We start from the raw sequence: 144,179 nt of genomic DNA on the forward strand, positions 1-144,179 counted from the left end.
TAACATCTCTCCATACTGAGAGAGCACTTCTAGGTGATTTGATAAACTGGTTGTACATTTAGGAGGGCCAAACGTCCAAAAAACAAAAAACGTCTGCTTTTTCTTCATCCAACTTTTGACATCTTTCAGACACTCAATGAGAACCTTGCACTCAATAGCTGAAAAACAATCACCGAAATTAACTGAAAAGGTCCACTGACATTAAATTAAAGTGTTTTAAAACAGGTTACTTACATCCATATTGGTGACCTCTATAGCTGCTCTGGAAGCTGGCGAAATACTAAAGTGCTCCTGTGCCATCTTCTTCACCTGGCTGTGGAGCTGCTCAAATTCACGATATACACTGGGGAACTGCTGCTTGGACAAATGGCCATTTTCTACCTTCAAGTAAAGAAAATGTGAAATGAAACATCCAACACGATCCTCACAGTTTACTATTCCGCTTTAAAATGAATCCCAATGCATTTTTTTTAACCTGTACAAAATGCAGAAACTGAGCAACAGGTTTTAAATCTTATGAATAAAAGCTGTTGTCTATCGTAGCTAATCAGTCCCTTCAGGATTTTGCAATCACAGCAATGAACATAAATTTGTAATAATTATAGCAAATTTTTCCGCAACTTTAAGCCAAGACACGTGGTGTGACGTCATCCCAACACACATTCAACCAAAGCCTTTTTTCAGCTACAACAATCCCAAAAATATGAAAATAGGAAACACCAAATGATTGAATGTTTACATTTATTATGCTATTATTGCTAGATTAACCACAGCAGGTTGAATGCTAGAGTTTTTGCACAAAACAAATTTATGAACTACCCATATTCAAAAAGAATGAGTGTATCTCTCGTGTTAATCTAAATATCTAAGTTTAAGTATTCAATACCTTCATTAGCACAAATTTCCATACGGTCATGACCTTAGCCAGGCGAGGAAGAACAATCTCCATCAGGTCTTCATCATCATACTGCTGTATAAACTGGAGGGAGAGATTGTAAATAATCAGAGCTTGATATTTCTATCCTCAGGAGTTTGGGACCTTGCCCATTCATTCTAAGCAACTGTGATCATAGAACATTCATCAACATCTATATAGTTATTGTATAAGTCTTAAAAATGGCTGTGAAACAATTATCCACTTAAGTACATTTACAACCGTCAAGGTCCTGGTGTTGTGGTTGTATTATAAGAACATTGTAATAACTTAGGATGTTGTGTAAGGTTCCAGTTTAGTGAGCTCTACCTCTGTGAGTCGACTTCTCCGTCTCTGTGCCTGCTGCTCCATAGTAAGCGCTGTTTGGTGTTTAGGTGGCCGACCCGGTCTCCCTCTTTTTGGTTTCCGTCCAAGCCTTTTGGGAAGACTGGACTTCCCTGACCCCTTAGGTCTCCCAGGCCGCCGTGGAACGATCTGTCTTGTAGAATCTGCTTGTACCTGTTTACATTTTAACAGAAACAGGTCATGAATTTACCATGTCTATTGCAATGCTGAGACTTTTTCAAATCTAAAGGAAAGAAAAGTTTTAATTTTCCTATCTATATGCACACGTAAAGAAGAGACATCTTAACTTTTTGAGTCGTGGCTTCCTTCACAGGACTTGTCTTAGCTGCTTCAATCTGTGTGTGTTGCTCTTCTGTGGGTTTGGAGTCTTCTTCCACAACTGGAGTTGATGTCTGATTTTTGTCATGAGCGGGTTTAAGTTTATAGTGTCTGTTCAAACCCGCAATGCCTATGTAGGACTTTTCACAAGTTTCACATTTAAAAGCTCTGCTGCGGAGAGACAAACCATCAACATCTGTCTTCTTCCTGCCCTCACTGCCCTCTTCGTCTTCCACACTGATCTCAGAGTAGTCATCAGAATCTGACTGATGGCTCTCTGCCAAGTCCTCGGTTTTGATGAACTTGTAGTCCTTTACCTTATACTTTGGTGGCCGAGACACTCGACCAGAGCGTGTCTGGATTTTCAAAGGCTTTTTCTGGCGATTCTTCACTTTGGGTTTCTCTTTTTCAACGGCCGGAGCCTTTACCTTGGTTACAATTGCTGTGGGCTTAGAGGGCGGAGTTAATGTCTTGGTGGTTGTCGATGAAACACTAGTGGAAGGGGTTAAAATCAAGGTGGGATGGATGGAGACCGCAGCTGGCTTGGCTGCAGGACTCTTTCCAGCAGTGACGGAGTTAGAAGAGGCAGGAGCTTGGACTTTATGCACAATCGGAACTGAAATGCTGCTAACCACAGGTGCCGGTTTCTGAAGGAGAAGTTGAATGGGAGGTTCTCCGGGATTCTGTAGAAAATATTGCTGCTGGCCAGGCACAGGTGTGATGTGGATGATCTGAGGAGTACTGACTGTGCCTACAGTGGAGACTTTCACCACAGACTGGCTTACTGGCAAGCTTTGTGGCTGAAGGATGGTGATGGGTGTAGCCTGGCGTTTAATTTCCTGTTTCGGTGGAGCCTGCACTTGAATGTGGATGGGCTCAGCTAGCTGAAGATTCAAAGACAAAAATATTTTAGAATTATTGTAATTATACAGTTAGTTTATGTTGATGCATAATTATCCCAAATTATACAGAATTAAAGCTACAGTGTGTAGGATATTTTGGTTAAAAACTGATCTAACCAGATGTCATATTTTAGCTTGCTAGCTAAACTGGTAATTACTTTTAATACACAGCATGCATTATGATAATATTTGAATTTATGCAATCGCAGTCATGATGCTCTGAACAGTTGAGGAAAATGTGGCACAATTCACATTATGAAAGGTTCGATCACACATAGCTCACTAACAGTGAGGGTTACTTTCAAAACCTTACATGCACAAGGATTCGGAGTAGGTGTAAATAACTTGACCAGTTTTGACAAAAGAATCAAACCAACTGTTTATACAGAACTAAAGAACACTTAGCCAACATGCCTGGGTTATAACAGTATACCATAAACTAGGTGTCTGGTTTTGTTGATGAATTTGGAAGGTGTTTTACCCTGCAGCCAAGGAGCTTCCTCCTTTACTAGACTCTTTCTACTACAGTATCGATATATCTGCACTTTAATCTGGAAGACGTGTTATAACTGACTGTGAAGATGTGATATAATACTACGTAATAAGACTAGTTCAACAGTGAAGGCTCAGAACTACTGATCTGAAGGGTCACACCTCTTGCACCGCCATGATTATTACTAATTGGCCCTTGAAGAACCCTTAACTGCTGCGACGTCACTCTGAGCTCTGTTTCCTTGCAAGCTAGGTTATGGGAGGGAGAGGATTTTATTGTACTGTTCAGATGTGGGGCAGCATGGTGACTCAGCACATAATGCAGGTCCCAAGTTGGATCCTGAGCTCAAGTCATTGTCTGGGTGGATTCACCGGCTATCTCCCAAAAACATGGTAGTACGTGGATTGGCTAATCTGAAAGTGTGAACGCCTGTGTGTGCATGCATGGTGCCCTGGCATGTCATTCATGGTGTTCCCTAAACTGTATATGTAGAAACATGGTCATCAGTAAGTATTTTGGGGCCCCCTGAGAGATTAATGCATTGTCCACAGGGCAGTTTTCCTCTCCTTACTCAGAGACCTTTGATTACAATAGAAGAGGTCTAGTTCTGCATGCTTTACAGAACCCTTACCTTTTGCTGAATGGGTTGTGCTCCGTTTTGTGACTGATGTAGTGCCACTTGTTTTGCGGCACTCTGCAGTTGCTGTGATGCATTCTGCACGATAGTAAACGGCTGTGGCTGTAATGTAGTCGTCAGTTGTCCTGAAATGACATTTCCCGCCTCTAGAGTTATATAGGAAGGAGTCTGAGCTTGGACGCCCCTCTGCAGGATTTTAGGGGTCGCAGTGTGGGAGCGGTTCTGCTCTGCCTGCGCGCGCACTTGCGACTTGTTAACGTGATCTATAACCTGTTGCACGTCCACACTAGATATTATAGATGGTTTGGAGCTCTGGGCAGGTTTGGGTGCTGGTGCGGGTGCCGGTGCCTGACTCTGCTCGATCAGCCGAGTCGCTTCGTTTCCGGTGACCTGCACGAGTTGCTGCTTGGAAAGCTGCTCCAGTAACTGCTGCTGCTCCTCGACAGAGAGCCCAGAGCTCTCCACGAAACTCCCGTCAGGCTGCACGTAAATGATGGTGGTCGCGGGCCCGAGAGCATTCAGAAAATCGCTGCTGATTGTCGTGCACTCTGTTGTCACGGTGTCCTCCGCGTTATCGGACGCTTGCACGTACGACGTCAGCACTTCGCCGCTCAAAATTTGCCCGATCACTTCGGAAGATCCGTCGGCAGCTTTGGCATCCGCACTCGACTCGCTGTGTATGGTTACCAACTGTGACAGGCCTTGTTGACCGCCCCCTTCACTACTGACCACTACTTTAACGCTGCCATCTCCGTGTTCACCCTCAATTTGAGAGCTAGTGGTGGCCGATACGCTCGTCTGAGTTCCGCTCACACTTACAGGGCTGACCTCTGCCAAAGCGGTACCGTTCGTGTTACTGCTCTCCTCTTCGTTGTCCGCCATTTTGATTATGGAAGCAGCCTAGACAGTCCCTCTCAAAACGTTCACGTAAAAGCTCTCGAATGGAGAACACTAAGCCGCAGTCTGGTATAATTTAATCTTGAAGGTGTGCACAAATCTGAGATTTGACCAAAATGTACTGGCCAGCAAATGAAATAATTCTATATAGCTTTGTAACGGTAGCTAGGCGATAGACACTCGCATCCATGCTACAATGGCGAGGGGGTGGGCGGTGGATAACAACAAATGGCGTCATTTCCGTTTCCGGAATCTTTAACGTGGCATTATTTGCCCCCTGCCACCTGTGTTTTCACATTCTCGTTATATTAAACTTATAGGACACAGCTGGGCATAATTACATAATGCCCATGTGATAGGTCAGTAAATTCTATCTATCTATCTATCTATCTATCTATCTATCTATCTATCTATCTATCTATCTATCTATCTATCTATCTATAAACAAAAAATAAGACACCACTGCAAAATCAGTTTCTTATGTTTTTTTCTTCCAGGTGCATGTATTGGTGAGATGAACAGTTCTGTTTCTTTTTTGTGAACTGCTGACAATATTTCTCCGAAATTCAAAATATAACTATTATTTTTAATTATTTAGAGTGTATATTTAAAGGAACCATCCATCTTCCAGAGGTTTTCCAGAGGTTTTCAATAGGGTTAAAATCTGGGCAGTGGTCTCTTTTTTTCCAGAGCCATATATATATATATATATATATATATATATATATATATATATATATATATATATATATATATATATATATATTATGTGTGTGTGTGTATGTATGTATGTATGTATATGTATGTGTATGTATGTATGTATGTATATGTATATATTATAATATACCTGTTTAGTAGTTCAGCTAATATAGAGATACACTGTTATACCAAGTTGTGTTCAGCAGATGGCAGCATGCTGATAGGAATCATTCGGTCTGGGTTTTCTCTTTCGAACCATTTATGCTTATTTATGAGATACTCTGTTTTGAAGCAGATGGTTAGTTGATTTTCAGGGCGAGTCAGTATATTCATGGGAATTAAAAAATAATCAGGGATAACGAATTAAAATATTGATGAAGAAACATGATACCTTTACTTGTTGCTGGGTTGGTTCCCACAACGTTGCATGTTTTGTAAATTTTTTTATATGTATCATTTACTACACTATATGCACCTTGTTGGTAAACAACACATTGTGTCATCAAAAGGATGTGGACACCAGACCATCAAACCCATATGTGGTTCTTCCCTAAACTGATGCCACAAAGTTGCACACAATCAAGCACACATTTGTCTTAAATAACTGGTGTGCTGTAGCATTACAATTTTCCCTCACCGAATTAGCTCAAAACCTGTTCAAGCATGTTGTGCACAAAGCAATGTCAATAAAGACATTTTTTGCCAAGGCTGGTGTGGTATATCATAAAATATTTGTGTCACATGATTGTCATCAATTCAGACCACTCAATTAATCCTATACCAAAAAATAGGTCAAGAATGAATGTGGCTTGCTTTAAAAAAAAAAAAATCTTATTTTTAATAGTTTGCTTTAAAAAAAAAAATAGATTGAGTTTACAGCAGGTAGGGGCAATGGTCAGAATTAGGTACTTTAAAGGTTATTCATAAAGTTGCATTTCTCTTCAACCAACTGATGAGTGTGGATACCATTCACTTTAGTCAATTTGCTAAAGGCTCTAATGTTATTGAGTGTTTTTGAGAATGCTAAACTGTACGCATTAGATTCAGCCCCACTGACATGGGCAAGCTTGCTGAGGGTGCCAGATCTCACAGTCCATTTAAGACAACAAATCTGTTCAGGGACAAAGCCACCAGGGTGTTTGGACAACTATTCAAAGCAGTACTGGGAACCAGGCACTTGCCAGCTGTCTCAGCACTGGCAAAATAATCCATCTGCACTTCACCAAATGCTCTTCAGAAATGGGTCAGATGCAACTCCCCTGGATGTACATTTGGTCAACAATAGTGTGTCTACTGCAGATGAGCACATGAGTTGTTGGTTAACACCATGCTGATTATCTCTCTCCAATTGGGCACTAACATCAACCAGAATGAGACTGCCCATTGCTTCAGCAAGCCTAGGGTAAATGCCACTGTTGTTGTCATCAGTCCATCATCCTAAACAGAGATAATACAGCATGTGGCAGCTTAGCTGAATATGACAGGGAAGCATAATAATATCCACATGGGGTGATGGGTGGTTAGCATTCTTAGTAAACCTTGTGAATCTAGCCTCATGCCAGCGAACTACATGTCCTCCTTTAGATTTAGGAAGCTTACTATGTGAACAAGCATCATAATGTGGACAAGGAGGATGCATGTGTCCTGGATGACCTTACTCTTTAATGGCTCCAGAGGATGTTATCTGGAAAGTCAGAAGTGTGGCTGCCATCCTAGTAGCTCAATTGCAGGAACTGCAGTTTTTATTTCAGTGAAAGAACACAGTGATGTACTTGCCATTCAGTGAGTGGTTCATGGAATTTTATATGGGAATTATTTTCCTGGCTAAAGATATAGGGCCACCATCCTATGTGGTTAGCACAATCCTCTGTGTGATGAGTGAAATTTGACACTGAAGGTCTTGCAGAGGGCCACTCTTTGGGCCAACCTCAAAAGGATAGAAGAGCACAGGTTTCAGAAATAATGAAGCCAATTTGTTCAAGTGGTCCATTCAGGTGCCACCTTTAGGTCACCAAATTTAATTCATTTTCCAATGCCCAAAAGAGACCAATCTGCCATGCACTAACCTGGCCCAGGTGTCCAGAGCTCTTGCTCACAGAGGAGTACACTTGTAATATTTTCTCATTAGGAGTTATTCGTGTGTCTGCACTTAGTATTTGGGTTATGCATATCTGATATTCAGCCTTACTTGCCCTGCATGCGATTCACCATATTAGCCAAAACACCTCCCACACAGTTCATCTGCAAGCGAGCTGAGGACAGCCCAGATCTCCTGTAAGCGCTGCCAGTCAAAGCCTTGCACTGTGACATAACAAACTGTCTTGCATCCTCTGAAAGTGTGCAACAAAGGGGTTGCACTTCAACATCCAATTTTACTCAGGGCAAAACCAGACCGTTCCATAGACGTTGCTGAAAATGGCCTTTAAAATGGTGGCCCATGTATTAGGTCACAATCAACCTGGGAGAATTTTCTACTTTCATCTTTAGACATTTGATCCTCATGCTCCTCTGATAAAGGGGTTAAAAGGAGGGCTGACCATTGGACTGTAAGGAGCACTCTGTTGTGAAGTGTGAGCCTCCATACTGAATGATGTTTGATTTCAACTAAGTCATGTCTGCCTACAAGTTGTTTATTGGGGTCTAGAGCTTAAAGCAGGAGTCCCACTTACTTACTGTGCGATAAATGTAGACAACATAGAAAACAGCAGCGCATGATAAGCGAATACAGGCTAGTAATGCTAACAAAAGAAACATAAACAATTCTACAAAGCTATAAAATCTGGTAGAAGAAAGCACACTCACTGTGGTAGATGAGAATAAGAGGAAGACAGTATTAATTGCAAATAGCTATATCACCACATGGCTTGGAAGCGTTCAACACAATGAGGTATCCAGATGACAGTTAAGAAAAGAAAAATAATGCTAATTGTGAAGATTGAAGGTTGGAGGTGCAACACTACAAATCTAGAAAAAATTACAAGATACACTGTCGAATGCTGGGCCAAGGAAATTCAACCAATTGAGCCAAAACACAAGGTGTTTGAGGTTCATTAAAAGAACAGTGACAGAAAGGTGATCAGTTAGCAGCATTTTCTTCAAGCAGAAACTGAAAATTATACAATTCTGATGACAAATCCCCATTTATTAAGTCTAATTGTGGAGCTTTGGGACATTTTCTTTTTAAATAATGTAAAGCAGGCTAATTCCTACTTCTACAGTATGGCAGGATGACATCAGGATGATCTCTGCAAGACAGCCAGCAGAAAATTATGATGTTGTGCCACATAGCTGCTGGTGTCAGTTAGTGCTGATTGCATTAGCATTACTTTACAATAGCTAACACAAAAGAAATATTTTAACAAAATAGTGGGGTTTTTCTGTCCAAAACAGTAACTGATGGAGTCATTTTCAAACCTGTATCGTCATACGTCATAAATAGTAACAGCCGAAACATGGGATTGAGATATTTTGTTACTTTATAAGCCCGGCTTAATCAACGCAGATGGCAACTAATTAATTACATGGACACTAAGTAAATTAAATGAAATGAGGACTGAATTAACAGTGTGTATCAATAATCTGTTGACAGCCTTCAATAATAAGGGCAGGATAGGATCAGCTGCCCAGGTGTGTGTGTGTGTGTGTGTGTGTGTGTGAGAGAGAGAGACAGAGAGAGGGGGAGAGAGAGAGAGAGTTAATAGAAAACTCAATTTAACAGACAATTCCATTTCAACTAATACAAGAATTTTACTGAGGAATAAACAATAATTACATATTTACAAGGTTAAAACACATAAAGTATGATATAAATAATGATCATAAGATTTAGCATGAGCATGAGCACTGATGGTTGTGATTTTGACCGAGAGCACCATATCCAGAGCTGTGTTCATGCTCCTCGCCCATATTTTCCTGCTTTTTAATCTAGCTAGATTGAGACCTTGGGAATGTTTCAGATTGTAGTCACTGACACACACAGCTACTCAGCCAATATATAGAGGAAAAGGGCACATCAGGCTTAATAGGATGTGGCAGTGAAAATGCCAAGTAGAACATAACTCCTATAAAGCAGTGTTATATTACCTTTGTTTTGTTATTTATCATTACAGCTGCATTAAAATTAAAATCCAAGAACATAAATATTGAAAATGCTGCTCAGGGTTAAAGAGTTATTAGTGTTTTTTTTTTTGTTTTTTTTTGCATGCTATGTTTGTCATGATCAGCATACTGTTCATATATTTAATAGATGATAACCTACGTGAAGCTCAGGTGGAAGCAGTCCCATCTTTGATTTGAAATGGAAATTTTAGATCATGTTTTAGGGTTTCAAAAAATACATCTCGATCTTTAAAAACTTTTTTTAAGAGACTTTTTTCTTTTATCATTGTTCCCATACAAAAGGCATGTCATTATTTCAGATGTTTTTTTTTGTTTTTTTTTTAAATAATCTGATCAACATTTTACTCAGAACATAACCCCACATAATATAAGACTACAGTACATTAAAGTGTACTTCAAACAATACTGTAGCAAGCTATCTTTATTTACAATATGTACAACGTTACATTCTAATACAACTTATGAACCAACCACTAAGTGCTTTTATAAACGAGGAATGGTGTGCAGAGAAATGTTTAAAATGGTTCTTTTCAACGTAGAAATAAAAAATAACATTATTCATTAGTTTTGAAGAACTTGGGAAGCTAACATTAATATCACCAAACATGACCAGATTGCAGCTACAGTTGTTTCTTGTACTAGCATACACTGTATATAGAACCAAATGACACTTAGTGGTAAGTATGTATTATAAAATCAAAAATAAACATTAGCACATCATGCTTTCTGTATTTTCCGACCAAAGTATGAACTTATCAGCTGAAGCGCTAAGTAAGAATAGGAAAATAGCACTAGCTAGGCAAGAGGAGATCCACTCTTTGTCTGTGGTTTCTGAGGAAGAGATAATCAGGATTTGTTTAAAGGAAAGCTACAGAAAGACACAATGCTGTTTGACCAACGGTTGTAAGTGCATATCTACGAGCTCTCTTTCTCTTCTTGGGAGTCTGAGTGTTCCACACTGGACTTCTCATCCATTTCTCCCTGTGTTTTATGCTCGAGTCTTTTGCTAGACACTGTCCCCAGCACTTTGGCACTGTGCTCCTGTGCTTTGGCCCTGAGAGCAGCAATGCTGTTCTCCCTCAGTTCCTCTTTAGACATGGGTGAGTCGCTCCTCATCTCCTCAGCATCAGTATCATCAACGATGGCATTGTTTGGATGCTGAGGTATGTCTGGCTTCCGGGTTGGTGTGCCTGATGCTGCCTCCAGTGATTTTTTGTGCATCCCTGCAAAGAACGATGAGGGATTCGGATTTAGAGAAGTGCCTGGGGATTGGAAAGACATTTGAACTGGTAAACGACAAGAGACGAGCGATTAGAATTGGCAAACTATTAGTGTAGTAGTGACTGAGTGACTAGCATAGGAGCACTGAGTACTAGACTCAAACTCCCATGTTTAGTTGTGTGTCTTTCTTTTTCTTAGTTTTGATCACTCAGAGGAACTTCTTGGCTCTTGGTGATTGTATATATGCTTGGATCCTGTTCTAACTATTGACAAGCACCTGCCAAATAAATATATGTAACTATTATCTGTTTGTATGAATATTTTGTCTTGAAATAATGTTATTACCATCTAATAGGATTAATGTGTATATCTGGATGCAAGATTCAACAGAGTAGGAGTATGGGAATATATAACTAATAACTATAGATATAACATGGTTAAGATAGCATGTGTGTGTCTCTTGATCCACATGACTTTATGTTCCCTTTTAGTTGAAAAATACTGTTGGTCATCAAATATTGTGACTTCCTGAACTGTTAAGCATACAATCAACTTAAATTACAGTATATACTGTAATGTTAGAGGCTCTGTATATATAATTTTCTGTATAACAAAGTTGTCTAAAAATCAGAGAATCAGCTCAGTGGTGCAGTGTACATGTGTTGAAGCAGGACTTACTCCAAATTGATTAAATAATACTTAAAAGCTATAGCAATTTAGCAAAGTTAATAAATAAATAGATAGATAGATAGATAGATAGATAGATAGATAGATAGATAGATAGATAGATAGATAGATAGATAGATAGATAGATAGATAGATAGATAGATAGATAGATAGATAGATAGATAGATAGATAGACAGATCCACACATACAGGTAACTTTCTTTTTCTCTGTATATACCGGTGAAGGAATGTGAAAGATGCGTTTTATGAAGTGAATAATTAGGAGTGTGGACCTAGAATTCTGAAGTAACAGGTTGTACATTTATCAAAATGGAGACATGAAAAAACCTTAAGGCAAAAGTTTAAACAATTAATGAATACATTTTGTAACTATTAACCTAAGCATGAATAAGGCTTAAATGAATGAATAAGGCAAACGACAACAAAATAACAAACCCTGTGGCATATTTTACATAATTATATTTACAAAATTACAGTCTTCAAAACCACTTAAAGAATCAAGCCTATTACTAAACATAGAAATGCTTCTTGTCAGAATACCTTACTATATGAAAAGAGCAAAAAAAACTAAGAGCTTTCAGAAGCAATCATGTTCTTAAAATACATTTTCAGTCTTTCGTAATTTGTGGGTTGAGAAGAATGTCATCTTTCCCACCCAGAGGGCAGAGCCATGGCTATGGCATCACCAGGATTCAGACTCTTACACTTCATGTGATAGCTCTATTTTATTTAAATTCTTTTTTAAACATAGATTATACACATACCTAGTAGCCAGGGGGCACAGGAATCCATAATCCCGTCCTTTGCAGACTTCAGTATAGACTCTGGAAGAGGAATGGAGTGACGCACCATGGCCCCATACAGCCCATATTCAGCCATCACACTGCTGCGGCCCCAACACTTCTCCCTCTTTCTCCATTTGGCTCGACGATTCTGGAACCAGACCTGTGGATGGGTTAGATCTGAATGTTAAACCACACTACAAACCAATGTATGATGGATGGATGGATGGATGGATGGATGTGTAGATGTAGGGATGGATGGCCATCAGGCTCCTCAACACCCAGGACTGAATTGCACAAAAAACTCTCTCTCCCTCACACACACACACATACACCCAGAACTGTACAAAACTCTCTGTCTCTGTCTCTCTCTCTCTCTCTCTCTCTCTCTCTCTCACACACACACTCTCTCTCTCTCTCTTTCACCTGTGTGGACACACACACATAACTTATATTTTTCACTATTTATTGCATTGCACTATTTATTTCATTACGCTGCTGTTTATATTTATATTTATGTTTATGCCTATTTCTGTTTGCACTACCTCAACTGCTGCTACTCTGTACATCATTTCATTTTATTCCATTTCATTTTTTATATTTCACTACACGTTCTTTTTCTTTCAGCGCTAAGTGTCTTGTTCTTGTGTTGTCTTTTTCTTTTGAACCTACTGTTTTTGCACTGTATTGTCTTTGCACTGTATGTAGCTAGGACATAAACCTTGGTCCTAGCTCTGTGTTGTTTTTTTTCGTATTTGATCTTTATGTTTATGTAGCACCAGGTCCTGGAGAAACGTTGTTTCATTTCACTATGTACTGCATCAGCTATATGTGGTTGAAATGGCAATAAAGCTTCTTGAATCTTGAATGGATGGATGGATGGATGGAGAGATGGAGGGATGGATGGTGGATGTGTGGATGGATGGATGGGTGGATGCATGGATGGATGGAAAGATGGAAAGATGGATGGATGGATGGATGATGAGTTTTAATCTAAAAGAACTATTCATTCAGTTTCTCATGATCAAAATGTAAAAAGAAGTTATTGCTGAAGGTGAAATATTATTTATGATGAAATAGAGATTTTTCTTCAGTACAGCCATACTGGGAAGGCCAAGCGCCAAACACTTACACGTGTTCAGATTTCTGGAAATTACAAGTAGGCCAAAGCTCCCTAAAATAATGCTAATGCAGATGTTCCTTCCTGATGAAGTAATCTCACTCCACTTTGGCGGCGTTTAGTTAGTTCTCCACCTCGCTCCCACTTAACTAACAAGATGTGGCCCCGCCCTCGGACATGGAGGGGCGGGGCACATTTTACGAGCCCACCTAGGCCCATTGGATAAGAAATTATCCAACCATTTTCAAATTTTTTACGTGCTCCTGATGATGGCTCTCATTTCATGCAAGTGAAATTGGTTATCGGTCGCGGCAAAGAAAAGCGGGCGGAGACAGCGAGGAGAAGCGACCCCTAGGGCACGCCGAGGCTGATTGAAAAATAAGTTAATTTCAGGCCCAATCGATGGTGGACAGGCGGGCAAATATCACGGGAAATTAAACGAGCAGCGCCCAGGGGAGCAGCGCCATTGACCCGCGCTAATAAATTCAATGGAGTTATTTCATCTGAACCTGCGGCGTCCCGTGCCGCGCCTCCGCTCCCCTCACAACTTAGCGGGCTCGTCTGATTTAACTAATTACACTAGATGAGAAAATTAGATGTTAATCTTACTTAGGACTGCAAGCAGCTCTTATTTATTTATTTCCGTATTATTTATTCATCGAGAGGAGCCATAATGAGGGCGAGATTAAAAAGGCGCGTCGGCAGATGGATGGCTCGGGTCACCCCGCAATCTCCTTCCGCCTTGATTGCTTGATTAGGTCGTTAGCGCTCTCGCTCCGAGAGCAAAATTGTTTCACGTTCATCATGAGACCGATGAGAAATGATGTGTCCAAATAGCATGGCGAAACGGCAAGCTTTGCTTTAAAGGGTCGTTAGGTGTTGATTGATACATCTCCACCTGATGGACCTAAAGCTGAGCCAAAAAGAGAGGCTCTTGATGGCGGACAGCGTGTACTGCTCACTCTCCACTGCATAGGCTCACATGCACTGTATGACACGTTGTTCTGGAGGTATCAAATAAATAAATAAATAAACAAACAAACAAACAAACAAACAACCTTGTCAAAGCAGACCAGCCCAGTATAAAAAAAAAGATGCCTTTATCTCTGCTGGTCATAATTCAATAATCCCTTGCTGTAATATAGCTTTCAATGTTTAATCACCCTTTATGACTGCAACTGCAACATCTGCAACAGCGGGGTTTAAAACAGTTGTGTTACCCTTATTATAAACGCATCAGGGCAGAATACAGGTATGTCATTAGCTTTTCTGTATGTAGAAGTGAAAAAAAAAATTCTGCGACTATCCACGACAAATATCATTTTATTTATGTAGTTTGTATTTGCATTCATTAACAGATTTTGATTTATTTCTTCGTGTTCTTAAATGTGATTTTTATTTCTATGATGAAAAGACAAAAGCGTCCAATAAACACCACTGCTGAATTGCTGGCTAGGAATGATCAAAATGTAAAAAAAGAGAGAAGCCTTTAACTATGATTAGACTTTTTACAATGCAGCACCACTTAATATGTTTTTAATTTACACATCTCATTGTTCTTTATACAACACTGATGATGTTATTGAAAACATTCAGTTAGAGTCAGAATAATGAACCATAAGCATGCCACTCATGCAAAAGATCAAATATCTTAACCAAGGCAAAGCACTGGCTTACAAGATCAAACCAAATAAGATCATCGAAATAATTATTTTACTCCCTTTTTCAACAAACACATTTAATGAAAACGAATAATAATTTTAGACTTGGTCAAATAAAAAGAGAATAATCCGTGAAACATTATATCAACACGGACTGGCAACAGATTTTAAAACTGAACATATTTTTAAAATGTACGACATACTGATATACACAGAATTAAAAATAAATCCAGCGAATATAATCGACACGCTGATAAAAGGTTTACATCTTAAATTTTTTTTCGGGAATCTAAATAATGGTTGATGGCCATAAAAATAGGCATACAGAATTATCGGTATTGTCTGTTTGCATGATTATTATTATTATTATTATTATTATTATTATTATTATTATTTAATAATTACTAATTAATCATTAATAAGTAATAATAATTTAATAATGATATGCATTTTTTAATATTACTTTCATGTATCTGATAGGAAACTACAATTTCCTGTATTATCTTAAAAAATTACATTACAGAATTACATCAACTCCATTTGACAGAAAATTACATAAGGGTCTATAATCATGCATTATTATATAGGCTGAATTACCTGTATTCTGTCCTCTGGTAGTTCAGTCTTCATAGCCAGCATCTCTCTTGCGTACACATCGGGATAGTGAGCTTCATTAAAAGCTTTCTCCAATTCCTCCAGTTGATAAGATGTGAATATTGTCCTATATAGAAAAGAAGAAATATCCTATACTCAACTGAAAAGACAAATATTCCAAAAACACATCCTACATAATATTCTACCCTAAATAATTATTCTCCATTAGGACTATACAAAATAACAACGCGTAGGCCTACAGGCTAAATGTTAGAATATAGATAACCTTTTCCTCGGTAGTTTTTCGGGATGAGGCGAGAATTATTACAAAACTGTTATAGTTATAAATATAATGTAACATGTTTGATTTGAAGGCTGTGGCCTAGTGCAGTGTTAAGGTCTGAAATTGCCTTTGGTATACGAGGTGAGTATGCTTTACTCGACCTTTATAATAGTAAATTATAATAATAACATCGGGTTCAATTTTTCTTTTACCGCAGTAAATACCAACCCTTCATTATTATTTTTATAAACCATCGATGAAAGCTAAGCATTTTAGCATAAGCCTTATAACCCTATATAAATGAACATTTAAATGCTATAATTATTTTTTAGCTAACAAGTTCCCTCGACCACTTTATTATTTAGCTCCAATTTAAATTTACATTTTAGAACATAATAGAAATAGAATAAATTTTCTATTATTCCGTTTTTTGTTACTAAATTAAATTATATATATATATATATATATATATATATATATATATATATATATATATATATATAAAATAAAGATCAATAATAGTAGTATTATAATTATCACTATTATCATTATTGTAGTATCTATCTATCTATCTATCTATCTATCTATCTATCTATCTATCTCCAAATTCTAATCAGCGTCAGTGAATATAATACTCTTTAAATAATTAAAATTGTTTTATATAAACTGTAATTGATATAAATTGTTTTTATATAATAAAATATTAAACATTATTAAATTCGTATTCAATGTTTACATAGTGTCAGCTAGTCACCCGAGCTCGTGAAGGTGAATTTATAAACTTTACATCTGGCCATAGCGATACGTTTAAATTTCATTAAAATACATCTCATTTCTATACACGATTCTGTACTATAAAAATATCTGAATAATTACCTATGTCGTCTCTTCTTTCGCTTCTTGCTCTGGCCCAGGGAAGACTTGGATGTTTTTCGTTCACTCGAAGAAACATCCTCTGAGTCTATAAAATTCAAAAACATATTGTTTGCGGTCCAAGCAGCAACTTGAAGTTTCACAATAAGCGCCTCTGAGGAGCAGAGAGTTTTTCTGGCCTGTTGAACTTATCAACATCAATTACCTCAAAATAAATCCATGACTCCATCTTCTCGACTTGCTGATGTCAAAGAACGGCATTCATTTAAATATTAAATGATATTGATTCTCCTCTTATTAGCCTCAAAATTTGTAATAATAATATTAATACTAATACTATTATTAATATTAATAATAATAAAGAGGGCAAAAGAAGAAGAAGGAAATGGAGGAGAAGATAAACAAAAAAAAGGTCAAGTTTGTTACTGATTCTCTTGCACCTTGTATAAAGATGCTAAAAACGCAAAAAAAGAAAAAAATCCACAAATCTGTAGCACCAGGTTATAGCATGTACCCCGCGAGGCCCGTGATGTGTGTGTGAGTGTGGGTGTGATAAGACTCGTACCTGAGCTGGCAGAATGTCCGGCCTCCTGAGGTGCTGTCTTGTTGAGAGGTTGGAGATGGACGTTCTGTGCGTCTGACAGGACCTCCAGAAACGAAGGCTGCCTGTAGAAGGACGGAATACCCCCAGGGCCGATGAATCCCATACCAACCCCGACGGCGGCGGGGCCGAGCACGGAGCGCGCGGCCAGCAAGTGCGCACCCCCGGGAATGGAGTCCAGCGCGCTCCGAGGCGCCGACGATGCCTCCTTATTCAACCCCAAAATTTCCTGGATGCCGAAGCCCGTGCACCTGGGTGCGTGTGATGTAATGCTCTTGTGCGGGTTGCTATTCCCTCCGTTTTCAACTAATTTCGGTTTATTCAAACTCTCCGATAACACAGCCCCTTCCTTCCCCGTCATGGTGCCTTTGAGGATAGTCCCCCACTTCCCTTGTGCACAGGAATCCACCAGTGCAAATACACTCGATCCCCCCCAGAAATTCGCCTTTTATCCAAAAGGTCCATCCCTACAAGGGCCCGAAGTCGGCAGCCAATCACCTGCGAGCAAGATGCTCACAATTTCACCAAGTCTCCCGCTCTCACTATGCGTTTTATCTGTTTGTCGAAATGTATTTTGGTTTAAGTAGTTTATATTCTTAACGAAATACTCGGTGATGATCAATCGTGCCAAACTGCATTATTTTATTCTAAAGACTTTCAATACCACAAAACAACAACAACAACAACAACAATAATAATAATATGTCATATTTGGGAAACCAAATTCATTTATTAACTATATTATTATTAAGCCGAATATTTTTTAAATTATTCTGATCCAATATACCAGGACAAAGACCAGGCAACAAGACAACTACCTCAGCCTGATATCAATTTAAAAAGATTATACTGGGTCATCCGTAAGTGTACAAAAGTCCTATGTATGTATACATGTACGATTAAATAAATAAATACATTAAAAAAAATTAGAAATATGAAGATCAAGATACAAGAGTCAGAAAGCAAGTGTGTATGGTTATTTGAGAATCGAATAAAGAACACTCAGGGTCTGAAAGTCACATTGTCTGAATAAAACACAGGGAGAAAGACACAATATCCAGTACACAATGAAATACTGTGGATATTCTGTTCAACAACACGGGAACACAACATCCCTGGGACGTTATGTCATGAAGCTTATACAAGTGTGTTGCTTTATTTGAGGTCGATGATACAAATAAACCTTGTTTGGGGGTATTAAAGCTGTTCAAGAGTCGTTTTCAAAATGTCACGAGTCCTGTTTGATTAAAAGCAGTTCTAGGGGCTCAGATTAGCCTATAGTGGATTAATTTTGCGAAAACGAAACCAGGTTGAACCTGGTTGAAGTTCTGCTTTACTTACGATTGTTAAAGCTGTTAGAGCCGATTAAAAGCTTTAAAACGTTTGGGGTTTAAGGACACCCTACTTAAAATGAGAAAATACTACTAATAATAATCTACTGAAAAACCTAATCTCATTTCAGTGCTTGGCTCATCTGTCTGTAACCCTGCTTTGATACAGCTGTAATCACATCAATTGGCCGGAATTTTTCCATACTATAAATACATTATCTTAATTTGCTGCAGTTTGTAATTTGCAGACCTGCTGCATTTGACCATCAGACTGACGCTGAATTAATTATGATCGTATAAAGCACAGAGGTGGGGTTTTCGCCTATACACCTAGCCTTATTTATATGTAACTTTATTAAAAAAAATTTTTTAGTAAAGATACTAACGAGTTGTCTTATTCCACTGTATAGTGGGATCAGATACGGTAATATTAGTTAACTAAATGTCAACAGTTTATAATAATTTCTAAGATTAAATCAGAGGTCGGCGGAGGCAACCCAGACTGCAAATTATCAATTTGTTTGAAACAAATTGTTATAGAATTTTATCAGATTTAATGATAGAATACAATTAAAAATTTAAGTCAATAATTAATTGTCTAATAATAATAATAATAATAATAATAATAATAATAATAATAATAAGCTTAAATAGGAAAACAGTATGTTGGCTTTTTCAAGCCAACATAATAATAATGACATAATATTAAAAGGGGGTGAAACAGGTAAACCCAACCCCATGGCGGTCAAACCTACAGATGGCGGTACAAAGTCACAGACCTTGACACACACACACACACGTTTCAGCTAAGGCTACAAAATATGTCTTTTTTTTTTTTTTTTTAATTAAATAGTACTCACTGTCTAATCAGCTATTATCAAATTTACAGTTAGATTTGTTTCGTTTGGAGATCATTTGTGCCACAATTTGGACATCTGGCCAGATAATTACTAGAAGATAATTTATGGAAATGAGCAGCGAGACGTTGATGGAGACCGAGATAGCATGAATCTTATCAAAGTGCCATGTGCTGATGCATAAATAAATGTCACGGTGCGTGTGTGACGGCGGAGAAGCAAAGCGCGAGGCGCGTGGCTGAGCGTGTTCAAGCGTTCAAGTCGCGTAAAATCCCGCGAGAGTTGCACCCAAGTCGCCTTCCCGCCTGATAATAATAAGAGCGGCGTGTGCAGGTGAACAACCAAAGCAGAGACATTTTGTGTACGTTTGGTGTTTATTAGTGTGTAGGGCGACCTGTTTATTAGTTAGAAATAAAGATAATGTATAAACGTCTGGAGCTAATCAGCTTAAAAAGGGAAAACACCACAGAAAAGCTGTGATTTCTGACCATATGGAACATTAGCAGGCCAATGCTAAATCTTTACTGGCACGTGGCCAGGATCATTAGTAAAGGTAGCCATTTAATTCTACAGTAATTAAAAAGTAGGTGTAAACATATGAATTGATGCAGTTGTTTATAAGATATGACGCACAGTGGCATATTTATGTTTGTAAGCTAAAGACAATTGTTAATAAAGGTAAACCAGGTAAAAGGTAAAAGTTAACCATGGGGTTACAAAAAAGGATTATGTATATGAGCCCACCTGCCATATCTAAATGAAAAAAAAACTTCCACTACACGACTACAAACATTCACACAGATAAATTTCATGTGTCCGGATCATGTAACAGGCTTTAAAAAAAAGGGACAATCAAGATGTCATGTCTATAATTACGTGGGGACCAGTTGAAACTAATTAGAAGCTATTAAATAGAAATTTTATTGCAGTTAATGAAGAAATCAAATGTTCTGCTGATATGCTAATGACACGCCATCTAGTCGAGTTAAAGCCATATATTCATTCAGGCTGCTGTCAATTACAGACACACTTCTGCCCTAATCTGGGCTGGGCTTTACCGCTTATTGTAAATGGGTGAAAAAGCCTCAGAGCTTTTGATAAACCATCCACACTGGGAAATGGGCACTTCCTGATTTGCATGCATAAGAGGACAGACTGATAAAACTGCAGATTATGGAAAGATTTAATTCAGTCATTCGTGAAGATAGGGTAGCCTATCAAAGGCTGCAAGATCTGATGGCTTGCAGATTAAAAGGCAAACAGCTGTTGCGTAATTTGTTAGTTTTGTTCTCAGTGTTTTGCCTGTTCATAAAGCACTGCAGCATGAAGTTTATTTTTGCGCTGCACATGCAAAGGAGTTTTTTTTAAATGTTGAGACAATAATTAAAATTTATTCTGCATTGCACAAGTGCACAAGCCTCTGCTGGGAATATGGATAAAATATGAAGACAAGCAAAATGGAGCCTTGTCCATAGCACATGAATGCAGACTTTGACTGTTGGAATAATCCTCAGCAGTGGCACACAACGCAGCGCATACCAATCATGTTTACGAGCATATTTTGAAACAGTTGACAGCTATTTTTCTTTCTGAGTAGGGGAAGAATGTTCACTCATGGGGAAGGTCACTAGAAGGTAACAAGCTTGATGTGGGCTGTGGTTAGGGACAGAGCGCTGCATTAGCCCAACCCCTATACACAGATTGCTAGAGCCTGATATGCTCATGTCAGGCAATCTAAATGAGAGATTGGGGCTCTAAGCCATTTGTCTACATTTGGCCCACAGGCCTATTAGAAGTGATGAATTGTTTTAAAGGATGTATTTTGTATTTTCATACTCTGTTCCCTGACAAAAGACATAGCGCACTGTGTAGAATAAGCTTGTGGAAAAGATTTCACTTTGAGCACATCTCTATCTCTAGTTGAGATTCTGAAAATTGTTCGAAAATGGACAATTGATTAAACAGGCTCACAGGGGAATCCTCATGGTAAAGTGCTTATAGGTGTCCTAGAGGTCCTTACAACCAATAACATCTAAAAGTTAACACCTTTAGTGCCTTATACAGTCTCATCTGAAAATAGAAAGAGCAGCAGACACCTTGTGCTGAGTCGGTAGGAAAAAAAAATCCAAATACTCAGCGAAGAGCACCCCTCCCCCCTGTGTGCTATCAAGGGTGTGATGACCCCAAAAAGCAGAGAGAGTTTGCTAGCTCCAGTTTTCTCATGGTGCTTCCACAATGGCGTTTTTGGAAGCTGCCTGTCGTCATTGCTTAATTAGGCAAGGAGTTGATTAATTTGCACTAATTGACAGCTAATTAAAGGCCTGAGGGCACATTGGATTGACGTTTGTCAGGGCACTGGGGCTCAGTGAGGTCAGGGCAGCGGATTTGTCGCTCTGCTGGGATTTCTGGGTTTCCCCCCCCTCCAGGAGACAACCACTCTGTGGGGAACGAGTCCCGTTTTAAGGCGGCTGTCTGAACAACACCCTGTTGATAGCCGGCTACTAGTGCCGGAGGCCATTATGTGAACCACAGCAGACTTGGCGTGGTGTCTCAGTGCTTTACTCACATGGCTCATTGCATCTGCTGGTGTGACAGTGAAATTAAAATCAACAAGTGCAACCAACAGTTTCAACAAGTGCAAATCTCTCACACAGATGCTTGCTATAGAAATAGTTTAGAATTAATTTATCAGAATTTATCATTAATAAGTATGGCATGACAATACGAGTAGAAAAGATACACTATATTGCCAAAAGTATTCGCTCACCTGCCTTGACTCGCATATGAACTTAAGTGACATCCCATTCCTAATCCATAGGGTTCAATATGACGTCGGTCCACCCTTTGCAGCTATAACAGCTTCAACTCTTCTGGGAAGGCTGTCCACAAGGTTTAGGAGTGTGTTTATGGGAATTTTTGACCATTCTTCCAGAAGCGCATTTGTGAGGTCACACACTGATGTTGGACGAGAAGGCCTGGCTCTCAGTCTCCGCTCTAATTCATCCCAAAGGTGTTCTATCGGGTTGAGGTCAGGACTCTGTGCAGGCCAGTCAAGTTCCTCCACACCAGACTCTGTCATCCATGTCTTTATGGACCTTGCTTTGTGCACTGGTGCACAGTCATGTTGGAAGAGGAAGGGGCCAGCTCCAAACTGTTCCCACAAAGTTGGGAGCATGGAATTGTCCAAAATGTCTTGGTATGCTGAAGCATTCAGAGTTCCTTTCACTGGAACTAAGGGGCCAAGCCCAGCTCCTGAAAAACAACCCCACACCATAATCCCCCCTCCACCAAACTTTACACTTGGCACAATGCAGTCAGACAAGTACTGTTCTCCTGGCAACCGCCAAACCCAGACTCGTCCATCAGATTGCCAGATGGAGAAGCGCGATTCGTCACTCCAGAGAACGCGTCTCCACTGCTCTAGAGTCCAGTGGCGGCGTGCTTTACACCACTGCATCCGGCGCTTTGCATTGCACTTGGTGATGTATGGCTTGGATGCAGCTGCTCGGCCATGGAAACCCATTCCATGAAGCTCTCTGCGCACTGTTCTTGAGCTAATCTGAAGGCCACATGAAGTTTGGAGGTCTGTAGCGATTGACTCTGCAGAAAGTTGGCGACCTCTTCGCACTATGCGCCTCAGCATCCGCTGACCCCGCTCCGTCAGTTTACGTGGCCTACCACTTCGTGGCTGAGTTGCTGTCGTTCCCAAACACTTCCACATTCTTATAATACAGCTGACAGTTGACTGTGGAATATTTAGGAGCGAGGAAATTTCACGGCTGGATTTGTTGCACAGGTGGCATCCTATCACAGTTCCACGCTGGAATTCACTGAGCTCCTGAGAGCGACCCATTCTTTCACAAATGTTTGTAAAAACAGTCTGCATGCCTAGGTGCTTGATTTTATACACCTGTGGCCATGGAAGTGATTGGAACACCTGATTCTGATTATTTGGATGGGTGAGCGAATACTTTTGGCAATATAGTGTAACTAACTGTAAAAATACACTCACCAACCACTAACGCTATGTACATTCCTGCTGTTATCACAGTGCATAAAATCATACAGGTACAAGTCAAGAGCCGTCACAATTGGGAAAGAAAATCGCAGTGACTTCATGGCATGTTTGTTGGTTTGAGAATTTCAGAACCTGTTAATTTCCAGTAATTCTCACAGATAACAGTTTACACAAAAACAGAAAACATCTAATAACTCAAATAACCTTTTTTAATAACATGGTTGTAATCTTTACAACCATGGTGAGCAGAAAATGTCAAACCTTGAAGCAGTGCTATTTTTCATATCATACTTTGTAAAGTCTAGATACTAAGCAGTTTCTGAAATACATCTAACACAAACAACAATGACATGGGCAAAACCACAGACCTCATGTTTCCCTTTTGAAGTTCTTGACCTGTATCTGCAGGATTTTTGCATTATGTCATGATTGGCTGTCTGGATATCTGCATGAATAATCAAGAGTTCCTAATAAAGTGTCATTTCAAGTACCTAAAATGTCAGGAAAAAATAAAGATAATTAAAGAAAAAAAGTGAGGTCATGTAAAGTAAAAGAAAAAAAGTAAAAGTTTGCATAAAAAGCACTAGTAGGACACCAGAGATGGTGGTGTTTCAGCAGCAACAACACTGGTGTATTAGGGAGGGGAAGAGGCTCAGTCACTCAAGTTGGAAAGAGCAGGAGGACCCCAACCATAGCTGAAGCCTCTTCGACATCTACAGCCAATAACAGCCCTGCCCATTGTCTCACCTAATTACACTGGCCGGAGCGTTCTTTGTTTTGCATTCAGCATGCCTGTCCGATTTCCTTTTCCGTGAGACCACTCGCTCCACTGTCCCTGGAAGTGTGCTAATTAGAGAAGAAATGGCCCTAGTAATTATGTCAAATCTCATTAACATGGACGACAATGAGCAATATTATTTTTACTCAGTGTTTTGTGTCAGGGGGCCTCAAAACTTCCAATTCACATTAAACAGGGGAAATTGCCTCACACTAGTGTGGATCCTAATGGGACAACTCTATGAAGTGGCACAGGCATGAAGTTATTGCCCCAATTAAAAATGTTTTGACGGTGCTGCTTAAACTGCCCTAGTTTTAAGAAAAGTTACTCTAGGAGGGTCAGTAGGTATTTTAATACATCTTGCGATTAGAACGTTTCGAAAGTAACAGAATCAGTGAAACAAACAAGATATAGCATTAGCTTTTAAAAGTTTAGACAGTTTTGAACTTATTAATGATTAAAGACTTTTTTTTTAACAAATAGTAACTAGAAATAAGGCAAAAGACATTTAGTCAGTAAATAAACGTAGAGCAGAAAAACAAAAAAAGGTATTTAATTACAGAAAAAAAGAAAACACAATCAAAAAATATTTTACACATTTACAGGAACTTGCATTAGTTCACCATGCCTGTAACTCGGCCATTCTATTAGGTACACCTACCATATAAGGTCACTATGTAGGTATATGACTGTATCTTATCTGTTGCTAAACCTCATACACCAATAGTAAAGAACCATCGTTAGACCACTGCTGAGCTGATATAACATGGGCAGTGGACTTCTGTCATGGCAACGACACTGACATAACAGCATTGTGCTAGGCAGTTCCAGCACTGATTGTGTATTTAAACCACTTTATTAGACATACTAGCTGGCTGTAGGTGTGCAGTCACGTTTGTTGTGTTTTTTTTTAACAGCAGCTTTTTATCTATTTCTGACCACAGGATGCTTTTGGCTGGATATTTTAGTCTGGTAATAGGTTTCTCATCCCAGCAGTGACATGAAGATGTTTAAAACCTCAGTATTACTGCTGTACCTTTTGTGACACAGACCAGAAACACACACACTACACTGCTACTAGCTCAGTGTCACTGCGATGCTGAAAGTGCTTCTCCAGTTGAATGAAACCTGGCCAGTGGTGGTCATTTCCCAGTCGAATGGGCAGATGGCAGCTGGCAAACTGTATATATCAACAGATCAGCAACAGTCATTAATAATCTGTCCATCTAGACAATGCACTTAAATGGAAGGTTTGATAAAATGGTCGATACTGGCATAATTACCTAATAAACTGGTAACACTGTGTATATAAATAAATTTATCCAGCTAAGCTTTTGCATGTTACAGAACATGGCACTGTTATTTTGCTACAAAGTCTCTTGATATAGGTCCAAACACAATCAGTCAGTCCCTCCCCTCTGTCTTCATTTTTTTGGCCTCTCCAAGATGTTAAGGAATTTCCCTCTCGTCATTTCTCTGGCTGGACAGAAAAGGAAGAGAGAGATAAAATTGATTTATTAGACTTTTTCAAAAGTAAAAGTCAGTCAGTGCACCACAGTGCTAGTTAGAGCTGAAAACTGAAGAATATATGCAAGTGCAGAAATATGGTATAATTGTCCTCCTTGAACAGCTTGATTACAAGGGGTTCCTTATTACAGCAGTTAAATCCAACTGCTTTGTTTTATGTAATAATCATTGTGAGGCTCAACTCCTTGGGCGGATCCACTGCAACGTAGTAGTCTAAAGCACTATTTAGACAGGATAAATTTTCTGGGCATATGCCATATGACCAAACTTTTGTGGACACTGCACAAGGTCTGTTAATGTAGATGTCTGTAGCAGTTATGATTTGTACTGCATAAACCATCTCTGTATAAAGTACAGAGCTGAGGGTGTCTTTATGACAAACACACATTTTTAGCATTACAGTGTCAGTAAATACTTCTTGTACAGTTTGTGGTTGATTGTTAATAGGCCCAGAGACCAAAACATGTAAAAAGGCTAGTAGACTAGTCGTGAGCTTGGATCTGGATAACTTACCGATCAAAGGCACCACCAGCAGCTTTAGTTAGCAATGGTACACAATGCAACACAGATGGAGAAATTTATAAACTAAAACCTCATAAAACAGGCCAAAGACTGCAGCCATTTAATTGAGCCATAAGCATGAAAAGGCAGCTATGTTCTGTCCTATTTGCACAAACTATTCGGCCCAGTTAGTTCAGTTAAAAATAGGGAATAAATTAAATTGTTTATGAAGCAGATTATTATAATCATAAAACATTAAGATGAGCAAGAGAGGAAATATTAAGGAGTCAAAGGGGTTGGCTTTTTCCTAAACCTGTGCATTCAGATCTGAGAAACAGTCGTGCAGTGTGTTACTGAAACACACCTACATGCAACCTACATGGACTCGTAAGTCCTTTGCATGAGTTCAACAAAAAATATTTCACCCATTACCTTCAGATGTGGTATAGATGAAGGAACCTCTTTATACTTCACCTGTTTCAGCCCCTATGGTTTATGTGTTATGGCAAAATGTATGCTGGATTATATGGATCTGATATACATAGAATCACTTTCCCAGTGGATCCTAATATCTGTTTATTGGGTAACTTCACCAATTCCAACCTCAGTCAGAGCCATGTAGAAAAACCTCTGATACTGATTGCCAAGAAGCAGAAATCTGACACTGCCATCCCAATACGTTTGTGGCCATTAGAAGTCAGTAACTGTGTACCTTTAGGAAAGCTATCATACTGGTGAAGAAACAAAAGCCATAGATTTTTTCAGAACTTGGCTACCCTTTATATGGAAAATGCACCAAAAGACCAGATGGACTTTTTGCTCTTGACTATGTCTTCACATTATATTAGTCCTGTTTTGCATCATACCGTTTTGCTGTCACCCTGTATCTTAAAGACCCACCTATAAAAAAACTAAAGACTATGAACACTTAACTAATCTTTAACTTGTTAAAGAAACCCTGAAATTACTCTGGCTTTTACAACTCTGCTATGTGCACTATAAAAATCTTGTATGGTAACACTACTTATATTGTCCTCTGCTTGAAATATCGCCTATAAGCATCTGCTAGATGAAGACATGTAAATGTATCACTCCTATACCGTATCACTGTGTACTAAAAGAGGCTTTGCATTTGCTCAAACATATGACGGATAGTCAGTATATAATCCAAAGACGGCCCAAAGTACATACGGGTAGACAACTTATATTTGCCACTACTCAAAGGTGAAGGTGATTTAACAGCTCTGTAGTGACAGAAGGACTGATGCACAGTAACACAGCATTGAGCGAAAACGCGATGCGTCAGATGTTGGCTAATAGAATAGTGCGGCAAATTGTCATTTAGATGAACCGGCCCACGTGGAATAATAATGCCGGGAGTTTGTGTCAGTTGCTACACCCTGAATTGTCAGTCATTGGGTTAAACATGATGGTAATTGGATGCAGACTGATTAACTTTGCTTGGTACTGTCTCTTCAAATAACACAAAACAAAGTAATCAGAAGCAAGGCTGGTCAGGCAGGGTTGCAGCCATGAATGAAACCATCAAAATGAGAAGGATTAAAAGGATGTAATTTGACCTGCAATTACTGCTAAAGAGGAAAAGGCTGTGTTTATAAAAGTGAAATGTGGCCAGTAAAAGTGAGGCAACACTGTAGGATCTGAAATAGCAGATGACCTGGGAGGGAGTTAATGTACATTTGCAGACAAGAATCGTGGTTGCATTACTCAATACATACTAAATAATCCTTTTAATCCTTTTTTTTTTTTTTAACTTTTAACTCTACGATCTTTCATATCAACATACATTCTCAAAAGACATTCTAATAATCAAGAAGATGCTTAATTCTCTGAAATAATGAAGTGAAGCGTCATCCATCCCTCCTGATAATACGAACACAGCTTTCCTGTCGATGGTGCATAGGACAGCATGTATTCATGAGATTGGTGCTCTTACAACACCAAACTTAATCATCATCAAAACAAACGAATTTGAACCGATTTTTTCTAAGGTTAGTTGAAGTTTGATGTAAGAGCTTTAGCATAATCCTAAAATTTACACTTTCGTTAACCAATCAGTTAGGCTTACACACACACAATTTTAGAATATTAAGAAAACTCATCAGTGTTATAAAAGAGCAAACAGTAATAAATCCATTTATAGACAAATTCATAATCAGCAGAGATTAGTAATGTCAGCATTTTCCACAAATCGCCATGTATCTTAATCCCCATTAACGTGTCCATGATAGTCCCGCTAACAGCTCGTTAAATGGGCCAGTGGTTTGTGACGAAGTCTGCAAATAGGGGAAGGCCCTCATCATCGCTAAACTAACAATTTCATCCCTAGCTCTTTCGGACTCTTACAATCTCTCACTCATTTTCTGTCCAAAACAATACAGGAGCCTATCTGGCTCAGCTCTCTCCCTGGAGACCTTGCCACTAGAGAGCAACCCTCTGATCCACTCATTAATTAGATTTCCATTTATCCTCTGGTCCCGTCAGAGCAGAAGGGAAATGATTTGCATTGAGTGGGTTAGATTAAAAGAGGGTCCAGCAAGCTAGCCACCTTCTTCCTTTGGCACGTGCCCATACGCAAGTGCAGCACGCATGAGAGTGCGCACACACACACACACACACACACACACACAATCAATACTGATTAGCAGGAGTTAGAGATTTGTTTAGTTGATTAGAAAGGTCAATTACTAATTCTGTACTTAGTTAATCAGCAACTTCTCTGACTCGACATCCATTGGAAATTACATACTGTGGACTTCAGCGGTTCTATTAAACAGTAATCAGGACCAAGACCGATTTCTGAGGCCATTTATGAACACCAAATATATATATCACACACACATTAGTTTGAATTATGGAATTATCAAAGTGTCTGTTCAATCATGGAGTTCTAATGTGGACAACAATGAAAACTGCACTGCAACATTAGCTTCCTTTTCATTATCAACCGAGCACTGTTCATTTTACACAGTGAGTTTTTTGTCTATATCTTGTAAGTTCAGAAGGGAAAATAAACTAACAAATGCGACATAAGCAGAATCGAGATCGGCACCGTTCCAATCCTTTTGGGGATGCCTGCGTAAACAGTGGGGTGTGACATGGATACTCCTTTCTTCCATCTTAAGAGCTGTGGCTGATTAATGCGAGGATTGCAATAGCAACAAGATGGATCCCTTTAAACCCAGAAGAGAAAATGAGTCCCTGGACTGAGCTGAAAACCCTGTTTAGATCCGACTGCCCCAAATCACTTTCATTAAGAGTCAAACACACCAATTGCACCCCTGTTGCACATCTCAAACTGCCACTGGGCTATTACGGGGCGTAATCTTTATTTAATAGATTTAACATCCATATTCACTGCCTGATTCCCAAGAGAGCAAGGCGGAACGCAGAGGACACACACACACGGACACACTTTCACACACACGCACACATGCATACACATTAACCCACGCCCACATGTCCCCCGCTTCGAAATACATACACCTGACGCTCATGTTTGGGCTCAAAATTCAATTACCCACTTATTGATACTTCACAGGGATATTTAAGATGCAGACATGGAGAGTGATTTCCCAGGGGACCCACCGCTTCCTCTTAATGTCCCAGCCGAGAGCTCCTCACCCCTCCCGCCTGTTCTCTACACCACGAATCATTACACACAGGCAGGCACGTGTACACACACACACACACACTCTCTCACACACCTTCTGTCTCTTTTCCTCTCTCTCAGACACCGTGTGTGTGTGTGTGTCTCTCTCTCTCTCTCACTCACTCACACACACCAGAGCCTATCCCTGTCCATGAGGTCTCCTTATTAATAGGCAATCAGTCAAAATTCATTCATTAAAAACCTTAAAAGGTTTTTGCACAGACACTATGATTAGCTGGGAAAGAAAATCCAATGAATTCCTAATGCACCTATGGAAATGAGGTGTCATTTCCGATCTGTTGATGGAGGCAGTGGGGAGGACGGAGGAGGGAGGGAGAGGGAGCTGCTTGCGTTTCCTCTTCCTCTCTCATGAGCCAGTTTAGCTGTAGCCTAAATCAGCTGTACAGTATGCACGTACATGTAACAAGGCACTAGAAAATAATTATTGGACTACATGAAGTTGGGCCATGCTCCTGTCATATGTGCATCACTAGATTAATCAGAAATGAGCTACATTCAAAGCTAAACGCACTGCCTTTTTCATATTATGCCTAGATCAGGTTTGATACACTCAGGAGAGGCTGTGAAGTCAGACCTAGCACAGACATTTCAGCTGTTTGCTATCTGCACAATACAACACAGTGGCAGTAAAAGGCCAGAGAGTGCAGAGGAGGAAGGGTGAGGGAGTGGATAGATAGAGGAGAGCTTTCACCCAGCACAGCCTGTCATTCTGACAACACTTCATAACTGCTGGCCCTGCGGTCAGGTGTCTCTGATGGATTGATGGAAGCCCATTACTACGATGCCGTAGCGTCCGTCCAATCATTACAGTGCTACGGTGCACTTAATAGAGCTGAGATTGATCTGAGGGAGGGGGCATTGAATGCTGGGGCTATTAGTGTTGGACAGGTGTGACCCTTCAGCCTCACTCCTGATAGCAGAGAAGCTACAAGACACTGGTTTTAGTGTCGGGCATCTTTCTTTTTGTGGATTTAGCAGATTTCTTCTGTGAACTAATACTGTTTATATGACTTGCTTCAAAGACTTTATTTGCCCTCAGCCTTTGCTTGCTTCGGATCTAATGCAGTTTCATCACATTGCATCAGAATCGATGTTTTACTCATGGAAAGAAGACCTACTGATCTGGGAAAAGAAGAAACATACTAATTATATGTATGCCTTAAATCTTAATGAAACTGAGTAGAAAACACTAAGAAAACAATATTACACTGTCCAAAATTCCCTAACACAATTAATTTTCCTAAATTAAGATCCTGCCTCCTGAACATTTGTCAAGAGGAAACAAATGTGTTACATCACGCCACCATTTTGCAACAGCAGGCATTAGTAGTATCATCAGCGTTGCCTGAGACCTACCTGTCCCAGAGGGCCACTCTCTATTCAATTACCTTCAATAACAGCACTTATCAGTGTAGTGAGTGGCCCTGTGGGACTGGAGGGTCCTGATGAGCACGCTCAGACAGCAGTATTTATCATGGCCTGGAGCAGATGGGGACTGGAAGGGGGAAGGAAGGCTGGGCACGCGTCAGCTCCTCAGAGAGCACTGCTACTCGGCGTCACTCGGCTAAAGGAGGAGGGGTGTGGGTCCCCAAGGAGGTGGATCTGGCACACGCCTCATTCTCATGCTTACAAAAATATGGCCACATGTTTGCATGTGTAGTGAGATCAGGCACCGTGATGCTTGCTCATGCTGTACTGTCCTTGTTATATCCAAGAAAAGAAAATGTGGCATGAATTTACTAAAAATACAAAACTCCCCAAATTACTCACCTAAATAGCAATTATTGAATCCTTCTTAGACACATGTAAACCAGTACAAGTAAGACGTCTAAAATGCAAAATCAGCACTTATGAAACATTTCACTTTAAAGAACTGCAGCTCCATTAAGTCTAAGCCACTTGTGTGTCCTCCAGCTAGAGCCTTCAAGGGTGAGTTTTCACTGCCTGATTACGCATCCCCATTAACCAGCTCAGGACTTTAATGGCCAGTGTGGCACAGTAAATCGTCCTGGCACAAGCCCCCCGCCCCACATGTCCTACTCCGCCCTTCCCCGGCTCAATTTAAAGACGCTGCAGAGCGAAAGAAACATGAAGAAAAAGTAACTGAGATTTACAAGGCTTTCCCGACAGCTGCGAAAATGAAGAAAATTAAACCGCACCACGTTAAAGGTCATAGCTGGTTGAAGTCGCTGGAAACAAATAATAATCACCATTTTGTACTTGCTGAAGGTGGACAATCAAGTGGACTTCATGTACATTATTAGAGATATGCAAATTACAATTAATACAAAGGGGTTGACAGATATACAAGAAATAAAAAAAAAAAGTATCCAAAAATATCCAGTAAATAATTACTGCTCATTCACAATAAAATATCCTGATCTTGACAAAGTAATTTTATTTTAGAGCAATGGATTGCATTCAGCATGTGCTTTTTGCTTCTTATTTATATAGAATTAGGACCTGGTAGTTCCAATAAAAGCTTAATAATGTTTAAATAATATCTTTATGACATTTTGAAACAAGCTTATAGCTGTACAAATGTAATTTACTTATAGAGAAGCAGCCCACAAGTGCTCTGTCTAATGTATACCGGAATTTTAAGAAAAGCCTGAAACTGTTTGGGAAAATGAGAAAAAGATTGCGCAAAGCTTCAACAGTACTTTCACAGGGTTATTGCCATCTTTATTATTTTAAGATGAGCAGGTGTCAGACAGTGTACACGTGACCACTTCCACTATATATATTTTTTAACATTTCTGCATTTACATAGTAGTGTTGCAAAACTTTCACTAAGATATAAATACAGCACACAATCCCTGCATCGTCCCTAAATGCACAAATAATTCAAGCAAACAACTGTACCGCTGATGCGCTTTTGAGCAGGAAATTGCTTTGTGCTATTTGCTGGGATAAGGGAGAGCATTTTAAGAGGCACAAAGTATGTCTGTAAGCAGCATTTCAAAGAGCCTGACTACTCAAAAACTACTAGTGGTGAACTTCAAAAACATGGGGTTATACCCTCTCGATCTGAATGGACAAATCAAACATCTTGTGACATCTGGTGAAAAGCCAACAGTGTGTGTAGAAGCTGGTCCTGCTGCACATACTAGTTTACTGATCATGTGTTTGCAACTATGCCAGGCAATAATCTCAAACAACTAGCTCTCTCAATGCATCTGGCTATTTACCGTAACATCTGGAATAGAATGTTAAGAGACTGTTCAGATTCACTGTCACTCAGGCATTTTGGTCCCTGCTTAGTGAACGTGAAGGGTTTACATGTGATTTAGTATACCAGCAAGACAGTGTGCCATAGAGCTCAGGCCAGGTAGTGGAGTGGTTTATGAAGAAAGGATGTGAGGTGTTGATATGGTCAGCTTTAAATCTCACCAGACTAAGACCCATGTGGGAGTATGTTTACGTGCAGAGAAGCAAAATGTAAGACTGAGTAACACTTAATTGCACTTTCTATGTTTACATTCATTTTTTGTATATTTCAATAATTATGAGATACACATTACAGCCATTTTTATGAGTTTTGCATACTTATTGTATTAAAAAAAATAAAAAATTTAACTGTACGGCTATCAGCCCATTAGGATTATAGGTTCCTTGTCAGTTAACACGCAGAACTGCTGATGAGCATATAAGGTCTACTATCTAGCTGCCAATAGTTTGTTAAACCTAAACAATTACAATTGTAAAACTAAAATTGCAGCATTTTCTTAACACCATGCACCCAAAATGACAGAAAAACATAATAAATTAGGTTAGGCATAATCCCAAAATGAATGGGCATACTCTAATCATAGCCATCAGATGGAATTTTACAAAATAGCTCACTTGGAGGTCTACCTCTTTATACTCTCAGATCATCAGTGAGCTTTCAACGCTGTGTGTTTGGCTGAGGCCCACATGCACACAGTGAAGGAAGTGCAACATAAATTTAAACAAACCATCCTCACTCAAATCCTTCAGGAGTATCACTTATATCAAATGAATATGAATCTCCCACCAAATGTTGCATTTGGAAAATCTTAAGCTACACATGAACGATGAGGTCTAATGCAACTGAATGGGAAATCGTCCACAAATAAACTCATTCTGGGATACAGATACTGTCACACGTTATCTACTCCCCGAATGCAGCCGAATTCTGACTGTTCTATAGACATGGCCATGGTTCAGGCATGTATCTATGCTGATTCCGTCTATAATGGTGGGAAAAACCAGTCACCTGTCACTGACCATGTCTGACCACCTCAAGCATCCACACACCTGCCTGTGACATCTCCAAGAATTCTGATAGACAACTGAAAATAATACCGAACTGAACAACTAACATCTAATTTGTCTATACAAAACAAAACCATACGTAAGAAACTACCTACCTGTGTCAACTGATTTTATCTCCAACTATTTTAATAAAAAAGCCCAGGAGGTCTGAAATGTTCTTTTTTTCTCCCCACATGTCAGGTTTTTTGTAAGCTTAGATGTAGCTAATGCAGGTCATTACATTTACTTATGTAGATTTACTCCACATTTCCCTGGGATCATCAGATTCTTTGATGTATTTTTCATTACTTGAAATAGTGGAAAGTGAGTCAAGAGACAGAGCATAGCTATTGATCTATAACCATTTTCCCTTACCATTCGACTGATCGATAAACATCGTACTGCAGCAGCTGTCCATCATAAATGATAAGTGATGTCAATCAAGAACAATGCTATAATGAACATATACTGTCTACACTGTATAGAAGTCTGTAAGCTTGGACAGCTCACATACTGAGCAACAGTGAAGCAATTTTCTTTTTTATTTTTTTTTTTATTTTAGTTTAACAGCACCACCTAGAGGACAAAAGACCCACTAGCTGAATACACCTGCGTTCAGTCCACATCATATACTGTGCTTCACTTTTAATCAATAAACTATTGCCCAAAATACACAACCATGTCAATGAAACATGAAGACATGGACAGCAGATGTTGCTCCAGCTGCAATCACCACATTGTTAAATAAAAATGCGGTATGAGATAAAGTACGACATAAACATATGATGAAATAGACTCTTCCTTTTTTTTTTCTGGTGATCCTTGAGTATATTTACTTTACAAGCATTCTGCTATGTGGCTACAGGTTTCACAATCATTACAGCTCTGATGTTAGGACATTTAAAATAATGTACCAAACAGAATGGGTAATTATCTGATTTCTGTGGATTTCTATGAAGCTAAGGCTTTACTTTACAGACATGACTAATGTGAATGAGATTTAAAGTGTCACCAGTTCTTGCGGCAAACAGTGGCTTAGTTTTCATCGTATTTTTCTGTTTGTAATATATTTATACTTACACTCTTCCAAGCCCAGCTGATACGCCAAATTCTGCAGCCCTTTAACTTTTTCCATCAGGTTCGCTGTGGTCAGACTTCCCAGCTCTGTGACAGTAACAAAAGAGCAGCTTAGTTAAAAGGAAAAAAACTGCTTTAAACAAGCAAGTGATGATAAAATAATATTACAAGATCAGATCCATAGTTTTAAAATGTATTTGAGTTTGCACATGCACGAGACCTTTCAACATTTCAATGTCTTCTGACTCCAACTCTGCCATCCACTTAGGTGGAGAATTCGTTATTGGCTGGGGAAACAAAACAGATAAAATGATTCTTATTCTTTGTCACATCATATGAGATCAAGATAATGAATAGAAGATGTATACAATACTTACATTTTTAAACGAGGCAGCAAATTCTGAAACCCCTGGCACTGTTCCCAAAAAACCAAGCCAAATTAAATAAGAGAAAACAATCAGTGTAACTTTACACTCTCACAGACTTCTGAAAGTAGAATAAATATTCTCAAAAATTATTCTTACAAATTATAAGATAACTTACATTGCTCTGGCCAGAGGTCAGGTGAAGCTCGATCAAGCTTTTCATAACTCAGCAATGATGATTCAAAGTCCTCAGCTATGACAAATGACAGAAACTATTCATCAGTTCGTCAGTGCCAATATGATCGAAGCTGTTGTGTTTTTACTGGTTGGTTTACCTTTCAGAATAGTTAGAATTAATTACCTAAATAACTTGACTTTATTGTCCTTAAAGGGCAATTGTGTATGTCGAAAGCTGCATACATACACATACAGCAGCAACACTACACACATAAAAACACATTTATAATAAGTCATTTAACTAACTGGGAATCTACTGGCCTGTGTTCATGTGTTCACCTATTTTACTTTTCCTCATTATAGTATGGATAGTGTATAACCAATCGTGCACAGCAAATACTAGGATAATAAGCATGGATTTAGACTATAGTTTTGTTTGTACAGCCTCTCTCTCACACACACATTTTATTAATGGTTAATCAAAACTGGTGAACCTAGCAGTTCAGTGCTCATTTTAACAAAGACAGCATAATCGTTCTCCCCTTTTAATTTAGATGCATAAATATCGAGCCGCGGTCCAGGTCTCCATGAGGTTTAGGATAAAAAGAAACATCCAGGGATTTTTTTTAAACAGATGTTATCAACTAGACATTATATGAATTAAAAGAGCAAGTTTTATTAAAGCAGTTGTGTAAACCCCTGACTGAGCTGAGCAAGCTCATGTACTCAACAACCAATCACTAACGACCGTTGTTCCCCAGCAACCAATCACTGACCACTTCACTGTTTGTTCCACCCACAGTCTTCTTAGTTCTTTAGTATAAACTCCCTTCTTGGTCATATTCAAGCAATAAGTCATTCAATTTGTTTCCTTTCTTTATTTCTCAACTACTCACTACTACTACTTTTTAAGCTTACAGAATTTTTAAAAATCACATAAATGGTTTAAAAAAAACCTACATAAATGGATTGTTTGAATGGTTTGACTATTTTGGTTTGTACTGCTGTGACAAAATTTTGTATATAACAAATAAATTATGATATAATAATAAGCTATATTTTTTATACTATATTCAGAAAGTCTTACTTCCTATAGAAACATATTTTGATATTCAAATGATTCAGACACTTAAAGTAATATGCAAATTAGCCAGTGACGTCATCTGGCGATTTTTAAGCCTGAATAAGCTACTTTCCCCTTGGCACCACACACTGATGTACATGTTATTCTGACTGTCCGTTCTGATCATTCCTGATCTAAAAGTAATGAGGACTGGGCTAAAGAAAATACCAGCCCTTATATCTTTGATAGCTAGCCATGTCGACTACCATAATACTGCTTGAACAGCTAGTACATTCTCGATATCTGGTTAGTTATCGATGTTAAAACGGCACCGAACCGAACCGAGTCTGATGTTAGCTATGTATCAGGCGGATATCTTGCTCATTAGAGATTCATGCCAGGTAGATATTCGTATTACCAAGCTGACTAGCCTGCTAAACTAGCTAGCATAAAGACATGGGTTATCGTCTAGTTGGCTAGCGGGAGGCTACTAGAGACCGATAAACAGGCGCTAGCTGGCGATTCGAAAAGTAAAGGTAGCGTTAGTGTGAAGCTGTTAACCTCACTATTCAACAAGAGAGAAGGAGTGTGAGTTCACACACACACCCCACTACACGCAGTGAACCCTGCACAATACATTTAAACATCGACAGCAGAAAAATTAGTTGGTTGAGAAGAATTAAATTTTACCTCCATTCGGAGACGCCATTTTGACATCAAATCACGTGATGTCGTGCAGCCAATCATCGGCGAGATGTTCAAGCGGTAACTGAAAAAGCTCCGCCTAATTGGAGGACTGATGGGTAATGGAGTTTACAGTGCATAAGGGAAGAACTACACTCGGGACTGAGGAACATTTCTGACACCTGGAGCTCAGAGAAAACAGCAGACATTATCAGTCTCCTGAAGTTTCATATTGTTCGTAAATTCAGCAATCAGAGACCCATTTTTTGTGGTATTTATTTTTGTGGTTTTTAAGGAGAATACAAAAAAGCTGTAAAAACTGTATTTAGCAAGGCCTTTTATTATATTTTTATTTCTTTGTTAGTTTTATATATATATATATATATATATATATATATATATATATATATATATATATATATATATATATATTTATTTTATAGGTGTATACCCCTGGCACTTTTGTTATGTATTTGTTGTGCAAGCATTAATGAAACAAAAAAAATTGAAGAAAGAAAAAGAAAACTGCTTGAAGTGGAATAAGGTAACTTAAAGAGACATGTTTATTACACCAAAGCACTGTTTTATTCTTGAATCTGATTGGTCAGGAGGTGTTGATTATTTTTCTATAACAGCAAGTCTCTAATTGTAGTGCTGGATGTTGTTCAGATCATTTGGATGTTTTTTTGGGTTTTTATAGTGAAGACTTGTATAGTGGATAATCTATATAATTTAAATGTAATAAACAGATTATGTGCTGTTATTTGGAAAAGAAGTGTGGATATGGTGATGTTCATGAAAAGAGTCTCGGCTGTTGGTGCTTTAACAACCAGTAAGTTTTCCATCATGGAAAAGAATCCTCAGGATATTATAATTTGTGCATCCGATCCTCACATTTTTTTAAAAACACAGAATGCCCGGGTTTGGGATTGGCAGTGAGAGATGGCTGGGTTAGTACGTTTCTTGTATTTTGTGAGGAAACAAGTGGTTCTTGCTGCTATAATGTAAATAATAACAGGAACTAACTCCACAACAATAGCTGTAAATATAAACAGTTTAAAAAAGCACATCATGTTCATTAATAAATTACAAACCTGTAATCATTGGCTAATTGCTGTATTTTCCTGGCTTGAGCCGGCACCGAGAGTTAACTTGCCCAGCAATTGAAGCCAGACCACACAATGTTCATGAACAAAGCAAGGAAACAACCTTCACAGAAAACTCTTGTAAAAAAATATTTAATAATTTACATTTAAATTATCTGTTGGACAATCCAATCTGGACAATTCCCAGGACTGGATATTGATGGCTCTCTAGATACTACAAACAAATACTTGAAAAACCCAGACCTTTTAATCACAATTTAGAAATCCCCCAAAACAAGCTTGTGAGATTTCCAGAACTCGAAGAAACCACTTTTCAGCACTAATCCACTATATTAGTGAATGTTCACTACTTCTAATATACAGTATTTATGACCTAAAAGGCACTTTGTGTGATTGTTTATTTCATACAAACCTGGAGTTGTTATAACGTATATCCAACAATCCTACAATCATGTACAATTAAATAATTAATGCTTTGCAATACTGAGGACATTCTAATCTCATTTATAAGTTAGCAAATCTAGTATATTTAATAAGAATCTTGTAAAATGAAATGTCACTACTTTAGCAGCTTTCTAGTCACTAGACCAGTTCATAGTTCACGCATTATGTCAAAACATTTTAAAATTCCCAGGAGTCCAACCATCTGAGTCCCGCCATGGAGGACACAGGATCGTGAGCAAGCGGCCCCTTCATGCCATAGGACAGAGGGTGGAAGAGGTAAAAGCTGCAGAGAAGAGGAAGAAATGATCACAAAAACAATACCACAGCACAACTTCAGCAGTCTTGTGCAGTCCATGACTCTACAGGTCAGAGCTGGTTTGGTGGCACGAGGTTGAGCTACACAGCATCAGGCAGGTGGTTTTAATGTTATGGCTGATTGGTGTAGCTCAACAATTATTGTTATAGTGTGGTTATGGGGAAAGTGGTAGCTTAGTGGTTAAAGTGTTGGACTAGTGATTGGAAGGTTGTGAGTTTGAATCCCAGGTCCACCGAGCTGCCGCTGCTGGACCCCTGAGCAAGGCCCTTAATGCTCAATTGCTCAACTGTGGATAAGGGCAAATGCCAGAAATGTAAATGTTATAGATATATGCTTTATTGCTATAGCATAGTTTAGTTTTTCTCTCGTTAATGATGGATCAGTGCTGCATTGTGTTAAAATGTTTTCTACAGTCCTCAATCCATTTGTCAGACCTGTATCTGTTTTTCTTAACCTGAACACTAAATTAATGCTAATTCCCATTATCAGATATGTTTAGTGTTATGGCTATGGTTAACAGTAAAAAAAAAAAAACACTTTCCCATAAACTACAGTGCTGGAGCAGCACACCTACAATGGAAAACACTACTGAAAGAGTAAAAAAAAGAATAGAAAAATTGTGAAGGCAAAACAATCTGTAGAATGATGGTAATTATGTATTGTACTGTTTGTACAAACTGCTCACACTACAGACTAAGCTTTTTTTTTAGTGTCTTCTCAGAACAATGTCTCTAAACAGATACAGACAATACAGTAATTTACACTCAATATATTGACTGATATTGTTAGGGTTATTGGGGTTTGGAACGTTGCATTCAATCAGTAAACTGTTCAATGTAATATTGGTACGTTTTCTAATTCTTAATAATCTCAATTATTTATTTATTTTTTCAGTCATACTTTTGACTGGTAATAAACCTTATTAAGTTTAATAATTGATCAGAAATTGAATCATCAATAAAGAGAGACAAAGCATGTATGACATAAATGATGCCACGGTTATTTAGAGCCCTTTTTCTGACTTGACATATGATTACTTCCATAGACGTACATAAGGTAGGCAAAAATAATACGTGGGATGTTAAACGTTCAGATTATTTCAAAGCCCTGCATATAAGAATTACGGAAACTGATTATAAAAGCCGTGATGGTAGCGTTTTGATCTTTATACCGGGGCTGAAAAAAAAAATTACAGCTTTCTACTGGCTTAAAAAAGGTGAGTCTAAAAAAATAATTGATAATGATCATTAAAATATAAACACAGTCGATTTGTGATGTTTGTGCATGAAATGCTCTCACCTGTAGAGGAGTGTGAACAGTATCACCATGTGACCTGCTCTTAAAATGCACTTTGACACAGCTGGACTAAACAGGAAGTCAGCATTCTGCAGGAATGTGTCCAGTGTTATTCCTTCAAACAAAAGAAAAACGGTTAATCCAACAAGACGTCTGAATGGCAGTTGTGCTTCACACTGTGCTTGTTAAAAGAATTCTGTTGTGACCTTAGAACACAAGCTGATGGCTGATGTAGTGCCACCCAGACCAAAGACAGCCAACAGCAATGTCTGATCAAAATGTGATCAAGTCCGAGTGGTATAAAACAAAAGCACCTGGAGATAATGAGTTTAAATCTCAAATGATGCCACAGCTGTCCATGGCTGCAAGAGAAAACTGACCATCAGGGAGGGTAGCAAACTCTCTCACACTCTCTCCCTATCAATCACAGTGACAGTAGTCAATCACTGGTGTCTGTGAGCTAATGCATGTAGAAGGGGACCAGTAACGCTTTGTTACTTTCTCACCGCGCCCCCTGATGGTGCAGGAGCAGCAGCTTAAAAAGATTCAGTTCTCTTGCCTCACAGGAAGCATGCGGTAGCCTTCACTCTCTGTGGTTGGTAACTGATCAGTGTCTGAACTCACTAATTCTCTTGTGGCTGAATGGGCAAATCCCCAAAGCCAGGCTTCAACATCTAGTGGAAAACCTTCTTAGAAGGGTGAAAGATATTAAAAACAGCAAAAGGAGCTAAATCTGGAATTCAGACTCTGGAGTAAACTCTGGTCTGTCTGGTCAAGTAAGTAAGTAGGGTCAGTGAGTCTGTCTGTCTGTCTGTCTGTCATTTTGTGTTGAGTGAAGTTGCATCTTCTTATAATAAAAGTAAATATTTTTCCCCCTCACCACAACACCAACCATCACATTACAGTGTTCACCAGAAGAAGATGGTTCCAGTTTACTATTATTATCCTTTTTCTTTATACCTGTAAGCATACTGCTGAAGAGCATGGCGGGGAAGTAGTGGTGGTAGTAGAGAATTCGGCCCATGATGTAGAAGGGCATGTAGTGGAGCAGCCAGCCCAAGAACAGCATTCCACCACCTTCTAGTAGAACCTGGCAGCGTGCTGCACAAACAGAACAGCCATTACCCATGATAAAATCTGTCCATGTAGCACCACAAAGCATGAATTAATAGCAGGAAAGCATCAGATAATATACACTATATGGGCAAATGTTTTGGGACACCCCTCCAAATCATTGAAATCAGGTGTTGTTTTTCAGGGGTTAGGCACGGCCCCTTAGTTCAAGTGAAAGGAACTCTTATGCTTCAGCATACCAAGACATTTTGGACAATTTCATGCTCCCAACTTTGTGGGATGACCCCTTCCTGTTCCAGCATGACTGCGCACCAGTGCACAAAGCAAGGTCCATAAAGACATGGATGAGCGAGTTTGGTGTGGAGAAAATTGACTGGCCTGCACAGAGTTCTGACCTCAAGCCGATAGAACACCTTTGGGATGAAAACTTTTGTCCCAAAACTTTTGACAATAGTGTATTTCACATTACTAGGTTCATAGGAGTTTCATAATCAGGTCATTCAGGAACTCACGATAAGCATTTAAATTTTAAATTCACTTTGGCTTTAGAATAGAAAATTCTGAAATGCTTTCAGCATTCTGAATGTAAATTTTTATTATTTATCAATTTGTGTAAGAATTTGAAATTGAATTGTTTGAAAAAGAAAAAAATCCATAGAAGATCTGAAACTAAATTTCATGCTTAAGGGTCTTCTAGCAGTAAGGGAACATCATGTATCCTAAATGAATATGAATATAATCAAAATTTGTTTAAAAAGCATTTGCTCTGTCATAATTCATAATAAAATTTGCTTTTAATATAACACCCTGTAGTCAAACTCGGATCCCTCTCCCTTTCCCCTGACGCACACTGCAGCATGTTGCAGCGCAGTAGGAAGCAGCAAGACTGAGCGTGAGTGAGTCGATGAGTCTGTCTGTCTTGCTCTTGCACTCTCTCCCTCTCTCTCTTTCTAGCTTTCTTAGAACTGCTTGAAGATACCTAAGGTTAAAGATACAGTCATGCCTCGTTAGACCCAAGGCCAAGATGACATGGTGTGTGTACCTACAACCTTTACAGCTCAGCATTTTTAGATTTTCATCACATACACTGACCAGGCATAACATTATGACCACCTGCCTAATATTGTGTTGGTCCCCCTTTTGCTGCCAAAACAATCCTGACCCGTCATGCACTGTGTATTTGGACACCAGCATTCAGAACCATCAGAACCAGCATTAACTTCTTCAGCAATTTGAGCAACAGTTTGCCCATTTTTCTTTGAGGACAAAATGTTCACTTGCTGCCTAATATATCCCAACCACTAACAGGTACCATGATGAGGAGATAATCAGTATTGTTCACGTCACCTGTCAGTGGTCATAATGTTATGCCTGATCGTATGTATGCATCTCCTGTAATCACATACGATCGATCATGTTCGTTTACTCTTGTTTAATCCATAAGCAGGACGTTCTCTATTTACCTTTAACCAATCATGAAACAGTAGCCCTGTGCTTTGAAATATATAATAATGTAACCATTTAGTCATGGGAGTTTTTCTGTGACGAAAATAAACTTATTACTATGGAGTGAGCTGTTTCGTAACTTTAATTCATCTTCAGACGGTTGTATTGTCCACAACACCTAAACAGAAAGGATTCTTGCTCACCTTTCCTCCCTCCCTCGAGTTTAGCTCCTCTCTGTAAGGCCAGAGAAAACAGACACACCATGACAAGAAACAGAGCCAGTGCGAACAGATTCAGCCACCAGATCACCTGAGAAACAGACAGAAATGTACAGATTGACTCATAACCTTTCCTGAAGCTTTTGGAATAAAATTACTTACTTATATAATATCTTTCAGTTACCGTTCTCCAAAAACTGTCATGTGTGTATGCTGAGAAATGTGTATAGTGCCTCTCTAGCTCAGTTTCACAAAAACTGCCTATTAATTATGATTTTAACTGTCAAATAAATGACATGTGTGCAACGTCATCAGCTCCATAGTTCACTAATGAGGCTACTGATCATGAAGTCTACCGTTTTACCATGGAGTCAGCCAGTTTAGGCTGTCTCAATCGTAAATTCATTTTAGTGCGCTGGAAAGTTTGCTCCTAAAAAAACATACAATGAGCATTGATGCTCACTATGTTCCCTTACTAGATATGAAGTCATTTTCTCGGAAGCCTCTCAGCTGGAATATAAATATGGCAGATGAACTCTCAGTCAACTTCATCTATAAACGTTAAGTAGCTTGTTATTGTTATTCCATCATGATTGCTTACATTAGTGATTTTTAACTTTATTTGACGTTTTAGATACGTTTAACAACTTAGGAGTGATGAATGATTAAAAGAAATAGACTAACTAGTCTACGATCCTGCTTGAATACAAATCGTGTACATAATATCGTGCTTCATAACCTAGGGAACTAGGAAGCTGTTTGAGACACACCCATGGACCACTTCTGCACAAATGTATTTTCCAAACACAATCCATACATAACTATTTTATTATTGCTGTGATTATTTAAATGCATGCTGTAACATTCTGACTCTTTACTGTATCCAGAGCGTTTTTTTTTTCTCCTGAACCTTCCACCACCAGAACACGTTAGGTTTTTAAGGTTGACGTTATTTATTATCTATAGGCTTTATTTTCATTATTTATAGGCTTTGTGAATTACTGAGGTTTAGATTAAACCTATTCAATTCCATTGATTAGTCAAACAGACTAATAGATTTGATAATGGTGATAATTAACAGGAACTAATAACATAAGGATGAAAAAGAGAGAGATGGGGAAAGAGGATACTCACAGGATTCCCTAAAAGATACACACGGTATTCTGTTTCATTCACTCCAGAAAATCTCAAGCCCTACAGATAAATGTGACAAAAAATATTTCTTAGTCGATGAATTCAAATGACTAGTTTTATATTGCTTTGTTGTAATTTTAGTGTAATGTAAGAAAGTTACCTGATAGTTGATGGGCCAGTGCCAGGGTTTGGAGTTAACCTCATTGTCTTTAGGTTTCAGGCCACTGTTTCCCTGTTCAAGAGCAAGAAATGTAAAAACAAATGCATCGGGATGCTTCTTAGTATCAATAGGTATGTTTACATGTTCCCATTCATCTGTCTAATTAATTTAATCTGATTTATATGTACCATAAACAGTGCAATCCAATTGTGCATTATATATCTATGTTTTTGAATCTGATTGAGTAAATATTCTGACTCAGTTGTTTGCATGGCAACTTTTTCCCTATTCACTAGATTTTTTCAGCTCTACCACACTTTTAATTCTATTACAATTTCATTCAAATCAAGCTGAATGAAGTCTTTTCTGTCCAATTTTTCTTGTATTTTAGAGTTTAGCTTACCCTTATCATCACAATATGAGATTCAAGTAAGATCTCCAGGAAGGAAGGCTTCAGCACACATAAACTAATGTTGGGCACTACAGAGACACAAATCCATACTTTATAATGCAAGTCTAAAAAACATCAGTCATCATGTTGATAGGATTGAGATGCTGTGCCTTACATTTGGGGTTGATGTGATCTTCAATGTTCCACTGGGAGTTTGGAGTTTCCTTTAAGTATGGACTACATGTCACCTCTACCTGCTCCCAACCCCTTTAAAATGTGAGAGATTTGTTAAAAAAAAAAAGAAAGAAAAAAGGAAAGCAGCTTAAATTTCTGCACTGCATTTATTGCATACACAATTCCTCCAATTACACTTTAAAATTTAGAGTGATTTATCTTCATTTTATTCAGATTATATAATCATATTACCCAGCTTTGCATGGCATTTACATGAAATTAATCACTACTAGAAGTGAACTGCTTTTTCGCAGATGCTATCGGTTGCACTGATTTGATCCACCAGCTTAAAGTACAGCAATACAGATTCACATCACAGTTGAGGAGTACGGACAATTTACACCCAGAAGTGTAAATGGACCTTTATATCACAGTAGTCTGAAAGGTTCTTACCACTTCGGGAGCATCTTGCCTGAGGAATAGAGTACGCAGCCGGTTGATCGATGCAGGAAGCGCACTTTACTACGCAACACCTTCACTGGGTCGCCTTTCTTTCCTCCACACACCTCCACCTGCCAGAGATCATTGGGATCGCCTGTACCATTCTATACAAAAAGAGAGCAGGTTATGTTTAGGATCTCTAAGTAATAGTCCTCCTGCACATACATCTAATCAAGCAAATGATGGTAAGGCGGTCAGAAGAAAATGGAATCTAATCTGATATTTGCATTTTGCTAAATGGTGGCATGGTTATTAATATAATACTTTTTGATGAACTTTATTAGACACAGAAACAGAGCATGATACTCACAATGCCATAGCCTGTGACTTGAAGGTGCTTCTTAGTCAGTGGTGCTTCATGAAGGTGACTGTGCAGGTTGCGTGTGGTCCTGAAAGAAAAGAAAAAGGTTTATAAACTTTGTTAATGTCTGGATGTAGTACTTGAGGGTTTTTTTTTGGACATCCATTAGGAAAAATATGCCATATGCTGCTCTTCTAGGCAACAATAACTCAACCACACAGTCAGGGTAGAATGTTATGAGGGCTAAAACCTCGCTCTCTCTGGAGGAAAAAAATTCAAATAAGTCTCAGGTTTCTGGACTCCATTAAGCTTGATTAATGTTGATACATGGTTTAAAATGGATAAGATTTGAGAGAACTAAGAACAGCAGCAGGACAGACCGTCATCAGGAAAAATACCCAGAATGGGGTGAAGTGGAGGCTGTGGCTTATTTCTTTCTAGCCCACTCTGTTTAATTGCACAGCCTATCTTCAACAAGCAAGGACATCATTTCCAGTGGAGATTGGGGAGAATGATGGTGCTGATGGTGACCCCCAATAATCAGAACTAGCAATTACACCTCCTCTAATATTATATATATATATATATATATATATATATATATATATATATATATATATATATATATATATATTATATATATATATATATATATATATATATATATATATATATATATATATATATATATACACCATGATCAACTGAAGCATATGTAGATGGCATTATTTTCATGACATTCCTGATGTTCTGAATTAATTGTGAGTTTATTATTAATTAGATAAAAATACTAAAAGCCCCCTTTTGTTGTCTGTTTCATGACATGTAAAAGCCATAAAAAAAATCTTATTACTGGTATTACTGAGTTATTTTATATCATAGAACAAAGCATGATATCTTGAGCTTATCATAATTGCAGACCATATTTCAGCCATTTAATACAAAAAAAACCCTTTGGGACAAGGGAAGTGCTAAAATACTCAAAAAAACTCATTTCTAGGCTTTAGCACTCTAAAACCCACAATTATAATGGTGACATAATAGTAACAACGAGTTCCTGATATGTAGTAGAATTTTTTAGCTCTCCTATTCAACATCACACGACTCAATAAAGCAAGTATTCAAACCCAATCATGAACACACTCACTCTTTGTGCTCCAGCCGAATGATGTCGCCGTGTCGGACGAGCTCAGGAGTCCCTGAGGGATCTAAAGTAAAAAAACAAAAACAAAAACCTCTTACAGTCTCCACTACCACATGCAACTAGCTTCAGAAATAAGAGCGTAGGTACATGCAAAGAGCATCCAGATTTCCCCTCACCATCATCATCAGGTCTTTTGACGAGCCACAGATTATTAAAGTCTTTGTGCAGATAAGCAGTGACCTATTAAAGTAGAAAAATGAAAAAGTTATCAAACAATTGCCTAAAAATTTGAATGCTTGGCTTTCCTGGACACAAATACTGCAGTATCTGTAACACTACAGTGTCTTACTGTAAGGGAGACAAGTTGGAGAATTAAAAATTAGCAAGTTCAGTGAAATAAATAAATGAATAAATAAATAAATAACTATAAAATTAATTAAAGAATGAATTTATCTTATTTGTTAGATAAGGATAAGATAAAGGTAACTTATAATTATCCATTAACAAAAACAAAATTTAGGATTTAATATCGCAATGTAAGAAAAAAATGTTGAATGAATTCTCTCTCTCTCTTTTTTTTTTGTTTAAATAATTGAGTAGTCAGTTATATTTGAGTATTTGAGCCCCACATTACACAAACAGATATACTTCAAATATGTGTATGGAACAGAAAAGTACCGTAATGAATATTAATAATATCTATGAGTAATTAAAATGCATGTAAGGCAGTAACGACCTGTTGCTGTTGGGCTCCGACTCCCTCTGGATAAAGGTGCCAGTGGGAATGAAGATATCCTCCAGCTATTCGCAGGTTCTTCACTGTTATTACTGAGCCATATGCCAAGTCTGTTTGTAGGAAAATGATCTTTAAAAACAAAATTGATGTCATTTCATTCGCTCTTATCTTGAAAGATTTTACAAACTATTTTTGAATCCATTTAAACCACTTCTCCAGAGTGACGTACAGAACTGCTTTCTAGTCTCTGTTAATGAATACATCCATACTGGTTCACTGGGTCATGGACCAAGAACACCCTCAGTCTAAAACTCATGAGAGTTGAGATGAAATACAGCAAGAAGAGCAAACAGACAAACAAAATTTTTTTTAAGTGCTAGTTTAAGTGTTTCAGGAAGAGGTTAGTCTTCAACCGTTTGTTTGAAGACAGCCAGTGACTAAGCTATTCCGACATTTAGGGGATGTTCTATATTTGGGATAGGATGATATTAGGATGGGGATATGAAATATTTGGGTTATGATGGTATTGGGTTGTGAGAGTATTGGGACATGATGATACTGGGATGTAATATATTTGGGTTATGATGGAATTGGGATGGGTATATGATATATTTGGGATATAACAATAGTAGGATATTATATATGCTATAATATGAAGTTTTTCTCCAATGGTCCAAACATAGTTCAGGCTTTTGAGCATTTTCAGAAGGGTTAAAAGTATTTTGATTGAAGGCAAACAATTGCCTTTAGTGGTCCTAAACCTTATTGATTACTTTTCTTCACAATTTTGAAAATCACCTCGATCACAATTTTGAAAATCACCTCGATTTAAGAGATGAGAATCAGTGTGAGAGACATGGCTGATTAAAGCTCATGGACAAAAAGCTGACAGATACACTCACATTCTGGCATGGTGGCGTTATGCAGGTTGTTTCCAATCAGACGAGACTGAAAAGCCGAGCTGAAGAAACCGTCTCCTGGACCACTGAGTAAGATGGAAGAAACAAAGGCTTTGTTTTAGTTTTTGCATTTGAAATTCTCTGCCAGTGTTATAAAAACTTATAATTACAGCGAAACACAGATGTTTGCATACCTTCTATTTAAGGTGACAAAATGAACAGCAAATATTGTAGTGTACAGGAACAAGGGGATTATTATCAACCCAAACACTCTAGCAGCCAGGTGCTTGGCAAAATCCACCTGAGAAATGAGAAGTGGATGTAAACCCCAAAGCAGCTGATCCATTTATATCTAATCATCTACATTGTCTCTGTCCATACCAGAGAGAGACAAATATCTCCCAGCAGTTTCCAGAGGTCCCAAGCAGTACTGATGCCCACTAACAAGATGACAAACAGCCCTACAAACTTCACCCCCAGAGAGCCAGCGAGGTTCACTCCTGTCAGAAGCAGCCACAGCCACCAGGACCAGCTGAAGGGTCTAGAGCACGATACAAAATATGACAAAATTTCAGAATGACTAAATTGTATTATGATCAAAGTGAGGCATAAATGGACTGTATATTAACTGGGAATGAAGCATAGCTTTTTTTTTTTTTAAGTCACTCTTCATAATAAAAGTATATTGTGCATTCTTAATTGCTCATGCCTAAGAGGAAGAGGCTTGCTGTCTCTGTGTACTGTCTTGAGTGCACTATGATGCTTCATGTACAATAGCTGAGCTGGAGTATGATGCATGTGTACAAATTCTGCAACTATTTTGACGTGCAGAAAGTGAGTCACTGTTAAAGGACAGCCAGGGCGACTAACATCAGCTAAAGAACACCATATTTGGCGTATTTTTGTCCCCCTTACTCAATAATCATGGTCTTCTTCTGTTCTAAACAATACACTCTTACATACCGTAGCTTTAAACAAAAGTTTTAAGGAATAAAGATTAACACAAATTAGTATATTAGTTTACATTCTAACCAAGAAACCTGTCAGTGTGCACAGTTAAGTCACAGATTATTGTGTTTGTTGGCGTACCTGAGTCTTTCCTGTTTGAATTTGACCATGCTCAAAACAGCTCCCATAATAAAGAACATGAGGATGGGATCAAGCAGGATGTACTGTGAGAGGGTGATGCACCCAGTGTCTAAAGGGAAGCAGTCACAAAGTGGTAATGTTACGTAGCATTTTTGATATGTGTTTGTTTCACTTAAGTTTGCATTGCATCCATTAATTCATTGTGCGTACCGAAAATGAGCAGGGAAGCTGCAATGAGAGCAGCTGTAGTAGAACGAGACAGCTCCCAGACCACCAAGAAAGCGAAAAGAGGCAGACAGGAGCCGAGAGCTGCGCAGAACTGAATGGACAAAGGAGTCGAACAGTGACTGAACACCACAAACGATCACATCATACAACCTAACCAAAGTCTTTACATGTACAGACTCACTTATTATTCTCAATTTAATCAATTCACTTCAGGTCTCAACATTAAACCATCAGACACAGAGGTGATAAGAGAATATTTACCCCTCTCATCCCCAAGTAGTTGTGATGCTCGTATTTGTCCCCTGGTTTGATGAACGGAAAGGTGCCATCGTAGCCTGTCAGGTATCCTGCTAGGCCAATCAGCATCTGAGCTCAGAAAACAAAAAATAGTTTTTAACCCTAACTGTCCTGTTCTTGAACTAGCCCACTGTACATGGTCATGTTTATACTCATAGGACTGTTAAATATAAAAATATTTGAACAGTGAAGGCAGGTTAGTTCATTCACCTGAGAGAGAGAGAGAGAGAGAGAGAGAGAGAGAGAGAGAGAGAGAGAGGTGCTGTTTGGGTTTTTTAAGCACTTTGTACTGAATCCTATATTAGACACATCTGCTTCATACTTCCTCTAGTCTTTCATCAGCATCAGTTCCTCACTACAGAAAAATACAGTAATAATGCTTGGATGTGGACCGTTCTTAACATGCTAGAAATCCAATGTAATATCAGCTCACTGGGCAACACTTGTAAAAATCTACCTTTGTGGTTTAACTCTGTGGAATGTGCATATATTGGTGCTTCAAACACTTTGACTGGTGCTTCTGAATTTTTAGCTGTTTCCAGCCTTCTTAAAAAGGATTGTATGTGACCAAATCTGATAATGAACACAAAGCATAGAGTCTGGGAGCTTTAAGCAGTTTTAGGCATACCCGTGTTCAAGGTAATAACATTAAGCCAGGGTTGCCAGGTTTCCAGCGCAACTGCATCGCTATTAATGTTTTTGTACAGATACAATCCCCCTGCCTAATATACTTCCATTAGATTTTTTTAAAATAAATACTGTGCTGTTTTACTGTATTCATGATTGTATCTATGTTTTTTTATTTTTTTTTTTACCTATAATGCTACAATGTCCATGCATCATTCCATTTTCTGTACCATTTATCTTACACAGGGTCACAGGGAGACTGTGTATCTAGGGTACATCTTGGGTGCCTTTAGTGTCAAAATGCATCACAGTAATGAAACCAAAGTGTAATTTTGCTTGGCTCTTTTCGGTCAAGGTTACATGGTTTCTTTCACCATGAAGAACACACCTACTGTCCACTTTATTAGGAACACCTGTACATTCATGCAGTTAATTTAATCGGTCAGTCGTACATTTGTACCTAATAAAGTGGACAGTGGATGTGTCCTAAGGGTAAAGAAACATTCTAACCTTGACCAAGCAAAATTACACGCTGGTTTCTTTATTGCGATGCACTTCTATTGTGCATATTATTTTGGACATACGGGTGAGGTGGACTTCCATTTAAAAGACAAATTCCTGGGTTTTGTCCCCAGTCTACCTCTAGGTGCAGTCAGAGCAAAGTGACCTGCAAAGTGACCTTGTGTAGTAGTAGATATGCCTGATGAAATGGTCAGTTAGTGTGCATGAAGGCAGGTGATCTTCAGTGTCAGGTAAGATCAGGACACTGGAGTACAGTACCTTGCCGAGTGGAGGATGAACGTCAAAGAAAAAGGTGCGGTTAATATAATAGCTGCCCATCTTCCCAAAGTGGGTCTCATCCCAGCTGCAAAGAAACCACAGATTATTTCAGACCACTAATAAAAATGTTTGCATGATTTAAAATAGTTATTATTTCCTCACCACACGTGCGGCGGCTCGGTGAGCTTGTAGAAGCGGGTGCACGCGGACAGGAGCAGCACTGTGAGGAGAGGACACACTGACCAGGCATCACTGCGACCATCACGGCGTTTGGAGAGATTTAGGGACGATCCGTTTAAGAAGGACTGGCTGTGGGAGTCGTGAACGTGTCCAGGTTCGGGTGTCACAGGTCTGCACTGTGCGCGCGCCTTCTCCGTGCGCGTGCATGATCTCCGGTTCCGTACAACGCTCGAGCTTTGGCTTCGGACGCCATGATCTTCCCTGAAACTTTCTTCCATTAGATGGAAAGAGGGAAAATGATGGAGAGAGGTATTACAAAATAAGGGCGGTCGGTTAGCCCAGTCAGCCTTGCAGTGCTGGAGCTGCCATTAGCTAGAAGCGCAGGAATGAAGTGTTTACTCTCATTTCATCTCAGTTAAACCTTCAGTACATGATCGAATAAAAAATATGAAAACTAAACATGGCAGAAATGCGTATGCACAGCTTAAACCTGCTGTGAATTACTTCCCGTCTATGTTTACTTTCCAGGAGGATTCGCGTTTAACTTCTACTACAAGATCTTCTTCTGCGAGTGATACAGCTGTGTAACCTGCACATGGATATCGCCATCTGGTGGCCAACTGTGGAATAGCGAAAAAGTCGTCGTCAATCCCTCCAGAGTTTTTTTTTTTTTTTTTTTGACTTTCTTGAATTGGAGAAATGGCAAGGACAGGATTCTTCTTTTTAAACTCTTACCAGTGAAGACACATATGAAATTACTTTCTATGATAGCTATACTCATTATAATGGTCTGTGTGTATGGGTCATACCATAAATATGTGAACATGGAGTTGAAATTAAATAATGAATATGAGCTTAAAGATGATTTGAATTCAAGACAAAGGGCTTGGATTTCAGGGTATGTTGTGGTGAGCAAGCTATCATCCATCGATCCATTGTCTATACCCGCTTTATTGCTAATTAGGGTCACGGGGATCTGCTGGAGCCTATCCCAGCACACATAGCGAAAGGAAGGGGTACAACCTGGACAGGTCACCAGTCCATCACAGGGCCACAAATATAGACGGACAACCACACACACTTACAATCATTCCTATGGGCAATTTAGAATTACCAATCAACCTAATGTACATGTTTTTGGACTGTGGGAGGAAACCGGAGTAAACCCACGCAGGCACGGGGAGAACATGTAAACCCCACACAAAAAGGCCCCTGCCTGTTCGAACCCGGGATTCGAACCCAGTGTTAACCATTAAGCCACTGTGCTGCCCGCAAGCTATCATAAGGCTGAAAAATCACCAAACCCATCAGAGATCTAGAGATCAACATCTTATTGACTGAGGAGACAAAGATCAACTTGTACCAGAGAAAAGGATGGAGACAGGAAGGAACTGCTCATGATACTAAGCATGCCACCTCAAAATATTAGGTGTGCATAGCTGTGTGGTTTCAGAGTATTAAAATGTAATTTATTTTAGTTTGCTCATTTACTTTTGGTCAAACTAAAATAAAGGGTGGTGGTGATGGTATGATGGATGTAAAAGTGCCATATTTATGATATCCTTTTACCTGATTTGGACGTAAATACCCCTAAATTAAAGGTTAAAAAATTAAAGGTTATAAAGCTTAATGTCACTGCTACAGCAAAATGGTCAAAAGTTGGGAAATTAACATATGCCAGAAAAATAATTTATTTATTAATTACTGACTCCCATTTTATGTTTTTCAGATCATTTAATAAATAAATCTACCACAGAAACAGAAACCAATGTTAAATAAACAATTTATTTTTCAAGTTAAGTAAACATCTCAAAATATACTGTACCTCTGAAATCCTGTACAAAAGATTCTGAAATGTGAACCCTCGATTAAAACTCGAGTATGTGAGTGAGGGGTGCACTGCTGTTAAGGTATAAAGTTTGCATGTTTCCGTAGACTCCGTGCCTGACGACCACTCCAGCCTCGGTGCACTTCGCTGATGCAGCAACCTTACTCTCGCACTGAGTGACGAATTGTTCATAGAAGTAAAGGCCTTTCCAGCTTTCAATGGCATCGTGGTGCTGCACAGTGTTGCCTTTAACTACACCAGTCATGGTGTCCTGGGGAATGATCATCACACTTCCCGGAAGCTCCATGATGGATATGTGCCTGCCCGTGCTCACGGGAATGAACTCTGCATTGAGCAGGGTGTTTACTGTGAAGGACACATAACAGAAAACATTCGGGATGTCAGCTGAAGCCCCCTAAATACTGTACAACTCCAAGTGGCAAGATTCAGTATGAACCATCAAAACCATACTCTAATATGCGGATATACAATAACCTTACACTCAGTAAAATACACTGATTTTAAAACCTTGTCATAAAATAAATGAACTGTCCCAGTGGTTCCTTACACTAGAGTAGTGCTTATTCATCACAAGGTCATGCCAAGCCTGGAGTCTATTCCAGGGGACACAGGGCATAAGGTATAGGACATCATGGACAGGGTGCCAAGAGCACACACACCTATTCGTAAACTACAGACAATTCAGAGATACCAGTCAGCCTACAATACAAGTCTTTAGACTGAGCGAGGAAACCCTTAAATCACAGGGAGAACTTGTGAACTGCACACATGTCAGGGAGGCAGGAATCAAACCCCAAAACCCCAGAGAATCAACCACTAAGCCTCCATGCTCCCTGAAAAAAATGAGCGTTTCTGAACCTTCTGGATTGATAAATGAGGGACAATGCTTGTGCACAAAAAAGGCAAAAGTTTAAAATACAGCCATTTTTAATTTGGTATATTATTAAGTGATACTGTCATTAATGTCATTATACTTACCCATTTTATGAACGATTTTCTCAGTAGCACCTTTATAAAAGCACACATAGATCACAATTCCATCACGAATCTGTAACAACGAGATCAGCAACATCATCAAGTGACTTAAAATGTTGAAGTGTACGTAGAAACTTAGTGTGAAAAGTTGTCAAAGCAGATAATAAAATACCTCGACCCATTCAGAGTCTGTGTCAGTTGTCTGAGGATTGACCTGCAGTAAGGCATGTGTGCACTGCTGAACCACAGTCCTGGCACTCAAGCTGCTGTTTCTCTGCTCGCGTGCTGAACTCTCTAGTAGCTGATAAGAACCAATGGCACTGCTGAGAATTCCACTGAAGGCAAGAGAGTAACGCAGATCAGTGTCAGGCTCTTTCAGCCAGAATACACAGCCAATCAGAAGACAACTTGATGTTCTGTTACATCCTTATATTACTGAATGCATTTCAGATTTAGTTGTTGTGCAACGACCCAAACATTCTACATGTCACTCTGTATGTAACCTTGTTATGATGTTAGTGTCTGAATGTTACAGTGTCTAATGTTACAATCTTTGAAAGCTAGTGTCAGAATGTTATAGTGTAAGAATGTTAGTGTCTGAATGTTACAGTCTTTGAAAGCTAGTGTCTGAATGTTACATTGCCTGAATGTTACAGTGTCTAATGTAACAGTGTCTGAATGTTACAGTGTCTGAATGTTACAGTGTCTAATGTAACAGTGTCAGAATGTTACAGTGTCTGAATGTTACAGTGTCTGAATGTTACAGTGTCTGAATGTTACCATGCCAGAACGTTAGTGTTTGAATGTTAGTGTGTGAATGTTACATTGCCTGAATGTTAGTGTCTAATGTTACAGTGTGTGAATGTTACAGTGTCTGAATGTTAGTGTAAGAATGTTACAGTGTCTGAATGTTACAGTCTTTGAAAGCTAGTGTCTGAATGTTACATTGCCTGAATGTTACAGTGTCTAATGTAACAGTGTCTGAATGTTACACTGTTTGAATGTTATAGTGTCTAATGTAACAGTGTCAGAATGTTACAGTGTCAGAATGTTACAGTGTCAGAATGTTACAGTGTCTGAATGTTACAGTGTCTGAATGTTACCATGCCAGAACGTTAGTGTTTGAATGTTAGTGTGTGAATGTTACATTGCCTGAATGTTACAGTGTCTAATGTTACAGTGTGTGAATGTTAGTGTCTGAATGTTATAGTGTAAGAATGTTAGTGTCTAAATGTTATAGTCTTTGAAAGCTAGTGTCTGAATGTTACATTGCCTGAATGTTACAGTGTCTAATGTAACAGTGTCTGAATGTTACAGTGTCAGAATGTTAGTGTCAGAATGTTACAGTGTAAGAATGTTACAGTGTGTGAATGTTAGTGTCTGAATGTTACAATGTCTAATGTTACATTGCCTGAATGTTACAGTGTCTAATGTAACAGTGTCTGAATGTTACAGTGTCCAATGTAACAGTGTCTGAATGTTAGTGTGTGAATGTTACAGTGTGTGAATGTTACAGTATCTGAATGTTACAGTGTCTGAATGTTACCATGCCAGAATGTTACCATGCCAGAACGTTAGTGTTTGAATGTTAGGGTGTGAATGTTAAATTGCCTGAATGTTACAGTGTCTAATGTAACAGTGTCTGAATGTTAGTGTCAGAATGTTACAGTGTAAGAATGTTACAGTGTGTGAATGTTAGAATGTCTAATGTTACATTGCCTGAATGTTACAGTGTCTAATGTAACAGTGTCTGAATGTTACAGTGTCCAATGTAACAGTGTCTGAATGTTAGTGTGTGAATGTTACAGTGTGTGAATGTTACAGTGTCAGAATGTTAGTGTGTGAATGTTACAGTGTCTGAATTTTATAGTGTAAGAATGTTACAGTGTCTGAATGTTATAGTCTTTGAAAGCTAGTGTCTGAATGTTACATTGCCTGAATGTTAAAGTGTCTAATGTTACATTGCCTGAATGTTATTATTAAAGTGTATAATGTTATATTGCCTGAATGTTATTATTAAAGTGTATAATGTTATATTGCCTGAATGTTATTATTAAAGTGTATAATGTTACATTGCCTGAATGTTATTATTAAAGTGTATAATGTTACATTGCCTGAATGTTATTATTAAAGTGTATAATGTTATATTGCCTGAATGTTATTATTAAAGTGTCTAATGTTAAAGTGTCTAATGTTACAGTGTCTGAATGTTAAAGTGTCTAATGTTACATTGCCTGAATGTTATTATTAAAGTGTCTAATGTTACATTGCCTGAATGTTACAGTGTCTAATGTTACAGTGTCTGAATGTTATAGTGTCTGAATGTTACAGTGTCTGAATGTTACAGTGTCTGAATGTTACAGTGTCTGAATATTACGGTGTCAGAATGTTATGGTCTTAGAATGTGACGGTGTTAGAATGTTACAGTGTCAGAGTGTTATGGTTTTAGAATGTTAGTGTCAGACTTTTACTGTCTTAGAATGTGGGGATGTGGTAGCTTAGTGGTTAAGTCATTTGGACTACTGATCAGAAGGTTGTGAATTTGAATCCCAGGTCCACCATGCTGCCACTGCTGGGCCCCTGAGCAAGACCCTTAACCCTCACTTGCTCAGTTGTATAAAATGAGATTAATGTTACTCGCTCTGGATAAGAAATGTAGAATGTAACGGTGTCAAAATTTTATGTTCTTAGAATGTTATGGTTTTAAAATATTACAATGTCAGAATGTTACAGTCTTAGAGTGTTACAGAATGTTACTTAGAATGTTTACCTTGCAACAGAGTTGGTTAGCCCAAGGATTCTTCCTTCGGCAGCAGTGTTGTTGTAAGGTTGAGTTGGAGTGAGGATCTCAGGCGTGGTGATGATTAGACATTGTGGGATAGCTAACTCTGTGATTGACAGCTGTAGGTCTTTTTCAGTTGTCAGAACACCATTTATCTGTGCTGGACTGATTCAAAGAAAAGAAATGCAACACAGCAATATGTCAGACAGAATTTTCATGCATGCAACAAAACATAAGAATACTACTACTAGTACTACAATAATAACAGTAATAATAATAACAGTGTTTTTTTTTGTGATTTTTGCTGCAAAAATATTTAATTATCCTGCAGCTTTTTTAGAATTTGTGAAATTTGTGTTAGTGCTGAAAATTGTGAAAAAAATTGGGTTTTTTGTGTGCATTCATTTCTGTGATCACAAAATCTCAAAATCCTGAAGGTACTGATAAAGAGAAACAACATATTTTCACTTTCTAAATTTTAGTATAAAACATTTTGCTGTATCACAAATTTGCTGGTATTGAAGTCTGATTTTTGGTTGATGAATTCTAAAACACATTATTTAAGCTACCTGTTTTTATCCAACATATTCTCTAAATGCTCAGGGGGTGCTGGAGAGAAACCAGACTCTATGCCATGAGCTTTGTCAGAGCTGGAACACTGGAGGCAGCGCTGAATCCACAGAGCAACATCTGCCCTCATGGAGCCCCAGAAGAAGTGCTGAGAGATGAGCTTCAAACACTTCTCCAGCTCCAGGTGGTTCATGTCGTTGTGGTAGATGGTGAGAGTTGAGTGCACCTCCTCTCTGCTCCTGACCACCCTGCGCCTCCCGTGTTTCTGGGTGCCTCTGCCCGACAAATAGAAAAGGAAGCCGTCTGAAACGGATGGAAGTGATCTATTAGCACTTCAGAAAATGTCCAGAACCAGAAAAGAACAGGGTTCTGTAAGGTCTAATGCCTACATTTTAAAAGACACTACAATTTTATGCTTGGTATTACAGATCAACATTATAAATATATCACTTTCCATTCTGTAATGTTTGCCCATTCTGAACCGTCACTACTTGTAACAGAATTACACTTCATGCTACTACATGTAACATACACTGATCAGGCATAACATTATGACCACCTGCCTAATATTGTGTTGGTCCCCCTTTCGCTGCCAAAGCAGCTCTGACCCGTCAAGGCATGGACTCCACTAGATCCCTGAAGGTGTGCTGTGGTATCTGGCACCAAGATGTTAGCAGCAGATCCATTAGGTCCTGTAAGTTGCAATGTGGGGCCTCCAAGGGCCACACCTTACAACTTACAGGACTTAAAAGACTTACAGGACTTGACTTAATGAATACTTTTGATAGACGCTGACCACTGCAGACCCTTGTCAAACTCGCTCAAATCCTTACACTTGCCCATTTTTCTATTTCTAACACATCAACTTTGAGGACAAAATGTTCACTTGCTGCCTAATATGTCCCACCCACTAACAGGTGCCATGATGAGGAGCTAATCAGAGTTATTCACTTCACCTGTCAGTGTTCATAATGTTATGCCTGATCGGTGTATTAAGATATTGTTCATTACATTCTATTGTCTCTTTTCTTTCTTATTATTATAATTATTTTTAACATAGGTTCTTAAATTAGTATATTTACATGCACAGTCTAGGAGGAGTGACAAGGTTTTCATTTCACTGCAAGTTGAATAATGTATATCTCTATAACTGTGCACAAAATAAAAATCCTGAAATCTTGAATGCGTGAGGCCAATCCTCACTGTTGGATACGTACATGGATAATCACCTGTCTAGTGGTTATAGCATGTGAAATAAGTTAAGAAATTTAAGTGGGGAGGATTTATTTATTTTTGTGTTTTTTCCCATGATGTGGCGATCTTCTTCTTCTTCTTTCGGCTTTTCCCTTCAGGGGTCGCCACAGCGAATCATCTCTCTCCACCTATCCCTATCTTCTGCATCCTCAACACTTACACCCACTAGCTTCATTTATTACATCCATATACCTCCTCTTTGGCCTTCCTCTTTTCCTCCTGCCTGGCAGCTCCATGTCCAACATTCTCCTACCAATATAGTCACTCTCCCTCCTCTGGACATGTCCAAAACATCTTAACCTGGCCTCTCTAACTTTGTCCCCCAAACGTCCAACATGAGCCGTCCCTCTGATGTACTCGTTCCTAATCCTGTCCAACCTTGTCACTCCCAAAGAGAACCTCAATCTTCAGCTCTGCTACCTCCAGCTCTGACTCCTGTCTCTGTCTCTAAACCATACAGCATGGCCAGTCTCACCACTGTCCTGTACACCTTCCCCTTGATTCTTGCTGATATTTTTCTATCACACAGAACTCCCGACACCTTTCTCCACCCATTCCAACCTGCCTGCACTTGCTTCTTTACCTCTTTCCCACACTCTCCATTACTCTGGACTGTTGACCCCAAGTACTTAAACTCCTGTACCTTCTTCATCTTACTGTTCCACTTCCCTCCCTTTCAGTCACATCCCCTGATATGGCGATACATGATAAAATCATTTAAGATCACGTTTTTGCCATTGTTTATGTTTTTCTCTAAGCATGATCTAAATGGACTTGATAGTATCCTTTGTATGTATATAGAGAGACTCAGTATAAAACTGTTTTCAATGTATATTTAGACTATGGAGTGCCCAGGCTGTCTATTTTTGATTATAACCTCCTGATTTTGCTTTTGCAGAAACTGCAGTGTTTTGATCATCCAGAAAGATTTACAACAAAGGCAGAGTAATAAAATATTAATTTCTATTCAGTTGTATTAGACACTCATTTTAATCAAAATGGCTTTTACGTTATCCAGAAAACATTATCCACTTCTAGCAAATAATATGAAAGAAGTAATAACAATTATCTATCATGTATTTAACATGTTTTGGAAATGGAGGATTAATATAATATTCCTCTTCCTAGCTCTTACTTAAACAACTTATATTACATACAGTATATGAATTCTTCGGTATTTATCAAGAAATGCTAGGTAATCATAAATTTTAGATTTTTGTTAGTATTTGCCATTTGAATAAGAAATAACCTAGAGCTCAGTCTCACGTTTTTTTCCCTCCAAATATCAGTTAGCTGACTAAACATCTTATTTTAACAATCAGAGTCGTCACCATGGATGGAGAATCTTGAGCAGAGTCTCCTGAAGGTGTTTTTCTCCACAGAGGTGAGTCCGGGTGGATAGCCTTTCCCTTTCAAATATTTCTCAACTGCATCATATTTGGAGAAAAAAGCATGCTGGGTACTCGAGCCATCCGTCGCCTCTGAAGAACCACTCTTTTCAGGCATACCTTGAGAAGCATATTCCTTTTCCTGTAAAGAAACACCTGTGTACTCAATTAACTCACAAATGATGGAGAGTAAAGCTATGTTCACACATACAGTGACTGTATTGATGCAAGTTTCTAGTCGCTGTACTATGAAGTCGGTCTAACTACCGGTTGCTGTAGTAATAATGTTTGTCAGTGGGTGGAGCAACTAGCATTCCAAATCAATTTTCTTGCCGCTAAAACACTGAAACTTTCTGGAGAGAGATTTAGTATTTATGTAGAAAATTCAGCATATAGACATGCATCATATCATATGAGATGAAGGAGAAGCAATGTGTGTTCTTTGTCACGAATCACTCCCTTTGGTTGTTGCTGCACCACGTAGCTCCATAATTACATAGAGTTCACTTTGTCTCGCCGCTGGACACGCCCACAATCTAGTCACCAACGGTCACTGTTGCTCATATCACTGGTCAGCAATTGTCGCCTGCTCTCAGTGACGATTTCTGGTCTCTTTGTCTCTGTGAGCCACTGCATGTATGAACGCTGCATAAGGCGGCTGAACATAACATTTTACATGGTTTTGGAGGACATTTTTGGAATAGTGTCTAATTCACGTATGGCCAATAAAAGCATTTCGACAATCTCTGCTGGCATTCTTTCCAGAATTGTAAAAAAGTAATTGGAATTCTCTGCTGGTTATTTCTTAAAATCTAACCGGACATCACACAGTGTGAGCATTGTCGTGATCTGATATATATATCAGGCCCTAGCAAAAATGCATTTAGCTGTATTTAAAAAATACTTTGTGTAGTTAGATTTCTCTCATCGTCCAATTTACTTTGTCCAGTTAGAGGTATAACATGCGAAACAGACCGAGTAGCGTAAACTACCTGTGAGGTGCAGAGGAGCAGGGTGGGGACTGCGTGAGGTTTGAGACAAACCGAGCCTCCTGAGTGCTCGAAGCAGTCCTCGGTGAAGTGAGTGGAACACACGACAGACCTGGGCCGGGGTCGCCAGTTCATCCTGCGCAGGCTTCTGATCCACTGGTTAAGACGCTCAGGATCATCGAACGGAAATCTGTAGAAATACAGCACAGGATGAAATGTTAAACATTAATAAACAGGATGTAAGGATGTGAGAAGGAAGAACAAGAACAAACAGCTCCTAAAAGTTTCAGCTGAAGACTCCAAGGTGGTGTGCATCTCGCTTTGTTTGTCTGCTAGTAGAGATTTCAGATTACACTGCTAGGTAGAGTGGAGGTCTATGTGTTTACATGCTTCTCTGATTAATAGGCTCTTAACCCAAAATCTCCCTGAGAAGATATGAGGAAGAAAACCTAAGCGGAACTAGAGTCAAATGGGAGACCATCCTCATCTTGGTGACACTGGATAGTGCGAATATACTTATTGCACTTAACAGCACCAAAATAATTGTAAAAAATAATAAATATGTGTGTAACATTGTACTCTCCATGCACATTTGTGATAATGTAAAATAGAATGAAGTGAGTCTGAAACCAGACCAATGCTGTACAACACCACAGCATGTCCAGTATGAAGCAATCTAAATCTATTGAATTTTCCGAGCAGTAATATAACGTCCTCTGTAAAGCCACTGCTGATCCTCACCGGTGAAATGTCAGACCCAGAGTCCTCTCCAAAGGCCCGTTGTAGTTATTGCAGCTGTAAACAGAACACCGGTATTTTTGTGTCGATTCATCCATCTTCATGCAAAACTGGCAGTTTCCAATCCAGTCCTCTATGTCTCTGGTCATAGTGCCCCAGTAATAAAGCTCAGATATGGAGCTCAAACATCTGCTCATCCCAAAGTGTCCTCGTTTGTCATGGTGCTCCTTTAGCAGCTCAACCACCTCCTCTCTGTTTCGCAGAACTTTCCTGCGCTTGGAACCATGCCGATAGTACAGGACTCCATCTTAAAATAAAGTAAAAAATAGAATCAATTATTTTGACTAACAATCCAAGAATCTGACCACTTATAATAAGCCTTACAAACAAAATTTTACTAGTTTTGTGTGTAAATATAAATGTATTTTAAATCAAAGATACTTTTCCACTTTATCAAACCTCTGGAAGCTCATTGTTTAGACGGGGAAAAAAAGACTATTATTTCAAAAATAAACCATCTTCTTCATTTTGCAAATTTACTCCGGATACTCTGCTGTATCCTCAGCTTCTGACAAAAGTTGCACTCGTTTCTTATGTACACATAATACATACATACAGCAAAAGAAGCAAATGAAACCTTCTGCCTTCACTATCAACCTCAGCTCAGGTGAGAAAAAGTATTTGCCCCCTATTTTTCCATATCTGTCAAACTAAATGATTTCGGCTCCTCAAAATGCTTTTTAAAAGCTTCTACAACACCTACTTATATGCAAATGTAATTGCCCCCTAAACTTAATAACCAGTTGTGCTGCAACCCATGCTTCAGATAACCACTCTTTCAAGGGGGCATTTACTTTTTCACACAGTGCCAGTTAGTGTTAACTTATTTCCTCCAATAAATGCAACAAGCACTTGATCTAATGAGCCAAATCATCTTTGAAAGCAGCTCAGCCACTGCAGCATGTTAGGTACCGTATCACTTCCAACTTTTATTACAGTGCTATGCACGCGTATGTGCTTACCTTGAAGAAAAAAGCGTTTAGCACATCTCCTGACCATGTACCTTGTGCAGTAGGGCGTACTGCTGTACACTCCCGTACGTAGGTACTTCTCCAACGCATCATATCTTCTGAAATAAGGCTCAGACTTGGAGCTCAGAAGGCTCACTTTGCTCTTCACATCACTTCCCCTCGTGTTGTTCTGCATGGAGGAATCTCTGAAATAAGGATGCTCCACATGGACCACGTCCTCATCGACAGACTGATCTACAAACTTTGTTTCATCTCCGGATTCCATGGAGAGAGCATCCAAGTATTCACTGCTGTCCTGTTTCAAAAGAAAAACAATATTTGCTGGAATCAACACTACAATACCCATCAGTCCCAGCGCAACACATGTTCACGTTACATGCCCCAATGATCACTTACACTTGTTACCCCTAACAAGCGGCCTTACTTAAATTCTGTTTTATTGTATATTTCATTATTTTTCAATATTTTGTTGTTGCCCTTTATGGAGTTTGTTGCGTGTCCCATAGCCTCACTCATAGTCTTTGCTTTTGCCTTATAGCTTGTGTGTTTTGTTTTTATAGCTTGTGCTTTTCCACAGGGTTTTTTTTCCTCCCATAGTTTTGCATTTCATAAAATAAAAAAATATAGCAATTGCATCCACCGCCTCTACTAATCCCTGACACGTGATATGTTGTTCTTCTTGTTGTCCTTCAGCTGTTAGCAGTTGCCACAGCAGACCTTCTTATGCGCACATTTTTTATTTTGGCACAGGTTTCCCGGATATCCTTCCTGGCACAACCTTCACATTTTATTCGGGCTTCAGCTTGGCACCGAGTTAAACTCTCATTGGCTGGGTTGGTTCCATGCCAGGTGATGAGAGTGTGGGACCCTGCCACCAGGGACATAATCCATGACCATGAAATAGTGTTATATGACCCATTAAAGTACATCACTGTTTACAGCCTTGAGCCACATCAGCATCGATTTACACACATAATCTACTAATATACTGAACTAAATATAAGGTATTTATCTCAAAACACTTATTACAACACTTATTACTTATTACCCTGCACTGCACCCCGCTCCCTTTAATCCTCTAGCACTACTTGACTAATCCTACCATCTCTACAAGGAAGTCACTCATCAAGACTCTTCTCTGTTCTGGCAGCAAGCTGGTAGAAAGAACCTACACTAGATCTAGATGTCTGAACAGCTGAGTCTCTGGCTGTCTTAAATGGCCTACCTACTTAAATTAGCACTTGTTTTCTATTCATAGTCCATGACCTAGTGAATCAGTATCAGGATGTATTCATGGATAGAGACTTCAGAGCCCTTCTGTAAGTCTCTCTGGACAAAGAGTGTACATCTAATCTAATCTTAAAAAGGGCATCTACCAAATGCTGTAAATGTAAACACGTTTCTTACCTTCTGTGGAGTTACAAATATTTCAATCGTGGGCACGGCATCAGGTTTAAGGCAGACCACCTCTCTGCTTCGGTCGAAACAATCCTTTGTGAAGTGTCTGGAGCAGATAGCTGACCTGCTGTGGAGAGACCAGCGGTCTCTTTGACAGAACTTAATCCAGTGGCTGAGTCTCTCCACATCACTGAAAGGAAACCTGTCACCAAACCAGAACATTTCTTAAAATCTAGTAAAATCCTGGATATATTCGAGTGCTCAAAACCAACTTCTGTGCAGCTCATACCGGTGAAACGTGACGCCTTGTTCATCATCAGCAAGCGCAGAGCTCTCACACCCCGGGACGATGCACTGTAAGCATACCACCGGGTTAGACGGATGCAAACAATCTTTACAATTGTCTATCCAGTCTCCGATGTCTTTGGTTATCGAGCGCCAGTAATACAGCTCGGACACGGCTTTCAGACACCGGGAGCGTCCTGCGTGTCTGGAGTTGTTGTGATGTTCCACCAGCACTGCTCTCACTTCCTCTTCACTGCGGAGCACCTTACGCTGACGCTGACTGTCTATGTACCAGAGACTACCATCTAAATACAAGCAAACAAACAAAAAAGATTTCTCATGGTGCAATGATGTAAGTCTGATAAAGTTGTGTTATGATCAATTCTGTATTGCTCACCTCTCCAGCGAAACTTCTTACTACATCTCCTAATTACACCTTTAGAAGCTTTGTCATGTTTGCCGTATGTCCCGAATCGAAGATACTTCTCCACATCATTAAACCTCTGGAAGCTCATCCTTTAGAGAGGGAAAAAGATATTATATTCCCAGCGCATATACATCTGCCTTTTATCTGTGACAGGGTGCAATGATGCTAGAAGAAACCATGCTGCATTAGAAGAAAAGCTTTTTTTTTGTCTTAATATAAAGCTAAGTAAAATGTTTGCACCTACACAGACTTTGCAGAAAAGAGAATGTTTATCTGATTCTAATCTAATTTAACCCTTTTTACTGGAGAAATGAAATTTGTGCCTGTTTTGGTGGCTCGACTTTAAACGTCTTTCTCATTTCACATGACACAGTGGTGGATAATAGCTCATATGAAAGTAGACACTCAGGGCTTTTTGTAGTATTTGTAGTGTTTTACAAGTAGTACTGTTTATATCTAGCCCATTACAGGCAATATTTTCATATATTTAAAAAATATATATGTTTATATATATATATATATATATATATATATATATATTTAAAAAATGTTTTACACATATATGTTGATATCCTTCATTAAACTTTATCAAACCCAGTTCTGCTCTTTGGGATGCGCCAAGTGATTGTTCCTAAGCATCTAAAATTAAAACAGAATTTTTATATCAGACTTGCAGTGATAAAATAATGCATTTGTGTATTCTGACAGAAAATGTCCCATTTCAAGCCAGTGTACTGCTTAAAAGGGCAAAGATTTATTTAAAAATAACAAAATGTTGCACTTGGGAAGAATAAGGGTGAGGAAATAGCATCTATATTACGTTCAGATTAAACAAACTCACACACACACACATAAGAGATAAAAAAAAATTCTGAAAGAATGTTTTTGTGTGTACACCGATCAGCCATAACATTATGACCACTGAAATGTGACTTGAATATCACTGACTATCTCTTCATCATGGCACCTGTTAGTGGGTGGGATATATTAGGCAGCAAGTGAACATTTTGTCCTCAAAGTTGATGTGTTAGACGCAGGAAAAATGGACAAGCGTAAGGATTTGAGCGAGTGTGATAAGGGCCAAATGGTGATGGCTAGACGACTGGATCAGAGCATCTCCAAAACTGCAGCTCTTGTGGGGTGTTCCCGGTCTGCAGTGGTATCAAAAGTGGTCCAAGGAAGGAACAGTGGTGAACCTGCAACAGGGTCATGGACGGCCAAGGCTCACTGACCCGTGTTATCCGATCCAACAGACGAGCTTCTGTTGCTCAAATTGCTGAAAAAGTTAATGCTGGTCCTAATAGAAAGGTGTCAGAATAGACAGTGCATGACAGGTCAGGGCTGTTTTGGTAGCAAAAGAGGGACCAACACAATCTGAGGCAGGTGATCATAATGTTATGCCTGATCAGTGTATATGTGTGTCGTTATGGGTACTAAACCCCATCTTAACCTCTTAATAAAAAAAAATGTGACAAGTGTCATCGAAAGGTTTTTTTTTTCAACAGCAGGTAAGAGTTAAAATAAGAATGATTTTTTTCTAATACACAAGTGAATGAAGACTAGGGTGTCTCAGTGTTAGCATAAGGCTAATGCCAACACGGACAGTTGGGTGAACTGTAACCCATCTGTGATCTCTGATGGTCTCGGACACCTGATGGACCTTGGGATTAGGCTTAAAGTTTAAACTCCATTAAACTCCATTTAGGAGACATCTTAAGTGGCGTCTAAAGATGATATACTGGTTTTCGTTTGTTTATTTCTGTGGTACTTTGTGTAACAGAAGTTTCATGTATAGATGTGATGGTCGAGTGTCCGAATATGTGGCCATGTCGTGAATGTGGGTGTGTCCATGCAGAATATGAAGAGGTCTTGTTATTAATATTTTTATTAAGCTGTTATATCTGATTATTAGTGGGTTAAAGGTGGCTTTTGCAGCGATTTTACAGCGATTACATATGAAGTTTATAAACTCGCTGAAGTAATGCATAGAGTTAATAAAGTTATCCTGATTAAGAATAATGTTTCAAGTTGTGATTAAGGTGTTTATTTCTTTTGCTTCTTTACAGACTACACACACACTTTACTTTACTACTGTACACTGTACTGTGTATCATCATTATTTTCTTCACTATACACACCTCTAGCACGAGCAGCAGCAGTGAGTCTCGAGCCCTGTTTATATCTCCAAATCTAACACACTGACAGGAGCCACTTCTGAAGGGAACGCAATTTTGCAGTGCATCTGCTGTGTCGTAAAAAGCTTCACAAATGCCTCATATTTGAACCAATTAACGTCGTTTCAAAAGATATTTCATATCAATTACAATTACCTGTTGATTTGATTTGATGTTTATCAAGCTTGAATGGATAATAAAACAGAAAAGTAGTTATGCAGTATCCTATAGTGTGCATCAATAAAAATCGACGGTGGGATTTTCCGGAGCGTGAGGCCTCGAACGTCACTTCCTGTTCCTGTGCGTCAAAATAAGAGACATTACTTTCCTCGAATGTAATCTTAGATTTCAATGGTTTTCAAATGGATATTTGTTTTCTCGCTGTTTTTAATTCAGCACAAAGCAGTCGGTTAATTATCATATATTATGAATCATATGACGACAGCTAAAATGTCAGGCCCTTATACTTCTGTAATAGCATAAACAAAACAAAACAAAATAAAATAGAAAACAAAATTCAATTAGGCTACTGGAAATCCCTTAAATATGTGTAGTACAACTGCATGTGTAGTTCTGCTCACAGTTTTAAAAAAAATACACTAATCCAAACCCTTTATTAGAGAAGTAATATAATCAACTTTAATAATATGATAATAAATTGATAAACAAAACATATATATATTTTACAAGATTTACAGGAGAACACTGATTTCACTGACATATCCACTGATTAGCTACTGCTCAATTTATACAACTGACAAATCATCCGATCATGTAGCAGCATCACAATACATTATAATACTTTAGATTCGCTTGAAAAGTTTCAGTCAATGTTAGCATTAAACATCAGAATGAGGAAAATGGAAAATGTGATCTTGGTGACTTTTACTGTTGCATGGTGGTTGGTGCCAGATGGGCTGGTCTGAGTATTTCAGAAGCTGGAGATCTTCTGGGATTTTCACACACAACAGTCTCTAGAGTTTAAACAAAACTTTCACATACACAATGATCTTCTTCATTAGTACTATGGAAACTGAAGTGATGTATACTAACTAGCTGAGAATCACACCTAACTGCCATTTTTATATCTCAGCATTTAGTCTGGGTCACATTATAACACAAGACAACTTTCTTTTTTCAGAAGATACAAAAATGCACATGTTGATAATATAACATAACAGGTATACAGGTTTAAAAATCGATAGATAGATTGATTTGGTTAATTTTAGTACATCAGTATTACTGTTTCAACAATAAAACACAGATCTAATCAATCCAGGCTTGAATGCTGTGTGAAGGCACAAAAAAAAAAAAAACGCAACACGGATCACCAACTAATAGCAAAGAATCAATCTGAAATTTATTAATGACAAACACTTTCAGAATGTAGACTACTGTTTTCAAAACTCCATTAAATGAGTATACGGCCCATTCGTATCCAGTTTCAGGACTTGTCTGTTGCCGTAGGTCCCGTGTTTGACTTCTGCACCAGCCTCGGCGCACTTGGAAGCTGAGCTCAGCTCCTTTTCACAGTGAGTGACAAAACTGTCGTAGAGCTTCTGGCCATCCTCTTTACCGATGTTATTGTGGTACTGCATGCGCGTTCCCTTCGCTTTGCCTCCAAGTGTTGCTTGAGGTACAATAAGGACGCTGCCAGGCAGATCAACAACTGATGTGTATTTCCCCGATTCGGTCTCACACAGCTTTACATTCAGGAGGGTGTTCACTGTGAAAAGCAGGAAAAGCAGACTAGATTAAATAATTACTTATTTTTTGTAACAATACATTTTTAATAAAATTGTCATAAATGTTAGATAAAAACAACACAATACCCATTTTAGGGATCATATCTTCAGCTCCACCTTTGAAGAAGCAAATGTAGACGACCATTCCACGATTAATCTGTGCAAATATATGAAACACCTAAATAATTTTGGTCATGTAGATCATTTCTTTTTCATGTAGCATGCCTTCCTTCAAACTGTAGTAAAGAAAATGTCAAAACTCTTTAGAAAAGTGTTCTATCCACTATATCCACTACAATTTCTAAAACCTTGAAAGGTTTAAGCTTCATCTACTCGGTATAATCATGTGAAATATCCCTGACAGACTATATGGTCAAATGTTTGTGGGCACCTGATGTCTTAACCACTGAACTACCACTTCCCTTCAGTCCTGCTTAACTGGAATAATAACCTCCACTCCTCAGGAAGGCTTTCCACTAGATATCGGAACATGGCTTGGGGGAATTTGTGTTTGTTCAGCTACAGTTCATGCCCTGATGTCATCTGAGGAGGACTGGGGTGCAGTCAGTGGTTTCAATTCATCCCAAAAGTGTTCACTGGGGTTGTGACAATTGTAAAGATACAGCATACAAAGACATCCTATACAACTGTGTGCTTCCAGTTTGGGGAAGGAATACGAACAGGTGTAATGGTCAGGTGTCTACAAACATTTGGCTTATAAAACACATTTACTGAAGTGGAAGTAATGCAGAACTTTCTTTCATTCAACTGTAGTTATATGGTTTAGAGAGAGAGAGAGAGAGAGAGAGAGAGATTAAGAGTGATAGAGAGAGAGAGAGAGAGAGATTAAGAGTGATAGAGAGAGAGAGAGAGAGTGATAGAGAGAGATTAAGAGTGATAGAGAGAGAGAGAGAGAGAGAGAGAGAGCGAGAGAGAGCGAGAGAGAGAGAGAGAGAGAGCGAGAGAGAGAGAGAGAGAGAGAGAGGTTAAGAGTGATAGAGAGAGAGAGAGAGAGAGAGAGAGAGTGATAGAGAGAGATTAAGAGTGATAGAGAGAGAGAGAGAGAGAGAGAGAGAGAGAGAGAGAGAGAGTGATAGAGAGAGAGAGAGAGAGAGAGAGAGAGAGAGAGAGAGAGAGAGAGAGAGAGAGAGAGAGTGATAGAGAGAGATTAAGAGTGATAGAGAGAGAGAGAGAGAGAGAGAGAGAGAGAGAGAGAGAGAGAGAGAGAGAGAGAGTGATAGAGAGAGCGACAGAGAGAGAGTGATAGAGAGAGAGAGAGAGAGAGAGAGAGAGAGAGAGAGAGAGAGTGATAGAGAGAGTGATAGAGAGAGTGATAGAGAGAGAGAGAGAGAGAGAGAGTGATAGAGAGAGAGAGAGAGAGAGAGAGAGAGAGAGAGAGAGAGAGAGTGATAGAGAGAGAGAGAAAGAGGGAGTGATAGAGAGAGCGACAGAGAGAGAGAGAGAGAGAGATAGAGAGAGAGAGAGAGTGATAGAGAGAGAGAGAGTGATAGAGAGAGCGACAGAGAGAGAGAGAGAGTGATAGAGAGAGAGAGAGAGAGAGAGAGAGGTTAAGAGTGATAGAGAGAGAGAGAGAGAGAGAGAGAGAGAGAGGTTAAGAGTGATAGAGAGAGAGAGAGAGAGAGAGAGAGAGAGTGAGAGATTAAATATAAAGACAGATCACCTCTACCCATTCAGCCTCAGAGTCCGCGTCTGCAGGTTTCACTTGAAGTTTTGCATGTAAACACTGCTGAAGAAGTACTCGGGCTTTCACTGTAGGTCCGTTCGCCATCGTCCTGATATCTTAACAAAATGTATCAACGAGTACGATAAACAATTATCAAGAAAAATGCTAAATAAAGAAGCAGGGATACAGAACTAATTCTAATACCTACTAAGTTGGAGTCACTTCCGCATTACGTCATCACAATGCGCCATCACGTCTCACAGTCGTGTGTTTAGAGAGTTCGTTTCAGCTCTGTTTAAGTGACATGATCGTGTCAAGTTTAACCTTGTAATTTTCATAGGAAACTCGTCTTCTTAAACAAGGCAGTGCACGGGTGTAAAAATGACCAGAATGACCCTTTCGTTTAGCTGCTGAGCTAATATTTTGTCAGTGAATAAAATGATATTTCATCAAAGCTGCAGAAAACTTTCCCAAGTGTTGAAGCGCCACTCGGTTTCCACTGTCTCTGTGTTCTGGTCATGTAGTGATGTTAGACATCTTCAGCCTCTCTCAAAACCTGCTGTTCGCTGGAAGGTAAGTCCCTGTGTGTCAGCAGTGGTCATTGTATACTGTACATGTTAACAGTCTGTACATAAAGCCATGCATGGCAGTAATGCAGCTCGAAAGACTCGTGTGTAAACGAGTTGATCCTTTTAACTGCTAATAATTGGCACTGGTGCAGCTTGTAGGCTTCATACTCATATTCCTATACTAGAATTTACGAAAAGACAGTGTGCAGGAACAAATATGATGTTCACGCAACGAGATCTGTCTGTTTTTTTCCAGCCAGGAATTGATCACTTCACCCATCTCTGCACAACTCCCCTAAAAAACAAATCCTAAACCATAAATCCTTCACCCTGTGATCTGTAAAACTGTATCAATTCTTCCGAGGCTTTCAGAGCAATGATGTGCAGCATCCTATAAATGAAGCCGTTTTATTGTAGCTCATGATGTATGCCAGGTTTACAAAAGCAGATCTAAACAAACGATAAAATAAGGCAACAGTGTTTATTGTCATTCCTCTATATTGAGCTTGTAGACTTCGGAATGAAATGTCTTTTCTCCTGGACCGTGGTGTATGGGAAGCCAAACACATAAAAAGTGGGACGAAACCGCGCCACCCGATTGAGCCGCACTGGGCGGACCAAATATCTGCGCGGCCCAATGGACAGTCTGGATAGCGCAGAGATGAGCTGGTTTACTTGCGCAGCCCAGTGGATAGCGCAGTGCGGACCACAAACCTGCGCGATCCACTGGGCAGCGCTGCGCAACTGTGATGGAAATAGACCCCGCCCACCATCAATTTTACCCACAATTCTCCGCTGTAGTTTAAAGTGCACATGGAAGCTTAGGCTACAACAATATAGCCAGACAGTATGAATGTGAACTTAAATTTCTCATGTTTATTTTTCCTTTATGGAAACTGCAGTGTTGTTCGACAGTACTTCGTGGAATTACATGCATAAGTTGCAACAGAAGGGGCAGGAATTTAAAATTTTGGGCTCGATTGTGTTGCTGGTCTCGTTTGTGTTCAAACTTGAGGAATAAAAAGCCTTCTATCTTCATTTTCTGCATTTTGTGAAGTGTTTCTTCTGTTTTCCAAAGCGTCTTCAATTTTATTCAAAATGTCAGGACTATTTAATATTGTTTCTACTATGCGCCTTGCCAAGCCTGGTTTGCACTTGCGCTTCCTAGCGGAGAATTGTGGGTAAATGTAAATTGATGGTGGGCGGGGTCTATTTCCATCAGGGTCGCGCAGGTTTGTGGTTCGAGCAGCGCTGCTGAAGTTGGTCCATGCTTCTGGACTGAAACTGGTCCGCGCTGCGCTATCCACTGGGCTGCGCAAGTAAACCAGTTCAACTGGGTCCGCCCAGGGCGGCTCAATCGGGTGGCGCGGTTTCGTCCCACTTTTGATGTGTTTGGCTTCCCATAGTGGTGCAACATGTAACAGTACGCAACACTAAGTAAAGTGCAAATGCAGGACAAAAAAAATACACAGATCAATATGGACAATTATTAGACATGAGCATCATTGAAAAATGAAGCTTAGTTAAGTAAAGAAAAATGTCATGATCTGGTGCTGATTTTGAGTTCCTGTAATGCATTTTGGGCTTCAGAAGGAGGAGATAAGAGGCTAAGAAGGGAAGCATGAAAGCACAATTAAAGAATAATAATAAGAATAATAATAGTAATAAACAACACCCAGAATTTGTTTTAAACTACTTTTTTTACTCACTCGAGAAAAATAGGAACACAGGGAAAAATCTTGAATTTGGATTTTTTTAGATTTAACATTTTTTAATTATTTTAGAATTAATTAAATTATTGAATCATTGAAACATTATTAATATTATTAATTATTATTATTGTTGTTGTTGCTGCTGTTGTTGTTCTTCTTCTTCTTCTTATTGTTATTATTATTGTTTATTATTATTATTATTATTATTATTATTATTATTATTTGGTAAACTATAACTGTTATTAAATAGTCCGTACATCTCAGCTTGGTCTGAACAGCTGATGAAGCACATGCTGGTCAAGCTGTTGGCTTTGTCACGTTGTCAGCTGATATTATCCACCTTCCTTATTACTCTATTCAATGTATTAATAAATATTTGAGATTTGTTAAATACCTTGTGGTTACGAATTACCTATAATCAGTAGCTCATATTTCTTTGGATTGGATTTTTCAGCACATTGATTAGCAATCTGTTAATTACCTTTACAATCATCCTGGCTCTGGAATGATCTCACAAAACCTTTATTAAGCTGGAGCTTCGTTAACTAGTGTTCAGTTTACAAATGTGGTTGCAAACGAAACTCAATCAATCAAACTTTTGTTTTATGCCTTTACCAACTACGAAGAAGGTTTTATTTGCTACTATCTTAAAATGTTCCTGGGAGATGTTTGCTCAAAAACGAATTAGGAATCATAATTTCTATAATTACTATTAACATCTGTTACCGGGTTAAAATAATGTACTAATTTACACATTTTAGTTTGCATGAATTTTACATGAATGGCAACATATATACACTCATTACAGCGAGTCTTAGATCAGTGTTAAGTCTAGGTAGCTTGATTTTTTGATTTTGTTTCTGCTACTATTGTGACTGGTGTCTTCTTCACTGATTAGAGTTCAGCCGGTGGAGAGAGACAGCAAGAGAGGCAGAGGGCTCACATGGCACGTGGCCTTCCAAAGCAAAAGCCCATAGCTGGGGTTAAAGAGGTCATCGCTGTTGCTTCAGGAAAAGGAGGCGTTGGAAAATCGACCACAGCTGGTATTCCTGGATTTCTTATCATTTATTCCTCAAAACTTTCAAGCCTCTTTTACAAACATTCTTCTTCTTCTATTTCTTCTTCTTCTTCTTCCTCTATTATTATTATTATTATTATTATTATTATTATTATTATTATTATTATTATTATTTCTGGAGCCCATGCACTTTCCTTTTTGAAAAGATTTTGTCCTCAGTCAAGTACAAAATGTCAGCGTAAACGTAGCATTGCCTCTGCACCAAGAGACACTAGTTATTATCTTCACTAAAAGTAAACAGTTCACAAGATTGCAGTTTCTTTCCTGCCAAGATCCAATCCAACATGTTTTATTATTTCTTTGTTTCTGTTTTTTTCCCCTTTCTTTCTTCACTTCAGTGTTGTTGCTGTGTACTGAGTCACTGAAAGTACCTTATTACTACAAATCCAGGAACGCCTGCATAAAAACCTCCAAAGATTACTATCATTTTCACTGTTTTTGTCTCGAGCATTTTCATGTGGCTGTGGCTGTTTATCTGACATAATGCGGTCTTGTGAAATGTTCAGACTTTCATGTGGTATTTAAAAAAGGAGCCAGCTCCATAACAACAGATCTGAAATTCAATATGAAAGTGAAAGAGATAAATATGACACTTGTATATCGAGGAGCTGTATTTATTTCTGAATTAACACACAGTGAATATGAACACAGTGTTGTTATATGGAGGTGTATGTCAGGGGATGAATGATAAAATTTTAAAAAGTGTTGATAAATGTTGAAACTTTGGAATGTGTTTCAGATTTTCCTTTTGCAAATCACATGGTGGCAGCATCGGAGAAAGTAACAAAACTAAATATTAGGGCTGTAACAAAACACTCTGGTCATGATTCGAATGGATTCCTGATAAATGTAGGGGATGTGGTAGCTTAGTGTTTAAGGTGTTGGGTTACTGATCGGTGTAACGTCCCGTCAGACGTAGGAGTATTAGAATCCATTCGCGGATGAGGTAAAGGGCCAAAGGCTAAGATCTTGGTCGAGGTCACGGAAAAAACAGGGTCAAAACCAGAAAGCTATGAAGAAACAATCAAAACCAAAACGCTAGTCCAGAAAACGAAGTCAGAAGAAAACAAGCAGGGTCATACACGAGGAAACGAGACAATCGATAAATCAAGGCTTGGCAGGTAACACTAAGGAAACAATGCTTCGCAATGAGACTGAGATAGCGTGCTGCTTTTATATGTCACTGAACCGGAAGTGAGCAGAAACAGTTAATATTCGGGCGATGGCTCCCTCTGGTGTTCAGGCCTTGTGACGGAACCCCCCCGTCTAAGAACACCTCCAGGTGTTCGATGTCGAGGGCGTCCCCTCGGGCGAGGAGCGGGTCTGTGGGGAAAGTTCAGGTGGAATTCGTCTATGAGAGTGGGGTCCAGGATGTCGTTGCATTGACCCAGCAGCGCTCCTCCGGGCCGTATCCCTCCCAGTCCACCAAGTATTGGAGGCGGCAGCCCTGACGACACGAGTTAAGGATGGTGTGAACCCGATAGGCGAGGGAACCGTCAGTGTCCAGGGGAGGGGGTGGCTCATGGGCAGTGGGGCCCGCGGTCTGTGGCTCGTGATAGGGCTTGAGCAGGGATACATGAAAAGTGGGTGCAAGGCGGTAAGAGGCAGGCAGCTCTAGGTGAAACGAGACGGGATTAACCTGGCGAATAATTTTGAAAGGACCGATGAACCTGGGGCTGAGCTTACGACATGGCAGCTTGAGTTTCAGGTTGCGCGTGGATAACCAAACCTTCTGACCCACTTGGTAGGTAGGATGGTGTTGGCGTCGGCGGTTGGCTTGAATTACTTGCCTACGTATAGCCCGTTGAAGGCGAACATGGGCTCGTTTCCAGATCTCCTGGCTTCGCCTGGACCATTCGTCAACCGCGGGGACGTCTGAGGGCTCCCCGGACCACGGGAACAAAGGTGGTTGATAGCCAAAAACACATTGGACGGTGTCAGCCCCGTAGAGGAATGGGTGAGGGAGTTCTGAGCATATTCGGCCCATGCGAGGAATTCACTCCAACGGTGCTGTTCCTTGCTGCAGTAAGCCCTCAAGAACCTTCCTAGTTCTTGGTTCAGACGTTCGGCTTGCCCGTTAGATTGGGGGTGGTATCCTGAGCTCAGACTGACTTTGATTCTCAGCTGCTTACAGAACTCCTGCCAGACCCTGGAGGTAAACTGCGGCCCCCGGTCCGATACTATGTCTTCAGGGAGCCCAAAATTCCGGAATACGTTGTGAAAAATGGCTAAGGCGGTTTCCATAGATGTAGGTAATCCCTTCATGGGGACCAATTTGCATGCCTTGGAAAACCGGTCAATGATAACCATGATGGTCGTGAAGCCCTGTGAGTCGGGGAGGTCAGTGAGAAAGTCTATAGAGATGTGAGACCAGGGACGGCGTGGGACGGGTAGTGGCTCCAACAGACCTTCAGGCAGATGGCGCTTGGTTCGAGACTGGGCGCAGATGGCGCATGAGCGTACAAACTTTTCCACATCCTGGTGAAGAGAAGGCCACCAAAAGGTTTGACGCAGCAATTGGGCCGTACGATGGATGCCTGGGTGGCCGGAGCTGGGGCATTCATGCGTCCACCTGATCAGTCTTAGACGGAACGTGGTGGGAACATAACGTTTGGAGGGTGGACAATTTGGGGGAGGAGCCTCGGAGGTGTAAGCCCTTTCAATTTCTCCTATGAAATCCCAACGAATGGGAGCTACTAAAACAGATGGTGGGAGGATATTACTAGGGTGTGAGGGTGACTCGCTGACCTCATGAATTCTGGAGAGGGCATCTGCTTTCCCGTTCTTCGTGCCGGGACGATAGGTGACCGTGAACTTGAACCGTGAGAAAAATAAGGCCCACCTGGCTTGGCGTGGATTGAGGCGCTTTGCTTCTTGGAGGTATGCAAAGTTACGGTGATCTGTGAGTATGAGGAACGGGTGAGCTGCCCCCTCCAACCAATGTCTCCATTCCTCCAGGGCAACCTTCATAGCTAGAAGTTCCTTATTGCCCACGTCATAATTCAATTCCGCCGGTGTTAGTTTTCGAGAGTAGAAGGCACATGGATGTAGTTTGCCGGACTCTGGCTGGCGTTGAGAGAGCACTGCTCCCACCCCGCTGTTCGAGGCGTCCACCTCTACTGTAAAAGGTAAGTCAGGTCGTGGGTGTCGGAGTATAGGGGCGGAGGAGAAGCTGTGCTTAAGCTTATCGAAGGCTGTTCGGGCTTGATCAGTCCACTTTAGTTTCTGTGGTTTACCCTTTAACAACGAGGTCAGAGGACTGGCTATGGTGCTATAGTTCCGAATGAAACAGCAATAAAAGTTAGCAAACCCCAGGAATTGTTGGAGGCCTTTAACATTGGTGGGCTCAGGCCAGGACATGATCGCGGACACTTTGGACTGGTCCATCTCCACCCCCTTTTGAGAGATCACGTAACCAAGAAACGTGATGGAGGAACGGTGGAACTCACACTTTTCCAACTTCACGAAGAGGTTATGGGTTGCCAGGCGGTGGAGGACTGCTCAAACATGGGAAACATGTTGTTTCAAGTCTGATGAGTAGATCAAAATGTCGTCAATGTAGGCTATTACGTGGCTGTGGAGCATGTCCCTGAATATTTCATTTATCATGGATTGAAACACCGCCGGAGCGTTAGTGAGTCCGTAAGGCATGACTAGGTACTCATAGTGTCCATTAGTGGTATGGAAAGCAGTCTTCCATTCGTCTCCTTCTCTTATCCTGATCAGGTTGTAGGCACTGCGTAGATCGAGTTTTGTGAATACTTTGGCCCCTTGTAGCTGTTCAAGGGTGGCTGGAACTAAGGGGAGAGGATAAGGGTAAGGCACGGGCGGAGCCCTCCATCCTTTTTTTCCACAAAGAAGAAGCCCGCCGCCGCCGGGGATGTAGAGGGCCGTATATAGCCTGCTGCAAGGGCCTCTTCGATGTAGTCCTCCATAGCCTTTTTTTCTGGGATGGAGAGAGGGTAAACTCGGTTCTTAGGTGGGACGGCATTGGGGAGGAGTTCTATGGTGCAGTCCCATGGTCTGTGTGGTGGGAGCCTGGTTGCCTTTTCCTTACTAAAAACTTCACGTAGGTCGTAGTATTCAGGAGGGAGCAAAGTGGGACTGGACGAAGCTGGGCTTTCAATAGAAGTAGCGAGGCATGGACGTGGAGTGTGATTCAAAAAACAGTTCTTTATGCAGAAAGGGGCCCACCTTCGGAGGTCACCGTCCTTCCAGGAAATGTCTGGGTCGTGAAGCTGTATGCGTGAAGCACTATGGGGTTGGACGGGGAGGAGATGACAAAGAAAGATAAACGTTCATGATGGAATAATCCGAGTTGGAGGTCAATAGGTTGGGTTTGCTGAGAAATGAGACCCCCTCCGATGGGCTGATCGTCGATGGCAGTCACTCTGAGCGGGGGTATGCATGGGACTGTGGGGATGATCGCGCACCAGCGTCTCGTCCATGAGGTTGACCGCCGAGCCTGAGTCAATTAATGCTGTGACAAAAAACTGAGAATGAGCAAGGAGAAGATATGCCGGAAGAGAAACTTTGGATAAGCGTACTATGTTTTCTACCTGTGGCGTAGATGATTTTTCAGGACATCGGAGCACTCTATGACCGGGTTTTCCACAGTAGAAGCAGAGGTTGAGTTTAGTACGCCGTTCGCGCTCCTCCGCTGTGACTTGTGCCCTTCCCAGTTGCATGGGTTCAGAATGATCCTCTGTGTACGGTCGCACTTCCATTTTATAACGCGGCAGGGGGCGTGAGGTGGTGGCTGTAGGTCGGTGTTGGCGACGCAGGTTATCCAGACGGATGGCAGTGGAAATATATTGGGACAACGTGACGTTCGTGTCACGGCATGCCATTTCTGCTTGTAAATCCGGGTTGAGCCCCTCGCGGAAAACCGCCATGAGAGCAGTAGCATTCCATCCCGACTGAGCTGCCAACGTGCGGAATTTTATTGCGTAGTCTGCGGCTGTGTCCCTCCCCTGGCGTAATTCCAGCAGCTGAACGGCTGAAGGACTCGCTGTCGCCATAGCACCGCTTGCATATCCGCTGGACTCATCTCTGGCGAAGCATTCTGTAACGTCCCGTCAGACGTAGGAGTATTAGAATCCATTCGCGGATGATGTAAAGGGCCAAAGGCTAAGATCTTGGTCGAGGTCACGGAAAAAACAGGGTCAAAACCAGAAAGCTATGAAGAAACAGTCAAAACCAAAACGCTAGTCCAGAAAACGAAGTCAGAAGAAAACAAGCAGGGTCATACACGAGGAAACGAGACAATCGATAAATCAAGGCTTGACAGGTAACACTAAGGAAACAATGCTTCGCAATGAGACTGAGATAGCGTGCTGCTTTTATATGTCACTGAACCGGAAGTGAGCAGAAACAGTTAATATTCGGGCGATGGCTCCCTCTGGTGTTCAGGCCTCGTGACAATCAGAAGGTTGTGGGTTTGATTCCTAGGTCCATTAATCTGCCATTGCTGGGCCCCTGAGCAAGACCCTTAATTGCTCAGTTATATAAAATGAGATAAATTGTCTCTCTGGATAAATGTAATGTAAATGCTTCACAATATTTTTTATTTGATTCTCAGAATATTTTGAACAAAATTTGAACAAAGAAATATGATGACTCTAAAGACTGCTTTTTAAATTTTTTATTTAATTTTTATTTTATTTCTGAGTCATAACCAGTGCAAAACAATGCGCTTATTGGTGTGTCTAAAACTAAAAATGTCAAATAAAAAAAAATAATAATAATAATTATAGACAAAACAAAACAAAAGTTTAAACTACACATTTACTTAATCTTAAAAACAAATAAATAAAATGAGAAAATTCTCTAGAAAATGTAAATGTTTGATTGAATTATTACGAGCACCATAGCAGTGCCTGAGACATCATTTTAATAAGAAATAACAATAAATCTCCAAAGTCGGCTGAAATGCTGTCTCTTTTTTAGGCACTGTGATTCACAGAGGCATTGGGGCTGGTGTCATTTAAAAGCTACTGATGAGCTCTTTTAAAGGGTTACACCATGCTCGTGCAACCAAACAATGAATAATTCTCGTTGGCCGTTGTGATCCTGAGCTGTGATCAGGGCCAGCTTGCTTTCTGTATAAATCACAAGGGCCAGAATGGCTCCATAACCTTGTGTGATAATATCAAAGCCCACTTTTTGCAACTATGTGTTTTGTTTTGATAATATTTACTCTTTTCTTTACAGTAAACCTTGCTCTTGGACTCATGGCCAATGATCAGGTACTGTACACCTCCCTGCATCATCATATTAAACTATCATTCAAATAATACTGAAAGACAGTTTACAGACATGGCTAGACATTTTTTCTGTGTGTTTGTTCTTCAGACTAAGACAGTGGGTCTTTTAGATGCTGATGTTTACGGCCCCTCAGTCCCAAAGCTGATGAACCTCAGAGGAAACCCAGAATTAACAGACAGTAGGTGATACCAGGTGCCCTTTAGAATATACACTTGCTGACCACTTTATTAGGAACACTCATACACAGATTGACCGGGGTTTTTTTCTGATCACTAAGGATTTTTCTGCTCACTAAGGATGTAAAGACTTAGTGTAACTTCCTGTCCGTTCAAACAAGCCTGGATATTCTTGTCTGACCTTTCTTCTCTATAATGCATTTCCACTCAACAAACTGCCGCTCACTGAATTTTTTTGTTTGTTTTGTTTTTTTGAGCCTTTGTTTTTTGGGAAATCCTCAAACCAGCTTGTCTGGTGCCAACAACCAGCAACCATGCCACACTCCAATTCTCAGAGGTCACATTCTATCCTCATTCTGGTTCTGGGAAAAAGCTCTCGAGCCGCATCTGCATGATTGTATGCGCCGCGCTTGTGTCATGTGATTTAGATGATCACATGACTGGGTGGTGCACAGGTGCTCTAATAAAGCGAACTAAGCAATTGTGAATAAAGTAAGTGGTCACCGAGGGTATATAAAGCTATAAAGACTACAGAGATACTGGAGGAGAATAGTACCACAGGGACATATTTGTTTGCGAAAGCGCTGCACTGTGTTAAGCAGGTGTTCGTATATATTTACATATAAATCTGTCTTTTCATTACGTTTGCAGACAACTTAATGAGACCGCTCATGAACTTCGGGATCCCTTGGTAAGTGTGTGAATATATTAATAATATATAAATTACTGTCCAGCACAAGCCAGTCTCAGTGCACGTCTGCTCTGCCTTCTTCAGTATGTCCATGGGCTTTCTGGTTGAAGATACAGCACCCATTGTGTGGAGAGGTCTGATGGTCATGTCAGCTATTGAGAAGCTTCTGAGGCAGGTGCGGTCCTAGGCTACATTATTTGGCATGCTGTCATATCAGTTTAATGCTGAGGTACCTAACATCTACCTTTTAGCTGGAAGAGCAGGTAAATGATTTCGGGAATCCTTGTAATGGTGAAACAGGAGAATCCTGAAAGCTGTGATTTTCTGCTCCCTCACATAAAGCAGCAGGCAGTCCATAACCGAATAACACTCACCCACTACGGAAAAGCCGATTCATCAGTTACTGTCCTTTTCCCATGAAATTGCATGCAATCTGGTGAGCCAGTAGAAATCAGCTGTAATTGGACTGTGGTTTTTAAGGGAAAAAAACAAACAAACAAAGAAACAGCCACCTTTTTCACTGACATGCACTAAGAATTTTGTGGTAATATTCAGTTTCTTATCTCTGCTGCTAGGCTGTTTGTGTTAGCAATGTTGTCACTTCTGCAAATCTCTCTCTCTCTCTCTCTCTCTCTCTCTGTTGAGCTACACATCCTATTCCTGAAATACCAATGTTTCTGGACTGATCAAGTTTCCATCATTCAACATTTGATAACTTCAACAAGACTTCATGATAAATCTATAATGAATTCAGAAATTACTCTAATGCTTCTCATAAGTTGCTCAGAAACTCCAGGTTGCACAATTGCACTTGACTATATAGAGCACAGTTGTAAAAGGGAAATTATTTATAATTATACTATCCGGTGTCACCCAGCTGAGGATAGGTTCCTTTTTGTGTCTGGTTTCTCAAGAGGTTTCTTCTTTATATCATATCAGGGTTTTTTTTCCATCCAGTTGTCACCTCTCGCTTGCTTATTAGGGATAAATATGCATTAAAATGATAAACTTTATCATTTATTTCCTGAGTGGTGATATTCCTCTAAAGCTGCTTTGTCCATTGTCAAGGACTGTACAAATAAAATTGAAACGAATTGACAGCACATCATACATCATTTCTTCTAAAAGGATAATGATTTTTGAATATTTGCTTGCTCAGACTTCACTGGGTTTTTTTTTTTTTAGGTAGACTGGGGCTCTTTGGATTACTTAGTGATTGACATGCCACCTGGAACAGGGGATGTACAACTTTCCATTACACAGAATATCCCAATAGCAGGTAAATAAAAAATAATAATAAGTGTATATTGTGTGTTCAGTTGTTTGTATGTTGGTATTTAGTATTTTGTACCCAGTAGGGTACAAAATACTAAATCTGTGGCAGTCTGGGAATCTGTGGCAGTCTGGGAAAACCTATCCGAAGATGCTGTGTCTGAAATTGGAATCTGGACATTGGGTTTTGAGTATGCTTATCCTGTAGCTATTTGTGTGTGATTTCCTCAGACAGGGAATGTCAGACCCTGGTAAAGTTATTGGATAGCCTTAATCTATCTAAAAGTCTAATCAATTCATTTTGTAATCAGCCATCTGTTGTTGATGATGCTTTTGGTGAAATTTCCAGGACTTGATGTTTATTGATGTTTATATTTATATTTATGGTATTTCAATACAGGAAAGACTGTATAAAATGTCAAAATGTTACCATGTGAAGGATGTTTTTATGCAACCGCACAAAAATACAGTGGGGTCCAAAAGTCTGAGACCGTATTGATAATGTTGGAGTTTATTTATTTATTTATTTAAAATCAGAAATAAACAGTATGTTTTAGAATATTAAAACATTTAGAACAAAGAAAGTACACATTCAGTACCTTAAATATTTAATATACAAGACTATTCCTATGTCTGTATTAAAATGTAAGCAGATTTATGATATTAACCATGTTATCTGCATTTCACTACAAAAGTTATCCTTAAGCTATGTATAGCCTTACGGGTTTAAAAAAATTAGGAGCAGATGGAAGAAATGATTTCTGACCGACTTAAAAACTGACACCGGACACAGGAGCGCAGTAAGAGCTGGAATGCAGTAAAACTTCTGCATCTATATTCCACTGTCGCTTATCCAAAAAGTTTTCGCTACCAAATTCTCTCCGAATTTTTATTGGATGTGTGCTTCTTATTACAGGTGCTGTGATTGTGTCCACTCCACAGGACATCGCATTGATAGATGCGCACAGAGGTGCTGAGATGTTCCGCAAGGTTAACGTGCCGGTGAGACTCTAAAAGCATCTGTTAAACACGTGCAGTAACCAAACACATCCCTCGCAGTCGGCCATGAAATCCAGATGTTTCTGGCTGTACAGGGGAAAGCTCCTGAAATAGGTTATCAAAAGAATGAGCTATGGCTGAGGCTAGATTCTAAATCCTAATAACTAATAAATCCTAATAACACAGACATGACTTGAGGCACATAGCAGATAATTGCTCAAGCTCCATATAGTGCTCAGTGGAACAAATACACGCATCAAGGCAAAAGAGATGAGATAAGACGATAGGAGGCTGTTCCAAGCTTTGGAGAGCTTTTTTTTTCTCATTTTCTAACAAAATCTAGTGCTTATACAACACGAGGAACCAGAACACCAAGAGAAAAGTGATAGAACAAATAAACGAGAAAGTAAGAGCTTCTAAATATATATATATATATACACACACATAATACAGCAGTGTTGAATGTCATCCTGCAGGACTAATAGAGTAGGAATGATGACCGTAGCACAGCAAGGTATTGCATGCCATTTGATTTCACCGATGCTGAGGTAGGACTGAGGGAATCATTTACTCATTTTCTAGTAACCCTCATAACAAACATTTCCTCGGAACACTAGAGGTACATCCCAAATCACACACATCGTATTATTGTACACCATTTTGTAGTATGATTAGTGCGAGTTCCAGTGTTCACAATGAAAATTAGAAAACAAGTACCTGGATGCTGCACTTATTCAAGGGGTATGTTGGACACTTCATGCACTCAACACTCATACAGAAAGGGGGCGGGGCTACCAGGCACTGATGCTGGATGAGGAAACATTTTCAAGATGGTCGATGACACTCCAGTGGACAAAATATCTTACAAATGTCTTTTATTTTAGCTCAGGTTGTGTATAAACTCTTAGTGGTCCATTTGAGATGATACTGCCCTTCTAAAATGATACAAAACATGACGAGAAGAATAATCTCTTATAATAATAATTTGGAGTGTCCTGAATCGCTCTGCATGTCTGTGGCAGTTTCGTGTCTTTTAGGGGAAAAAAGGACACATGACATTGGTATGCTATGATTACCAATCAGTTATCATGAAAGGGAGGTGAATTCAGGAATATTATTGTTATTTTATTAAGTATTATAACATTAGTTCATTAAATATTTATTAAAAGCAAACAAAAATTTGTAAATTTACGACTTGAATGTGTTCCCCCATGATCCAGGGCAAATAAAGTGCAGCTTAAGGGGTTGTTTTTTTCCCCCTCTGCCACTGATTCATGGAAAGATTGCTGCATGATTTATTTACAGCAAATACCGCATCATGCGGTTACTTAAGGACTTTGTTGAAAGGTCTCACCGTCGCATGCACACAAGAAGGCAATTAGGTGATCATGCAGGATTCACAGAACCACAGTTACAATCCTAGCTAGAGTTTTATGTTTATTTGTAGAGGAATTACTTGGATTAATGCTGATCAATAGAAATGAACAGAAATAAAGTTAATTATTTTTGTAACTTAAAAAAAGAGTGATTTAATGTTGTTATGATGGAACATGTTACTCGAGGATTTTATTTATGTTATTTATGTCATTATTTTAGTCATTAGTTATGTCATTTATTTTATTTTATTTTATTTTATTTTATTTTATTTTATTTTATTTTATTTTATTTTATTTTATTTAATTAATTAACTTATTTATTTATTTATTTATTTATTTGTTTGTTTATTTGTTTGTAGGTGCTGGGTTTGGTTCAAAACATGAGTGTTTTCCAGTGCCCTAAGTGCAACCACCAGACTCACATCTTTGGCTCAGATGGAGCGAGAGAATTGGCACGTACTCTTGGAGTCGAGGTTCTTGGTAAGATTTGTGTACCAAATAACACCTAGAAAACAAGTAAAACCACCAAAAATACACAAATAATTTTTAAAAATTCCTGCCAGTATTGAACAGTAGTACATGGTTGTAAAGTTGTTTTTATATAAGACTCGAATGAGGACGTCCTCATCACAGCTGTGACTGCATACACAGTAATATCTTCTGAAAAGTTACCGTTCATGCATTTTTAGAAAATGGGAGATAAAAAGTATATCCTTTATCATTCTTAAGGTTTATTCTAATATATTCATATTAATACTAGCATGTTTTTAAAGAGATGTTTTACGACAGCAGCCTGGCTAAGAAGGCACCAAAAGACAATTAAAGACACCATGATTACAGTTTTTTTTTTTTAAAAAAACTCCCTTCCTCTATATGTAAATAATGAAACAATTGAATTCATTTAAAATATATGGTAATATACAATCAAGTATCGCAGAAACAACTTCCAAAATGGCTGTACTTAGTTATTTACAAAAGCCACGACGTGAGCATAGTACGTTTTCCTGTAAGTTGTTCCATGTTAATGAGGCATTAATATTAAAAACTTTTACCCCAGCTTGGACCTAAAACAGGGAAAAAACAAGTGTAACAATGATATTTTAGGGAAAAATTGTTAATGTTAATTTTTTTACACAGATACTAGATGACTAGAAATAAGTAATGAGCTGCACAGTGATTTATAAAGAAAACATTGATGAGTGTGATTGTCAAAGCCAGTAAGAAAAACATAAGGCGCTGTGAATTTTTATGTATATTTATATATATTTTTTACGTGTAGTCACTCTGTATCTACAAGAGGCATTCCTGGCATTGTGAAATTTGGAATAAAGTGAAATAAAAGAATCCAATTGATTTATTGTCTGGGATTAAATCATATAGATCACCTCATATAAATAATTATATGAGTATATACCTTTATTATTTATTATACATTTTTTTTACCTTTATTATTTTTAAGGATGATTTTAATATGTTAATTTACACCAATCAGCCATAATATTTTGACCACCTACCTAATATTGTTTTGGTCCCCCTTTTGCTGCCAAAACAGCCCTGACCCGTCATGCACTGTGTATTCTGACACCTTTCTGTCAGAACCAGCATTAACTTCTTCAGCAATTTGAGCAACAGTAGCTTGTCTGTTGGATCGGATCACACTGGCCAGCCTTCACTCCCCACGTACGTCAGTCAGTCTTGGCCGCCCATGACCCTGTCGCTGGTTCACCACTGATCCTTCCTTGGACCATTTTTGACAGACACTGACCACTGCAGACCGGGAACACCCCACAAGAGCTGCTGATCCAGTGGTCTAGCCATCACAATTGGGCCCTTGTCAAACTTGTCAAATCCTTACTCTTGCCCATTTTTCCTGCTTCTAACAGTGGTTATAATTTTATGGCTGTTATGGTCAGTGGTTATAATGTTATGGCTGATTGGTGTATGTTGTACAATCAGTATTCTATTCATTTTGCTTGACACTCATCACCCATTATGGTACAGCCTTTCAGCAAGAAAATGTGCACTTTGTAATTAATCAGTAATAATAATATTAATAATAATAATAATAATAATAATGACAATTATGGTTTTCATGCAATATTTATAGAAGGCATTCTGTCTGTCATTCATGGCAGTGTGAAACTTGAAAGGAAATTTAGTTGATTTATTGCCTGGCTGGAAGAGTTGCTCACTGAACTGAGATCTGTTCCAGGTTCGAAAACAGCTTTTACAATTCATCAAATGCCCAAGTTTATAACACAGAGAACCATCACTCCAGAGAAAAAAAACATGAACAAAATGTGAGAAAGCCCCTAAATTTAATAGTACATATGGAGTGAATGTGGAGATTTGGACAGTATATGATGTGTAATACAAGTTGTATGGAAAGATGTAAAGTAGAATATATGTTTGAGCCTGCATATAAGATCTTGGGTTATATGTTTGCTCTACCTCTATTACAGGTGACATTCCACTTCATCTGAATATCAGAGAGACATCAGACAAGGGTCAGCCCGTGGTTGTGTCCTCTCCTGACAGTCCTGAGGTGATTGCGTAATGATGAAATAATAACATGATGAAGCTGTTTCTAATGTGTAACGTACATCATGTTCTGTAAGACCATATGTTAACTGTATAACATGTTGTACTATATGGCCAGAAGTATGTGGACGCCTGATCATCATGCCCATATGTGGGTCTTCTGCACAAACCTGGAAGCCTCCAATTGTATAGAATGTATTTGTTTGCACAGTGCCAGCTCCATGAAGACATGGTTTGCTAAGGATGCAGTAGAAGAACTCTAGTGCCCTGCACAGAGCCCTGACCTCAACCCTAATTAATACTTTTGGGATAAATTGGATTGCCGACTATGTGCCAGGCTTCACAACACAAATCCCTGCAATCAAACTCCAGCATCTAGTAGAAAACCTTCTCAGAGTGAGAAGAGTGAAGCTTATTATAACAGCAAAAGGGGGATTAAATGTAGAATGGGATGTTCTTAAAAAGCACATATGGTCAGGTGTCCACAAACTTTTGACTATAATGTTTAAGTACAATAATGATGACATGAGTCACATTGTGAGTCGCATTTTGTGTTGTATAGGGTTCCGATGTTCAAGGTAGTAAAATTAAGGAAAAGTATGGAATTTGATCTATATCTTATCCAGGTCTGACAAAGTTTGAAAAGCATTATGACTGACTATTTTAGCAGACTATTTTATGATTACATTCAAAGTGATATGTTAATCATAGCCTGTCACTGCTTTTTGTTGAAATAGGACTATTTTAGGCTTTGCTAGTGACATAAAGGATTCACATAGAATAGATGAGCAGCAATGTTCTCTGTATCTGCTGTCAGCACCAACACCACACAGTAGCAGTAACTAATATAGCGGACACACAGACAGCTTCCTCTTGCGTTGATGGTTATTCCTGTTGGATGTGGTTCATCCTTCATGGAGGTATGCTGACATTACCCTGGATATCGTGGCTCTCGATACAACACAAAGACTTGCTGTCTAGGTCACAGATGCACCAGCGAGACACACACCAGCAATTTGTCCTCTTGAACTCGATATGTCTTCCATTATGTTGTGAAGATTGCAGCATTTTATGTAGAGAGCTATTGCTCTCCAACCTTCACACTGTGCTCTTAAGTATGGAATGTTAAATCGGCCTCCAGGCTGCACTTATATAGCCATGAGACCTTTAACACTATATTGGCCAGTGTTTTAGTTTCACTGTCCAACCACCGCATATACTGTATAGTGTTGAACTAAGCAGTATGATACAGCGAGACAAGACACTCTCTTTTGAAATGTTGATATTAATATTGTAAGGATAGCTGATGGCAGACTGATATGAGATCCATCACGGCCAAACCAGGTCTTGTTCCAAATCTATTAGACCATTTTAATCGGACAGTTAGTAACCAGAATTATGTCCCTATGTAAATGTAATAACATTCTGTAGGTTGATCGGTTGATGAGACTTTCTTTCCTGATCACTTCCTGTTTCTGCTCGATTATGTGCAGGCTGAAGCTTACAGAAGAGTGGCGTCAGCAGTGGTGCGTCGCCTCGCAGAGGAGTCCAGCTGAACAACTTCAACACTGATATACTATTTATTTATTAGCTACTAGTATTGAGACATTTTAATAAATATTTTACTCATGACCATAGTTTTTGACATTTTATGAGTCTCATTTTTTTCTTTTTCTTTTTTTTTGTCAGCCCATTAAGGTTGTTTTATTTTCTCCAAACAACATTTTTAGTTCATTTATTCAGCAACTGTGCACAAGTGTTTGAAGAAGTTAAGATTCCATTTTGAAAGGTTCACATAGGCAAATATGCTGCTGAATTTCCTGCATAGATTACAAAATATTTATCAGTCCAGCTTCTAGAGAAGTCTGGCACAGCGTGTGGGAAACGGGGCGTGTTTCAGGAAAATAAATCCTAAGAACAAAAGCAAAGGTTACACAGAAGCAGAATGAGATAATAAAGTAGCTAAAAATTAATTTTGGTATATGAGTTAGTGGTTAACGTGTACATTGCACCTCCAGGTTGTCCTTCAAGGTATGGTTTCTTCGAGGTAGGCTGATTGCAAGCTCTAAACTATCCATAAAGTGTAAATGAATGTGTGTGTGATTGTGCCCTGCGATGGACTGGCATCCCATCATTCAGGGTGTCTTCTATCTTGTACACCTAGGTCCAGGCACCACACAACCCTGCATAGGATAATCAGTTCAGAAAATGGATGGATGGATGGATGGTGAGCACATGATTCACTGGTCCTCACGCAATCATTTGCTAACTTCTGTGCATCTAATAATGCTAATTACTCCAGGGCTATCCAATCTTATCCACAAAGAGCCGGTCTGGATGCAGGTTTTTATTCCAACCAAGCAGAAGCCATCCCTGACCCTATTAAAAGCCAAGATGAGTTTATTAAACAGGTGGAATCAGGTGTGGCTCCTGCTTGATTGGAATGAAAACCTATATGGCCATAAGTTTGTCGACAGCTGAGGAAGCACATCAGTTTGTAGATTTTGCTGTGTTAATATCCTCCACTCTTCTGGGAAGGCTTTCACAAGATATTCAGAAGGGTGGCTGGAGGGGTTTTTCTGATCATTCAGCCACAAGAACATTCTTGAAGTCAGGCAGTAATGTCAGGTGAGGAGGCTGTGGGGTTGAGATCAGGCCAATCAAGTTCTTCCACAAAAACCTTTGCGATTATGGAGCTCGCTTTATGCACAGGTGCATTGTCATGCTTTGGGGCCTCTTGGTTCCAGTGAAAGGAAATTGTAATTCTTATGCACACAAAGATCCAAAGATTTCCAAATTTGTAGGAACAGTTTGGGGAAGAACCATATATGGGTGAGGTGATCAGGTGTCCACATTCTTTTGTCCATATAGTGGTGCAAATTCTGATAGCGCTAGCTGAAGAGCTCATACCAGTTTTCTGCTGTGAGAATTGTCTTTTCTTTGTATAAAAAGATAATTATTGTTTAAATCACTAAAATAATGGGTTTTTTTTTTCTTACTGAAAAGCCAGAGTGGTCCATTTACAGTACTATAACTGCTGTGATATAAATTAAGAATAGCATTTGACTGGAAGGGAAGTCACATGAGAAAGTCTTCTAGAGGAACAGAAAAACATACCGACTTCCTACATTGTTTCCTGGCTGCTGTGACTCAGCTTGTGCACTCCCTCTAACAGGCAACAACAAAGCAGTGTGTGATTCATCGGGTCGAATAAGTTTGCATTCTTATTTATCACATTTCACTGTTTCTATTAAAACAGGCTTGAAGTTACAGCTGCATAATGAATTTTATGTAGGATCGTGTAGAGCTGGGTGTAGGTTGCGTTCCTCTGAATGCCGTGACCTTTGTAAACCTAATGAAAATGAAAATCGGGGATTGGAAGATGTTAAGGTTATGCTGAGACATTTATGTTGTTTATTTAATACCAGAGAGTAATACAGCATCTTGTCTAAGAAGAGGAGATCTGACAGGCCAGTGAGAGTAGATTTCAGGAGACAAATAAAATAATGACTGAAAACATAATGACTGTTGCATATTAGAAAAACTAAATCTGTTAATATGAGGTTTATAGTATGAGGGTGAGACAAAAGAACCTTAAAAGTGCAACATAACCTAGAAATTAATAAAAAATTTACCTGGGAGTACAGAAACACTTGCATTGAATGAAATGAAGGTTATGTTAAGTTTTTATTTGACTCACCATTATATTATATACTAATTTTTCAGTGTTTTTAGAAGGAGAGAAACTTGTGTTTAGCTTGGCAGTGTTAAAAAAATTCTCAATTTTTCTTTTTTTGGAAAACCAGAAACACAACAAAGCAAAATTAGGCAATGTTCTTTGTAATTCACATGGACATTTCTGTTAACAAGGCCTTTTTAAAATGTTTGCCATGAGCGACTTCAACTGTTTACAAAAAAATTCCACAAAACACCCTCAGTACAGATTGATTTTATCACCGTAATTCCACTATTCACATAATAGGTTTATTGTTTAAAATTTTTGGCAGTTTATTCAAGATTTTTATTCCCACTTTCCACTTTGAACATATTTTTACAAAAAAATGTTGTTGATGTTATTAATAGGCCTGCTTGTTTTTGAATGTTTGTGGTTGGCATTAAACCTGTTCACCTGAAGTGACCGAGGCAAACAGGCTAATAACTATAAAATATGGATTTCAAAAAGATAATAGCTTTGATAAAAGTGGGCTGTGGTTTTTCTAAGTATACTGGAGGTCAGTGACCCCCTGGCTTTGCTTCTTTTTAGAGTCATGCATGTAAGCCTTGCTCATCGTCAGTGATTCATCTAATTTTGCATATATATTAGCATCACAAATATACGGCCAGGGCTGTGTGCATGTTTCTGTAACCACTCATGAATTCTACAGTCATGTTCTGTCTTCTAATGACACAGAACCTTGTGGATAATCTGTGTATCTTTATTTATTTAATTATTTGTACCAAAGACCAACAATTGGAATTTAAGCCTTTTATTTTTTTTGGGGCGGGTTGGCTGTGTTTTCAGCATTTTTCTAGTCTACTAGGTTTAAATGTCATAATTGCATTCTGGCAGTTATTTAAGGTTATTTACTATTTTAAAAAAGAATAAATTGTGCTCTGTTTTTATCTCTGTACCAATGTTACTGTGGAATGGTGTGAATTGTTTGCCCAGCAGGGGGCTCACACCCCTCCCCTTTCCCATCACCCTGCTCATCAGCAGCTCTCAGAGTCACAGTACTCCATACACAGAAACCCAACAACATGCTGACTAATCTCATAACAGAACTGCAGCAATAAAATAATGCATGTCTTTATATAATCTATAATTCTATAAATTAATCTATAAGTCGATTTTTGTTATGTCAGTCAGAATGAAACAACACAGTACTGCCAGAAAGGGTTAAATTAACATACTTCAGTCAACCATTCAGCTATAACGCCCTTTATATATTGTTTTGCATGCATTACGTATTATGTCCTGCCCTGTGATGCTGACCTAAAGTTCACTATGGCACTGCACTTGGGAGGAAATTTAGGCCTGTATCAACAGAAGCTATTTCTCCTGTCCTATTAAAAACAATCACGTATGTGCATTAATACAATATCTAAATGACCTTGTTTGTCCTTAAATCCTAATAATGATTCACTTTTAGTTTACAAACAGAAAGACTCCTCATAATAGGCCGGTCAACTTTGTTTAAAGAGGCGTTTAAATAATGACACTCAAACTCGGTGTCGTTACTGACAGATGATTGGCTGTTATCTGCTTTTAGGATGTCCATCAAAGTTTAAAGCAAATGAATGAGTCATTTGGAAGAAATGAAGTCGGCCTACTTTAAGTATTTTAAGCACTTGGTCACTGTTCTTCACTCTTCAGAAAAGGTTTCAAACAGTACCTCTTACAAAAGCTAGAAACATCGACCACACAAACAGCCATAGAAGTTTTATTTTCATTTTGACTGTAGTAAAATACAATGTACTGTGTGTGTTGAGCTGTGTCTAGCCTGTTGGATTGACTGATCCTTCTCAGGATGCTGCTGTATACATTACCACACATACATTACCAAACCATCAGGTGTCAATATGCCTTACAAACAGGATACACACACATACCATACAGGGTTTTTATACATTTCAGTTACTGCTATGACTTAACCCATGGAGTATGAATCTCTATCCCCTTTCATCCCCGACTGTCACTATAGGAATACAATATATTTCATTTTTGTATATGTGTTTATTTTTTGTATTTGTGACATACTGCACTGTATCACCACTGTTTCCACTCTTAAGTACCGCTCTAGTCTGGACACGTCTAGGCATGAATGCTCTGCAGTTTAGGAAATGTTTGCTTAGGTTACTGGTGTAGGTGTAAGTGTATGTTATGATATACTTTGTTTAGTTTGTGCACAGTATGAAAGGTATCTGGCAGTCCTATGAGCTATTAAACAGAAGTAACTAAGGAGGAGACTCCCTTAAGGTCATGGAGTGTTTACCTAGTATAGTTATAGTCCCTAATTAAAATGCTTACTTCCAAGTAATTAAGTTCCTTCACGGTTGAGGATTTTTTTTAAAAACGTGACATGACTCAGCTTAGGAGTAAAGCTTTTGCCATGTAAAGTAAGTAAAGCTTATAATAGAGAGAGAGAGCGAGAGAGAGAGAGAGTTCCTGCTTCCGGAGGCTGTGGGGAAAAATCAATAATTACATCAAGGGGTTAGGTTGCACAAGACAGGCCAGAGGGCGATTATGTTAAATGAATTTGAAGCAAAGTGATAAAGAGCTATAACACATTTTCTGTTTCTTAGTACATAAAAAATGATTACAAAGTGTAGGTCAAGATAGCGACATGAGCCACAAATGAGTCATTGTGTTTTACTGCATTGTCAATAGTGCAATCCGTGTGTGACGCATCTCAGCTCTAGACACAGTATGCTGTCAGAAAGGTCATTAAGGAATTAAGGAAGTAATTATAAACTATGTTTTCATGGTACTCTTTTAATAAAAGAAACAAATTCAATAAATGTCTTTCTTGAGAAACGAATAGGAATAAATACTGAATTGCTGGAACTCTCAGTTTCTCAGAACGAATCTAAAATAGTATCTAAATGTGTTATATAGCAGATAAGCATGTATTATTGATTGAGCTTGGTTGAAGTGTGACTGCAGGAGCCGTGGTGTTTAGAATATGCTAATAGCATGCTTAAAATAAATTCTTATGCATGTTTAATAGCAGATTTCTAAAGCACTAGGCCATGTGCACTGCAAAATCCCGAATTGGCCAGTTAACATTCGTCTTTCTAAAGTCATTTTAACTTGAATTAGGCTTTGTTTTGTGTCTGTGCTCAGATGAACTGCAGACAAAAAAAAACTTGCCATTGTTATGAAAGCCACTTCCTGCATTCCAAAAGGCAAAATGGATCCATCAGGAGAATTGTAAGGAGCTGTAATTTTTTTAAACAGCTGGAGATCCACACCCTCTCTCTCTCTCTTTCTTTCTCTCTCTCGCTCTCAAAAAAAAAGCATAGTTTAGCAGATCTTTGGACTCCTGAACCCGGAAGTGAATCTTCATAAATATTGGCGAAGCTAAAAAAAAGTAAGCTGATTGAGCCGGATACGTGTCAGACAGGATGAGTGATGACATAGGCTGTGTCTGGAATGACGCTGTTGTGTTAGTATGCTGGTAGCAGTTTACGTCTTGCATTTGCAATCTTTGCCATAGTGGTGTATGGTTCAGGACGTAGCCCTAGACTCCCCATCCCTGGCCTCATGGCAGTGCAGCTGTGGTGCTGCCTAGGATAAATAGCAGCAGCTGGTTCCAATTGCCCTACATGATCAGGAACTGGAGGGAGAGATGTAAGCATGCATGGGGGTAGGTGAGTTAGAAGGCCAGTCTACCACCCCATCCCTTTCCTAAGCATAATATACATTGAACTCTGATTATGGCTTTCTATTAAGTCAGCTAAAGAAGTCAGCAACACTTCATTGCTAGTGAAAGAGTTTAGGGGAACATTGAACTGACCTTATGTCCAGAAATATGACCTCAGTTAAATAATTGGCAATTTTAAAGGTTAGAAAATTGCCCAGCCATGTGTTCTTAAGGATAATTGCACTGGTCCAGCAGAAAGTGTCTATAATCCAGAGGTGCTCAGTATGACATTCCACTACAGCTGACCATGAATCAGCATCAGAAAAAAAGCAGATCCAGGAAATTTGGCCATAGGGGGAGATAAATAAGTCATGGTGCTGGAAAAGGGAGAGTGAGGGGGGGTTAAAAGAGGCAAAAACTGATATAAAGCCTGCCAGCTTTTATAACGAGCACAAGCAAGTACAGGTTTGTGAAAGATAGGTCCAACACCACATAATTGACACTGAATCTGTTAATTAATATTGCATGCTTCGGTTTGCAAGATAAGTCAAGATCTGTTTATTGTTCAAGTTTATTGAAGAGGGTGGGAATGACACTGCGCATGTTTTTTCATGTCATGACCCAAGCCTTGTCTCATCAACTCCACGCACTGGGAATTTCTCTGCAGAAACATGTGTGACTCAGCTCAGAAAATAATCTAAAAAACTATGAAGTTACAGAATATTCACACCAGTCACATCAGCACTCATTATTAATTGTTAAGGGTAATTTTATGAGTCAGATCATACATGATATGGCTAATAGTATGTGGGTACTTGACCATCATTCCCATATGTGCTTATTAAAGAGTAGTCCACCCTTTACAGCTATAACAGCCTCTGCTTTTCTAGGAATACTTTCCACAAGATTTTGGAGTGTGGCTTTGGGGATTTGCACATTCAGCCGCAAGTGTGTTAGTGAGGTCAGACAATGATGTCAGGCATAGAAGGCCTGGGGTGTAGTCAGCATGCCAATTCATCCCGAAGGTGTTCAGTGGTGTTAAGCTCAGGGTTCTGTACAGGTCATCCATTCCAACCTTGTCAAACCATAGCTGTGTCCCAAATGACATACTACACCCTATGCATTTACACTATGTGCCGTATACTCCACCGTCTAGTGTATGTAGTTTAGAAATGTAGCACTGTCTTAACTGCTATTTTTTAACTAACCAGAAATGTAAGCTTTTTCCCAGGCAAATGGTGTCATGTACATATGTAATGCAATGCATCTAGCTTTGGCAGAATACAGTGAATACAACGTGAGCTGATTTAAAAAAATTTAAGATGTCTTGTCCACTGGAGTATCGTCAGCCATCTTGAAAATTTTTTGTCATTCAGCATCTAAGCCTGATTGCCCCACCCCTCTCCTACTACATAAGCAAATCTGTGAGTGTTGAGTGCTTGACATGTCCAACATTCCAAATTTATTTTTTTCCCTTAAATATATGCATCATCCTGGTACTTGAAGTGCACTTTTTCTTGCTAGAATTTTCGGTGTAAACATACTACTTACACTTTTTACACTCCAAAATGGCATAAAATAGTGTCATAAGGTCTTCATGGAGCTCGCTTTGTCCGCAGGGGCGTTGTCATGCTGCAACGTTTGGGACTCCTAGCTCCAGTGAAGGGAAATCTTAAACCTACAGAATACAAGACATTCTATAAAATTGTGTGTTTCCAAGCTTGTGGCAAAAGTGTGGGGAAGTTCCACATATGGGTGGATGGCCAGGTGTTGACATACTTCTGGCCATAAAGTGTACTTCCATTACATGCACTTACATTAAACAGAGTGTGTCAAAAGTAAGCAGTGCACCCTAGTGCACAAGCAACATCATTTTCTTTTCTCAATTACAAAAAAAAAAACGATTGTTCTGTTGTACTGTAAATACAATAATCGTGTTTTTTGCTGACCACAGAGTAGTTTCAGTGCTGTTTTATGGCAGAGGGAATCCCCAGATGTTGCATATTGTTCTAAGGACAATGATAAGGGGTTGAATGAGGTGTGTGCCTGTTTGATAACCTACATATTGTACATCTCAGAATTTTAAACACTAGAGTCTATTTGCATACTTTGCTGTGATGTTCACAGTCCACTAGTGCACTATAAAATGCTCACATTTGCAGGCATATGGTTCAGTGTAACTCAAATTAGCAGCAGAATGAAGAAGAAAGTGAAGTTGATGATTGGTGATAAAATGTTCTGTAAATTGCATACTAGCTGACAGGAAGGACAGTAGTGTCAAATACATAAAGCAGGATACCCTTTATTCTGGAGAATCCAATGCCTCTGAGAGTAACAGACATACTGATAAAGAAAATACTACGATAGTGTATTTAGGACAATAAAATAAATTTCTGTTTGCAATGACTGATGGTGAAATATAAGAATGGTCACAAATCATCCATAGAAAACTGTGATATCTGTACATATAAATATAATTATATATATTATTATAATGCTTTATGACAGTGAAATTACAGGATTATGATAATTAAAATGGAAATGGCCCAGTAGAAACCTGCTGACAGAAGTGCATGGTGTAAACAGGACAGGGTTCTGCTCAGGCTGTTGTGTTACTGCATTTGAATGGCAGTGAGACAGCTGAGCCCACACCCAAATAAGCTTAAGGGACAATAGGATTGTGGCTTCCACATAAATTTAGTAACACATGCTTTAACAAAAACATGGCGCGAACACTTCAGTGCATCCTGCAAGTTTATTACACAAACAGGTAATGTCTCACAAAATGAACCTAATTTCTGGATGTGAAACTAAATGTAAGAGTTCATATGAACAGTTGATAATAATGTGAACATGTTCTGAGTTCATGCGCTCCTAAGCGGTTAGAGATATTTCCTGTGGTTAGCCACCTGGCTGAAAAACTAGGCAACTAAGCAATATTTAAGTAAGAATTTTGCTGGGATTTATTTGTGTGCACTAATATCTATTATCTACACTCATATGTGCTTTAACTTTGTATTGGAGGAGACACGTTCTCCTTTTCGCCTGATTAAGATCAATTTCATCTGAAATGAATAAACAAATTAATTGTGAAAATTCTATTTGAAATCACATCATTCTAAATGTCATTAGATAATTAGATAATTATTAATAAAAAATAAAATAAATAAATGTGAATGATCACAAATTTATAACAAAATTAAAACACACAAAAACGGACAATGTGTGATACTAAACACTCCTAAACATTATGTAGTTATTTATTTATTTATTTTTAATTACAGAATAGAAAAGGGGAAATAATAATAATAATAATATTTTTTGTTCTTGATCTTCTTGCTATTCCTTACATCTTACAACTTTATTGTTATTCATAATGTACAAACAAATGATATTATTATTGTTGTTATTATTATTATTATTATTATTATATTACCTTGGTTTACATTTAATTGTTGTTTAACTGTAAACGCGCCGCCCTGAGCAAATCGGAAAAGTTACTGCGAGATTTTTGTGTGAGAGAGAGTGAGTGAGAGAGAGAGAGAGAGAGAGAGAGAGAGAGAGAGAGAGATCCATCGGTCGCCATTACCGACTGGAATGAGAGGGGAGGGAGTCAGGCTCGGATTACGCGCATACCAAAAATTCTGTATTAATAAATCCAAACCAATCGTGTCTGAAATTTAGCGCGGATTATTCCTTCCACTTGGACCTTTGGAATATCCCGAATCTCACTCGAAGAGGGAATTACTGGGAATAAAGGGAAATCTTCGGGAATGCCACCTCCTTCCTCTCTGGTGTCGGGAGATGGGAGCGACCATGTTAGGTAGGAGAAAGCTTTTGGAAGAGTATCTCAAATCTCTGGACTCTGTCCGGGCAGTGACTGGGTTTACTGGTTGTAGTTTAGTCTGTTTCAGTAGAGAATGGAGGTAATGGTGTTGTGTATGAACTGTAGGCAGCTGGGATTTGTACAGATGGTCTGCGCTACGTGGGTTAAAACAGCGCAGTGTAACACCAACACTTAGCCAGAGCGAGCTAGCAGGAGTGATTCTCTCTCTCTCTCCCTCTCTCTCTCTCACTCCCCCTCTCTCTCTCAGGAAGCGTTGTTCGGGCAAGGCCTGGGACCTCGATAAACCTTATTACTCTGACCAGTGTGTTAATAAGCCGCCATGAAACAAGCTTATTTTAATAGTTTGCCTATTCGTACAACCAGTGTCCGCCTTAAGCGCGTATCCGTACTGAAAATAACCTCAGCTGAACCTGTATTCCTGGCGGCTAAGCTAGCTAATGAATGCTACGAGTCAGTCCTGTGTAATTTGCTCAAAAAGGTGATATTCCCCTAAATAGTTCAAACGATGTAAAATGTCTGGTTTTGAACGGGAATGTGTCGTATTGCGAAACGTGAAGAGTTGTTGGGGTTTTTTTTGAGTGCGTTGTTAACATTCCCCGTGGCTGTATAAAAGTCTTCGCGCTGGAAGTTAGCAGGCGTGGAGCTCTAACAATACACTCGGCTTACCTCCCATAGACATAAGCTCTCTAGTTACTTTTGTCAATGCCGATCACTTGGTGTTTTCAGTCTTTAATTATCCCCCATGAGCCTCGAACCCAGCTAGCAACCAAGGTGTATAAAGTGCTAGATTAGCGGCAGACCTCAAATAGCAGCGTTTGGCCAGCAGCGGTTTCACGCCTCAGCTGTGTGTATGAACGCAAGAGAGACAGAGAACAGAGCTGAACTAAACACCGTGTCAAAACACTGCGACTCACACTGACCCATTGTACCCCAAACCCCTTCATATTCACTGACTAGGTTCCCTCCTTCGCTAAACACAGTACTCCAAGGATTGGAACAAATTCTATCATTAATAGCTCAATGACTATCTGATAGATGGTGTGTGACTAATCCCTTTCGATACTGCACTCATCAACCCAGAGCAATGTTCTTTACTGGAGGTCACACTCTTCAAAGGAAGACTCCAGCCTGAACACATTAAATATCTTGAACTAAAAATTGTCATGGGAGAAAAATTTCTGGCAGAAGTTTGGGATTGCGTTTCTCTCTGATGTCACAGGTAGACATTAAAAAATGTCAACAATCTCAGATAAGGGATTACGGCCCCATTTCGTTTTTTCAGCTCCTGAAAACAGAACTGGAAGAGCTTCTTATCACACTCACTATTTTCAGCAACCTTCAATATCCAGGTTAGAAGTAGCGGAGACGGCAAACGCCGGAAGCAGAAGGCAGTACGGCTGTACACAGTAATTGAGCTGAGTTATGGGAAAAATTATTCGACGCCGCTAATTACCAGTGGTAATTAGTGACACATCTAAAAAGCACAATGGTATTGATGCTGTGAACATTGCAGCTTTGGATCCTTATCTGTTTGAACAGAGTGTACTGGAGAGGAGATGAGCGGACTGGACAGATTCAAGGACTAAAGTGCTGCTGCATCTGTCGCATTAGGTGGAGATGATGCGAAGCCTAATTCCCACTAGTATTGTGGGTAATTTAGGGAACCCTGAACCAAAGTGAAAATGAACCAACTGCTCCTAGGACAACTCTGATGAGCACATTACCCAAAAGATTAGCATGCTTCGTTCCTTTTCCTTTCAAAATCCGCAAGTAACAAAAATAGAGCATACAAAACATACATTATCTGCCACCTTTAAGTCGAATGAACCACAGAGTCATATTCACACTTTGCTCACGATATAAGCATAACATACTGGTGTCATAGTGTACTGATAATGTAGTGCACTCTGAGCCTGATGGAATACCATATGAGATTCAGCCATAGGAAATGTAACTGCTTGTGTTAATGTTGTGCATTGTCATGTAATGTGATAGGCTTTGCACACAGTGTAAATTTGACTTATCATGCTGATTACACATCAATCAGCCGCCAAAGAATATTTTACTTTTACTTTCATTTGATGGGGTAGACCTATCAGGGAAGGATTTTACTCTTGATGTAGTTTTTATGAAAGGAAATTTTATGGTTCCATTTATTAGGCAAACTCTTTGCTTAGACAAACTTCTCCTTATATTTGTATGTACATTTTGTAGGTACTTTATTAGCACCCACTAGTACTTAACATTCTGCTGTATCTTAATTTCCCAGGTAATAAGCACAGCTCGACAGAGAAGTCATTGGACTGGTGGTGAATTGCATTGTACTTAGCTCAGTTGGATCATGTTTCCAGGGGCCTCTTTCCACGAATGAGTGCAAGGGATGTCTGGTTATTTCGTAGAATATATACATTTGGTCTGTGTCATAGGTAGTGAAAGAAGAACCACGAAAATTAAAACACTAAATCCTGACTAGCTCAAACACCTTTCGTCACAACCCTAGTTATACACTCAACCCTAGAAAAGTTTGTACAAACTATATTTACAAATGCATTCATAAAAGTGTTTGAAAAAACATCCAGCTACCACCTGTCCTTTTGTGTAAAACCAGGTCAGTGATGAAAGAGGCCCAAAAAGCCTCATGCGCATTACACAACTCCAGTGCATTCAATCAGTTGACTTCAGAATACAGCAGTGGTGCTTTTAGAAAAACACAGCTTTATTCACTATTGACTTTATAAGGTATGGCAAAATAATAGTAAGTGTATCTAATAGTTATGAGTGTTGCTATTACATTGTTTCGGTAATACCAGTTTTACTCGCTCTTTGTTCCTTTCTCTGTTTGGATTGGACTGTATGTACAGATGGTGTGTTGCTTCAATAGAGTTTGATTTGCAGGTGAATTAGTATTTTCACTGACAATAAGGTGACTTTTTTTTGGTAATCTATTGATGTTCTTTTATGTGTTGCAGGTAGGTGATGCCCGAGGAGAAGCGCACCTGCTCCATAACCGACGATCCAGCGAAAAGGAGTATCCACATCTGTTCCCAGCGAGAAATGGAAATGCATCAGCAGTAGCCAATGGAACTTTATCCTTGCCTCGCTGGCGGACTTTGCTGAGAGTAACAAGGCAATGAGAGGGGCTGTATAATGGCCAAGAACAAAGAGCCCCGTCCACCGACATACACTATCAGTGTAGTTGGGCTCTCAGGCACCGAAAAAGAAAAGGGCAACTGTGGGGTGGGCAAGTCCTGCCTATGCAACCGATATGTGCGGTCCAGCGCAGACAGCTACTACTCAGAGCACACTTCTGTGTTGAGCACAATCGACTTTGGAGGTCGTGTGGTAAACAATGATCATTTCCTCTACTGGGGGGAAGTGTTAAACAGAGGAGACGATGGCCTCGACTGTCGAATTCAAGTCATTGAACAGACTGAATTTATTGACGACCAGACCTTTTTGCCTCACCGGAGCACAAATTTGCAACCCTACACTAAGCGGGCTGCAACTACAAAGCTGCAGTCAGCCGAGAAACTGATGTACATTTGCACAGACCAGCTTGGCTTGGAGCAGGATTTTGATCAAAAGCAGATGCCTGATGGGAAGCTAAATATTGACGGTTTTGTCCTGTGCATAGACGTAAGCAAAGGATGCAACAGAAAATTTGATGACCAGATGAAATTTGTCAATAGCCTTTACTCGCAAATTGGCAAGTCAAAAAAACCCATCATCATTGCCGCGACGAAATGCGATTCGTGCGTAGAGCAATACTTAAGGGATGTCCAGACGTTTGCCGCGAGCAAAAAGAATCTTCTGGTGGTTGAGACGTCGGCTCTATTGTCCGTCAACGTGGAGCTCTGTTTTAATGCATTAACCCAGCAAATGGACAAAACACGAGGTAAACCCAAAATTATCCCTTACCTGGAGGCTTACAAAGCTCAGAGACAATTAGTAGCCACAGTCACGGTCAAGTTTGAAAAGCTTATTGTGCAATCTGTCCGAGATTATCACACGAACTGGAAAGTCATGAGCAACTCCTTGAAAAACCACCCAGACTACGATGAATACATTAATTTGGAAGGTAGTCGGAAGGCTAAGAACACCTTTTCGAAGCATATTGAACAGCTGAGACAGGAGCATATCAGGAAGAGAAGAGATGATTATCTTTCCAGTTTGCCAAAAATTCTGAACAAGATGCTCAACAACTTGGAAGAGATTGAGAACCTGAGCTGGACAGATGCTCAGAACTTGTTAAAAAGCAAGAATGAGTTTCAGTACTACTTTGTCGTGTTGGAGCAAACCCCATGGGATGAGACAGACCACGTGAATAAAACAGATGACCGAAGAGTCCCCTTTGACATCCTTAAAACTGCAGAAGGCGAGAGGATCTATCAAAACCACGTCCAGCATTTGATATCCGAAAAGAGACGACTGGAAATGAAAGAAAAATTTAAGAAGACGCTGGATCGAGTGCATTTCATAAGTCCTGGACAACCGTGGGAAGAGATTATGTGTTTTGTCATGGAGGATGAGGCATACAAGTATATCACGGAAGCAGATCGCAGGGATGTGTATGCTCTGCATCAGCAGGAAATAGTTGAGGTGGCCAAAGAGGAGTTCCAGGAAATGCTTTTTGAGCACGCCGAGCTATTTTATGACTTGGATTTGAACGCCACACCTAGCTTTGATAAAATGAGTGAAATCCACACTGTACTCAACGAGGAACCCAGATACAGAGCTCTACAGAAACTTGCCCCAGACAGGGAGTCCCTTTTACTGAAGCACATCGGATTTGTTTATCATCCCACCAAAGAGACGTGTCTCAGTGGCCTGAGCTGTGTGGATCTGAAAGTTGAGCAGGTGCTTGCTAATAGGCTGGTTCAGTTGGACCACGGTCGAACTTATCTGTATTACAACAGCTCTAATCTCGATAAAGTGAACTTGTGTCTCCTTGGTCGTGAAGGACTAGCTCAAGAACTTGCTAATGAAATTAAAGCTCAGTCCACAGATGATGAGTATACCCTCGATGGTAAGATCTATGAATTGGACCTTTATCCTGTTGATGTAAGTTCTCCCATGCTTTTGAACCATTCCTGGCTATCAAATTTTAAACCTCATGGATTCTTCTGTGTCTTCAGTTCAATAGAGACCCTTAATTACATTGGCGATCGCATAAACCGAATCCGAGCGGAGATTTCTCAGGGCAGAAGAGAAAGATTTGCCCAGCCATTGCCATTCATTCTAATCTTAGCAAGTCAGCGAGACAGCATTTGCAAGAACATGCCTATTTTAAGGCACCAGGGCCAACAGCTTGCCAATAAGCTACAGTGCACATTCATAGACATGCCCTCTGGGACCTTTCCACGAAAGTTTAACGAGTCTCAAATAAAACAAGCGCTCAGAGCAGTACTAGAAGGCCTCAAGCACAATTTTGACTTGATGAGTCCCGTGCCCTCCATCAAGGATTTGTCCGAAACAGATTTGCGAATAGTTATGTGTGCCATGTGCGGCGATCCATTCAGCGTGGATCTTATTCTGTCACCTTTTCTGGATTCACATTCCTGTAGTGCTGGCCAGCCTGGTCAGAGCAACACCCTTTACCTCGACAAAATAATTGGTGACAGTCGCAGACGCATACAAGTCACTGTCCTCTCGTACCACTCTTCGATTGGAATCCGAAAGGACGAATTGGTGCACGGGTACATACTGGTCTACTCTGCAAAACGGAAGGCTTCCATGGCTATGTTGCGGGCATTCTTGGCAGAGGTCCAAGATGTCATTCCAGTCCAAATGGTGGCCATCACAGACAGCCAGGCTGATTTCTTTGAGAACGAGGCAATCAAGGAGTTGATGACCGAGGGGGAACACATTGCTACAGAAATCGCAGCCAAATTTACAGCGCTCTACTCGTTGTCTCAGTACCACAGACAAACCGAAGTCTTCACACCATTTTTCAACGAAGTCCTTGAGAAGAAGAATAGTATAGAGAGCTCCTTTATGTTTGATAGTACTAGGGACCATGGTACCTCTGAAGATGTTTTTCCCCAGTCACCACACAACCATTCACCAGCCTACTCTTATTACCCTGATTCTGAAGATGATGCTGAGGGACCACCACCTTATAGCCCTATAGGGGATGACGTACAGCTGTTGCCCACCCCTAGTGAAAGAAAGTATAAAATTGACTTGGAAGGGAACGAGTACCCTGTCCATAGCACACCTCTAGGAGATCATGAACGCAACCACAAAGTGCCTCCCCCAGTGAGACCTAAACCTGTGCTAAACAAGCCTAATGTTAAGAAGCTGGACCCCAACCTTTTGAAGACCATTGAGGCTGGAATGAGGGCCAGCAGAAGAACACGAGGTCCACTTATAGTTCACGACGACCTTGAGGTGGCTGACAATTATGCAGATCCAGCGGACACTCTCCCTAAATCGAAAGGTTTCAACGATGATATTTATGCTGTTCCAGAGGACACCCATAGCAGGATGGTCAAGATGCGGAACTCATTTGGTGGCCATCATGGTTTTTATGGTGACGAGGAGAATGGTTTTGATCGCACGTTGCAGGGTCGCAAGTCTCAGGGTAGCAGGCGACCATCCAAATACAAACATCGATCGAAGATCCTTTTCAGCAAGACAAAAGCATACCACAGACGAGTGCACTCTGACGTCAGTGACGATGAATCTGGGTCGGCAGTGCTGAAGAAGAAAAAGGGCAGGGGTAACCGTGGAAGTGAAGAGGACCCTTTACTTTCACCTGTGGATCCATGGAAAGGAGGGATAGACAATCCAGCCATCACTTCAGACCCAGAGCAGGATGACAAGAAGTTGAAGAAGAAGAAAGCAACAAAAAACAAGGAACCGAAAAAGGTAAGCTGGCATAATTATGAATACATTTCGATTTATGAGTCACACACTGATGCAGTGGGTATCGTCGCTGCCTACTCGGTTTGAGCTCAAGTTACTGACTGTGTGGAGTTTCACATGTTTGGCTTTGTCTCAGTTTAATCCTCCGATATTTTCCTCTCGTCCAAAAAAAAAACAAAAACAGGCAGGTAAAGAAATTGGCTGTGATAATTTAAGTGCGTGTGAATGTGGTACAAACATAGTACAAAAGGACTGGTGTCCTATCTGGAGTGTATCCTTCCACCTTGCACCCAGTATTCCTGGGATAGATACAGGATTCTCCCCAACCCTGACCTTAATGAAGAAGAATTTCAGTTTATGTTAATCAGTTATTCATAATTATTTTGAATGTTTTAATGGTAGACCACTAAAGGAATCATGTTTGTTTCATCTTGTTTGTTTTTGTTTTTTTTGGCATTTGTAAAATTTTCTGTTTTATTTCTTTTTAAAGGTTAAATCAAAAGTTCCCAAACCGTTGTATCCGCCAACTCGAAGAAATTGGGAAAGCAACTATTTTGGAGTTCCTCTACAGAACCTGGTCAGCCCCGACAGGCCTATTCCTCTGTTTATTGAGAAGTGTGTGGACTACATTGAACTTACAGGTAAGTCTTGCAGTTTTGCTTAACATCCCTCTTAAAAAAAAAACAACAACAAAAAACAATACACACAATAAAAAAACTGGATTGTTTATGATGCAGTTTAGTAATATTGCCAGTTTACAGCTGAAAGTTAATTCACCATTTGTGTAGAAGCTAATAGGATTATTTCAGTCGGCAGCGCATGCTGTGAAGTGCTTGGTGTAAATTTCCTTCAGTGGATGATGATAGTTTTGGATCTGTAGCTTGGCCTTGAGTGTTGAAGTAAATTGTAAGATTTAATGCAGACTAATACATGTGGCAGCCTTTCAGAGACTGTTAGATTGTGTGGGCTATGGCAACCTACAGAGTTTCTAAGCATACTTTTTGACCCCAGTCAGCAGTGATAGGGATGCAGCTTAAGCAGATGGAAATGGAATTTGTGCCTATTTTGGGGATGTTATATCTTCAGCATCGAATGTCTTTGTCATGTCACACTCCACAGTGATGGTTAATGGCTTATATGAATGTAGACACTCAGGAATTTAAGGATTTGTGGTTGTTTATTTCTTTTTGAACCTAGCCTAATAGGGACAATAAATTCATAGAAAAGTTGCAGAAAAACCCAAAACGGTTCATTTTTTTTTCCTTACACAAATGCTTATATGTTCAAAGTAAATTGTGAAACATCAAACACTTTTCTTCTCTCTGAGAGACAGTGCTTTTTCATAAGTGTCTATAATTTGAAGGCGTTATCTTCAACCACTAAAATCCTGTGTAAGGTTATCCTAACAGAGGTAAAACAAAAAAAAAAATTCTTGCACTGAAAGACAGCAGTTTCCCCTACTAATTTTGCATCAGACCTGTAGCGAGCAAATAGCCTCCTGGTGGTCCAGTGTCAGGATCCCTCGATCTCATTGCCGTGGCCCGGATTCGATTCGCGGACAGGGAGCTAACCCAGTCACTGAAGAGTTAACTCTCAGTGCCGGTCCCAAGCCCGGATTAAATGGTAGTGTTGAGTCAGGAAGGGCATCCGGCGTAAAACCTGTGCCAAATTGAAACATGCGGACCAAATGATCTGCTGTGGCGACCTTGTACAGGGAGCAGCCAAAAGAACAACAACCCACAGCAAGAAAATAATTAATTTGTTTATATGGCAGGTATTGGTAAAAAAAAGATTAAAGCTGTTACTCTAAAATCTACTCATGCTTAACACCGCTGAAGATATTGAACGGGACGGCCGATATGAAACCGCAGACAGTATGCAAATTTGTAAACTCGTGAAGGTGAATTTGTCTTGGCGTAACCCTCGCCGAAGTCGTTTCTGCATTCAGTATGCCGAGGCTTTTTAGGCCTGCAACAGTGAGTGTGTGTGTTGATGACGCAGCACAACAGCAGCACAGTAAGCAAAGAGCCTCATAAGCGCTGCTCAGATATACACCTCCTCACAGATGGGACTCTTTTCCTGCATTTACCCCTGGAGTCATCACTATAATATAGTTTAATTTAACAAGCTGCTTGATTTAACATAAACGGCTGCACAGGGAAATGTAGTTAATCTAATGGCTTCGCTGTTTGTAGCTATGCAGCTGCGCAGCGTTGCATCTCCGACATCCTGCCTTCAAACACGTTCATGTCATCGCAGCATCACTGCGTCTTCAGCAATCACCTGACAGAAAACAGCTTTTCCTGAACTGCCTCGTTTGGTGTGATTGTTGTAGCACACTCTTGTACAAAAGTGCTATACAGTGACCCAGAAGCACATTGTCGTGTTGTTAGGTCGGTTGTTGACTTGTGCGGTTGCAGTGAAGGCTTAGTACGCCTCTGGCTGTATCTCAGTACTCGAGGTCTTTATTTAAAAGCCTTTTCAGTGCATTTTGTGGATGAAAGGGGTCATCAAGCTCCCACACACGTGCAGGCTTAGTTGCTCGCATTCTTTGCTGTGTTTTTTAAAACCCGGAGGAAATGCTTGTGCCTTTTTGTCCATCACAGCTAGCCTTTTACCAGTCCGAACATGCTGCATGCTTTGGCTCGTCTCTTTCGACTTCCATTTTGTGAGCTACAGACTCGAGCATTAGTGAATTTTTGAGTTTAACTTTTTTTTTTTTTTTAATGGGCTTTTCTTAATGTTTCGAAGACTTGTTTATCACCTCTAGCAGCAATAAGCCACTTCTCTCAGCTTTCTCTGTGTATTCTATTTGGAATTGTTTTTCAGTATTGATTACACTTGGGATTATTGATGGTATCAGGAATTGCTGATGGATTTTGTCCATCACGATGGTTAGACGAGTTACGAAACGTATTTCAAAAAACGTTGTGCCTGCAGCTTTAATATAGAATATAGAATATATAGAATAATATAGAATATATATATATAGAATATATATATATATAATATAGAAATATTATAATATAAATATAGAATATAGAATATAATATAGAAATATTATAATATAAAGCCGTGACTATTATCCTCGCTTGCGAAATATGAACGGGGGCTGAAAGTACACAGCAACTCCAGAACACCACTCCCTCCCCATTATGGGGCACGATCAGATATAACACACAATCTCCCAAGCCTAGTATTAATATATTTTTTTATACAAGGTCTATATTTGCATGCTGAGCATTCACTGCACATTCACATTCAGCAGCGTGTGCCGAAAACCCAGGAAGTGACTTAAGTTGAGAGGCAAATTGCAGAGCATGACTAGGCTAAAGGAGCGCAGTCCTTTAATTAGGCGTCCGAGTGTACTCGAGCAGTTTCTCTAATGTAAATGTGCTGCTGCTTCTTTTTTCCCCCCGTTGTTTGGAGTTCTCCTTGGGCTCTGCAGTTTCTGTCATTTCTAATGAATATTTATGTTGTTAAAAGCATTTTAAACCAGAAAGTGGTGATCTCCAGGGCATAAAAAGCCAGTAGAGTAGGCATTTTAAATCGTGTTACTGCAAATAAGGCTTTCAGTGTCATTTTACCATAAAATGCATCCTTTAAACTTGCGAGAACTCCTTACTTCTTAAATGTCCTGAGTCTGAAGAGGTTTAGTCTTCCTCACAAGATTTCTCTTTACCTCAAATATCGGAACAATGCAGAAAGACACTGTTTGAAGTGAAGGAGATGTTGGTTATTTATAATATGCTGCATTTAAATAATACTGGTTAAAGAGCAGCGGTGATGATAATGATGTAGTAAAGGAGTGTCAGTACATAAATCCGTCATCATACTCGCGTATCTCTGCACAGTACTTTTTTTTTCCGGTTATGTATGTTGCTGTAATATGAAGTCAGCAGGAGGCGTTCCCTATTACTGGTTGCCATAGTAATAAGGAATCTCAGTGGGTGGAGCAACTAACAATCCAAATCTGTTTTTCTTGCCGCTAAAATAACTCATTCTGGAGTGAGATTCGGTGTATATAAAACTCAGCAGTGTATATCTTCACTCCTATTGGTCATCGCATCACTCCATATTTACATAAAGTTAAACTTTTCTCATCTTCGACGCCTCACTGGACACGCCCACATCTAGTTGCCAGTCGCTCACTGTCTCTCGTGTCCCCGCAAGTCGCCAGCTCTCAGTGAAAATCAGGTCACTTTGTCACTACGAGGTGTGAACATAGTGTTAGCCAGCAGACAGCTAGACACTGATCTGTGGAGTAGGTTCGACTCGCCTGTTTGGAGCATCCTGCTTTTCCACCTGGCTCTTTGTCAGCTGTTCTCTGCTGCTGTCATGATGACACGCAGCTTTTGCATTGCCTGGTGAAATGGCTAGGACTTATGCGACCTGAAAAGGATCTAATGATAATGAGCTGGTAAATTTGTTTTTCTAGCACTTTCTAGAAGCTGGCAGCCAGAACTAAGTACCCCATGCAGCAATAACGCTCTATAGAAGAACAGTTGGAATTACTTTTTTTGTGTCTGTGCATGTCTCATGCAACAGCAGCATCTCATGGCCGACTTGGCTGACTCATTTTGCCTGCTGGACTGAAGTTCTAGTGTAGCCATGTTCATCTAGGGTCACTCACTTTTCGCTTGCATTCTAACATGACTTAATGAATACGGTTTTACTGCTTAAAAACGAGTGATTAGTTCATAACTAGAAATAAAACACTTCATTTGCAGTTTGAAGTGGTTCTGTTTGTTTGGTAGTGGTGCTTCCTGTTCCCACTTCACTAGCACCATAGGCTCTCAACAGATGAGACAGATTTGTTTAGAAGTATGCAGTGAACACACACACACACACACACACAGAGTTCTTTTGTCTGATCGTCTTTGAACATTCCAGAAAGGGTAAATGAAATAAAAAGCTGATGAAACTCCGTGAAAACTCTTCTCAATGAAGCGCCTTCAGGTAAATAATTTACATGAATGCATGGGATTGTCTGCAACAAGCTGCAACACAGGACTGAAGACCTGCTACAGAAGGCCTGATGTTTAAAAAAAACAGCTTTTTTTCATACGCTTATTTAAATTAATTTAATTTTTTTGCTGCAATATTTTATTCAGCATCCAGACTGCTGTATGTTGTCACATGTGTAACGTCATGTCCAACTTGAGAGGAATATAGAAGGATTGTTCTGTAAAGCACAGCCCTCTATTCGTTGGTTTGAAAAACAGATGTGTTTATTCCCTCTATGCGGTTACTCAGCGTTTTAGGCCGTGTCTTCTTATGTCTTCTGTTGTCTCCTGTTCAGCCAAGCAGAGATTTTTTGACACATGTACCAGGTCCCTTGTGAATGCTTAGCCAAAAAAAAAAAAAAATGTTCAACACAAAGTCCCAGCATTCCCAGTGGCATTCTGCTGTCTGTGGTATACAAGGGAAGGAGTTGTCGGAACAAATCGCTTTTGACAGGCTGTCGCCGCACATCAGAGAAGTGTACTTAGTCCAGAGTGTTGACATCGGAGTGGACATCAGCATCGGCGCTCACACAAATGAGCCCGTGAAGGAAGGCGTCACTAGTCATGGCAAGCTTGTACGATGTAGAGAAATAGAACATATTCATGCCGTGAATGAATTTACCTTGCATGTGTATGTTAAGACAAAAAGATGTCACCAGTAACCAGTATTAAATTGCTTGTGTGTGTAAAAACATACTTGGCCAATAAAACCTGGTTCTGATTCTGATATCATATTATTTGCTTACCCTGTAATTTAAAGCTTCAATGTGCTGCGCAGTCCTGTGTTTTGGTTGCCCGGAAACCTAATAGGGTAGCTAACATTTGGCAGGAAAGCCAACTTTGTGCACAAGGGCATTGTCCTGCAGGAACAGGTTTGGGTCTCTCAGTTCCAGTGAAGGGAAATTTAATGCTTCTTCCTACAAAGACGTTTGTGTGCTTTCAATTTTGCGGCAGCAATTTGGGGTGATTGAGGTGTCCACATACTTCTGGCCATATAGGTGACTGACAGCTGAAAAACTCATGAGAGCTCAATCTAGTTTGCTGATGTGAAGAGTGCCTATGCTGTCTTGTTTTTTGTTTTTTTTGTTTGCTTGTATAAAAACATATTTGCATTGTCTAAAGGCTCACTTATAAGTGTGATGGTTCAGATTTACTGTTACCTTTGACTACCAATTTAAAAAGTGCTTGTTTTGTATCTTTTTGGGTCTGTAATGTTCCTGGATATCTCCCATAGCTTTAGCCTCCCGCCTTTTATTCTTTAATCCGTTTCTAACCTCACAGTCCAAACACAGTAAAATAATGCTATCACTGTCATTTTTGTTCCCTAAAGCCACGTCTCCTCCCAGGCGAGACATTTTATCCACTCCAGATTATGCCGTCGTATACAGAAAAGCCTTTAAAAAAAAAAAGTCGTAACCCATCTGCTCACTATGAATTAGAGATGAGTTGGAGTGATGTGCAGATGTCCCGGGCCACTGTACGGCCCCATGTGAGCCGAGCACCGCACCACGCCTCACTGTGTCACGACTCTGCCATGCCAGTTTCACCCACACAAGCAATCTAGATAATTGTCTTTTACTGCATCAAATGTCACCTGTGTCAACATAGCAGGAGGTCCGTGTGTGTATGCGCGGTGCAGTAAAGCTTTATGTTAATGATTTGTCCTGTGTCACCGTTGTAAGGAGGGAGTGTAGCTGCAGGCAGAAGATAAGACTCTTCACTTCTGCTAAAGCCTCTGCTAGCAATTTTGTAGGGGCTTTACTTACTACACACACACACACACCTCAGTCTATTCACACTAACAGTCTGTAGCGCTTATGTAAAAGCACTCAGAGCTGTCTTTTATCTGTCGTCTCTTCATGACTAAACCTGCTGTCAAGGCCTGAGTGGTAAAACACAGTTGGAGCTGCTTGTTATTGTCAAGATGCTAAAAGACAGCAAGTCCAGTTCTAAAGAAGTGCATCATTACGTCAAAGAAATGCACACGTTTTTCTCACAACAGCACTTACTAACCTCGTGTCAACCCAATTGTCTTTGAGTTTGTCCCCGCTTTGGATAAAACCAACCAGCTTTTATCGTGCTAGAGATTTTGTCACGAAGAGGGAGCACGTTCTGACCATTTCCCTTTCCCTGTTCCTTCATGTCATCTGCTGTGATTTATATGAACCGCAGGAAAAATATTAATGTCGTGTTCCTGAAATTGATGATTCTGCTTATGTTCTGACCTGCTTAAATTTTCTCAAATAAGCATTTTTCGTAAAGGAGTTCAGTTTGTTGCACCCAACCACTGCTCCTGTAAAGTGTGCCACATTCAACCAAATCTGTTTAGGGTACAGTGAAGTTGTGTGATGGATATGTGCAATAAAATGTAGTTTTTAAACAAATTACCCATTCAGACATGCAGTGCGCTTTATCTTGTGCAATAGAAACTTCGCCGTGGACTCCGCTGAAGGCAAAAAAAGTGTCTTGCAGTCCAAGGTGCATTTCATCACTATGTAGTCATGCTGATCTGTCAATATCTGTGCCGTGATTCTGTTAGTGATTCAGACAGGGATTCTGTCTGTGATTCAGTCGGTGATTCAGACAGGGATTCTGTCAGTGATTCAGACAGGGATTCTGTGGGTGATTCAGTCGGTGATTCAGACAGGGATTCTGTGGGTGATTCAGTCGGTGATTCAGTCGGTGATTCAGACAGGGATTCTGTTGGTGTTTCAGTCGGTGATTCAGACAGGGATTCTGTCAGTGATTCAGACAGGGATTCTGTGGGTGATTCAGTCGGTGATTCAGACAGGGATTCTGTGGGTGATTCAGTCGGTGATTCAGTCGGTGATTCAGACAGGGATTCTGTTGGTGTTTCAGTCGGTGATTCAGACAGGGATTCTGTCAGTGATTCAGACAGGGATTCTGTGGGTGATTCAGTCGGTGATTCAGACAGGGATTCTGTGGGTGATTCAGTCGGTGATTCAGACAGGGGTTCTGTCGGTGATTCAGTCGGTGATTCAGACAGGGATTCAGCTGGTGCTTGTGGGTGATTGTCAGTGATTCAGCTGGTGATTCTGTCGGTGATTCAGCCGGTGATTCTGTCAGTTACTATCAGTGTTTGTCACTGATTCAGTCACTTTATTCACCTTTGTGTGTTTTGTGTACCAAGGAAATGCATGGATGGTTGTCCAGGAGTTGGGTTTTTTTTTTTCATGAGTGCTGATTTACATGAAACACATGGCCATATGGGTGCCATAAAAAAAACTATCCATCACCGCAGAGCCGCCCGTGTCCTTTATCATACTGCAGCTGTGCATTTACTCTTAATGCTTCTGAGAACAGAGTAAAGCTATTAAGCTCTAATTATATACTTCATAGATTGGTCTTATTAAAAAAAATACAAGTGTTATTTCAAAACCAGTTGCAACGCTACCAGTTGCAATGATACAACAGCTACCAAGAAGAGCTACCAAGAACTGCTTCCTTTGAGAGATGTGATTTTTTTTTTTTTTGTGAAGTGCTGTTCCTGCTGCATCACAGGGCAGTGTAACACACCTAACGTGTGAGACAAGCTGTTATTTAAACAGGTCGCATACTGTATTTATTCAGTCATGGCATTTGACAGCACGCATATGCAAATAAGAAGGTTAGGTATGTAAAGTGTGAAACGTCAGATTATGCAAAGCCAGGATTAATTGTTAACCCTGGCTAAAGTATGAGCAGTGTGAAACGTGACACAAGATAACCAAGGATTCTGTTTACCCGGAGTTTACAATCACCGAGGATTAACTACTTCAAGTGTGAAAAACCCTAGAGCATTGACAGAGCACAGGCGCTTTTGCTATCTTAGACCCAGTTTTCTGTCGTTGCACATCGCCGTACTTTGTAGTTTTGTGACTTGAAGCTGATGTTAAAGACTAGTTTGCTAAATCTGACACTACGCATTAACTTTAAGGAATGTTTATTTCTTGTATAAAATAAGTAAGGAATAAAAACATGACAGAATTCTGTTATTGAAAAATCAGCTCTGGGACAGTACAGAGATTTATTATAGCCTTGATTATTTTCAATAATTACATTTTGCATGTCTAGAAGTGTTTTGTTATTTATTATTTCTCTTAAACTACAGCATCCTGCGAGTTATTACCTTCCTTATCAAAGAACAACATGTCCTAATGTTTATCCATTCGTGATTAAGTCTGTTACTTCCTGATGCTGACATTAGAGACTCAGAGTAAGCAACAAAACAGCATGTCACGCTGCCGAAGACACCGGAAACTCCTCTGTGCTAAAGACTTGTGGAAAACCTATTTAACAGCTGACACTGGAGATTCCTTCCAAAAAACACAAACTCCTCCCTGAAATCTTCACCATATTATCAATTACGCATCGCACAACCTTTACAACTGAAGCTGCTGTCCAGTAATTGATATATTTTTAACAGGTTACACAAAATAACAAACCTAACAGTTCTTTTCTAAACATCTGATAATGGTGAAATCCTTTGACCAACATTCTTCACAGCTCAGAAGTGGAATTCAGGTTCTCGAGCACGATAAGCATGTCCGTATTATTATTATCTCTGATATGTGATGATAGTCTCTGCAGATGATAGCGCTCTCGCGCACAACGCTAACCTTCAACCAGCTTTGAAAGATGCCCTTTTTTTATATCTTCAGCACGCCTGCCGATTCCAGTAAATTTAACTCAGTCAGTAACTTTTCTCCAGCCATAGAGCCGTGTGGGTTTTCTTGCTGAACTAATATCATCTCAGGACATTCGATCGAACGCCGACTTTTTAGTGGGAGACGATGTTCTGCTTGTTGAGGCAGTTTCTGAATCATCACAGCCGTGGTTTTCGTCGCGACTTGAAAAATAAAGCATCAAAAAAAAAGATGCATTAAAAAATAAATAATGCATGCACATAAATCTGTGGCACATCCATTTTTTTTTCTGCATACTCCATTGTTTGTGATGTTATGTGATTAATGGCTTGCCGGCTTGTGATATATTTCCTCAACAAAATGATGAATTTCCAGAAGCATCAGTTTGGCTGGACCGGACGTTTGAATTCGGGATTTAATTACTTCATTAGTTACTTCTGAAGGATGGTGTATGGTGTATGGTACTCTAGCACATTGTACAAGTGTGTGTCTTTGCTGCATCCTCCACCTCGAATTTGAAACTGCTGAGTTAGAGATGAAGAAACACTCGGTCAGGGGAATTGCTACAGTACTTTTGTATAGTACATGCATGTGAGTGGTTCCAGATGCTTCCTCCAGCGCACTCGAGTCTTGCTCAGACGAGGTGAACAGGTCTTTCTCGCGGGTGTCGTTTGCAGCTCTTGGCACCGCGTGATCATCTCACAATGTCGTGATGTACTTGGCGGTAGATGTGTTTAGATTTGGATAAAAGTGTGCAATTCTCACTGTATGATGCTACGTGATGGGGAAAGATCCAGCCTTGTTGCATGCCATCTTCTCATCACCGGTTATTGTTCTAAGAATAACTCAAGTTGTGATATGCTGAAAAGATGGAGAATATACTGTATATAGTGCATGCAGTATGATTGTTGGCCCAGTCTATTGTTTGTAATTCTGGATTTCTAGGTGTGGATTTTATGTACGCTGATATACCAGTATGGACAACTTTTATGAGGAAAACGTTGCTATAAGGAATAAAACATGACGGAGCCTGCCGTTATAGGAAACAATCCAGCCTGAGGTGCTGTGATGCTGCATAAAAGTGGATTATATAAGGAACAGCACAGGACAGAGCCACGGCTGTTTACTGAAGGACGAAGAACCACCAATTATGCAATACTGTAACTCAATCTTGTAAAAAGGAGTAATAAATGAATGCAGATTGTTTTGGTGTGCCAAAAGAATTTACTGAATAGCTGTTGAAGCTGCTATGGCAGTGAACATAAACAAACATATTATGTGAAAATGATTCACTTCCGGGGTTTGCTTCCTCCTCATGCTGATACTAAACACACAATAACTACTAAACCCCCGAGCGCTTAAACATGAGACTTCTTCCATGAACGTTACATAAACATCTCCTTACAGAAAACTTTACTTCACCATATGATTGATTCCTGTGGATGATCTTTCTCAAAAATAAGATAAATACATTGTGTGGAGACGTTTTAGTGAATAACGTAAAACATGTTATTTAATTTATAACCATCAATGATGAAGCAGTGTTGTTTCAGTATTGGGTTCAGTGATCACTGTATTGAAATATATACCCTCTGATCTCATGTACAAGCTCAAGCAGCATTTCTCAAGGCCAGTGGGTTTTTCTTTTTTGGTTTTATGCATGCATCCTCCACGTCAAGGAGCCACAGCCACATGGGAAGCAGACCTAGTTATAAAAGGTTACTCTCTTCATGTGACCTTTATCTCAGCACAGCGCGAGCCCTGCACAAACAAGCACAGCACCATTTATAGAAACGGCTGTTAGTTTGAAACGTGTATGCTTCGTTCTGACAGAAACGAGTGTCGTAGTGATTACTACTAAAAAGCTTTCAGTGCATTCTGCTCGCTCCGACACCGTGTGTGGAGGAGCCTGAGATGAGTCACGCCTGAGATGTGTGTCACCACTATGATTCGACAGAAAGCTTACTTTTACTCGAGTAATAATTAGAGGTGTAACTATACATACCAGTCCATTTCAGCATGATGCGGATGTGTCTCGATGCAGTACGTTTTCAATGCACCAGAAAATTTCTTGGATATATGTGCTTTAGAATTAGGTGATTTAATAATGAATGTACAATAAATGTAATAATGAGACAGTGTTAGTAGCGTGTAATGAAACCACCCCTGTGCATTACTATAGGGATTTTCACACTGTGCTTAATCCCGGGTTATTGTCATTCTAAACCCCGGGTAGAGCAATGTTTCACACTTGTAATATAGCACCTGGGTTAGCAGGGCTTTTTTATCTGTGGTTATGAAACCCTGCTCTGAATCAAAAGCACATACAGTGTAAAACAATGTGGTGCTAGAACTTTACAGCTAGATTAGAACCTAATCAGAACCCGATATCATAGCAGTGCTATGAGAATATCATGTGAAAACGTAGCAACACAAACAGCTCGGTAGCATCAACCGGCAAAACACTGAACATTACGGAATTGCATGCTGTAGAGAGCATGGAAATCCATGACACTGACAAATCTTAAAGAGGACAAACATTTTTTTGGAAGCAGTGAAGGCTCTGTACGCAGAACAGCAGACCTGTCCTTCTTTTTCGAGTGATGTGAAAGCATGAGAAAAGCCATTATTTAAAGAGGTCGTGTGCTGTATTTATCCAGTCAAGGTTGTTGAGGGTGCAAATATGCAAATAAGAAAATTAAGCCAGTGTGATGCATCAGGTTATGAATAACAGGGATTAATTGTTAACCCTGGCTAAAGTATTAGCAGTGTGAAACCTGACACAACCCAGGGTTCAGTTTACCTGGAGTTCAGAAAGACTCAGGATTAACTATTTCAGGTGTGTAAAGCTGGTGTGATGTTTCTGAAGTGTGCAGCATTTCCCAGTCTGCTGTTGGTTGTGCTGTCAGACTCGCGCAGCTCATTATAGCCTTAGACTTGTGTTTGAATTGTGAGGTCTCCACTACTGAATGTGAACTTTGCAGTGGCCTTGGTGATTTCTTTAGTCTCAGTTAAATCGGATGGGATGGCCTGCCTGAATGCAAAGGGGAGTTTGTGTGTGTGTGTTGCAGCTGTATGTTTCTGGTATAGTTTTTGTGGTGGTGTACATTGAGACATGGCACAGTGTAACGTTCCGCTCAACCACGTCCTGGCTGTCGGCATCATAACTGACCCGGAGGCCAAGGTTCAAGATTCAAGAAGCTTTATTGCCATTTCAACCACATATAGCTGACGCAGTACATAGTGAAATGAAACAACGTTTCTCCAGGACCTGGTGCTACATAAACATACAACATAAAGATCAAATACGAAAAAAACAACACAGAGCTAGGGCCAAAGTTTTTGTCCTAGCCACATAAAGTGCAGAGTGTGCAGCTAGGTGCAAACAGTGCAAAGACAAGACAGTGCAAAAAGACAGCACAAAAAACAGGATACTTGGTGCCGAAAAAGAACATGCAATGAACTGTAAAATGAAATGAAATGATGTGAGAAACAGTAGAAAAACCAGGTACTAATAACATATATATATATATATATATATATATATATATATATATATATAACATATATGTTATTAGTACCTCGTTTTTCTACTGTTTCTCACATCATTTCATTTCATTTTCATTTCATTTATATATATATATAGATATATATATATAGATATATATATATATATATATATATATATATATATATATATATATATATATATATATATGCAAAAATGCAGTAGCAGCGGTTGAGGTAGTGCAAATAGAAATAAACATAAATATAAATATAACCATAGCAGCGGAATGAAGTACTAACAGAGTTGAGGTAGTGCAATAAGTAGTGAACAATACAAGTTGTGTGTGTGTGTCCACATAGGTGAAAGAGAGTGTGTGTGAGAGAGACAGAGTTTTGTATAGTTCAGTTCTCTTTAGTCTTGTACAGTTCTAGTTGTGTGTGTGTGTGTGTGTGTGTGAGAGAGAGAGAGAGTTCAGTGAGAGAGTTCAGTTCAGTCCTGGGTGTTGAGAAGCCTGATGGCTTGAGGAAAGAACTGTTACACAGTCTGGTTGTGAGGGCCTGAATGCTTCGGTACCTCTTTCCAGATGGCAGGAGGGTAAAGAGTGTGTGTGAGGGGTGTGCAGGCTCATCCACAATGCTGTTGGCTTTGCGGATGCAGTGTGCGGTGTAAATGTCTGTGATAGAGGGGAGAGAGACTCCGATGATCTTTTCAGCTGTCCTCACTATCTGCTGAAGGGTCTTACGATCCGAGTTTGCAGTTCCCAAACCAGGCACTGATGCAGCTGCTCAGGATGCTGAAGTGCTCCCTCACACTTGGTGTGTATCCTTTGCTGTTTTTCTGAAGCCAGTACACACAGACACACACACACACACACACACTAGCATACTGGCTTGTAAAAAAGAGAGATTTTTTTTTAAAACCCCTGTACTGTAACCTCTCCTTAATCAAGCTCCTTTTTCAGGAGTGGGAGTGTGGGCTTGATTAAGTAGCAAACATTTTTCAGCTCAGGTAATCTAAGCATGATGAGTAACCTACTGTATTATGCAATCTATTGAATGTGGAACCTTGTATCAAATGAAACAATACAATACAATGTCCTGTGATGTATCTTTACACCCCTAGCAATAATGTAGATGCTCTAAGTCTGTTGTAGCAGATTGAAGTGCACTGCAGGCTGTTTGGGCGACTTCATGTACCCGCTTACTGTGTTTAATCAGATGACCTTTCCCAGGTTGCTCTGCAATTCAGCCCGATGGACCTCCCGGAAAAAAGAAAAAAAATTTTTTAAAAATAAACTGATATTGGCATTTTTAATTTTTGCAATAACAAAGCAAGCGGCCTACATGGTGCAATCTTAAAATTCAATGGCATCATGATGGATTAGGAAATATTATATTAAATAAATGATTAGTGTGCAGTGTGAGGTTCAGGAACCCCAGTCCTCATGCTGTAATTCATCTAATTTAATGCCTTCACATAGGATACAATGATTTCACTGTGCTCTCAGCAGCCACAATTTAGACCTAAAGCTTTGCACTAGAAGAAGTTCTGTCTCTGATTTGCATTGAATTAGAAATCAACTTTCTACTACTGTTTAAGAGAGCTCATTCAGAAAAGCTTAAAGCTTTTAAGTTCTAGCATCACAGTAGGGATTAAAAAGACAGATTGCTTTCTTCAGCTGGTAACAGTATCTAAGAAGAGAGAGTGCAGAGGCCATTTAAAACCACGCATGTGCACATCAATGCAATCTTCCTTAGCCTCCGTGTGCATAGATTTGAGTAATGTCTTCTGCTTCCTGCACACTGACAGGCTTTTATTGTACGTGGGGGCAAAGCATGATGGTAATCTGTTGATGAAGAGCTGCAGATGGGTGTGATGAGAGGGCTCTGAGGGAGCGCAGAACATCCTGCTGAGCCACATGTAAATTAACATCACTTCCCTCACCACTGCTTCCTGCCGCTCTGTTTTCATGACATGCTTGACCTCAACCTTCCTCTCAGCATTTGACTGAGTTACATCATCCTGCCATTTAATTGGCAGGTCATCGCCAGCACAAAAGAGATTTCGGGTTTCAGCACAGCTGCAATGTTATTGTAGGGAACTGTGTGTGTGCGTGCGCGCCATAACAGGTACTGTGACCATGACGACCGTGATGTTACAGCGCTAGATGTGACACACCTCTGCACGATGATCTGGATATTTGTTCACACACGAGTTCAGATGCTTCATGTTTGAATATATTACAGGTTGCTTAAAGCAATAACTAAGTATATATAAATTAGTATATAATATATAAACATTCACGTAATGCTCAGTCAAAATGTGCTGTTTTTCTTTTTTCTGCCGACTTGCGCCATGGTTGGCTAGTTGTTCTTCCTCACAAGAGATCACATCACATTACTGCAGTAACTGTAGCATAGCAGTGGAACGTGAGAAGCTTTGCAAGTTCTCGTCTACTCAAAAATTGCAGCAGTTTTAACCGTGAGTCAATAACAAACTCAGAAAAGCCTTTAATACCTCAGCACCAATGGAGTCAGGATTCCGAGTGGTCAAAATGTAATTACTGGTCGCAGATATTCACTCACCAGTCAGCAGGAACATCTGCTGATAAATGCAGTTATCTAATCAGCCAATCATGTGGCCAAAGCACAATGTATAAAATCATGTAGATACGGATCAGTTAATGTTCACATCAAACAAGTCTGATCTGTGTGACTAACTGTGGCATGGGTGTTGGTACCAGGTGGGTTGGTTTGAGTATTTCAGAAACTGCTGATGTCCTGGGATTCTCACGCAGTCTCTAGAGTTTACACAGAATTGAGCGGAGGATCTAGCAGCTGAAACACCTTGTTGATGAGAGAGATCAGAGGAGAATGGCCAGACTGACCTGAGCTGACAGGAAGTCTGTAGTAACTCAGTTACTTTTTACAACTGTGGTGAGCAGAAAAGCATTTGACGATAGTATCAGGAATTCACCAGTAGGCTCCATCTATCAACTTGGAAGATTTCTGAAAACATGACCTTTCGGAAAACAGCTTTCAAAACCAAATCGTGTAAATCTGGTAACATATTTCCCTTTAGCCCCAAAGTCAGCATTGCTGCAGCCTACACCCCTCCTAATGTACAAGGGGATACTATTATAAGTTGGTGATGGGTAGGGGGCAAGATGGTATATTGTACACAAGCTCAGAAGCCTGTAATTCACCACTTAGGGAACAGAGCAAACCCAGGATTAGAGCACATGCTTGTAACCTTCTGGCTTGCGTGCTGCGTTTTGGCCGGCTTTAGTTTTGCTCAGCTCACAGCAAGGTGTGACGCTAAATTAGGTGATTCATTACCCCTCTAACTCATCCCCAAGCACCCCAAATCTCTCTCTCTTTCTCCCTCTCTCTCCAAACTGCAACAGTGAAGCTTTGGAAACATTACCAAACAATTTCTCATAATCCTTGGTTTGTTGGTATTGCTCTTCCCATGACAGCCCTGGAGGCAACTCAGTCTGCAGCAGCAAGGCCACTGAACACGTGTACACTTTGCTGCAGGGAGTGAATATAAAGTGTGATGAAAACGGCAAGGTCGCCTGTCAGTCAAGCCACAGCATTTCCGCAGCCTAACAATGGCAAACAGTAGCACTGGCCAAAAAAGCTTAAACACAGCAAAATACATGCTGCTGACAAAGCCTGAGTGAAACTTGTGCTCACTTTGGATACGCTGCCGACATTTAACCAGACTGCTCCCACCCACCAGATTTAGTTAGTGCTGCAGTGCTGGGGGATCTAGACGGTGTGCTAAGTGATGCTCCTGTGCATGTGGTTTCAATTCTCTGATCATTGCAGTGGTCTGGGTTTAACTAATACATTAATTTTATTCATGACATTTACTCAGCTAGTGGTATAAGCCTGGTCATCTGGAATTAACTCCTATATGGACATATGTCCTGCTGTTTCCTGGGTGTGGATCAGAATATCCCTACTATCCGACTATTCCATAGTACTTATACAGTACTATGACCAAAACCTCAGTTGTTTCCTAGTGATTCTGCAGTGCACACTGTGCTATCTCATAAGGCAGATGGACTGACGAGGAAGAGCTAAGTGTAAATGTATCACGTTGTTCCTTGTGGTTAAAGCACAATTGTTTAACAACACTTGAGTTAATTGTGGTTTAAACCAGACAAAAACAGCTGCAGGTATTGAAAAGTTTTGCTAGTTAAGATGACATCATAGGTCACTTGACGGTGCCAACATGGCGGATAGGGTGTGTCTGGACTGTATTCGTACTACACACATACTGATCAGTAAGTAGCATATAACGGCTGTGCAGTAGGTACTGAATCAACTGCAGTAGGTATTGTCACGGTACACAATTTCGGGGACACGCGTTCAGTCATCCGAGGAAGTTATGGTCTTGGGTTTAATTAGTGTCTAAGCACATATTTAATATGCATCAACAACTCGCCCCACACAGACACACACACACACACACACACACACAGAGGGACTAGTTACACATTGACATAAATTAACCCTTGGGTTGTAAGGTTCCGTCTAAGCAACAGGAAGTGTTTATTGTATCTCAACTGTAAAGTAGCGTCATCTGTGTTTCACGAATTCAAGAATACGCAGTTGTTTAGAAAGGGTTTTTCACCCACACAAAAAAATAGTAGTTATATTTGTTGTAATAGAACATCATTGGTTTTATGATATCTGAACTTCAATATCAAATGACAAGTAACAAAAAAAATAACATGTTCAACAGCTCTTTTATAATGTTCAGTAATAAGTGAATTACATTTGTCACATATTTGATTTCATTTACTTTTATTTATTTATTTTTTAAAACTTCCTTCCAAGTTCTCAGATTAAATCTAGAAGGGGGGCATTGATTAGCTGCTCTCTCACTTATCTTTACAAGGGTAACGATTGCTCGGCTCTGATAGAACCTGAGTTCACTCAAGTCACTGGGTATCTCCAATGCAGACCGCATGACATTAGATAATTGCTAAATTCAATCTATCCCATGAGCAATACTTCACTCAAATGACTGAGATCAAGGAAGGAAAGCTGTATTAACCGCTAATGTAAATTAAAGTGGTTCACCTTGTTCGACTCCTGAGTAAGAATAGTGCGTCAGATTGCTTTGGTCCTTAGTTTAAACAGGCCTGCTTGTCTCTGCGTAACAGCGTGCCTCACCTTAAACTCCTTGTTCTACTGGCTCTGACATGTGAGAGCATCCTAGGAATGCAATTTGCTGGATGAAACTAAGTGACTACACCTTTCTCTAAATCTCTGAGAATATTTTTAAGAAATGATTTTGACTTTCATCAGTGTTATAAGATTAAACATTAATCGGGAAATTTGAGTAGTCGTATATAACACCAGAGATGAGGATTGATTGGATCAGCCTTGACATGTGGATCAGTAGAGTGAATATGTTTCATCACTGTAATGAATGAAAGTAATACAAGGACATAACAAGAGGAATATTTGCAATCAGTGAATGTTTACACTCTACATCCTGACACAGGGTAGTTTAGGTGAAATATTATACTTTTTTTGTTTGTTTTTGGCCAATCTAAGGATTCCCGGGCAGGGGACTAATCCAGCCACTGAGGGATTAACTCTCAGTGCTGGTCCCAAGCCCGGATCAAATGGGAGCGTTGCGTCAGGAAGGGCATCCGGCATAAATCCTGTGCCAAATCAAATATGCGGACGAAATGATCTGCTCTGGCGACCCCAAACAGGGAGCAGACGAAAAACAACAACACCTGATACGGAGTGAATGAAACTTTTTAAGTCTTTTGAAATGTGTGTCACTAATGATCATGTACAGGAAATATTCCACTGTTACCTAAAACAAAGGAGAAGCTCAGCATGTTAGCGCTTGGCCAGAAATGGAACAGGCCTATGACATGATAAATTACACAACTAACCATCTGACCTCCTGTATACCACTGATATGGAGCTAAATTGGGACTCACTATGTAGGACAGTTTTAAAAAGGAGGTTGGAACAGTCAACATTGTTGTGCCTTCAGTGGCACACGGTCCACAAATAGAGAATTAAACCTAGCCTCATGCAGCTTTTACTGCCATGTTCTTTTTGCATTCGCATTCCCAATATTTCATTTACATCATTCTTAATTGTAAAAACTGCTGCTTTTTTCATGTGGTACTTTCTCATCTCTGTTAAAACTCTTTAATTACTAACAGCTTTGTTTCGTTAGAAATTTCCTTCATTTGTTTGTTTGTTTCCTTCTTTTCCAGGGCTCACCACAGAAGGCCTGTATCGTGTGAGTGGCAACAAGACTGATCAAGACAACATTCAGAAACAGTTTGACCAAGGTACTCAATCAGGGACTGTGCTGGCAGATAATAGCCTGTCATTTACACAAATTTGAAATAATTGCGTGATTGCTAAGAGAAACAGTGTTGGTAAGCTTGTTAATAATTAATCCCTCTTTAAGATGTCAGCCTCCATCTTCTTTAACTTCTACAACAAAATCATTCCTCTTATCCCCCGTTGCTCTACTGGCCTAATGAATTCACCAGACAGAAATGCAAAGCTTTTTACTCATCTAATGGCCTGTTAGTCAAACGCAGATGAGAGAGACCTCAACAGATAATAAGGTGGGAGTAATTATGTTAATATATGATAGGGTTAGGGTCTATAAATGTGACAGTTTCCGTATTGTGTTTTTTTTTTTCTTTGCTAGTTTTTCCCCTTCCATTTTCTTTACAATTTGGTCATTTGCTGACCCCCACCCAACCAGCCAGCTGTATATCAACCATACAACAGCCATCTACCATGCAACCTGTGCAACATCCAAGATCTGTAAGGCACCTGTTTCAAACGGCTGCTCTTGCTGCATAACAAGGCAGCATACCAGTCAGAGGAAAGTGCAGTCTGCCCTCTTCCATATACATACATTCACATTTATGGCATTTGGCAGATGCCCTTATCCACAGCAACTTACATTAACACTCATCATTTATACAACTGAGGAGATGAGAGTTAAGGGCCTTGCTCAAGGGCCCAGCTGTGGCAGCTTGGGGGTCCTGGGATTTGAGCTCACAACTTTTCTTAACCTCTGAGCCTCTATTTTTATATTTATAATTGTAATTAAAATGGTATTTTCATAATATTATAATTTAAATGTAAACTGTAAATAATACATACACAATTAAATAATATTAATAAAAAAATGAAATATTAACACAATTAAATATTAATATAAAAAATAATAATTAAATTATAATTGTAATTAAGAAATTTAATTGTAAAGTAAAATAGATAAATTAATATAATATACATTATAAAAATAATTATAAAAATATAAATATGAATATAAATTAATGTAATAATAACGGATTATTTTGATAAGCAGTGTATCTTAGATAAGATAAGTCAGGTTTATACTGGTACACTGTTTTCATCTCAATTTGCTCTTTCAGACTTAATTCTCACATCATAAGAAAACCATTCTTTGTTCTTTGGTCACAAGTTGAAATAGAAGTCCAGCATTGGATGGCGTAAAACTCTCAGGGCAGCTATGAGTGGCAAAAATGTAAAGGAAACAATCTAACTTTTTTTTTTTTTTAAATGATTATTTCCTCAAGATCACTTTGAGAAATGTTTCTTTTAATATTAATCCATTTTCTGCACAAGCCCTGACCATGCACACGTAAGCCAAACAGTAATTTTTTCATCACAAGTCTGTATATATAATCTGATATGAAAAACATGTCACACACCTTATAAATTGTGGCCACGATTTTACTCAGGATTTTCTCATACACCATGACAAATAGAATCCTAAAAACTGCTGCCCAGTGGAAAACCGGCTTCAAGCCAAACAGGCTTTAGATTTTTGTTTTATCCATTTTTTACATTAAAGTCCAGTCATAGCAGAATATGCTGGACTGTGTAGATGTGGGCAGTAAGCAGATTTTATCCAGTCATCCAGAGTTTGGTTAAAAGAATATGTAGGCATCACTTTGCCAGCTGGCTCTTTCTTTTTCATTACCCCTTTTATCATTCTTTCTACACCAGGGTAGAAATTTTAACTGGAGCTCACAGTGGAAATGTCATTGAAAATGATCAAAATGCCCCAGATATTTTAAAACGAAGGGCAAAAATGTCCCATAGTTTAGTGTATTGCATATAGAAAATATAATATTAATTTACGCAATATTTCTGAAATCTTTACATGTCTGTGTGTGTTTTGTGGCTGTTGTTAATGCGCTATGCAATGCAAAACCAAACAATATCATACAAATCCATTGTGTTGTGGAAAATGGACTGTCTCAAATACTGAAATCATGTTAGTTTTTTAGTCTTTATGAAAGTCTTTAGCTCATGATATCTAGTCATTTTAAGGTAATTACTATATATCATATTACACATACACACACATTTGTCATTTGCTGACCATGAAATTAAATATGTTATGGAAGATTTTCCTTCAGCCAATAAATTTGTGATGAAAATGAAGAGATTGGTGTAAACGGTTATCACTGTGTGTTTTATGGGTAGAAAAAAATGCCCTCATGACGTTAACAAATGTCCCAGAAAATCACCTCCGGAGGGCGAATAATGCCCCTCAAACAGTTCATTTCTGATCCCGCTCTCCACTCACTCATTCTGTCTTTGTCTTCCTCTGGGTTCTCTTTTACTCAGTTAAACACCACTGCTAAATCATCCCACATAGATATTAAGACGTGGGTTTGACGTTGCCATCGCTTTCCTCATTCAAACATCTTTGTTGTTTTTCTCCATAGACCACAGTGTGGATTTCCTGGCTATGGACGTTGCTGTGAACGCTGTAGCCGGAGCACTAAAAGCTTTCTTCGCTGATCTACCAGATCCCCTCATCCCCTACAGTCTCCACCCAGAGCTTTTAGAAACAGCTAGTGAGTATTTCTCCTGAAGACTTTCCTCTGTCAGAAACGCTGGATCTCGGTTTGGCTTACATTAAAGAGAACTGTCTGATAAACTGTGGAGAAATGTGAAGGAACAAAGAATGAGCTACAGGGAAAGATTTCCTTGCTGGAGCTTGGCTAATAAATGCCGTGCCTGTATATCCTCCCTACTTTTTATACAGTACACTAGAGCTGGCTGATATCTAAAAATAACTAATGATATCCTATTGCATAAAATAAATAAATAAATAAATAAAAACTGTGATAACTGATCGTCGTGCCCTGCCTCCCGCCTCCGTGTGTGATGCTGTTTACAGCAGGGTCGTCATGGTAACCTATTTCTCACCGGGTTTACTACTCTTTCCCGCCCAGCTCTCACTCTCATCCGCCACACGTTTTGAAGGCTGCACCAGAATATAAAACTATTTATAAGCTTCTTCTGTATAAACGTGGCTTAACTATAAAATCCAGAGTCTGCAGAGACCGAGCACGTCATCCCCCGACTCACACCAGCTGCTGGGATGGCATGGGATTGGTGGAAATACTCTCAGCCTAAGGGGAAAAAAAAAACGGAAAAGAAAAATATTTTTCCATTCTTGTGTCTTAGTCAATAATAAGTTATAATAATTAAACCCAGTTGAAAGATTAAATTCAGTGTTTTTTCCCATTCGCTTTAAGTAAAGTAAATATTTGGATGATAATCGCATTTTGCTAGATATTTGAAATAAAGCCCCACTAGATTTGTATTAACTTCCAGGATAAACAAAATCATCTTCAGTTCTTCAGGTCTAACGGCAGACGTGGCAGATCTGCGATCACATCATCCAGTGCATCAGAAACACAGCCATTTTATAGAGTTGTCCAAATTCTCACTAGATTAATGATATTCCCTGAATTGTGACACTGTTATTACCCACTGTAACTGTAAGAGTATATCCACTTCGCACCGCTGTTGCACTACAGGATTAATACCAGTCAAGCTACTTTTGTATATAAGTGGAACTAAAATATGTTGTTAATCATCCGATAAAGTGAACAGGTACGTGTTATCGGGGCATTTAATGCAGTCAATTTTCCTAATTCGACTTTATATAACTGCAGATGATGATGTGTTTTAGAAGCGCTCACTCGTCAGTGGTGTCTTGTTTATGCTGCCTTACAGTATATAGTACATTCATTCCCAAGATTCTAAGAACACACTTTGCACCATGTGACACTATATTATACAGCTGTGAACGTCTAATGACTCATAATCGCACTATCCGTCATGCTGATGTCATGGGGCTAGTCATGTGACCAGGACTCACAATATGAGACAAAAGCGAAGGACAAAATGGTGCCTGTTTCATCTGAGAAATAGAAATTCGTCTTTGTATCAAGAAGAAAAAAATATCAGTGAAGGTTTAGGTGGCTGTCGATTTTCTCAATGAATACAGCTGTAATCTAAACATCACAGCTTGCATACATTTACAGGAAGGTACTGAGTTTGAATCCTGATTTTGCTAAGCTTTCACTGTCAGGTCCTCGAGCAAGGCCTTCAACCCTCCTCTCTCTCCAGCTCAATTATAAGCCACTTTGACTTAAAGCGTCTGCTGAGTGAATAAATAAATAAATAAATGTAAACGTCTCCCTGCCGACGATGAGGCGGCTGGGAAGAACCCGTTTTGTATCTCTAGGCTCTAAATTTTACAGGAACAAAGAAATCTGGGCAGGAAATAAATCCTATCATTACTCTATAATCCCATCCTCAAGGAGGCTGCTGATTAGAATTTTAAATGCATTTATTCACATTGATGCTGTAGGGTTTTTTTTTTTTTTTTTTTTTTCCTGCCCCAAGCTGTGGGGGATCCAATCTGGAGTCTGCTATGACGTGTTCTTGATCCCTCTGTAGGCACTCAGCAGTAGGCTAATGTCTCTGTGCTGCATTGCTTCTCCTCCTCTTAGTTCTCTCTCTCTCTCTATCTCCCCTTTTCTTTCTCTCTCTCCATCTGCCTCCGTGCCTCATTTTACCGTCTTATTGCTCGAGCCACTGCCAGATTTCCTCTCAGAGTCCTCTCTTCTCACTCAGACAGCCATTGTGCAGTGTGCTCAAAGCAAACATTTTTACTGGGTGACGTCAGCGCCAGACCTCGCAGATGTGTTGCGACGAGTCTCACGCCAGCTCCAGCGCCGCTCTGAGCAGGAAGACAGACGATCGAGACGTTATTAAACACCACACCGAATGGAGTCCGAACGGAGCTTTCAGGATTTGTTAAATTGCTTTCAAAATGTTATCAAACGGACTGATGAATGATCTCAAGGCCTGTGTCAGTCTGATTTATGTTTAATGTGCTTCCATCCTTGCAGAAATAATGGACCACACTGAAAGACTGCAAGTGCTGAAGGACATCGTGAGGAAATTTCCGTCTGTGAATTATGAAGTTTTCAAGTATTTGATCACTCACCTCAACAGGTAATAAAAAACTTTTGTTTTTCGGGTTGGTTGTTGTGGTCTGTTAAGGAATGAACACACACACACACTCACATTTAATTGAGGATCGTTGCACCATAATTAACCTTAATATTTCAACATAAGGCTTAACAGAAGCTCTAAACTCTCAGATATTCTTGCCCTTGTGGGGACATTTGATATCCCCACTGACAGCCAGACACAAGCACATGCACACAGACACACTTATACAGATGTACGTGTGTACACAAACAAAGGTACATGCACACACACACACACACACACTGACAGCTAGACACCCACAGAGGCACACACACACGTCTTAGATATAAAATGTTCTTTTTTTTCAGCTTATCTGTAACGTGGGCAGTATTTTATGCTGTTAATTAGCCTTGCATGTCTAATTCAGTGTTCACCTGCTTAAAGATGAAAGTTAATCCTTTTTTTAAAGTATTACTATTCATAAAACCCTTTTACTAATGCACTGTGCATTTATCTTGCGACTCTCAGCGTCTTGCATGGCCACATACTGAAAGCAGTCTGGTGACTTGAAGAATGAATCTATGAAAAAAAGAGATCTATAATAACCAGAAGCTCCCCCCCGCCCCTGAAAAACTTTTTTAATTACATTTCGAATAGTGAGGAAGACTCCGACTATCAGGCCTTTTCAACACAGGCTTTACACTTTCCCCTTTTTATCAGACATAAGCTCTGTGGTAATGGTTTATTTCTCTGTCAAAGAAGCCTTAACGGTTTTTTAATGGCTGTTTAAAAACCTGTAGAACTGCTGACAGACTGTTTAATTTGCTCCGATCGTGGATAAGGATGACGTTTCCTCGACCAGTTATCTTCGAATTTCTGCTACACAGTGTGGAGGACTAATAAATGAAAATTGTATTGCAGTCGTGTTCAAAGTAGACAGACTGACAAAACTTTTACTATAGTAACACAATGACTGGTGCACTTGGGACTAAGTTTATTGATCGAAAAGTAAATATTCCGAATTTTTACATCATGGAAAGCAAAACTGTTCCGGTATGAATCTTTAAGACACGGCATTGTATTGTTTGGTTGTCGAGGACTGTGCTCTGGAAACAGGAAGGCATATTTGAGAATAAGAACTGCTGGATTTTACATTGCAGGAAAACTATAACATTTGAGCAGGATGGAAAAAAAAAAAATTTTTTAAACAAAAAAGCATCAGCGTTTCTTATAAAACATTTCCTCTTCATGAATTTCTTTGAGAAAGACACAATTTTCAGTTTCAGTGGAAACTTTTGAGCCCAGCTTTTGCAGTTAAAGGCTTTTATGTTATGGAGTGTTTTTGCCTAAATGAACTGATATTATTACTAAATGATTAATATGACATGCTCATAACCCTACATCATAGCTTTATTCACTCGGCAGTTGATATTTGCATGAAGGTAATATTTTCACCTACGCTGAGGAAACCGTGTCACTTTCCGTCTCTCAGGGTGAGCCAGCAGAGCAAGACGACGCTGATGACGGCAGATAATCTGTCCATCTGCTTCTGGCCGACGCTCATGAGGCCCGACTTCGAGAACAAGGACACGCTGTCCACCACCAAACTCAACCAGTCGGTCATCGAGAACTTCATCCAGCAGTGCAACTACTTCTTCTACGGCGGCGAAATCATCGCACCTTGCGGCGCCACCGGCACGTCGCCTCCACACGCCGGGCACATGGGACATGCCGGACACGGCATGGTAGAGTCACTGCTGGCTCTACAGCTTCCTCCACCACTGCAACCGCAGCAGATTCAACACCCGCTGCCCTCCGAACCCCTCATTTAAATGACCTTTTCACAATGGGAAAGGGAAAAAAAAGAAAAGAATCATTTTTGTATCAAGATGATGAATCACAGGTCACAGATATGCATTTTCTTAAAAAAACAAAACGAATTTACATCTCTGTGACAGGAATAAAAAAAAAAAAAAAAAAAAGAAGTGACTGATGTTGAAGTTGTTCATGAAATGTGGTGAGCCGGGCTGGCCAGACTAGCATGACTGCAAATATAAGGAAGATATATTTATACTACTATTTTTTTTTTTTTTTTTTGGGTAAATACAATTGAACCATTCTGTGTACACTACATGCACAATCTATTTTAATGGCTTTATCCTGTGTCATTTTTTTTGTCTGCTTGTTTTCTTCCTTTCTCTAAAAAAAAAGAAAAAAAAAAAGGACTTCTTTTATAGAAACCTGTTTCTAAAAGATCATGAAAACTGATGGGTTGATGGAGTCCCAAGCCCACTGGACTGTTGGGATGAGTATTGCAACATTTACAACACACACCCACATAAACACCAACACAAACAGGTGCACAGTAGCCTGGGATGGACACCAGCAGCAAGTCACGCTCCTCACATTCTGATAGCCACCAAAGGGAAAAAAACAAACAAAAAACTCCACTGGAAACTCTTTGGCACATCTGAGTAAAGCGGGCGTTGGACTGTGGCCTGACTCCTCGCTCCTCCTTAAGTCCCTTTTTAGATTTTTTTTTTTTAAATTTTTTTTATTGGTTTCCATGTTGTTGTTGTTTTTTTTTTTTTTTCTTTGTCTCAAAATCTTGTTTTTGCACACCAACATGCATTAATGTTCCTTAACTAAATTTGCATGTCATTTGTCACTTGTAATACCAGAAAGATAGAAGGAAAAAAAAAAAAAGACGTACAACCTTAACTGTTTTTATGCAAGACTTTTTTTTTTTTTTCTTTCTTATTTTAGGGAACACGGGGGGTAAAAACAGGGGTAAAATTATATCTGCTCATTTTATCATGCCATAGGTTCATTTTTAATATCATATTTAGTTTTTAATTGTTTCTCTAAATAGAGAAAATATATATATATATATATATATATATATAAGAATATAAATATAAATCTAGAAGAATATATATATATAAATAGACACTATATATATATATATATATCAGCACAGTTTGCTGATAAATCATGGGGTACTGGAGCTCTGTATAATCTTGTAAAACATATAATCAGATTTCTTTGTGGTTTGCTGTACTAAAATTTGGACTTAGATGAATTGACTGTACTTAATATTCCCGATCCTAAAAAAAAAGAAAAAAAAGATGCTCTTTTCTTTCTTTCTTTTGTTCGTTTTCTTTTTTTTTTCTTTTCTTTTTTGTTTTGTAGATGGTACTGAATTTTGTTCCGCTGTAACAAGATGCTGCTTAGAAAGTTTAGTCTTCGTGTGGAAACTAGCTCGACACAGGCATGGGTAGATTTTCAGAGACCGATAACGAGAAAGCTCGTACGCGAAGAAGGTGGCGGAGAAATAGTCAGATAGTTTCTCAAGAAACTTTGTAAGACGACGGAAAAAAAAAAAAGATAATCTCAGTCAAATCAACATAACAGGAAAAGGGCTCAATAGGTTTGGGGGAAGCACACTGCTGCTAGGATCCCATTTGTGTAGTTAGAAGGAGCAACGTTTTTGTTCATATGACCTGCCTCATAAAAAACCTGTTGTACAAACTAAAAAAAAAAAATTAACATCATTGCTATGTATTATAGTAAATAAATGATTTTGACAAATCAAGTTGATCTCAGTTCTTTGCATTAGACTGTTTTTGCTGTTCACCTTCAGTCCCCGTGGAGATCTTTTCACACAGTGGATGTTATATCTGAGCCTGATCTCAGATCAGCCCACTTGGTGCCTCGAGTGATCACTCTTTACAGCTGTGGTGAGCAGAAAAGCATCTCTGAAAACATCACAACCAAATCTGAAGGCAGCAGCAGACCATGTAAGATTCCAACATCCAGTCTTGCCACTGTTGCCTCAGGCTTCCTTATTACAGGTACATTTAAATGTAAAATCTTATCTTTTATATGGAATTGCTGTGGATAGTACTACATGGAGAACATGGAGGTGGCTCCGAACTGCTGCTGTTACCATGGTCGGTTTTGCACTTGGGTCTCCCTCATTAGTCCAGAATGCAGCCGCCAGAGTTCTTACCAGGTCAAGAAAATATGATCATTGTCTGTACTTCTTATCCGATCTATCCTCGGGTCACGGGGAGCCTGTGCCTAGGCGTCATTGGGCATCAAGGCAGGATACACCCTGGACGGAGTGCCAACCCATCGCAGGGCGCACACACACACACTACGGGCAATTTAGAGACTCCAGTCAGCCTAGAAGCATGTCTTTGGACTGTGGGAGGAAACCCACCAGGCATTGGGAGAACATGCAAACTCCACACACAGACTAGGAGCGAGACTCGAACCCAGGATGCTAGAGGCAAACGTGCTAACCACTAAGCCACCGTGCCACCAAAATATGATCATATAACCCGAATATTATCATCCCTGCACTGGCTACCTGTTAAACTTAGAATTGACTAAAAATTAGCACTACTTGCGTTCAAGGCTCTAAATGGTTTAGCTCCCACATATCTAGCCAGTCTTCTAACACGTTACAATCCACCACGCTCTTTAAGATCACAAAACTCTGGACTTCCCAGAATATCAAAGTCTACAAAAGGGGGCAGAGCGTTTTCGTATTTAGCTCCTAAGCTTTGGAATAGTCTTCCTGACAGTGTTCGGGGCTCAGACAGTCTCCCACTTTAAACGTAGATTAAAGACATATCTCTTTAGCCTGGCATACATTTAACACATCCCATAACCTTGTACTCCAGTACATCTGATTAAATGCACATTATCATCTAGTGCTGCTAATATTATGAACAGCAGCTACGCTAATTACTTTCCACTTGTTTCCCTTCTTCTATCCATCCCGAGGCATACAGAGATTGTGCCAGCTCCAGTGGCATCCGGAGATGGACCAGCTCCAGCCGGGTTCTGCTTTGTGAGGATTGGGGTATTCAAGCAACGCTGCCAACCTTATGTGGACAACAACAACCTCCTTATTAATTTACACAACATTCTACACATGCTGTATCTGCATCACACAATTGACTACACATAAATGTAGAAAAGACTTTGCTCATATCACACTCTCTGGTGTCACCCAAATGAGGATGGGTTCTCTTTTGAGTCTGGTTCCTCTCAGGGTTTCTTCCTCATACCATCTAAGGGAGTTTGTCCTTGCCACAGTCGCCTCAGTCTTGCTCACTTGGGATAACATCTAGGACTGTTTGTATGTTTGTTGTTTCTCATGTTGTTTCTTATGTAAAGCTGCTTTGAGACAATGCTCTTTGTTAAAAGCGCTATACAAATAAAATCGAATTGAATTGAACATTTGATGGCTTCAGGAGGAAGGAATTTATGCTCAAACTAGAATGAATTCAGAAATCATGCTGATGCTCATATTCATAACTTGCTCAAAAGCTCTTGAGTATCTACAGTTATAGAAAGGACAATATTTAATCACACTAACCAGTGTCACCCAGATGAGGATTGGTTTCCCTTTTGGTTCCTCGCAAGGTTTCTTCCCCCCTTAATGTCTCAGTGAGGCTTGCTCATTAGGGATAAATATAAAAAGAAATTTTAATTTTTCTTATTTTAATTCAGAATTTTTATACTTCTGTAAAGCTGCTTTGCACCAATGCTACAGTGGACACAGACTCACCAAAACCAGTGAATAAAAACTAAAAAATCAAAAATAAATTCAATAAAAATGACCATGTGATAATTGTTCACTTTAATTGCATGAATGAGCAGTTAAACAAGTTGTCTTGGTGTATGTGTGTGTATGTATATATATCATAAAGTAAAACCCTGTTGCTGCTGTAGATCCAGCTCTTTCATATACGGGAAGATGGCGTGTTCAAGCCAAAGCAGTCGAGAGCAGATTCTGCAGCAAAGTAATTTTTTTCATGGCGGCTGATTTGTGCTTCAATCCTCTGGCGCAAAAAAACCCTTGATTTAAGCACATTTCAGATGAAGGATTTTTTTTTTTTGCTCACCCCTTTAATCCTGATAGAATTTCTTGGCCCCTGCTGAGGATAGACTCTCCAAAATCACTGCTTCACTTCACTTCAGAGATGCTTCTGTGGAGTATAAGCAGTTTTACACTTAACCGTGGCATTTCTGCTTAGCCCTATGTTTCCGTGTAGTCCGATGTAATCTTTAAACCTTTTTCACCGTTGTGGTTGGAGCCCTCTTGTGACTATCTAAGAGGACTCCTTGAAATAGACCTTGTTGTGCCATGTCAATAGACATGCTCTCTTCACCTGAAAATAGTTCTGTGCAGTGAGATTTGTGCTTTCCCCAGAATATCTCCTTGATTATTTGTTGCTTGATGTCAACATTAACTAGAGGTATGGCTAACAAGCTGTCTATATGACCTAAACATGCTGCCATATGCCAGAACAAAAGAGCTTCATCTCCGTCTTTGGATCAAATAGAGCTTGAACAGACAAACTCCCAGACGAAAGCCTCGTCAGCATCCTGCACACTTGAAGCAGTTGCGTTTTCAATACAATGCATTAAAAGATTGTGCATGTTTTGTGTGAAACCACAGGAACCCAAATCACTGCTGAACATGTAAGGCAGAAGTGTGAGATTAAATGGAATCCTGAAACCTGATGGTGAAGCTTTTTCAGCATTGCTCAGGTCAGATACTGAACATTTCAGTGGGCTCAAAAGCTCAGAACGCCTCCACCACCATGACTGTTCCTCCCACACCAGGCTGTGAAGGTTTCGGTGTGACACATGAAGAAAGCAGGGCTCCATGCCTCTTCCCATGATACTCCTGTGACTAACTAAATCAGTCCAGAGTGAATCAGTGAGATGAACTCCACCATCAAGTGAGTGAATTTTCCCCTCTGATATTTGACACTCACAGATAAGGGGGAAACTCTTCAGCTTGCCTCTTTCACCACAGGTCTTCTACGATGGATTCATTTCTTCACACTTTCTACTAACAAATCTTTCCCTTTTACCTGATACAGCAGACATCTTACTCAGATACACTATATGGCCAAATATTTGTGGACATCTAGTCATCACACCCATATGTGGTTCTTTTCCAAACTGGTGCCACAATGTAGGAAGCACACAATTGTTTAGAATGCCTTTGTAAGCTGCTTTACAATTTCCCTTCACGGGAACTAAGGGGCACAAACCGGTTCCAGCATGACATAAAGAGCTCCATTAAGACATGGTTCGTCATGGTTGGAGTGGAAGAACTCGAGCAGGCTGCACAGAATCCTGACCTCAACCCCATTGGGATGAATGGGAACGCTGACTGCACCATAGGCCTCATTACCCGACATCAGTGCCTGAAATCTACACAAACACAGAAAACAAATGGAACTCTGTGCAAAAGCTCAAGCTCACAAGGTTCTGCAAGGCCCTGATACTATTAAGCGGCAATGCTACAACCGGCACCACTTTACCATCCCAAAACTGATACGATTATTCCAAATTGTTTCAGTTAATCTCCACTAATGGAAGTAAAGGACTTTTTGCAGAAAGAACAGGGATGAAAAGACCAGGGTGGACATACCCTTTAAGAAAATTTTTTTGTGCCCCATTAATAAAAGAGAAAACCAACATAAACAGGTTATGACAAATTCGTAAATGCTACTTTCTTCTGTTTTATGGAAAGTTCACCTGAATACCTTTGAGATAAAGCTTTCAATGAGACATTTGCATGAATAATACAGACTTTTTTCATCCGGGTGATATAGTGTTCAGTAAAGACAGGGGTGATGTGTAAAAGCGGTGCTTTGCCTGACTGATACTGTGCCATTCGTCTTGCCCAAAAATAATAAAAATCTGTATATCTGGCTTTGCAAGCTTCCTCAAATCCACTTATTCAGTGAGACATCAAGCATTATTTTTATGACCTTTAGCAATAAACTGTTTAACCGAAAATGCTATATTTTCTAAGTGGTGGTTGTAGAAGTTCATTCAACTGCAGGTATTGACTTCATTTCTCTTCATGGACAATTATAGCATCATCTCAAGATTCACTTCCACCTGCCCCGCTACAGCTTTGTCTGCTCAAGCAAATGCATCTCACCTTTTCTCACTTGTCTTATGTCACCATTCCTCTGGCGGGGAACATTGTTATTCCTCTCGGAATTTATCATCTGCCAGTCCTGTCTGCCAGCTCCTTCTCTGCTCAGGCAAGTATATCTTGTGGCCCCTCTTCGATTAGCTCATCCAAGTTATTTTTCTCTAAGGTAATGCTGTTGTTATTCCTGAGAGGTTCCCATCTTGTTTTTTTTCACCTGCATAAATCCTAACGTCTACACACATTGTTACAGAGCATCAGTCACCAGTTTGTTCATTTTCATGAATAGTTCTGATGATGTGTGCTTGTTATATTGAAAACTGGTTTAATGAACAGTTATTCAGGATGTAGAGTAGTGCTGTGAATAGCACTGCAATGCGAACTGAAGCAGACACAGCACTATGTTTTACCCTAATCTGGCACAGTGTGCATTTGTTGTTTGAGTATAAACACTGGATACCTGCATGGAGTCTGGGAAATCACCCGTATAACGTCTTGTGCATGAGCAGAGATCTTTCAGCAAAGTCTCAAGTGACGTGAGACAGGATGTAAAAAACAAATAAAAACCACTGATGTCACACACCCATGTTTCCCTGGAACCTTCTTACTGAGTTTTGCCCTGGCTTGATGCCAGTTGCAAATGTGACGAACATAACTAATGTTCTATTTCACCCTGAATGACAAGGGGTGTTAAAAACTACATAGATAGCATATGCCAACAATGTCATAAGCAACCGACATGCCTTAGACAAACCGGAAATGTGACTGGAGATGCCGCAGCCACACCACAGGGAGGGGTAATAGTAACCTTGCAGAATATTGCACAGTGATGCCCAGGTGGCAGAAGCACAGACTTTCTTGAGCAGCAAATAATGCCAAAGAATAACAGATGTACCAATAGAGTGGCCCGTAATCTGTTGGCATCATGATTTGACAAGAGAATCCCCCTGTGCCTTTCCACTGTAAGGTTTGAAGTGTTATTCACCATTCAGACTAAATGGTAGGGTGCATAGGGGTCCAGCAATAAAAGAGCTGCAAGTTTGCCTTCAGGAAATGCTGCATGGTCAGTCAACAGATTGGGTACTGTTACCGTGGGCAGAAAACCCAGATTCAACTTCATGGTCACCTGAGAGTTATCTTTCTCTGGGAACTACATACACCAGGCCCACCTTACAATTCGCCCAATGTTTTTGCTCAAGGAAGCAAAAAGGCAGCTTTTAGAGACACCCATATCAGTTTGACATCATGCAAGGACTCATAAGGAGTGGAATTAAGGGACTCCAAGCATATAGGATGCGCACCATTCTTGGAATAGTTTCTCATGCATTTAGGAGATTCCTAGACTATTCGCTTGTGGGAAAAATCGCAGTAGATGGTAACACCAACCATGGGTGAAAAATAACCGTTGACTTTGCATTAGCAAGTAAGTCTGCCTGGAACTTGCCAAACAAGGTTAAAGGAAAGAAAATGTGGAGAGATCTACCCAAACCTTTACTGCCATAACAGCTGACGTAGCTGACAACATTGTCACAGTGAACCAATATGTGGTAATGACTCAGAGCTGGTAAGAACAACTTGGCTGTTGGACTTGAGTCAGATCTGACTCTAAATTAGGGTCTAAACTTGTCAGTCAAGTGTGTAATGTTGCCCATTCAGCATGGGGGATGTCAAAATCAGATCTTGCACTGTATAGATGGTCAAACAGATGGTTGCAGCTTCCCAGTGAATCAGACACTGGCTGGGTGAGTGTCAGTGTATAGTAAAAACAAAAAGAAATCCAACTGAAATTAGGAGTATGAGGGGTTGCTTGGGCAAAGGGGAATACCATCTCCAACTCTAGAGCTGAGAATCATCAGAAATCCAGTTACATTCACACTCAATGCGTTTAATATGGTAGTGGGAAAAAGACTGTAACGTTGGTCAGCTAGACAGCGGAAGGATATGGAAAGAGCCAACTTACACAAAAGGATAGACTTGCTGGTCATCTAGATGGTGGCAGATGTGGAACTACAAGGGATAAACTAACTGGCATGGATAATAAGTGGAATGTACCACTTAATGAGCAGTCAAAATGCAAGTTTGTAACCAAAGACTTAATCTAAGCTTCCAGATGCCACAGTCCCATATCACTCCATATTATAGGAGCTAGTAATGTATGACAAACAGACAAGATGAAAGGGACTTTGAAAGGCAGAATACTTGTAGCTCTTGTTAAATAATGTTCAGATATCTTTTAACTTTCCTTGTGATCCTGATGATGAAAACATCGTCACGCCTCAACCTGAAAAGCATGCTTTTCCACATCCTTGCATCCCATCTTAAACTGAATCCAGCACAGCATACAAGCGCTGAGATTATTTGCTCTGGTGGTTATTTGGAATGGGAATGAGGAGGTAAAATGGTGTCACACCATGAGTTGCATGAAATTCAAGAATTCTAATCTGTGAGATATTGTGACGGTCCAATATCCAGTTTTTGTGTTCACACAGCTTCAGGGAAAAGTGTATAAAAAAAAAAAAAAAAAAAAAAAAAGTATCAAATATAGTATTCATATATTCTTGTGTAATACTTGACCATAATGAGAACAATGAGAATCGGTCAGTACTTAGCACAAAAATAGCAAATGTTACTAGTCTGATCTTTTTATACATTTTTAACTCTGTTGTTTATAACGCATCTGTGAATGGATGTGATGCTACTGATTAGAATTTGTGCACGAGGGTCATTACAGGACAGAGGTCCGTTCACGTAGGTAACATACACAAAAAGCTAGTGTAAACTGTCAAGGCAGAAATATTAGTTTGTGCAAACTATGAAGGGATTTATCAATGACATTTAAAAACTTCTATCATGATTTGGGTTTATAGCATTTCGTATGTGTCTATAGAAAAACCAAATTTTAAACATATTTTTTCTAATGGTTATAAAAACCACAGAATCCATGCATTTTTATTTTAGCAATCTGAGCCTAGATGACATTAAGACACTTAGTAAAGACAACCAGCAGCCTTTAAAGTATGGCTCCAAGAAATGTAAAAGGTGAAACCTAAAGCTCTTGTGTGTGTTTATAATTTTTTTTTTTTATTAATCTTGGACATTCTTCACAGCTCTGACTATGGTATAAGACTTGTATACAAATTAGACATATACAAGCCTTACAAATTATATACTGTATGTGTAGAATAATGTAGAAGTGTTGTTCCTAGCCTTCATTCTTCCACGCAATTACAACAATATTGCTAATCATAATAATACAGTGCTGCATTTTCAACGTCAGTCATGATTTAAATAGAGTTCTATATAACAGGATTACCGCATCTTCATTAAGTGTTACTGGGTTTTACCTTCTCGTCTAACACATGTACCACAACCAGGACTGCATGGTAAAAGCTTACAGTCGTTGCAAGATTATACACAAGACCAAAAAAAAAAAAAAAGAAAAAGAAAAGAAAACTCTATTTGTATATATTGATTAAATGAATATTGTAGAAATAAACAATGTGCCTTTGTTCTGCTTAACACTGGAAGAGAAACGGTGAGCAACTCCAGTTGCACCTGATGTTAAAATGTCAAATATTACCTTAAGATTAAAGACAAGGAACTGATGACATGGCTGTTAATAAGAATGAAGCAACTATGTCGCATGTTAAAGTGGGACTCCATACAAAATCCATTTGCTAGGCAATTCCTTATTGTGGAGAGACTTTAGGTTGTAAAGAAATGCATGTACTATTCCCTATGAATGGAATGAATGCACCTTTAAGACAGGAAGCTTTCCTGTCAGATCAAGTAAGGCGAAGCAAATCAAAAGCTTAAAGTTCAAATTTGCAGAGAAAAAAAAAATCGTTTCCACATTGTAAATGCAAAAACAATGATGTGGCATTTCTTTCACGGTAAGGAAGTAAATCTGAGTTGAGTTCAACATTTTGATAACCGAGTACCAACCTTTCACGTCCACCTTTGAAGCTTCACTTCACAACAGAAAGAGGAGTTGGATACATGTACCACTCCACTACTGTGACAAATCCAGTTTTTGTATTTGCACCAAAGCCATGAGGGCAGGGACTGAGATGGAATTAAGCAAGCTGCTGTAAAAGAATCCTGAGATTGAAAGGTTTGTGAAGGCTTCGTGTTCGCCCTCTTCAGTTTAACACACAACAAGCTAGAGTTCTGTGGTATGGAAGAGAGACGTTTACTCCGACCATATGAGTGATAGGATTCTTATAAAGTACAACGAAAAGTGCAGATGAACACAAAATATCTGTTCATTTAGGGAGACTTTTTCTTTTTTAAATCAAATGGTATTATTAATTTGTATTTGTAAAAGTATTATAAGCACCCCTAATTAAAGTAACATAAATGGCCAATGTATCCTTTTTTGGTAGTTTCCATAAAGAGGCCAACAAAAAAAAAAAGCAACTGTTACTGTAGAGCGAAAGTTCAGTTTTTATGAGTCGAGGATAAAAGCAGTCAGATTCGTGAAGTCCATAATGAAAAACAATTGACAGTGGCAAGAAAGCTCACGCGGAGATAAGTTTGAAGGCCGCAGAAGACATCGTTCCCTTTGCTTTTTCTACTTGAATGTGGATTGGGAGAAGGCCAAAAGTAGTGCAAGAGGTAAATGCTAATAATCACATGATCTAGGTCGGTAGCAGTGCTTAAAAGTAATTGATAAGTGGAATGACGTCCCTCCTCTCAGGGAGAGTTAAGGAGATGTGTGAGAGAGAGAGGCAGGAAAAAAAAGAGAATGAGTGAGACACAGAGAGAGAGAGAGAGAGAGAGAGAGAGAGAGAGAGAGAGAGAGAGAGAGAGAGAGTAAGCGCGCGAGAGAGAGGAGAGCAGTTCACTTGGTCAAAATGGTAGGTGTAAATAAGGGATTTTCCCCTGCTGCTGTCCTGCAGCGAGATACAGTGGTCACCTGCCATTCTTTCCCAGCCCTCTCCTACCTCCTCTCTCTTTTCTTATAATGCCTAGCTCTGTCCATTTGTCCTTTTCTCCCCTGATTTGGGTGCTAGATCAGGACGAACCACTGGAGCTATGAGCGTCACCATCAGGCCAGAGTGTGGCCGGCCGTCCTAAAGTTTCAGTCAAATGAGGAGATTGAAACTGCTCGCTAACCAAGTTCTCATATTCACTACTGTCCTCATCTTCATCATCGTCATCGTGGTCTTCCTGGCCAATAGTATGACGGTTTAGAGAGTCGGAGCTGGAGCCATCTCCATTTCCCATGCCTATGCCTGGACTAGGTGAGGGATGTCCAGGCGAGCCCACTGCCTGGGGGCGGGGCAGCAGGATGGCACTGGGTGGGTCGGGTGCCAACTCGTTGGTGTAAAGTGCCGCAGGCTCGGTGTTTGCATGCCAATCCAGGCTCGGCTCCAGTGGAGGGCTCTGGAGAGCCACACGTGTCAGGGAGGGAGGAGAGGAATCAGATAGAACCGAGTCGTCCTGCAGTGAGTGGACGTCAGTAATCTGAGACTCTTGATTTCCTAAGAAGTCAAGGGACATTATGAATGTCGATGGAAAGAGTAAATGAAGGATACAATTCTGTAAAAGTAAAAATACAATAACTAAAGTTATTGTAAATCAGT

General features: G+C 39.6%; 9 protein-coding genes across 17 annotated transcripts in view; 2 read left to right on the forward strand and 7 right to left on the reverse strand.

Moving 5' to 3' along the window:
• znf839 (zinc finger protein 839) overlaps window positions 1–4,727 on the reverse strand; it is an 8,198-nt gene extending 3,471 nt beyond the window's left edge. Inside the window, exons 1-5 of the mRNA XM_058399623.1 lie at window positions 3,624–4,727; window positions 1,567–2,481; window positions 1,244–1,432; window positions 887–979; window positions 235–381 (exon numbers count right to left, since the gene is read on the reverse strand). Coding sequence (XP_058255606.1) covers window positions 235–381; window positions 887–979; window positions 1,244–1,432; window positions 1,567–2,481; window positions 3,624–4,511 — 2,232 coding nt within the window. The 5' untranslated portion in view covers window positions 4,512–4,727. The remainder of the gene's footprint in view (window positions 1–234; window positions 382–886; window positions 980–1,243; window positions 1,433–1,566; window positions 2,482–3,623) is intronic.
• A 4,249-nt stretch (window positions 4,728–8,976) lies between these two features.
• vsx2 (visual system homeobox 2) lies at window positions 8,977–19,082 on the reverse strand. Of its 2 annotated transcripts, none has more exons than XM_058399167.1 (5): window positions 17,131–19,082; window positions 16,569–16,653; window positions 15,413–15,536; window positions 12,017–12,197; window positions 8,977–10,606 (listed from the first exon to the last, which is right to left on the reverse strand). In XM_058399167.1, exons 1-5 carry the CDS (start codon window positions 17,525–17,527, stop codon window positions 10,260–10,262), a joined length of 1,134 nt encoding a protein of 377 aa, XP_058255150.1. In that variant the 5' UTR covers window positions 17,528–19,082; the 3' UTR covers window positions 8,977–10,259. The 2 variants fall into 2 exon arrangements, with proteins under 2 accessions (XP_058255150.1, XP_058255151.1); XM_058399168.1 differs by having other exon boundaries at window positions 8,978–10,567; window positions 17,131–19,079.
• A 5,594-nt stretch (window positions 19,083–24,676) lies between these two features.
• Window positions 24,677–37,571, reverse strand: lin52 (lin-52 DREAM MuvB core complex component). 2 transcript variants are annotated; one of them, XM_058399170.1, is made up of 6 exons: window positions 37,523–37,571; window positions 35,771–35,845; window positions 35,605–35,642; window positions 35,448–35,514; window positions 35,231–35,314; window positions 24,677–25,626 (listed from the first exon to the last, which is right to left on the reverse strand). In XM_058399170.1, coding segments are annotated over exons 1-6 (285 nt in total). In that variant the 5' UTR covers window positions 37,542–37,571; the 3' UTR covers window positions 24,677–25,624. The 2 variants fall into 2 exon arrangements, with proteins under 2 accessions (XP_058255153.1, XP_058255152.1); XM_058399169.1 differs by having other exon boundaries at window positions 24,677–25,630.
• A 1,189-nt stretch (window positions 37,572–38,760) lies between these two features.
• Window positions 38,761–52,634, reverse strand: pomt2 (protein-O-mannosyltransferase 2). The gene is made up of 21 exons (XM_058399166.1): window positions 52,040–52,634; window positions 51,878–51,962; window positions 50,435–50,539; window positions 50,156–50,264; window positions 49,946–50,054; window positions 49,238–49,397; window positions 49,051–49,157; window positions 48,860–48,942; window positions 47,958–48,067; window positions 47,398–47,461; window positions 47,225–47,285; window positions 46,087–46,165; window positions 45,729–45,880; window positions 45,277–45,368; window positions 45,114–45,190; window positions 44,711–44,782; window positions 44,551–44,610; window positions 43,402–43,507; window positions 41,639–41,779; window positions 40,682–40,793; window positions 38,761–39,349 (listed from the first exon to the last, which is right to left on the reverse strand). The coding sequence occupies exons 1-21, from the start codon at window positions 52,333–52,335 to the stop codon at window positions 39,244–39,246; spliced, it is 2,286 nt and encodes a 761-aa protein (XP_058255149.1). The 5' UTR covers window positions 52,336–52,634; the 3' UTR covers window positions 38,761–39,243.
• Window positions 52,635–53,823: 1,189 nt separating this feature from the next.
• dtd2 (D-aminoacyl-tRNA deacylase 2) lies at window positions 53,824–68,213 on the reverse strand. 4 transcript variants are annotated; one of them, XM_058398297.1, is made up of 13 exons: window positions 68,074–68,213; window positions 65,714–65,832; window positions 65,321–65,621; window positions 65,041–65,233; window positions 63,625–63,928; window positions 62,606–62,909; window positions 61,868–62,054; window positions 60,819–61,017; window positions 58,233–58,536; window positions 57,652–57,828; window positions 55,054–55,216; window positions 54,885–54,954; window positions 53,824–54,251 (listed from the first exon to the last, which is right to left on the reverse strand). In XM_058398297.1, the coding sequence occupies exons 2-13, from the start codon at window positions 65,829–65,831 to the stop codon at window positions 53,926–53,928; spliced, it is 2,646 nt and encodes an 881-aa protein (XP_058254280.1). In that variant the 5' UTR covers window position 65,832; window positions 68,074–68,213; the 3' UTR covers window positions 53,824–53,925. The 4 variants fall into 4 exon arrangements, with proteins under 4 accessions (XP_058254280.1, XP_058254279.1, XP_058254281.1 ...); XM_058398296.1 differs by having other exon boundaries at window positions 67,882–68,201; XM_058398298.1 differs by lacking the exons at window positions 65,041–65,233; window positions 65,321–65,621; window positions 65,714–65,832; window positions 68,074–68,213 and having other exon boundaries at window positions 63,666–63,868.
• Window positions 68,214–68,561: 348 nt separating this feature from the next.
• Window positions 68,562–71,687, reverse strand: LOC131359805 (D-aminoacyl-tRNA deacylase 2-like). 2 transcript variants are annotated; one of them, XM_058399933.1, is made up of 4 exons: window positions 71,555–71,687; window positions 71,344–71,462; window positions 69,750–69,819; window positions 68,562–69,643 (listed from the first exon to the last, which is right to left on the reverse strand). In XM_058399933.1, the coding sequence occupies exons 2-4, from the start codon at window positions 71,449–71,451 to the stop codon at window positions 69,318–69,320; spliced, it is 504 nt and encodes a 167-aa protein (XP_058255916.1). In that variant the 5' UTR covers window positions 71,452–71,462; window positions 71,555–71,687; the 3' UTR covers window positions 68,562–69,317. The 2 variants fall into 2 exon arrangements, with proteins under 2 accessions (XP_058255916.1, XP_058255915.1); XM_058399932.1 differs by having other exon boundaries at window positions 71,551–71,663.
• Window positions 71,688–71,784: 97 nt separating this feature from the next.
• On the forward strand, window positions 71,785–89,664 carry nubpl (nucleotide binding protein-like). Of its 2 annotated transcripts, XM_058399930.1 has the most exons (11): window positions 71,785–71,919; window positions 74,526–74,670; window positions 80,919–80,953; window positions 81,060–81,150; window positions 81,800–81,839; window positions 81,924–82,014; window positions 83,025–83,118; window positions 84,028–84,113; window positions 85,846–85,966; window positions 87,949–88,031; window positions 89,521–89,664. In XM_058399930.1, the coding sequence occupies exons 1-11, from the start codon at window positions 71,785–71,787 to the stop codon at window positions 89,581–89,583; spliced, it is 984 nt and encodes a 327-aa protein (XP_058255913.1). In that variant the 3' UTR covers window positions 89,584–89,664. The 2 variants fall into 2 exon arrangements, with proteins under 2 accessions (XP_058255913.1, XP_058255914.1); XM_058399931.1 differs by lacking the exons at window positions 71,785–71,919; window positions 74,526–74,670; window positions 80,919–80,953; window positions 81,060–81,150 and having other exon boundaries at window positions 81,798–81,839; window positions 83,029–83,118.
• A 9,298-nt stretch (window positions 89,665–98,962) lies between these two features.
• On the forward strand, window positions 98,963–134,218 carry arhgap5 (Rho GTPase activating protein 5). The gene is made up of 7 exons (XM_058399788.1): window positions 98,963–99,214; window positions 102,208–106,108; window positions 106,596–106,746; window positions 125,528–125,605; window positions 128,042–128,173; window positions 130,529–130,634; window positions 132,106–134,218. The coding sequence occupies exons 2-7, from the start codon at window positions 102,386–102,388 to the stop codon at window positions 132,443–132,445; spliced, it is 4,530 nt and encodes a 1,509-aa protein (XP_058255771.1). The 5' UTR covers window positions 98,963–99,214; window positions 102,208–102,385; the 3' UTR covers window positions 132,446–134,218.
• A 9,085-nt stretch (window positions 134,219–143,303) lies between these two features.
• Window positions 143,304–144,179, reverse strand: part of abraxas2 (abraxas 2, BRISC complex subunit) — a 9,088-nt gene continuing 8,212 nt past the window's right edge. For both annotated transcript variants that reach the window (XM_058399790.1, XM_058399789.1), the window contains exon 9: window positions 143,304–144,077. In XM_058399790.1, coding sequence (XP_058255773.1) covers window positions 143,608–144,077 — 470 coding nt within the window. In that variant the 3' untranslated portion in view covers window positions 143,304–143,607. The remainder of the gene's footprint in view (window positions 144,078–144,179) is intronic.

Source organism: Hemibagrus wyckioides, linkage group LG09 (genome assembly GCF_019097595.1).
Source record: "Hemibagrus wyckioides isolate EC202008001 linkage group LG09, SWU_Hwy_1.0, whole genome shotgun sequence".
Taxonomy (NCBI): Eukaryota; Metazoa; Chordata; class Actinopteri; order Siluriformes; family Bagridae; genus Hemibagrus; species Hemibagrus wyckioides.

Coding starts and splice junctions, on each gene's coding strand:
- vsx2 (XM_058399167.1), bottom strand. CDS start 17,527: ATGACGGGGAAGGAAGGGGCTGTGTTATCGGAGAGTTTGAATAAACCG. Junction 15,537..16,568: donor CGAAAGAAGAGACGACATAG/GTAATTATTCAG, acceptor TTTTCTATATAG/GACAATATTCACATCTTATC. Junction 12,198..15,412: donor TACCAGAGGACAGAATACAG/GTAATTCAGCCT, acceptor ACCCATCCACAG/GTCTGGTTCCAGAATCGTCG.
- lin52 (XM_058399169.1), bottom strand. Junction 35,515..35,604: donor TTGCTGCCTCGTTTAAAAAT/GTAAGTATTGTA, acceptor TTGTTTCCCCAG/CCAATAACGAATTCTCCACC. Junction 35,315..35,447: donor AGACATTGAAATGTTGAAAG/GTCTCGTGCATG, acceptor TTACTGTCACAG/AGCTGGGAAGTCTGACCACA.
- pomt2 (XM_058399166.1), bottom strand. CDS start 52,335: ATGGAAGAAAGTTTCAGGGAAGATCATGGCGTCCGAAGCCAAAGCTCG. Junction 50,265..50,434: donor ACTACTTGGGGATGAGAGGG/GTAAATATTCTC, acceptor TTGTCCATTCAG/TTCTGCGCAGCTCTCGGCTC. Junction 47,462..47,957: donor TCGGAGCCCAACAGCAACAG/GTCGTTACTGCC, acceptor CTACTTTAATAG/GTCACTGCTTATCTGCACAA.
- dtd2 (XM_058398297.1), bottom strand. CDS start 65,831: ATGAGCTTCCAGAGGTTTAATGATGTGGAGAAGTATCTTCGATTCGGG. Junction 63,929..65,040: donor TATTTGTAACTCCACAGAAG/GTAAGAAACGTG, acceptor CTTTTGAAACAG/GACAGCAGTGAATACTTGGA. Junction 55,217..57,651: donor CTAACCAACTCTGTTGCAAG/GTAAACATTCTA, acceptor TCTTGCCTTCAG/TGGAATTCTCAGCAGTGCCA.
- LOC131359805 (XM_058399933.1), bottom strand. CDS start 71,451: ATGGCGAACGGACCTACAGTGAAAGCCCGAGTACTTCTTCAGCAGTGT. Junction 69,820..71,343: donor CTGAGGCTGAATGGGTAGAG/GTGATCTGTCTT, acceptor ATATTTGCACAG/ATTAATCGTGGAATGGTCGT. Junction 69,644..69,749: donor AGATATGATCCCTAAAATGG/GTATTGTGTTGT, acceptor TGCTTTTCACAG/TGAACACCCTCCTGAATGTA.
- nubpl (XM_058399930.1), top strand. CDS start 71,785: ATGATATTTCATCAAAGCTGCAGAAAACTTTCCCAAGTGTTGAAGCGC. Junction 74,671..80,918: donor TGGAAAATCGACCACAGCTG/GTATTCCTGGAT, acceptor TTTTCTTTACAG/TAAACCTTGCTCTTGGACTC. Junction 80,954..81,059: donor GACTCATGGCCAATGATCAG/GTACTGTACACC, acceptor TTTGTTCTTCAG/ACTAAGACAGTGGGTCTTTT.
- arhgap5 (XM_058399788.1), top strand. CDS start 102,386: ATGGCCAAGAACAAAGAGCCCCGTCCACCGACATACACTATCAGTGTA. Junction 106,747..125,527: donor GGACTACATTGAACTTACAG/GTAAGTCTTGCA, acceptor CTTCTTTTCCAG/GGCTCACCACAGAAGGCCTG. Junction 128,174..130,528: donor AGAGCTTTTAGAAACAGCTA/GTGAGTATTTCT, acceptor CCATCCTTGCAG/AAATAATGGACCACACTGAA.